This window comes from Heterocephalus glaber, unplaced genomic scaffold (assembly GCF_053883595.1).
Source record: "Heterocephalus glaber isolate CG9 unplaced genomic scaffold, H.glaber_assembly_v1.0 deba00000281, whole genome shotgun sequence".
NCBI lineage: Eukaryota > Metazoa > Chordata > Mammalia > Rodentia > Bathyergidae > Heterocephalus > Heterocephalus glaber.
In genome coordinates this window covers 30,155,333-30,283,709 of record NW_028258139.1, presented here as the reverse complement: position 1 = coordinate 30,283,709, position 128,377 = coordinate 30,155,333, and the positions used below count along the sequence as shown (strand labels likewise).

At 41.3% G+C, this 128,377-nt stretch overlaps 1 protein-coding gene, 1 long non-coding RNA gene and 1 pseudogene across 5 annotated transcripts; 2 read left to right on the top strand and 1 right to left on the bottom strand.

Moving 5' to 3' along the window:
* Window positions 1-52,415: 52,415 nt before the first annotated feature.
* On the bottom strand, window positions 52,416-117,897 carry Tmem65 (transmembrane protein 65). 4 transcript variants are annotated; one of them, XM_087188150.1, is made up of 9 exons: window positions 117,504-117,897; window positions 88,746-88,788; window positions 83,359-83,465; window positions 74,612-74,656; window positions 72,217-72,284; window positions 67,265-67,319; window positions 66,266-66,308; window positions 64,059-64,164; window positions 52,416-56,793 (listed from the first exon to the last, which is right to left on the bottom strand). In XM_087188150.1, exons 1-9 carry the CDS (start codon window positions 117,757-117,759, stop codon window positions 56,692-56,694), a joined length of 825 nt encoding a protein of 274 aa, XP_087044276.1. In that variant the 5' UTR covers window positions 117,760-117,897; the 3' UTR covers window positions 52,416-56,691. The 4 variants fall into 4 exon arrangements, with proteins under 4 accessions (XP_087044276.1, XP_087044277.1, XP_087044280.1 ...); XM_087188151.1 differs by lacking the exons at window positions 83,359-83,465; window positions 88,746-88,788 and adding an exon at window positions 97,911-97,988; XM_087188154.1 differs by lacking the exons at window positions 64,059-64,164; window positions 66,266-66,308.
* On the top strand, window positions 104,969-108,552 carry LOC110347490 (transcription initiation factor TFIID subunit 9-like; annotated as a pseudogene).
* A 327-nt stretch (window positions 117,898-118,224) lies between the features above and the next one.
* On the top strand, window positions 118,225-124,764 carry LOC110347494 (uncharacterized). The gene is made up of 2 exons (XR_002392170.2): window positions 118,225-118,830; window positions 121,498-124,764. It is a non-coding gene; the product is annotated as an uncharacterized LOC110347494 (long non-coding RNA).
* The last annotated feature ends 3,613 nt before the right edge of the window (window positions 124,765-128,377 follow it).

The following is a 128,377-nucleotide window of genomic DNA, read 5'->3' as shown; positions in this document are numbered from 1 at the left end:
ACAAACAGGCAAAAACTCCAAGCAAAATATGCAAACCATGCCTTATGATGTATAAAGATAATTACCACACAGTGCCAAGTTTATCTCAGTCAATGAAAACATGGTGAAACCTTAGAGGAATCTGCTAATGTAATTCACCATATCAACACATTAAGAATCAACAACAGAAATATCTTTTCTTCTTACTGAGAAACATTCAAAAAAATTCCACACTCATCCATAATTTTTAAAAAGATAAAAAAACCTTGGAAAACCTATAATTTAAGATTTCCTAAATCTAATAAAAGTTGTTTACAAATCCTTATGAAAAGGTGAAGTACTAGTGAAATATTACAAGTATCTCTTTTAATTTCAGACACAAGACAAATTTCTTCTCACCATTATTATTTATAAAATTGTTCCAGAAGGTTGACAAGCACAATACAATAAAGGGGAAAAGAATATGTAGGCTGCAAATGGGGAGAAAAATTCTCTGTGCACAGTTGATAAAATTATCAACAGAGAAAATCAAAGAAAATCCAAAGGTAAGTACTTGCAATAAACAAGAGTTCAGCAAAGTTTTAGGATACAAGAGTACCACACAATAACCAAATTCATGTCTATACCTCATCCAAGAAAAGTTAAAAATGCAGTTTTTAAAGAAACAAAACCATGTAATGGTTAAGAGCACAACCACAGTTGGATTCTTTAGTTAAAATCTATAGCCTGCCACCCACATGCTGTGTGATTCTGAATAAGTTACCCAACTTCTCTGTGTTTTCTTTTCTCATCTGTTAAAGGAACTTAGTAGCAATAATTAAACCCACTTCATAAGATTGTTGAAAATATATAAGTTAATTTAATAAAGCTCTTAGGATTGTACCCAGCACAATGTATTTGTTGTATATTTTATTTTGATTACAGTGCTTGCAATAGCAATACCAAAATTCCTTGCAAGAGATATATAAAAATTTTATGAAAAAAATTATAAAACTTTAATGAAAGATATTTAAAATTACTTAAATAATAGAGCAATACTGTGTTTGTGATTCAGACAACTTGATATTCTTCAGATGTCAAATGTTGCTCAATTGACCTAAAATTCAGTGTAATTCCTATCAAAATCCTGTCAGATGCTCAAGGGTCTAGACAAGGTCATTTTAACATTTACACAGAACAAGTATGGTCCAAGGAGAGCCACGTGCCACAGGGCACGGACGCTCTGCATAGGTGACCCAGGCACTGACACAGGATAGAGAAACAGGGCTGAGGACAGACCGGAGCATCCGGAGCTCCATCCACAATTTAAGGGAACAGGCACCAGGTGGGCAGCTTTGCAGAGAAATCTTCAAAGACGAGACAGGGCCGGGCCACATGTTTATTCACATAGGGATCTGGACCTCTGCAAACACAACATAGAAAGTGTGTGTTCCAGATATGATTAAGAGACAAATGAGTATGGTATAACTTTAACTCTTTCCCAAGGAAAAGTAGAGTACCTGTATGACCTCCAGGCAGGAAAGGACTGCTTAAATAAGGCACAAATCTGGGCCGGCCGGGGATTTAGCTCAGTGGTACCACCGCCTGCCTTGCAAGCTCAAGGTCCCGAGTTCGATCCCTGGTACCAAAAAAAAAAAAAAAGAGACACAAATCATAGACTAGAGTACAAAAATTTGACAGACGTTAAATAAAACCAGTTCTACTAAAAATAGAACAGACTATAGACTAAGAGAAGATACTTAGAGTTGGCATATTTTTCAATGAACTAAAATGTAGAATATATCAAATACTTTGACAGATTTTTAAAAAGTAAACTGAGCATGGTGGTGCACCACACCTGTAACCCACTACCTGGGAGGCTGAGGCAGGAGGACTACACATTCAAGGCCAGCCTTGGTAACTTAGTGAGACCAGGTCTCAGAATAAAATATAAAAGGCTGGGGATGTAGCTCAGTGGTACAGTGCTTGCCTAGCATGTGTGAGGTCTTGGGTTCAATCCCTAGTACCAAAAAAAAAAAGTAACCAATTGAAAATGGGGCAAACACATAAACATTCCTTTCACAGAAGAGAAAATATGAATAATAAATATGTGGAAAGATAATCTCATTGGTAATTAGGAATATAGTGAAACACTATTTCAAACAATGATTGCATGATGATGTTGGTGGACATGCAGCATTCTAAAGACTCAGATACCACAGCCAGGGGTGTGACTTGAAATAACCATCTCGAAGACAGATGACAAAAGTCCTTTGACCCTTTAACCCAACAATTCATTCCTAATGCTATACCTTAGAGAAATTCTGGCAAGCATGAACAAGGAAATAGGGGTAAGAACATTCATAATGGCATTGCTTTTTATTGCAAAAAGACAGTGAAGCAACCTAAAAGCCCATCAACCAGAAAAGAATAGATAAATTATGCTAAACCTATGGCACACATGCTCAGCTGGCTGGTTGTCATCATGGAGAGCTTTAAACGGTTCACCATCACTGATAGAGGTCCGCAGTGAGAGGCCAGGTCGCAGTCGGAAGGGGGGTACGAAAGCCGCTCATGCCAATGTGGGTGAGCTCACAAGCTTAATGTTGAGTGGAAGGAAATCTGCTGAGGAGGACATACATCCAGTGCAGTGTAATTTATGCATAGCTCAAAATATGCAAAGTGGCACTTTGTATCATTAAGGTTTGTGGGCATGTAGCTCACTCTAGATAAATAAAGGAAATTATGCAACACCAAACTCACTGTAAGGGTTACCTCTCAGAATGCCTGGAGACATAATGAGGCAACCGCAGACTGTGGTGCCGAAAGTTCTTGAGGTGGGTGGTGGGAATACGGTTGTTCATCATGCAGTTCTCTGTATGGTTTTTGTATGTTCTGCTGGTTTTGTAATTTTTTGAAAGGAGCCTAGAGTGAACAACAGACAGCAGACTGATCAGGGCTTTGCGCCCTGGTGAAGCCACCTCCCTCTCTGGGCTGCTGTGCCTGTCCAGTTTTGCTTGCCAGCAGCCTGCTGCAGGAATCAGAGACAGTGAGGGGGTCTTCAGAGAACCATGCCTGGTCGGAACTGGAAGACCACAGAGCAGGTGGCCAGGCTGTGGCTTCGGCACTGGGCAGGCCAGGAAGGGGCTGAGTACTTCTGGCCCCCCTGCCCAATGATTCAATGTGCACTGCCTCGCATAATCACAGGGCTCTTCCTATGTGGTGGCACTCCCTCCTGTTGGGGTTCAGAGAAACTAACACACACACATATGCACAAACGCACACACGCACACATGCATACACGCACCATGGTGAGGATACGCCAGGCAAAATAACTAAGACCACTTCACCAGCAGGATGACCAGTGATGCCAAAGGAGCTGACAAGTTAAATAAGGCAGGTACAATAAATTATCTTACCCAATCGCTAAATGAGCAAAAAAATAAAATAAAATATAAATAAATAAATAAATAAATTACCACTGATTAAGAATCTACTAAATGCCAGGTATTTTTAATGTTTTTTAGCATTCTTTATCTTCAACTCATTTAACAACTAAGTTAGGTATTTCTGGGCCATTGTGCAGATGGCAAAGTCCAGCCAAGGATCCAGCAGTATTTGTGACAGCTCCAGCCCCTCTGGACTCAGTTTTCCTGCTCTGATTCCCAACTTGCTGTCTTAGTCTTACTTGATCCGTGACCTTGGGCTCATCTTCTCTTCTCTAGGCTGGGTGCCCTGCAGGAAGTGGCTTACGGAGAGTCGGGGATGGGGGCAGTAAACAGAATTTACCAGAATTAGAAAAAGAAACAAGAATTTATTCAGATCAGAATACACTGCCAAGAGGGACAGCAGGCAAGTCTCCAAGACAGGAATGGTGCCTCAGAGTAAGAGGCCGGGTTTCTGGAAGGGTTTGAGGACACAGGAGAAGGGCCTACCTAGGCAGCACATCTACACCTCAGAAACGTTTTTGCCTGAGTCCCCTGGCCCTGCTGACCATTAGGAGCACATGTACCAGATCTAGAGTTGGACACTGACATGGCCATGACTCCGGTCTCACAGAAGCCCCTCAGATTCAGATAAGGGAATTTGTGCACATTAACTCTGAGAGAAGACAGGTTGGGGCTACTTGGGAGGAATGAACAGGTCTTATATTCATTCTTCCCTTGTGCTGTTTCTAGTCAGTGTTAGTGCCTGCCCAGTACATGCATGCAGGATTGTGTCAGCAGAGACATTTTGCTGCTAAGAGTTTTAACCCTCTTGTCACCACACAGGGACATAGCAGACCCTGCTACGTATAAAACACTGGATAGTGCGTGCCTGGAACACAGTAAGGTCTCAACCACAGTGAGCGCCATTATCAAGTTTCCATTCCAAGCCACACAGGAGGAGTCTGAGTCCAAAGTTGCCTTCTTTCCAAATATTGTTTGTGGTTGTGAAAATGGTTGTTCTGGCTTATCTGTGTTGCTCAGCTTTCTATCTCTGTAATAAATACCTGACATAAATCGACCAAAAACAAAAGGTTTGCTTTGGCTCCCAGTTTGGGGGTTTCAGCACCATCACTCTGGCCTGTGGCGAGGTGGTACATGGTGGCAGGGGTTCAGAAGCCCGAACACTTTTGGAAGAGACAACAGTGAAGAGCTGGAGTCCCACTGTCCCCACCATGGCAGGACCCCCGCACCCTGAAAATCTGCCAGGCCTGGCCTCAAGACTCTGCTTCCCCATGCTGCCATGCTGGGGACCAAGCTTTTAACCCTTGACCTTCAGGGGACGCTTGCAACTTTTAAAACCCTAACTTAAACAGAGTAGGCTGAACCTGGGAGACCTCCTCCATTGCCCCGATCTCAACATAGTCATGAGCGACTGAGCATTTGCAGGATGGCTTTCGCAGAACGGTTTTGCATTCTCTTTCTGTGGTGTGAGATCGAGGCGAGCACTGGGCACTCCCGGGAAATAAAATCAACACAGTGGAGGTCTGCACTGAAGGAACTACCGTCAAGCCAGGAGACATGATGATTTCATGTCACTGGACTCAACTTAGTGCTAAGGTATTTAAACTTCTTTTAAATTTCACAAGTAGTCCTCTTGCCCAGAAGGTCCGTGTCGACACCTGACACACCCTGGTGCGCTCATGCACGTTGCTGCTCAGCCTCTGCCTCGTGCTGCAGCAGGGGTTGCAGCCAGCCTGCAGCTCCCAGCTCCCCCAAGTCTCCTCCTTCAACGCCCCCGGTGGTCCTGGGACAGGTGCACATGCAGATCTGCGGCAAACAGCGTCAGATTTTCGTGGAGGTCAGCGACACCATCACAGTTGAAGGCGGTGAGAGAAAGATCCAAGCTCTGATTTGTTCCTGTGGGTTTCAATGTGCCCGTGTGGGCTCCAAATTCATCTTTGCGGGCTCCGAATGATCCCCGCCCCCCTCTAGTTTACATCCGTCTTATCTTCCCTACTTCTGGCCTTGCTGACCTAGGGTAACTTCAAGCCCAGCACCCAACCGAGCACTGGAACCCGAGCCTACGTAGAAGTAGCCCCTGCCTCCTCCACTGTGCAAAGCTGTGTTGCACCCGCACCTCTTGTCACTCAGGGGGACCAGCTTCTCTAATCCTGTGCTGCAGTCAGAGGAAAAGAAGGCTTCAGGTTCTTTTCAAAGCTTGGATTGTAAAAATCATCAACCTAGTAATGGCTTTTAATGGTGCTTTCCAAACATCACGGGTCCAGGCCCGGAGATGCCCTTGGTTTTCATGCCAGGCCATATCATTTCCATCGAGTGCACACCAACTCCCAGTGGGTGCTCCTAAACTGGGCCTGGGTGATCTTTTTTATTGTCTCCTGATGCCAGTGCCATTCTTATGATTGGCAATCCTAGCAAAGTCTATGAAACCCAGCAGAAAAGAAGGGAAAAGCCCAAAGCAATTATGTTAAGTAGTTTAATGCAATCATCTGAATGGAATTTGAGCTTTGGAGTTATAATTAGGAATGAATCCTGGCTCCACACTTTCTAACTTTAAATAACTTTAGACAAGTTATTTAATTTTTCTGACTCTCGGTTTCTTCATCTATAAAATGGAAGCATTGTCCTTCATTCTTAGGTTTCTATATGGCTAAATCAAGAAAATGTCTGTAAACTACTCACTATCGTGGTTTTTAAGTGCTCAGTAATATACCAAACATGTGTACGTGCATGTATACACACCAAACACACACATAAATACACACACACAGAAGAGCCTGTATCTCCCATTAGAATTACACTGAGGGACCATTATTTTTGGTTCCTGTAACTGGGAGACAATGGTATATGTTTAATATATGATAAGAAAGTAGAAGAAAAGAAGGAAGGGAGGGAGGGATGGATGAGGGGGATTTTTGCTTTGATAAGTGTCCCCAGAAGAGAAGGGCCGATGGGAAAGAGTGGACCTAAACCACACAGCTTTGAGGCAGAAGTCAAGTTGAGACCTGCAGAGAAATCACCGTTGCAGTGCTAGGCTCTGCCAGGTGTTTGTCCTCGGTTCCCAGGGTTTGATCTTCAAGTGCCACGCTGCTCTGTTTCCTTCACAGAAGTTTAGTCTTCAAATCCTTCCATGTACACAGTGCTGGATCTCTGATAGCCCAACAGGGCAGGAGTCGTGAATATTCATGTCCCCAGTTTCCAAACAAGAAGCATGAGTCCAAGGAGGCCGCACCGTCTCCTCCCCGGGCCTGTCCCACCAGGTTCCAGCATGTGGCCCAGCCTCACCCATGTCACCAAGCAGGGATGCAAAGCAGAATGTGTTGCCACGAGGAGAGCTGCTTTTCCATGGTGGGATGGCAACCTGGCTTCCTGTAACACCCATGATGCTGCTAGGAGGGCGCCAGCTTCTAACTTGGGGCTGCTTTTATCAGCTTCCTTTTGACAGAGAAGGGGAAATACACAGACTTCACAGCCAATCAGGTCTGAGTGTGAATCCTAGCTCCAAAACTGACTATCTGTGTAATCGAAAGCAATATACTTAATCTCTTTGAGTCACAATTTTGCAATCTACAAAATTAGGTTAATGTCCCATTTTGAATTGAGATGATCTAGTGAAGTTTTTGGAACCTAGTCGGGCTTCCATCAGTAGTAAACTTCTCTTGTCCCTCCCCATCCACTTCCTCCTCTGTGGAATGGAGAGGAGCCTGACAATTCAGAGCATGGGCTTTGGGGCTGCCCCGCCCGGGTTTACATTCTGATTCTGCCACTGATGGCCATGTGATCTGGAGCAGATGACTTAATCTCTCTGCCTTAGTTCGCTCTTCTGTACAACAGTGTCAGTAATGAATGGTGCCTACATCTAGCGTTGTTTTGAAGACTAAATGAGTAAATGTGTGTAAAGTACTTAGAACAACTACCTGTATGTAATTGCTATTATTTTTAATAAACTCACATTTAGGAGGATGTTACAATACTAGTCAGGACAATTGCTTCAACCAGGTGAGAAACTGAAGCATACCTTTAAACTCCGTCTCCCTCCCTGGTTCTGAGGACCATCCCCCAGTATTTGGTTGATGTTGGATGAAATATTGACTGATTGGGAAAAAACAAGAATAACAAAAACAAAAAGTAAAAAGTCCTTTGAATATAAGCTGCAGCCCCATTCCACCACTGAGTCCCGCCGGTGGCAGGCAGGGCAGGGTGTGTGCTTCTGACTGCGCCAAGCTTTTGCCCAAAACTGAGCAGCCATGCTGAGGGAGCACTGGGCACCAGGTCTCATCCCCTGGAGCTGAGAGCTGCAGAAGAGATGCCTGTGTCTCCAAGGTGAGAGCAGACATGTAGAGACTCTCACTTCCATTCTAGCACCATTATTTGAATAGTGCGGGGAATCAAAGCCTGGCCTCATGCAGGCTGGGCAAGTGCTCTATGACTGAGCTACAACCCCACTCCCTGTCACGAATTTTTAACACACCAAATAACCTCCAAAGTCCCATCCCTGTATGCCAGCTTCCTCCTCAGAAAGGCTCGTCTGGAATTCAGTTCAGAAGTCTGATAAAAAGAGACAAGAGCTCAGAGGGACAAAAAAGTGATGATTCATGGACCAGACCCAGCTTGTCAAAGTCAGTGTGTACCGGAATGCACAGGGTGAGTGATGGTGGGGAGAGAAATCCATTTACAGTAGACTGGACCAGCTCATTCTGCCCAAGCTCCACTACCCACTGCCCCAGATTCCACATGGTCATCAGAACAAAGTGCAGGCAGAGAGCAGAACAGCAGTCTTTGTAATCATTGCAAGTACCCTGCTGTGAGAGCTTATTCCACAGGGTTTTGCAGGAACTGCCCAAGTGAGGACCCGTAGGGCAGTGTAGAAAAGCATGGCTGCTTAGCTGCTTTCTGTCAGACCCCCGCCCAGGCCGAAAAGAAAAACTTCCCAGACAGCTACAGATCCTGCGAGGCTCAAAGGAAAACAGGAAGCCCAGGCCGGGTTCAGACACAGCAGCGTCTGCCGACCCAGACACCATGTTCAATAATATCTCCACGTTCATATAACCAATAAATAGCAGAACTAGAATTCAAGTGGCCAAGTTCAAGTTCAGAGTTTGGTTTATGCTTGAGGAACACTTTAAAAGAAATGAGTTTATTTCATATCCAAAGCCTTTTAAATGTATACACCTACCTCCTCTAACGTGGAGTCCAGTGTAACCTTTTTCACTCTGGAAAAGCTGGGGGCAGTGGAGAGAGCTTGGGCTGGGGGCCAGACAGGAGCTGTAGGAGCCTGCTAAGAAAGCTGGGTGAGTCTCGGCACTTGTCAGCGGGACCTCGTTTCCTCTTCTCTCAGGTGCACATCATAACACTGGACTTCTTTACCTCATGCCTGCAATGAAGCTCTAACTGTAAAAGGTGAGAAGGGCAGAGAAGCAAGTTTAACATCACAACAGGAAGCCTGGTGCTCGGCCCTGCTTGGAGATCTCATCATGAAGGCTCCTCCTTATTTCCACTTTATTCTGGTACTTTGCTGACTTCCATATCTGACCCAGACTTAGAACTGGATGGTGATGACCATGGCCTAAACTGGTGAATGCAGTACAAGCTACTGAATTACCATCTTTAAGTAGTTTGTAACTTGTATCTCAATTGTTCTTTAAAAGAGTCTATTGTTCCTCATAGAAAGAGGCGAAAAGACTTACAAAGAGAGCAGCTATAGGAATAGAAAGGAGAAAAATTCACAATAGAGGACTGGGGGGAGAGGAATAAACCAACCGAGATTGAGCCTAGCAATGAGCTGATAGTACCCTTAATGAAAGAAAGACAAGTCTGGGGAGAGATGGATGCCCTCGAGTGAGTACACTGAGTGTGAGACTTCAGGGTCCGCGTGGGTGCACATGTGCACCCGGAAGCTGGGAAATGGGGCCTGAGCGCCTGGGAATGGTAATGATCTAGGGTCTATTTACACAGAAGCTTGATTACCAATTAGGGATTGAACTGGGGGCAGGGGGAAGACAGCACCTTCAGTATTCCAAGTCTTCTCTAGGTTGGTGGATTCTAACCTCACTAACTTCTTAAGTCTTCATCAGCTTATGAATTTTTGTGCGTGGTTACATTGGGTTAGACTTGGAGTGTGCCCCATCCCATTTTTAAAAGAACTTCCTCTGTTCATAACTATATAGAGATCTAAGACTTTACATTCTATATAAAATGTGGGGAAGCTTACTTCTAAATAAATTGCAAGTATTGGTTTCTATGTCTAATATTGTATATGAGAATAAGATGTTGATACAGCTATTGGCTACACTTTTATTCTGTATATTCTTGGGGAAATATTTTGGTATGACTCAAAGCAGTCATAAAAATACAGGTAATTTGAAGCTCTGCCTGATTATTTCATTATCAGAATCTCCTATGTGTCTGTTTAAATGCTCTTGGGCTTTGGACATTCATCCTTATTTCTTAACATGTCTGGTAATTTCTGATTGGATACTTGACACTGTGGATCAAAACTTGCAGAGGCTTTGGATATTGCTGTCTAAAAATGGCCAAGGCTTTTTTCTTTTTGAGCAGACAAAGGATTAGCAGGTCACTTTCAGCCTGCCTGAGTATGGTTTTAGGCTGTGTGATTGCTAGTCTGTGTCAATTTTTACCTTACGCTGAGCACACAGGCATTATTCTGAAGGAATTACTCTGGGGAACAGCCCTAACTCCTGTGACTCAGGCCTCCTCCATCTTACCTGAAATCTCAGGCTGTTTACCAAGGCCCTTTTTACTTGACAGGACTTAAGCGCCATTCATTCTCTGTGTGTCTCTCTCTCTTCCTCTCCAACACTGTTCATTGCTGAAATTTTTGTTCGGGTTTGAACTCCCCTGCTGCTATATTCTTCCAGGATCTTGGAATCTCACTCTGTATGTGAAACTTGGGAACCATTCAGTGACTTCAGGCAATTTTTTTTTCATATTTGTTTTCTCTTTCCTAGCCGTCCTAAATGCTGAGAGGACCCCTATGTACTACTCAGCATGGTAAGGTAGTGCTTTCTGCTTGGGCTGTATTCCTCTTGTTGAGAGCAGAAAATATCATCAGGTAGTTCTCTCAGGTAAATGTGGAACTCACATAATTTGCTGCCTCTGTCACAAAAATCCTAACACTTCTTACTTGTTGGATGCTCCCCAACGCTGTCAAATATATTTGTTATTATTTGGTTTCACAATTATGCTTAGTGGGCAGGTTAGTGTAATACAAATTACTCTACTAAAGCTAGAAATCTGAATTAAGAAAATGAAAATATAGTCAAGGACTGGCCCTTGGGAACCTAATGGTGGGGGTGGTCAGAAGAAGCAGAATGCAGAAAGAGAAAGAAGAAAACCAGAATATGGCGGCAAACTTGTCCAGGCCCAAAAGAAAGATGCTTTTGGTGTCAGCATTATGAGAGTGAAAGATAGGATGAGGACATTGTCATCCTTCATGAGGTATAGAGGCGACGCGGGCAGCATTTACCAATCACCTTGTGTTTCTCTTCACCGAATGGCAAGTTCTGGGGCTGTGGGCGACAAGTCTTATAATTGTGTCTTCTTTCCCAGAATAGTTCTAACCATTCAGTATATAGTTGTTTCTAAGTTATTTGATCAGGAAAAGTTCTGAATATCTGACAAGTGTGTGTTTGAGAGAGGTCAGTGAAACTGTAGTGTCCTTAGCCAAAGGGTTGGGAGACACTAATTCAGCCCAATTGCCTATCCTTACCCTACCAGGCCACTTACATCCACCAGCAAATGTGCCAGGCGCATGGCATGCAGCTCATGGCATGGGAAGACAAATGGATTTAATTCCAAGGGCCCCAGCTCACACGCGGACATGAGAAGTTGGACTTGGGTTTCTTTTCTCCATCTCTTGGTACCCGTGCAAGTGACCCTGTAAAGTTAAGCAGAGGCCTGTGGGCTCAGAACCCAAGTGACCAGGCCTTGGGTCTGTGGGAAATCAGATTTCCCTTGCTTCATCTTTGGAACATTTCCTCGGGACTTTTTTTGACAGGTGAAAAGCTGTCAGTCTGTTTACTAACTGGAAATTCTGTCCCAGCCTCATAGTCTGTTGGTTTCTCCACCAGAGAGGGAAGAGCTTCCTCTTATCCCTGCTCCTCCTCATTCCACCCCCACAGCAGAGGGGAAAATCCCCATCTCACCACCCTCTCTCCCTTCCTGGAGATACTCAGTTTCCAGCTTGGACAGATATATTCAGGCCAAGGGGGATTTCACCAACCAACAAAGCCACAGGGCAGCAGAGCTGCAGGGATCCCCCTGACTCCACCTGACCCAATAAATGGGGTAGAAGGGTGTTGTTTGTGCTTAAGTGTGTCAGCCACTGAACCCAAATTGCCTGCATTCAAATCCTGGGTTTTTGGCTGGCATCAGTTCCTAGCTGCAAACGAGATGGAAATATATGCAGGCCAGTTTGAAAGCTAACGTAAGTTTATTACAGGAAAGAAACCCGGGTACAGACCACCGAGATGGCTACCCCGAAGACAGAGCAGCCCCTTGCAAAGGAGGTATTTTACTTTTTGGGTTTCCCCTCCCAGTTTCCAGTGCACCCTGCTTCCTTATCTCAGGGAGTACTTCTGTTCGCTCCTCTGATTAACATTTGCTTTCTTTTTTTTTTTTGGTACCGGGGATCGAACTCAGGACCTTGCGCTTTCGAGGCAGGCACCGGAACCACTGAGCTAAATCCCCGGCAACATTTGCTTTCTTGTCACTCAAAATTGCAGTTGCGTTCTCATGTGCTATCAGTAGCTGCTTCAAAGTCCTGGTAGCTGCCTGCCTCAGTTATACACACAGACTCCGATGTCAGACTCCATAGCTTTCTGCTGCTTGACCTCAAGCAGTGACTTAACCCACGTCCACACACTGCTAGCTCATTGGCTCGCGGGATTTCCTGCTTGTTATCTTTGCAGCCTTGTGCCTAAACCATGTAGCCTCTCTGTGTTTCATTCAATCTTCCATAAAATCAGAAAAAGAGCATTTACCTTGTAGAGCTGACCTGAGGACTGACACAGTACCTGGCTACCCTGATGAAGGTAGGAGAATGCTCATGATAAACTGTAAGCAAATCACGGTGTAAATGTGCAGTGTGATGTCTTTAATGTCCTTACCAGCACATCTGGCTTTTAGAGAATCATTTTTCACGGGGATCTAGAGAAGCAGAAGTGAAGAGACTCAGCATCGGTGCAGCACTGGATCAATCATCCTCCCAAGCAGCACAGAGGACGCAGCTCACGAAGGCAAGGAGCAGCTCTATGCGGGGCTGAAGCCTTGGAGACCTAGGGATTCGCAGAGGGGCAGCTAGAAAAGGGCCCTGGCTGGGGCCATCAATGACTCATCACGGCCATGCCTCCTTAACAGGGCATAAGCACCTGCATTGGGCTGATTACACATCATTCCCTGTCAGTGTAGCAGGAGTGTTTTCAGGGTCCAGAATGCAAAACCAGAAAGGGCTTTAGAGCCTGACATTCCTGCATCCCAGCCCTGTCTCTCCACTCCCTACGTCCGTAACCTTGCTCCACGTCTCTGGTTCTGTGACCTCGTCTGTAAATGAGAATAATGATTTTCACCCCACAGGTCACTGTTGAGTATCAAACGAGGTGGTGTGTATACAACGCTGCACACACTGTGCCAGGCTCAGGGGAAGAAAACAAGACAAAGACCAGATCTCTGTTCCTCCCCTTTCTTCTGAATCGTTATGTCTAAGTACACACAGGGTTTCAATTGTTTGTCAATCTGCCCACTACACAGAACCCCAAGGGTCTCCAGAATTCCTAGAACTGATGTACTATTGCTCAAAACATAACAGAACTCTGTGTTTTGCTCTATGAGGCTTACAGTTCTATTGCCATAATTCCATAGTTTTGGATTTATTAATTTAATGATAAAAAGATATTCACTACTTTAAAAATAGGACTCTAGGTATGCTGTCACCAGAGAACAATAGGTACTTTACCTGCTATATACTTAATTTCCTAAACTCAGAACGTTGTGTAAACTCCTTTTGCTGAATTCACTGTGTTGTGTGTTTATTTTCATATCAGTAGACCCTACGCAACTGAGACACTTGTACTGTACTACGTAGTCTAGTATTTGGCACATGGGCAGAGCTCAATAATTTTTTGGTGGTTCTGGGCACTGAACCTAAGGCCTTGTGCATGGTAGCAAGTGCTCCACCACTGAGTTACATCTCCAGCCCCAGTAAATCTCTATAGTGTAATTGGAACTGAGGTGTTCATCATACCTGCACTCTTCCAGTTTTTTAAATAAATCAAATGCAATACTATCCTACACACACATTGTTTACTGTGACTCTAGATAAATGATGTTATGCCCTGTAAGCACCAAAACTAAAGTATCTGTTCACATCAACAAATCACCATTAATAAAAGACACTTACAAGAAAACCCAAAAGATCCCAGATATTTCCATAGTAGATTTTTTCTGTCCATCTCCCTTTCCTACATGTTTCAAGATAAACTTTTAGGCATCTCACCGCCTACTAAGGACGAAGATAACAATGTAGTTACTAGCTTTATCAGTGTGCACCATGAGCCTGGGCAGGAGCCTTACATGGATTGTCTGAATTGCTGCTGCAGCCTCATGACAGCTTCAGACGGCAGAAGAGAGGCCCGAGAGGGCAGCTGCCCAAACTCACTCAGCCAGCAAGCCAAATTCCCAACCCAGAAGCTCAGATGCAAAGCCAGGACTCGGCCACTGCAATAAGCCCTTGGAAGCCCGGCCCGTGAGCTCCGTCGGTGGAGTCCACGGACTTCACCGCACCCCTCAGCTTTACTTTCCATACGCGGGCAGAGGGCTGCTTCAGCCAGGTGAAGCTGCCGGCCCTTTCACAGCCACGCTCCGTGCTTCCCGGACTCTGCCTAGGGAAATCCCCGCTGCCTGGAATCCTCTCCTGCCTTCTCTGCACAGCTGCCCCACTCACCTTCAAGGCCAGGCCGACTACGTCTCTTCCAAAAGGCCGCGCTGACCCCTGTGCACACCACGCATCCCGTCCCCTCTGCAGGTGCTCAGAGGTCTTCCAGGCCTCCCCCTCGGAGCCTCACACCTCATTCCTGGCATTTCAGCCCGGTTCGCACAGGACCCAACCTCCTGGATTCTGCTCACCTTGGAGCGGGTGGCCAGGCAGGACCCAGGCCGTGTTCCCTCAGCACTGGGAACAGGAAATCGTGGGCTGGACGTCGCCTCCCATGACCCACAAGGCTTGGTCTGACACAGACAGAACCCCCAGCCTCTCTCGCCCCAAACCTAGTACTTTAATGGCCCCGTGTGGGCTCCCTCAGAGCACGCAAACCCCACATGCACGCTGCCGGAGCTGCCCGATCAATTCAGAAAAACAAAAATGCCGCGCAAGACCAGAATAAATAATGGTCGAATCAGTCACCAAATCTGTGCCTCATCGTCAACAGGCGGAACCCACAGCAATCCCCACTCCACTCCTTGTCTGCCCAGGCTGCACAGCGAGGTCTCAAGCAAGAGGCATGAAAAGGGACGTGGGTGTCTCAGACGTAGGGTGTGCCCTGGATGTGCTCTGGGGAGTTTTTCTACGCATCTGCTGCACATCTGATGCTCTGCTGGGTGACAGAGACAATGGCGACAAAGGCTTCCATCTGAGAGACCGGGAAGAGACAAGGACGCAGTTTTGTCTCGGTTACGAGGAGGGAGGAGCCGCCTCAGCCTTCTCACTGGGAGACCGGGAGATGATGTTATCTAGGCCCGGCTCAGCAAGTACTGCCGCCTCCCTCTGTGGCTGGGCCCTGGTCAAAGTCCCTCCTGGGTCACAAACGATGACGTAAATGAAGGACTACGCAATCAGCTCATGGAAACAAGTCACAGCACTGCCTTCCATGAGCAAAACCAAGCTAAGGAAATGGTATTTTCCTCATACTTTCCTGGGGAGAGAATTCATTCTGGAAGGGCCTCTGATAGTAGCCCCATAATTAAAATATCTTCAAAAGTAGCTAAGATCTGAATCTTAGTTCCCCCATTTGTGAAGCTGGAAGGATGATATTAAACCTGTAGTGTCCTCATAAGAGATGTCAGTGATAACTCACAGTCATTCAGTCAGTACTGCCTGGGTGCTTAGGATGTGCTAGCACTGCTCTGGGAGCTGCGGTCACAGCAGTGAACTAAACAGACTTTTTTTAATCCCTGTCCTTCTGTGCTGTGAAGAAAGGTAACAAATATCCATGCAAAATATGGCAAAATACATGCAATAGCATTTAGTACAAGACACAGCCTGTGCGAAATGCTCAGTGGCTGCACTAATGGAAATAATCATCAGCACCAAGAGAACTGAGCTCTGTCGAGGTCGTATGCAAAAGCATATTGTGGATGCGGGGACGAGAGGGTCTGAGATCCCTCAATCACTGGACACCATGTCCTCACCATGTCAGAAGAAAGCTAGGAGAGCATCGCTGGGTACCAGCACTAAGTCCATAGTGCCTTTGAGAACAGCCATGGAGGCGCTTTTCCCACTCAGTCAACCCTGTCTCTAATTTCCTTTCTCATTTATTTCAGTGATGCAAACATCCCAATGACTTTCTTATACAGAAAATGAAATTATACTGGCGAAATATATATACTCTGTGGGCCTTTGCTTCCTGATATAGAAAGAAATGAGCCAGGTTAGGTGTTGGCCCTTGTAATTGGGACAGGGCTGGAAGTCATAAGACTCAGAGGTGGCTGACCAAAGCCAGAACATCTACCCCAGAGCAAGGTCATTGACTTTGAATCTGCATCTGAAAAAGCAAAGAGTTTCCCAGAGTTGTCACAAACATTTTCCAGTGATAAAGGCACCCTGGCCCCCACCCAGGAAATAAGGCTGCTTGACTATGAACCAGCAGTAAGAAGGGAGATATGGAAAGGTAGATATGCTTTTGTGAAGTCTCTCTGCTCCCATCCCAGCATCCTAGGTACACTGGGCTGTGGGAGGAGGGACACGAAGGGGATCTTTGCTGGGCAAGCACATGGCAGATCTCAGAGTTCCAAGGAGCTGAGACTGTTTCTTGACACTCTCCATGGCCCCACATCCAGCAGTGTTAGGGCCATTGCAGGTTGCTGGTGAAATTCACTTGCTCCTCCTGTTCATCCTATGTCTGGCTCTACCCTGCCCTGGACCCTGCCAGGGTGGCCTTTGGGTTCTGCATCAAAGTGCTCCCTTCCCTCCTGGCTTCTGGTTGGTTTGTTTGTCAACACTGAGGTCAGGGTGTTTATCCCCAGCTCTCTCCTTGTGGGGTTGCTGTGGGCTGGCAGCAGCCTCATGAAGGCCTTGTCTCCTGTCAGGGTCCCTTCTTGCTCACTGGGTTCCCAGAACTGCTCCTTCCCCTTGCACTTCAGGCCTGTCAGTTGTAACAGCTCCCTTCTGGCATTCTGGTCTGAGCCGCAGCACTATCCCTTGGTTGGTTTTCTCAAACCCTACCCTAAACTTCAAAAACAACTAATTTATTAAACATTCCTTAAAATATTCACTAGGAACTTATCGTTAGTTCTCTTCCTGGATCCCGGCTGATAAAGAGGGCAATTAATAATCTTTATAGAAAGAATTAACTGATTAGTGGACTTTAATAGCATTATCCTATTCACATTATACTATCATAATCCAGATCAGAGATCCAAAACCTGTCTAACAATTAAAATAATTTGAAAGAAATTAAACAAGTGTGCCATGACCCTTAATCATGATTGTTAGTTTGACTGGCTTAAGAGATGTGTAACAGATCACTAAAGCACACTTCTGAGTGTGTCTAGGTGGGTCATGGGGTGTGAACCTGGGGACTCTATCTGGTTCTTAGTCTTTTCCTCTTGGGCATTCTTTCCAACTCACTCTGCTTCCTGGCCACCATGAAGTGAGCAGCTTTGCTCCACCACACCTTTCCCCCATGATGTTTCTGCCTTGGCACCACTTACCACGGACTGAACCCTCTGAAACTATGAGCCAATAAACCATTTCCTCCTTTAAGTTGTGGGTGTCAGGTATTTTGTCCCAGCGATGGGAAAGTTGACGAATACACATGCATAGGAATGTCTCTAAGACATTTCAAAACTTAGCCTTAGAAATCTCAGGGTGTCACATGAATGTGATAATCAGGATGGCATAAGGACTTCTGGTCCAAATAGCTCCCTCAGAATCCTCTACCACCCTGGCTTAGAAGAGGAAACTGTTAATTAAGACTCTCACCACCCACACTGACTGACTCATGGTTGGTTCCCAGAATAACTAGGTCCAGAACAAAAGAGAATTTCTCATACTTTGTTATATTTCTTTCTTCAGTTAGCAGAGGAGTGGGAGGAAGAGACAAGGAAGAACTTTGTCCCATCATGAGCAGTCAATGGCTGGAGAATGATATTCTAGAAGAAAAGATCGCATTAGCCATCAGCTATACAGACTTCTACCAGAAGGACGCACATCACAAAGAAGAGTGTGGAATGATCACCAAGGGCTTTGTCTTGGGACTTAGCTCATTTGGGCCCAGCCCTTAGACACGGCAATGGTTTGACTGTGGGCCAGACCTACAGCCAGGCACGTGTTACCTGTGAAATAGGGGTGGAAATGGTATTCTCCTCAGAGAGTTGTTCTGAGAACTAAACCTGATCGTCCTGTTAAGCATTGAGCCTCACACGCAGTATATGTCTCAACTGAGTCACTATGATTATATCATAAATAATTCAAGATTTTCCTGTATTTCTAAAGCCAACCCACTGTCACTGGAACACACTGGAGAGGCCTGAAGCCTAGGAAGAACCACTTCAGGCTTCAGGCTTATTGCAGGCTGCATGTAGGTCCTGAGAAATGTTGGACAGTGGGCTCTGGCCAGACCTTGGGCCACTTGCTTGCTCCCCTCTCTCCACTGCAGACTCAGCTCTACAGCCCAGTCTACCACCCAGGATATGCTGAGATTTAATCAGCTCCAGAACTACCAGCTCCAGTCTTGAGGTTCTGTTTTCCTAACCCTGCCCTTCCCTTACCCTGCTCCCAGATCTGATTCCTCCCTTGAGCTATAGTTTAATAGCTGAGGTTCTGCCTTAATCTTGCCACCTGCAAGCTCAAGCTGTTGGCCACAGGACATAAATGACCCACTCATGATTGGGGTGCTTTTTGTTATTCTACTCTCTTGTTTAAGGACTGGAATCTTCTCTGAATACAGATCAATTCCAGAGACCTGGTACCAAATGACAGACATCCCTTTGGGTTCCAGCATATTCTGCTCATAATAATATTCATAACAAAACATTGAGTGCTTTACTTATATCAGCTCATTTGATCACCACAGTACTATAAGGCATATTCTCATTTGTACCCGAGGACACAGGATTTCTGAGAGTTAAGCAGAGTGCCCTCCGCTCAGGTACTCTACATTCCAGATTCCATCAGTCCATTCCCCTGCCCATCTGCCCCCTGTATATCCATCTTCCAACCACCACCCCCACGCATGTGCTCACTTGTTCGTTCACCCACTTACCCATCCATTCTTCTTCCAAAGCCCTGATCTATGCATCGGCCCATCCACTCACCACTCATCCACCCACCCTTTCACTCATCCTCCACTCCATCAGCCCACCCATCCACCAATCCATCCATCCACTTACCCTTCCATTTATAGACATACCTCTCCATCTTTCTATCCACTCACCTATCCATCATCAATCCAAATCATTCAGCCATGAGCTATGATGTCTTTTTTCTCTTTATTTCTGTACTGGAGATTGAATCCAGGGCCTGCACACTGAGCTAATGGCTCTTCTCCCCTTTTTTCATATAGTCTCCCTAAACTTCTCTGGCACAGGCAGGCCTCAGACTTTCGATCCTCCTGCCTCAGCCTCCCAAGTGCAAGGATTACAGGTGTGTGCTACCACATCCAACTTGCCATAGGCTATGATATCTAATGGCACCACTGAAATGGATTACCTTTATGGTCCTTTACAGTCTCAGTTCCTGTGATTCCATAAAAATCGATGGAGAAGGGCCATGACCATATATAAAATTAATTAAAATCTCAACAAGCCCTCAAACAGCCGCTATCCAGCAGAGAAGACCAAATGACAAACACACATGTAACTAGAGCAGAGAGAGAAAATGGAGCATGTAAGAACAGCATGAAAGGTGGGGCTTCTTGGTAAAATGGCCTGGTCCACAGGGAAAGGTAGCCTGTTCCTTAAACCATCTCAAGCACACTGTGGGTTAGAAGGGCACCGAAGTCTCTACCTGGCTGACAGCATGCACTGCACTGCACATTCCTGCCCTCTGACACAAGAGCATCTTTTCCAAGTGACCCTTATGCCTCGAGTTGTCTGGGGAGCTCTTCAGTCAGTTTCTATCTGTATAAGATTAGCAATCAGAGCCCCTGCGATTCCAGAATCTCATTTTCTGAACCCTGAATCCAGGTGTGTGATAAGTGCTCATGCAGATAAAAGGTCTATTTGAAATCTACACTGCCTTGGAAATTCTGCCTCATAGAGAGGCTTGGCTGCAGGATAACTGATCCTGAAACATCAAGAATTCTGTTGGGGGGTGGGAAATCTGGTTTTCACCCCCATTTTTATTATTTTAATAAATTTTCGTTGACACATTTTTACATATGTATGAGATGCATGTTGTTGCAATTCACGTAGGCATTGATTAGTGAGCAATTTAGCATATCCATCACCTTTAATTTTATGATTTCTTTACAGTGAGTACATTCAAATTCTTCTCTTCTAACCACTCTGAGATATACAGTGCATTGCTGTTAATTATATCACCCTGCTTGAGGCATGATGAGCAAGTCTAGCTAGCAAGAATAACCAGTAGAGGTCAAATGGCTCCCAGATGGTAATGAGAAGGCACCAAGATTCAGATAAGAAGAGGGAGAAAAAAACTTGGGGAATGGCAGGCTCCCCTAGAAGGCAGGTAGGAAATCCCCAGCCCCACCTCCAGCGAACTGGACTCCCCTCCTAATTATTTCCTGGGTTTTATTTACATGGAGGGAACCTATCGGACCAGCCTGCACAGGAGCCACATCTGGGGCCTTGAGAAAGGCCTGGGACCCACTGAGTTTCCCCTTTCTCCTCCACACTCTGTCCTCAAGGGGGCAGGTGCTCCACACATGCACACGGGAAGTAGGGGCTCCACCCTGCAGGGACCTGGGTTCCGTTGAGAGTTCAGGGCAGCAGGGAGCATTTCCTGAGAGCAGAAAGGCCTTACTTGGAGCAAAGGAGGAGCATGATCTGGGAGCCCCTCTGCCAGGTCAGAATTATCCCAGGTTGGCTCCAGTCACTTAAATTAGCAGAATGCTAAGTAACTGAAGAACGCAAGCTAAGGATTGGCAGACTCGGAGCTGGAGGCAGGCAATGTGCCTTGAAGGTCTGAGGTTTTACCACTTGGCTGTAAAGGAGCTATGTGGGAGCACTTGGCCTGCCCCTGTCCCCAGCGCTGTGCATCTGCTCATGCTCTGGGTCTCCTCGAGGTTTCAGGGTGCAGGACCCCCAGTTCTAAAACTGGGAAGTCTCAGGCAAACAGGGAGGCACTGGCCAGCCTAACCCCAGCCTCCAGCAAAACAGACCTTCCTCCCAGGGCCCCTTCAGCGGCAGGTCCTTCCAGCCTTGAAATTTGGCTCTTGTCTTTTCCCACGCTTTCCTCTCCCGTCCCCTCCTCTCTTGCCCCCTTCTTCTTTTCTTCCTGTTCCTTTTCTTTTCCCCTTCTCTCCCCACTTTATTTTTCTCCCCTCTCTAGTCCATAAGCTGGTTTCATATGGTGACCCAGCACCAAAAGTCAGTGGGGACCACGGTGGATAATAAAAGTGATGAAGTCTCCTCCCTTACTTGTTCATTTATCCAGTAATAGTACTGCCGACTCCATGCCTGTCACCATGCTAGGCACTGGAGGTTCACATTGGAGCTCAACATTCCCAGTGGAGAGAAGACTGTCATTAAGATGTGTGCGAGTATTACTGCCACACTCCAACCATGACAACTTCCGGGGAAAACAGAGACAGAGGCTACTGTGACGTCCTGGGAGGAGAATCTGCTGGCACTGGAGGGGCAGCCCAAGGCATCTCTGAGGAGCTGAGAGTTGGCCTTGGACCCGCAGCTGAGGAGGAGCCCTCAGGTCCAGGAGGAGGAAGCACTCTGGGCAGAGGCAGCACGCAGAGCCCTGCTGGAGGGAGGACAACTGACTGTAGGAAAGGGAGCAGAAGAGGGGTGAGGAGGCCAGGCATCGCCGTGCAGAGCCCTAAGGAAGAGCTAAGATGTCTGCCTTTGATCTAAGAGCAATGGCGCGCATCCGGTGGGTGTAGGCAAGAGGACAGTGGTTCCAATGAAGGCAGAAAACCTCGTCCCGGCTCACGTGTGAGGCTCTGGTGGGCAGCTGCCCAGTGGGGCCAAGTGGAGGCAGAAGACAGCAGAGGGCCCTCAGGTACAGAAGGCTGGGCAAGGCTGGGGAGGTGCAGGCATCCCACCCCACCTCCATCACTGGCTGGACCACACATTTGGCCAGAAGTCAGGCTCTCGGGTGACCTTGGATAGGTTACTGAGCTGCTTCAGGCACACTTTGCTCTGCCCAGCTTTCCTGCTGGGCTGGCTTGCTGCATCGGATGTAACAGGGACAGAGAGGTACAGAGGTGCTGGGAGGATCCCATGGCCCTGTGCACATGTGCACCTTGGTCTGACTGAATAGCTCTCCTGAACTAACTAGTCTCCCAAACTAGTCTCCTGAGCTAACTAGTCTCCCTCACTGGCTTACGAACCTCATCTCACCCAAATTAATTCCTTTTGATAACATTGCTTATTAATATTAGATACGGATCTAGTCATAGCTCCTGTCACATGAGTCTGTGTCCACTTGATGCTCAAGGCCTCCTTGGCCTGACTCAGCTCTACTTTCCTGCCACGCCCTGACCACCCTCGCCTCGGTTTGTGGCGCTCTGGAAACTGGCCGCTTCGCACAGCCATCTCCTCAGCACTGCCCCACTGCCTCTGCTGGCAGGGCCCGTCTGCCTGGAGTCACTTCCTGCATTCTCTCCTAAAACGAGAGAATACTTTTTGTTGTCCAAGGCCCATCTTCTGCATCAGCTTCCCCATTCTTGCAAGTCAAATCTTCCATTAAGGTCTTGTGACACTTGACCGTTACTTGGTAAGTGATAGATTTCCCAAGGGTTATTTTTCTATGTATATGAATTTCTTCCCCACCACAACTTTACTGCAAACAGGAAAAGGTCAAGATGCAGTCCACCTAGGGTCAGCTGCATCCCCTCTCAGTAAATGTTTATATAGTTATGGTTTGGGTTGTCAAAAATGGGACTGTATTACCAGTTCAAATTAATATAGAAAACTGATTTTTGAAATCATTCGAAGTTGATGTATTTATTTTATGGATATAAGACCAAGTGGGTCAGAAATACCTTGGTAAAATTTGAATTTCTTGGTCTCTTAAAGTCAAATAATTTAACTAAACTAAATGAAACTAAAAGTACCTCAGAAATCTCCAGATTAGTGCCACCCTTTTACAGACAGGACTGTTTAGTCTCTTTCCCTAGCCTCCAGTTAGGACCATGGCAAGCTACAGATGTAGTGACAGTGCTGAGCCCTCCTTGGTAAGTGTCACTGGGGTTTGGGGACACTCAAGCAGAGCAGGCTGCCCAGGACCCCATGGAACCTCAGCATGGCAGCTCTTCCTTTCCTCCCCTCCCTCCGGGGGAAGGCTTAGCAAATGCTCTTTCAACTCTTAGAGGCCTGGATTTTTTTTCTTCCTTATCTAGATGAGTCATTTTAAGAAAGGGAAAGGAAACTTCTTGTCACTTCTGGATTAGAAGCACATGAGTTGTGCATCAAATGGAATCACAACATCCAGCCTAAGACTTCCTCCCTTGCAAGAAGGAGGGAGAGGGAGACTAATCGAGCAGTGTCCGTCCTGGAAAAACCCAGCAGACAAGCCATCACCTGGAAGCACAGGGTGACTGATCCCAAGGGTTAGAGCCAATGACAAGCATGCTGGGTGAGGACAGGAAGGGTGGAGCTCGGGCTGCAACTGCAACAAATAGAGCTCCTGTCACACATGGAAGCCCTTCCAGCTTTGCACGCTCAGATGCACCAGTCTTAGCCCCTGTGCAAAGATTTCCAATTCTGTCAGTCACTGAGGGAGAGAAAACCAAGCTTCCAGTCTGTTCATTCGTCAAAGGAAGCCTAGGATGCTGGGGGAGAAAGCCTCTATTTGTAGCCTCTGTGGTGGTCTCCATTGCTTTCCTGGCATCTCACAATAGGGAGGTGGACAGAGTGACAGTGATGGCTTAAGGGTGTGGACTCTGCCGTGTGGAAGGCCACAGGGCTTTCCCAAGTTGGGGCAGACAGTGAGGGCAGCCCAGGGACTCAAACTCAGGCCTTCTAACCCTGGTTCAGGAATGTGCTGCACACTGAAAATGAGCATGGCAAAGCCAGTGGGTCCCTCAGAAGACCAGCTGACTTCTGCCTGCTTCCGTCAAGGAGAGCGCTGAGCAAGCCGCTTCACTTCCAGTTACCACCCTGGACCCAGACTCCAAAGAGCTCAGGGACTTGGAGCTTGTCCATGATGGACAGCAGCAGGAGCTCTGTATACACCACACACACACACACACACACACACACACACACACACATGCACGCGCGCGCTCGCTCCCAGTGAGAAGGCTGCAGAGGGGCCTCAGCTTTCTCCTGCTCAGCTTCTGTGCCCAGTGCTGTCAGAGCCACCCTCTCCCTTCAACGCCGCCAGCCTTCCCGGGCACTGGTCTGCAGTTGTCACCCACTTGAAGCTGCTCAGTTTCTGCACCTGTGCAATGAGGTCATAACTCTGCTCTCGGGGGAGCCCTGGGGGTGAAGAGAGAGGTGACCGGGGGACCCCAGTGAGACATCTTCCAGTCACATGAAATGTTAGCTGTTTCTTTCCTTCGCAGCTTTGCGTGTCTGTTTTTCTGCTAGACCCATCACTCTGGATGTGAGTCATCTCATGGACCAGGGGAGGCATCTGTTGGAGCCTCAGCCCAGAAGAGAGGCTTTGATAGTGATTGTATGGAGAGGCTGGCATAGAATCAGCCCCTGTCTCCTGAAAACCTTGTCCCAGCTGCAAAGTGGCCTTTGGAGACGACCCCTGAGGGCAAGGGCAGTGTCTGGGTGGGGGAGAAGGAGCTGCTGCCATGGGACGGACGCCTGGGGCCCCGGACATCTCAGGAGGCTGGTCAGTCTCTGTAGAGAGAGGGGCAGCTGACTCTGGATCGGGGTTTTGGCGACGAGGGGCTATGAGGAAGGGAGGGCCTTTCTGTTGTCCCAGCCTTATGTATCAGAGTCACCATGAACAGAATTCAGCAGGCATCTCGAGTAACAGAAAGGATGGGTGCCATGGCCTGAGCTTCCTTTCTTCTGAGAAGCAAGATTCTGAATCACCGTAAGAGCACCATGATTCAGATTCAATGCTGAAATAAGAAAGGTCACACAGTAATCTTAAGTTTTACCAGAAGCAACTTCTTTTTTGAGCACATATTTTAGCTCCAACTGTTTGCTGACAAATCGTAGGCCACAATAAGCTGGTTTTATGGGAAGAGGACCAGTTAAACATCCCTGTTTCATGCCAGGCTGTGGGTATAAGCCTGAGGCTCATGGGAGAGAAATAAACTGGAAGAAGCCACTCAGTTGACAAAACCTGGGTTCCAGATTCAGGTTTTCCTTGGGTTTCGAAGTTGAGTGCACCTCAACCTCCTGAGGGCTTGCCGAATGGACTGCTGAGCCCTTCACCCAGAGCTCTGATGGGGGTCTGGGCCCTGGCATCTTACCAAGCTCTCGGATGATGCACAGGCTGCGCTGACGGGCACAGTTTGAAAACACTTGCTTTACAGTGTCATAGAACTGAGCCACGAAGAGGAGAGGAAAGAGCCATAAGGATAAGACTTGGGTTAGATGCCGTTGGGTTTCCCACGTGTCCCTCTCAGGCCCCTGCACAAGCTTCTGACACCTGTGCCTTCAGAGGTGACACAGAGGCCTCTGCTCTGTTGGGATCAAATCATGGCCTCCAGGGTAGCTGAGACAGAGAACTAAGCCATCACTAGCATCCAGGATCAGCACACATGGTCAGCCCCAGAAAGCCTCTTCTTGGACCAGGTAAGGGATGCTCCAGGAAAAGAGAACAAACTGACCACGCACTGTGAACCTGAGCACTGCCGACCTCTTCACAAGCCCTTGGCAACCACTAAAGCATGAATGCAATTTGTGGCCTCTGGTGACCTCCAGAAGCCTTTTCTCTGTTTGTTTGGTTTCCTAGCAACCTAAACCTGAAGGAACAGAGATGAAAACAAAAGGTTCCAGGTCATCCCCAGCTGGCTTCCCCCATCAGGTGCTGAATTGGATTTCTGCAGTCTTAGGGGAATTTCTGCTGTTGCAAGAAGACAGTCTGTGACCCTTAATCTACCAGCTGAGCAGAAAACCACAGGCAAATTACCGTGGTGTGCTGCTCACAGTGAAAGCCACACAACGCAATGGCCATGAGGCGGTGTAACTGTGAGCTGCTGGCAGAAAAGACCGGCTCAGGGCACAATCATCTGTAATAGAACCAGTGTTACACAGTTTAAAGCTCTGAGAAATAAGTGCCGTTTTTAGGGCTCAGTATGATGAACTGCTGGCCCTCCATGTGCCCAGTGCCTTAAATGGATCCAAATGACCACAGATACTGTCCTGGTAAGATTTCCAGTCCACAAGAATGATGCTAGAAGCTGCGAGTGTTTGGAGAGGAAGTGAGAGTGTGAACTTTTGAGTCCGACATGAGTTCAAGTCTCAGTTCTGCCATTTATCGGCCCAGTGATCTTGGGTTTGTCCCCTGATTCCCACATTCAAACCGTCAGCTAGCCCTTCCGCTCTCTGCCAGCAGACACTGCCATCTGTCAGCTTTTCCCATCTCCTCGATCCCCACCACATCCAGGCCACCATCACCTCCAGTCTGGAAAGCTTCACCCACAGTCCACTCCACCAACAACCAGAGCGTTCATTTTTCTTTGTGATTAAATATACACAGCATAAAATTTATCATCTGCCTGTTTTCAAGTGCACAGATCAGTAGTGTTAAAAATATTCACACTGTTGTGCAACCAGTCTCCCAAACTGTTTCTTCGTGCAAAACTGAAACTCTGTACTCCTGAAACTCCCCACTTCCTCCCTCCTCCAGCCATGGCAGCCACCCTTCTATTGTCTGCTTCTCCTTAGCTGACTACTCTGCTACTGCACGTCTGTGAATCACACAGCATTTGCCATTTTGCTACTGGCTTATTTCATTCAACACAGTGTGTACAGGTTCATCCCTGCTGCAGTAGGTGTCAAAGTTCCTTCCTTTTACACACTGGCTCACACTCATGTGTGTGTACACTTGGGTTACTCATCTGTCTGTTGGTGAACCTTCCGGTTGCTTCCCCATCTTGGCTATTGTGAATAATGCTGCCATGAATCTGAGTGTGCAAATAACTGAGACCTTGTTTTCAATTATTTGGGTACATACCCCCAAATGGAATTGCTAGATCATATGGAAAATCTTTTTTTCACATTTTTGAGGAATTGCTATTCTGTTTTCTATAGCAGCTGCACCATTTTACATTCCCATCAACAGTGCAGAGTGATCTTTGAAATACAGTTTGGGCTGAATAGGTTGTTGTGAGAAGCTGCCCAGTGTGGGATGTTTGGCAGTATCCCTGGCCTCTACCCACTAGCTTCTAGCAGCACCTTCCCAATTGTGACAACTGTCTTCAGCCATTGCTAAACGGGGAGAGAAAGTGCCCTGCTGAACTCAGTCACTTCAGCCCTAGCTTAAACTCTTCTGAGGCTGCACCATTATGCTGAGGGTTCAATCTGGATGCTCCCGTGACTGACCAAGTCCAAGATCTTTCTGCCCGTTTCTTAGGCTTCAGCTCCTTCCCTCACCCAGGCACTCCCTGGTCTCTGGCCACAGCGACCACCTCTTCCCCTTCAGACACAGCAGGCTTCCCCACCTCGGGGCCTGGGAGCTGCTGTTTCCATTGCCTGGAACTCCACCCCCGGGGCTCTGCATGGCCAGCAGCTCCTTGCTATTCACCTCTCAACTCATATTCGCCTCCGTGGGGCACTCCTTCCCTCCCAGTCTAGGCAGCCACTCTCTCAAGCAGGTCAACCACAGAATGTCCATGCTTAAGACTTTGGGACATTTACATCTATGAGTCATGGCTTTTGGAAGAGTTGGAGGCTGCTTTATTACTTACCTTTTCACCATCTACATATTTTGTTCTTTTTTTTGTTTAATCTATGGGATAAAAATCCAAACCCGGAAAATACGAAAGCAAAGGGCATGTTAAAAATCATTAGAGGTGTTAATGACTAGGGCCTCATCATCCCTCTCCTGGATTTCTACATGTGCTCCATGAGAGCAGGGCCCCATCTGTTTTGTTCATTGTGTCCCCAGCTCCCAGGACAGTACCTGACACACAGGATGGGCTCAGTGCATATTGCTGAGAGAATGGTGAAAGTTTGTCGTCATAAGTACTTCAGCCATGAAAATGGGGTGGTCACTAGGACAACTTAGAGGCTGTTGAGAGAAGCGATTATCACAAATGTGCCCTTAGATCCTCAGGAAACTTTCCATAGGGATAATTTCCATGGAGAAGCAAAGGTTCAGAACTGAAGAGCCCCGGGCCCTAGCTGTGGTCTGGTTCAGTGTTTCTCCATCCCAGCTGACCCGGAGGAGCTCCTCGGAGCGGGGTGGGGTGACACACTAACTCCCAGGCCCGGTGCAAAGGGAGCAGATGCCCTCGAGGGAGGGAAGGGTCAGACAAGGGAAGGCTAAAAGGTTTAAGAGGGCCTCTGATGCCCTCAGACTGGGTTACGACTGCGAGTTTCCTGGGTGAAGACCCAGGCCCAGAAGGGGATCTGTGCACAGGAGTACACTGCACATGGCAGACACTGCCCTGGGCCCCACATTCCTGGCTGCTCAACCTCTCCACCCTCAGCCTCCCACCAGCCTTGAGAAGACACCAAGGGCATTCTGCAAGAGGTCCTAAGCTTCCAGGTCTTTACCTGCAAGCTCGAAGCCAGGTAAGTTCCTCATGAGCCTCGCCTCATCGTGCCCTCCAAGCCCAGCCCTGGCCCTGTGGACGTCTGCATCTGCCCCTCCAGACTCAGTCTCCAATTCACCTCCCTACCCTCACAAGGGCCTTTTAAGCATATGTCACGCACGCATGCTACGCTGTCGTCTAGGTCACTTCAACCAACAAGTGTCCCGGCCGGAGATCACAGGGCAGAGGAAAAGGAAAAGGACGCTGAACTCCCTGGATTCCGCCAGGTGACCTAAGCAGAGACTTTCCACAGTCAGTACACAGTACACTCCTTCCTTCCTGACACCCAGATACTGGTAAAGTTGGTTGGGTGCTGGGAGGAGGAAGTGGAGATGAACCTATACTTAGAGCAAGGCCCTGACACAAAAGAATCATTCAGCCAAACAGCAAAATCATAAAAATTAAAAATTGGCTTTGTTCCAGTCCCCTCTGTTTGTTGTTCCTCTTAATTACACCTTTCTCCTCACACAGCACCAGCAATACCTTCATTTTTCTCTTCCTGATCTGTTTACTTTGTAAACAACATTCAGAGCTTCTTATAGTCCCTCAGAGGAACCCAGCAGGGCTCCTGCATGGACAGCCATGCTTCCTTGTGTTCTGAAGGGGATTCCTGGGAGCAGAGGACGCAGCTGACTCCAAAGAGACCCCCGGCCTCCCCGCTTCCGAGCTTGACCAACAGCTGCGTCAGAATCCCCAGGACAACGGCCCTGCTAGAAGGGCTTGGCACTGTCTCAGAGGATCCGCTGGGGACCTGCTGACCCTCAGCGCATGGTAGACACTGGACACCCACCTGTACACCCCTACTTCGACCCAAGCAGGATTTCCGAAAGTCACAGCAGTTAGTGGCTTTGGAAGCAAACAGTCTGGGCAGCTCTGGGCACAGTTCCCCGCTCCTATGTGTTCTCAGACAAGTTACTGAATACCTCTGTGCCTCAGTTTAATCCTGTGCAAAGCTGGAACTGTGATCACATTACCAGCAGGCCGGGGTGAGCAGGAAACTGTCTTGGGTTTGGGGCCCTGAGGGGGCCTTGAAGAAAGGATTTGTGGACTGGCAATAATGAATGTTGAGTTCATGGTACATAGTAGATAATTCATAAATAGTAGCTATTATTACCTCATTCTTTTGTGCAAATGTTGAATGACATAATGTGTAAAAATAGTCAGTTAATGCTAGGGACATAGTATATGCTTAATAAATGGTACAATATACTTGAAAGCAGGTCTAACAATATCTGCAAAGAAGGCTCAAACCCACAGTTGGATTGTTCTGACAACTTTGTTGACCTTGGACAAGATCTTTGGGGTCACCTTCTCCTCACCAAGAACAACTGGGCTAATGACAGAAATATTTAAGAGGGATGACAATATGAACTGTCGAGAAAGTTAAATTTTTCATTAGCTATAGAAAATATGAAACTCCAGATACTTTTTAAATCTTACTTTGAATTCAAATTAGTTGGAAGTTGACGTGGAAATTTGGAAGCAAGGTTTGGTAGCCTTGACTTACGGGTGTTGTAGTCTTTTTTGTTTTTTCTTGCAGAAAATATTGTTTTCTACAGCACTGGGCCAAGAGGCAGGAGGCTGGGGGCTCTTATCAGCTGTTTGTGCAGCCTTGGGGCTCTGGTTTCTCGTCTCTCGGCTGTTAAACCAGGGGCACGAGTGGGCCATAAGTGTGCCCTGCCTGTGTTCATTACACACTGCCTTGTCAGGGCCAGAGGTGTGCCAATATTCACACCACAGCCCGCTGCACTGAGGTGGGGTGTGTGGTATGTGCCCCAGGCCCGGTGGGGAGGCGGTGGGGCTGGGTGGCAGCCCTTGCCTCTGAGGGGAGGTGAACTGCGGTGAGCACTGAGGACAGAGCCAGACAGGCGAGCACAGGAGGGGACAGATCCAGGTGGAGTCACTGGGGACCTGGACAAGAACCCTCTCGGTAAAGGATGGGAATAAAAGCCTGTGTGAAAGGGGCCCAAACAGGACCAGAAAGATAAGAATTAAAGACGCTGACACCCGTGGAGGAGCTTTGCTCTCGGGTCTAGAAAGTCACTATCTGAAGTAAAAGAGATGAGATACGTAAGTGCTCGGCACAGAGTCTGCACCTTACAAGTGCTGAAACATGTTACCTGACGAGAGGATGCTCTACTTTCCCGGCTGATCCTCGCCGCATTGCTGAGACCCAGAGGCCAAGCTGCACCGAACGTGGCTCTGGAAACTGCAGCAGATAAACTGTGACCTACCCAAGGTCTAAATCTAGCTCCTTGGTTTACCCATTCATGCTATCCAGCTGTCTGCCAAGTGCCTGCTGTGCCCATACACAGATCCCTAGAGGGGAGCTGGGAGCCAGCTCTCCCAGTTGACAGATCATATTCCTTCCAATATCCTAGAAAAGTTCTTAAAGTATGTAAACTATTTTTTGCCATTAAATGCATGATTTACAAATCATCAAGGCAACTCAACTCCCTCCCACGCCACGGAACTGTCAGCCTAGTTATTAAACACATTCGTGTGATCTTCTCCATTTCTTAAAATATATAAACAGCACCTCCTACTAGTGGCCAGACACCAGCCTCCTCCTGCATCTCTGAGCTTCTCCGAGTTGGAAATCGACAGACCAAAGGACAGAGTTCTCTCTCGTGGAAAACCACCATCAGACTTCTGGGCTCCAGAAACCCGTCCAAAGTTGGCCTCTTGGAAGAGACTCCAGAAAAAGAGTACAATTAGCAATCATTCTTGGGTTTATTCTGAAAGAAGTAAAGCATCTTTTGGGAATGGGGCTGAAATTCTCAGTTTCTCAGCTATTCATCACTGTCACACAGACAAAAGATAACCAGCTGCTCTGCACTGAACGAACTGAATATGCAAATGTAATCTACCTCCTTGAACTGTACTACCAATGTTCCCTTTCTCAACCTCTTGAGTAATCCAATTTCTCTGACCAAAGAATTGAATATAAACCAGAAAATAAGCACCAATTAAACCTCCTTCCCACCATTCTGACACCGTTTGCAGGCAGACTCGCTTAAACCACTTCAGATAAAAACCGGGCCCGGAGAGCCCGGGACGCTGTAAGCCTTCCTTAGGACTCAACGCCATCAGGGACTCTCCTCTGACAGCGGCCTGCATGGGAGCTCAGCCCCCAGTCTGATTCCCAGGCCTTTCTACACTTCTGGAGCTGATCCTACGTTCTCTCTGGGTGCAGATAGAAGAAGAAGGTGATACTGGTAATTCAAACCGTGGCGTAGTTTCTGTGCTCAGTAAGTCAATGCAATAATCGTTCATTGCTGTCCTTGCTTTTACACAGTTGAGGACCAAGCAGGAGAATAAAGGTGTACGCAGGAAGAGCTGCTGCTTCTTGCCTGCTGTGCCCCTCTGCCGTGCTGGCCTTGGAGCGGCTGATTGCGGAACAAAACCGCTATAAACCTCTCCTCCTTTAACTTGTGGGTGTCGGGTACTTTGTCCCAGCAACGAGAAAGGAGGCCGATTCTGTCCGGTGTGTGGCAGGCCTTCACCCTCTCGCGGCTCCGCGATCGTCCCTTCCCAGCGCTGGTGGTCTGCGCCACCGGCTGAACAGTCCAAACCACAGGAGGAAGTCCTGACCCCGCCTACTTCCGAGTGGGCTGGAGTTGCTGACCTGGTCGAATCTCGGGGCAGCTCTTACTCCGGGCTGCCTGGGTCCTGCTGAGAAGAGGCAGTTAGACAGAGACAGCAGGCGGCGCACGTGCAGAGGGAGGATGGTGTGAGGGTGCGGCCAGTCGGACTTCTGATCCCGAGCTGCGAGGTGGAGGTTCTGCCAGACAAGTCCCCAGGCCGTGGCAGCCCCAACTGACTGATGCCATCCTTGGTTTTCCCCAACACTCGACTCATCCATGACATCAGCTCGGGACTGAGATGAACCATGTGACTCACGCTATGGTGGCTTCAGGAAATTCTGCTTCCAGCCGACCACATTTATGGAGACACTAACAGCAGGGAGGGAAGAGACGCTGCGTGGGTCTTCTTCCGACCCATTACTCTGCCCAAGCGCCATGAGGCCCCCACAGGTGAGGAGGAGCAGCTGCTGCTCGATCATATTCCAGCTTCTTCCCACTCTGCGTGTTCATCTCCAGTTGCTCTCGGGAACATGCACTGAACACCCACAAAAGGAAATCAGTTTCCGGTCCAGCTTCTCCCCTTAGCAAGAGAGCTGCACCTCGAGCAGGTTCGCAGTGCAGCTGGCATCTTCATGTCCCCGCTCCGACGTCAGCTCCTGTTGAGCCGGGGTCCCCCGTATGCCACGTGCTGCACGGGACGTCAGGGGAGAGGACGACAGCCGCTCGGACCAGTGTGGAGAGCAGACTTGAGGGCTGCGCGGCACACAACTGGGCTCTGCCCCTGATTCAGCTCCTTCCCAGCCTCTCGCTGAGCACATAAACTGATTCACTGATATTTCCAAGTGAAGTGTTTTCCTCCAAAGAGAAAAGAGAGTCAGCAAGGCAAGAAAAGAGTGGGGTGAGTATTATGTAAGTGCCGCGGCTCCCTGGGTCTCACTGTGCCCTCTCTAAGGGCAAAGGAAAAGTGACCGGACTCACGCTTGTCTCTGGGAAAGGAAGAGATTGGGGCGACTTGAAATTCTGCCGTCCCTCCTTCAGGGCATGTGTTTGAGCATCACCCTGCAATAAACTGAACTCTTTCTTGTGTTAACACTTAGCCGTGACTTTGTTCTCCTAATTTCTGTTTTCATTAGGGGCCACTCAGCACACGTAGGTTCATTTACTGACCCGGCCTCCATGGCTGAGCCAGGGCAGGAAGCTTCGGCAGAGCTGAGTCAGGGGGCCTAGGAGGAAGGCAGGCCTTGGGGCTCACAGGGATGCCCCTTCTGGGGCCAGACCCAGAAGTCAGAGCCTGACTCGAGGATGCGTGCTAAGAAGCATAGCAGTCAGCCAGGCCAGCTCCCCATCCGAGAGCCCTGGACTTTCCCTAGGCACCGAATACCTGACATCAAAGTGATGGCCCAGCACTCACCTGATGAGCAGGGAGGCCAAGCCAGGGCGTTTGTAGGGAAGGGCTGTCCATGGGCAGCAGACACTGTGTGGAGGGGATGTGAGGGGCTCAGCCTGTTTCCTCTGGTTCCTCTTTGGAAGTCTTCTTTTTTCTATTCTCTAGCCTCTCCTTTACTTCACACACCCCTTCACTTCCTAGGTGACGGCCACGTGTGAGGGGATTCAGGGGCTGCGAGTGGCTGGCATGCCACAGACCTGGGTACTCAGAGGGTGGCGCTGGCACTGCTGGACTGGCCAGTGCCCCCTCCCTAGCATCAGTGATTTATTCTCCAGTTAACGCCAACGCTCTGGCCAGATTGCTCTCTAGAGATGGGGGAGGATCTGGCAGAAATTCACCACTGATATGAAGCATGTGCCACGATGTGAACACGGCTGGGTATCTTTGCCTCCTGACCTTGAGACTGGTGCAAAGACTTCATGTTCAGGACCTGTCGATGGCAGAGAGAATGTAACAGGGAAATAAAGAAGTTGGTGCTTATTTTCTGGGAGAAAGGAGAATGACGAGGCACTCTTCTCAGGACATTTCACCCATGCATGTCCAGCGCCCAATGGGGAGGGGCCAGCCGCTGTACCCTCCTCCTCAGAACTCAATCATTCACCGCGAAGGTGGGCAGCTGGAGAGACACTGGCTGAGGCCCACAGAGCTGCGTATTGCGTCTGCAGCCTCATGTGTGTGAGTGGTCGTCGTGGACAGGACACGACCCTCATCTCTAGGAGCAAGGACAGAGCTGGGGTACAAGGGCCTCTGCAACGCTGCCTCAGCACTGGAGCCCCTGTGACACCCGAGCACCGGTCAGCCGATGCGGCTGTGTGAACTCATCACATTTCTAGGACAACACGAGCAGTGACGATTATTTTCCCTATTTTCCAGAGGGAAGACCGAGGCTGGCAGGTTAAGGGTTTGCCTAGCATAAGGCCACCACGGGGCTAGCCAGTAGCCAAACAAGTTTGTGGACCCAGATGACAACACTTTCTCCACGGCGACACTGTCAGCACCTGCAGCTGTGAAGCAGATTGTGTAAGATTTCCTAAACATCACAGCCTCCTTGTGTGTGTTACTTTGGTCTCTGCTGTCTGTGTCCCACTGTAATTAATCGAGGATAAAAAACCTTCAAACAGAAAGAGTCCATCTGCTTGTCATTACAGGTGGCTGAAGAGGAAACTGATCCTTGAGGCTGAGTGGGGAAAGTTAACACTACAGGGCGGATGCAGAGCCATGCAAAGACAAGGATGGAGAACCCTGCGTCAGACCGGGGGTGGTGTGCACTCCATGCTCAGGTCTCCGGGTCCATGTCCTGAGACAGGAAGAGAGAACTCCATTCAGAGGACCAGGGTCAAAGGCAGACTGATAGCTGAGAAGCCCTAGCTGTTTCATGGAAATTAACATGACATATACAAAGAGCCACTCCCCCCAAAAAAGGGATATTGTTTAGAGTTTGACATCCTTTTCCCAAAGTCTCCTAGGGTTGCTTTTATCCTGATCACATCTATCTGAGGCTGGGCACGGGGAAGCCACCCCTGGGTGACCCAGGATCTTTGGGTGCTCATCTCTCCTCACTGGCTATGACACCAGAGGGCTCGGGAGGCAGTCTGACTCCTAGGAATGCATCTGTCCTGGGGGACATTGAGCTCCACCCCACCCAGTCCAGGTTAATCTTCGGTGCTCTTGGTATGCGGAGGACCCATGGTGCCAATGGGCCCGATAATCAATAATGTTTCAGTGGCCTCCTCCCTCAGCCCCCAACTGGCCGAGTAGGGACAGTCAGTGCTTACGAGGCAGGCAGGGTCCTCTGTCACGACACAGAGCGGGTAGTGTGGGATACACAAGGTTGGTAAAGGTAAAGTCTGGTTATCTCCCGCTCCGGCTGATTAAGGCATGTCCACTTCCACTCAGCACGTCGTGGCTGGCCTGGAATTTCAATCCTGGAAGCTGCCTTCTGAACAGCTCTCACTGCAGTGTGCCCTGATCATGACTGACTTCTCCCAGAGTGCACGGACTGAGACTCGAAGAGAGAAAAGAGCAAAGGCAAAAAAGCAGCAGCCCAGCAGGGGAAGGGATCCTGAGACCGGTGCTGGCCCCTGGGAACTGTCTTCTCCTCCACCCAGTAACTTCACCCTGATTCATGAACAGAGCCCGGCGAGGACAGGTAGTGCTTCAAAGCAAGAACGGGAGTCTGCAGAAAGGGATTTGGAGCAGCTGGTAAATTGCCAAACCTCTTTAAAGCTGATTCCAACTTTCCTTTCTGTCTGAGCCTGTGCCTTCTTCCAGCTCCCTCTGCTCTGAGCTGAGCCTGAGCTCCACAGGAAGAGGAAACTTGTAGGACGGAAGGAGAAGAGACTTTGCGTCTGAGAGGAATGGGTCTGAATCCCACTTACACGTCTAGGAGCTGACTTTCCTGGCAGGACTACTCTGTGATTAAAAACAACGATGAATGTGTAAGCGCTGTGTATGCAGGAGCTGCCCAATCCAGGAAGTGGCTTGTTGGCTTCATATAATTGTCTGAATGACCTGTGCTGTGCCTCACCATCACAGCTGACCTGCCCTGGAGGAACAGCCATCTCTGCTGGCGACACCACCTACCCTTACAGTCCCAGCTGGCTGGTGTGTTCTGCAGGAGGCAGCTCTTGATTTCCAAGTCAAACATGACATTGCACATGGAGATGTGTCCACACTGCCTCCCTGCTCAAAGCTGCTTGGCAATCCTCCACTGCCTAGAAAGGCTCTTCTTGACTCAACCGAGGCCTCCAACCCTTCCTCTAAAAGCACTTTCACTTGCATTCCAACCACATGCACCTATGGTGGCTTTTTGTCTGCAGGCAGCTCCCTTAGAATCCTCACCTACTTGGGGTGGGGGCACGTGAGCAATACTAAGCAGCTGAATCAACTTGCACCTGCATTCCTGGAACAGGTATGCAAAATGAGGGAAGCAGATGTACCTAGTCATCAACTGCTTATGTCCAAGGAAAAGGCATCCCTCTTGTGGGCAGAGCAGAAACCAAGGGCCCTGACATGGCTCTGTGCAGCTAAGAGTGTGGCCCTTGGAAAGAACTGGACCTCGCCCAACCTTGATCTGTTGCTTACCAGTGTGTGACATGGCCATGTCTCTGAGCCCCTATTTCTTTATCTGGAGAAGGGTAATGGTCATAATGCCCCACAGTGTTCCGGGGAGGGGTGTCTGGCATATAGCAAGTTCTCAATACTACTAGAATTTCTACTAGTAGCAGGCAGCAGTTCCTCGGAAATACCCCTGGGCTGCAAGTGTTTGGGCTGGTTTTACTCGGGGTCTGGAGATGGATCCAAGCATCTTACATGCATCTCTACTTCAACATTCAATGCTCAAGGCTACATCTCCCATTCTCATTCTTCCATTTCAAGCCCTCTCAGTGAAAATTAGTCTTAATTTCTTTGACGCTTTGGAGGGAAGCATTTCTGTAGGTGATGAGCTTGTTTGAGAATTCAGCTCTTGAGAGCTGCTCATTGCATCATGTGAGGATTATGGGATGGAAAGATGAAGAAACTAGAGACAGAGGACCTGAACTCTAATCTTGGCTGCAGGCTACCAGCTTTATGATGCTGGCTAAGCTGCTGAGCTCCCCTGACCCTCAGACTTCATCTGTGACGTGGGGGCACCTAACTCATGAATAAAATAGCCAAAGAGGAAATGTTTCATAAACTGGAGAGTATGACTCTGGTCTACATTTCTGGAATTTGCTTTTCTTTTTTTTTTTTCCTCTTGGCCTATTTTACTACAGGTTAAAAAGTCTTTTGTCTACACTTCCAAAATGCAAAAACATCTGAAAAACAATATTTTTTTGCAACTGATTTGGCTGCAAAACTTGACCTGAATTATTGTGAATCTATTTTCAGACTTTATCCCACTTGGCATGAATATTCATGTTTTACTGCAGAAATAATGGTGTGATCGATTTGAATGGCTGCCCCAGCCACCTCCTGGGGTCTTAAGGGGTACAGAGGATTTTCTGAATTCTGACCCAGACACCTGGTCCACAAGATTAGCTTCAAACATGGTGGGTTTCTATACTAGGATCTTGAGCTATGGACAATTGGAACCACTTGCATAATTTTCATCATATCCTTATATCTCTGATATTTGCTTTGTACATTTTTAAACTTTTTAAATGAAGTTTTCTTATAAATTCACAGTAAAGTAAATACCTAATTATACATAAGCATGTGCCTTTGCAACACCCCAAACTGTCCTACGTACTGCAGTGGATGACGCCCACACAGTGGTGCCTCCATTCACCAACTTCGACTTGTCTTATCATTTTGGGGACGATGCCCACATTCCTGTTTTGTGCAGAATATGGCTGCACAGTTCTGTTTGTCAGCCCATTGGAGTTTGTGAACAGAAGCAAAATTCTGTCAGATGCTTTTTTTTGAGAACCAAACTGTTCTCAACAGAAGCATCTGTGAACCGAGATGCTGCCATACTTTCAGCGGCAGTATTCTCAGGCTAGCACACAGGTCAGCTCCTAGGTCACGTGACTCAAGGACTCAGCGGGTGCCTGTGAGGTCTGGACTCAGCTTTGAAGCTCTCAGTGATCACAAATATTCAGCAGCACAATTCCACCAAGCGCTGAATGCAGTCCAGATGTGAACAGGACATGGAATTCTGGTGAAAACCCACAGATGGGCCCCCAACACGACAGGGCAACCCCAGCTGCAGAAAGCTAACCTACAGTGAGTTCCTTCACAACCATTCTTATTCAATTCCTAGCTCTACCAGTAGGTGAGTATTGCTAGTATGCAGTGGACCCTTGACTTACAAACTCAATTCGTTCCCGAGGGCTGGCTGTAACTCAGGGTGGTCAGTTGAAAGCTCAGGCTCCTCTACACAGCCTTCAAAGTTCTCTCCTGTGTACAGGCAGATCTCAGTGTCCTTAGAGAGACATTGGCCCAGAATTTCCCAACCCCACACAGGGAAGGGGGTTGTCATGCTCCTTCCAGAACTCTTTAAGAGTTAAATCTGTATCTGAGACCATCTGGAAGCACAAGTGGCCGGCGTTCGGGTTGTAACTCAAGACTTTGTTCATAAGTTAAAACTAAAATTCCTGTCATAAGCCAAGTTGCTTGTATGCCACGCCAGTTGTAACTCAAGGGTCTACTGTAACTTAAAATGAAAATCCAGGCCCACGTGGGTGAGTTTGTCCTATAATCTCAAAGTCTCAGGGAGAGCTGAGAGTAAATGCAGGTCCTTGCCACGACACAGGCTCCTCTACTACACCAAGCTGCGGTCTTGATTGCCTAGGGCACGACTTAAGCCTCTACCCACCTCTGGGTATAAACTGGGAACTGGATTTTCCACAAAATCAGCCTCCTCTCAGACTAAAATATGCCCCTGTGGCTCAATTATTATCCTTCGCCAATTCTCAATGCAATAAAAGGCTCTACATTGGTTCAATGGGTCTAAGACGGCATTTAGAAGTTTTGCAAATCTTCAAAATGAGAAGAATTCGCAACTATTTTAACATTTTCCCCAAAGTGCAGGGAATAGCAGTTGGGGGAAGTAAGGCAGGACCCAGATGATTGGCTCCACAGGTAACAGCATAACTTAGCCTTTTGGTGAGTGTTTTTCTAAAAACTACCATTGCTGGAGGAATGAAGAATTCCCAAATTATCTGAGTGCCCTCTCTCTCTCTGTCTCTCTCTCTCTCCCATCTGATTTAGTCATTTTTGTTCCTAGCATTTCTTCTTTCTCCCCATGTGTCATGGAAAGAAAATTATGCTGGGGTCAGAAGATGTGGGTCCTAAGTTCTGCTTCGGTACAGCTACAGTTTGGATCTTAAGTGGCTCCACGTGTTAAAGATGTAGCTGCCCAGCTCTGTATCTGAGAGTGGGGCCTCAGCCAGATTCCCTTAAAGGGGATGGTGGGCTTCGGCCTCTTCCTTTCTCCTTCAATTCCTGGCTGGCAGTAACACAGGTGCAGTTTGCTCTGCCTCATGCTCCCCAGCGCTGCCACCCAGATGCCATGCCAGAGGCCTAACAGCAGTGCACCTTTTCGGGCAGGGCTGAAACCTCTACAACTCTGAGTCAGAATGAACCTTTCATTTTATAAGTTGTCTCCCAATGTGTTCTAGTAACAGAAAGCTAACAGATCCTATCTAGTCATGTGTTCCAGCATCTGTTCCCTGTAAAACACCAGGGTGTGCTCTAAGGCAGTGGTCCCCACCCTTTTTGACACCAGGATCTGGTTTTCTGGAAGACAACAGTAAGGGCTGGGAGGCAGGGGATGGAATGGTTTAGGGAGAATTCAAAGGAGCCTGCAACCTAGATCCGGCACATGAGCAATTCACACCAGGTTCCCGTTCTTATGAGAATCTAAGGCCACTGCTGATCTGACACCAGACAGAGCTGACAGAGACGCCAGCAATGGGGAGCAGCTGTCAGAGATGAAACTTTCCAGCTCACTGCTTCTCTCCTCCTGCTGTGTGGCCTAGTTCCTGGCAGGCCACAAACCCATCCTGGTCCTTGGCCCAAGGGCAGCCCCCCGACACACACACAAGGAGCTGGCCTGCAGTGTGTTTCAGAAGGCACGGGGGTCAAACAGACCTGTTCTACTCCTCGCTGCCCCCTTTGGACAAATTATTTACATTTCTCTTAGCCCCACTGTCCCCATCCATAAAGCCTATCTCAGAGATGCTGATGGGGATTAAAGGATGAAACAATTGCAAAACTCTGGGCCCAGCCGCATAAAAAGTAAAAGGTGTCTGGGTTTCTGCCAGGTCAGGCTGACTGGGCTTTTAGACCAGGCTATGTGAACACATGCAATGAACAGCAGCGCTTGCCTTTGACAATTATGGATTTATCACCCAGAGCAGGATGACTGAGGAAACATCGCGCAGCCGACAGATAAGCTCATCACAATTCAATTTCCAACTGCATGGATTTTCCTAGCTTTGAAGAGCTATTCACAGACCGCCTTGAGAAAGAATCAATCAGCATAACTTTAAATACGGCCAGCACTTGACTACTGGGTGGAAAAACCTGAGAAAATGGGAATAAATAACATCAGTGAAGAATTATTATTTTACTTTGCATCTTCAACTTCCAGGATAGATCTTTTTTTACCCAAGTGTATTTTTACCCTCGTTTTTAGTTTCACCTGATGACCTCCCCTGGTCCCTCCTTTGGTAGAGAGAAACACTTAACATTAGGCAGCAAGGGGAGACACAGAAACCCAGGCCAGTGTCTGTAAAACAGTGCCGTGTGACCAACTGTATCACAGTGACCTGAGTGTTCGTTAAAATGCATATTCTCAGGGCCCAGAGAGAAGATCTAGGGCTGGGATTTGAAAATATGCATTTTTAACAAGCACCCTTGATGCAACCAAAACTGAGCTCCACACGTTAGACTACATTTTAATCATGCAATACATGCCACATTGTGACTGCTTATCATGATGTAGCAGCTGGAATGAACTGAGAAACTCCAAGCAGATTAGGAAAGCACAGTTCTGGGGCTGTCTGTGATGACTGACACAGAGGCCAGCAAGCTGTGGGGGAAGACCCACCTCTGCAGCCTGGGTGGGAGAAGGGGGAAGGGAAATGCGCCCATTGCAGAGTTCCACTCTGCCCGAGCAGGTCTGCCCTTTGCTGCCAGGTTCTGGTCTCTGGTTCCTTCGGCCTTCCAACAGGCTCACACCTGTGACTCTCCATGAACTTCTGGGACTTTGAGTTTGGGGTGGTGCTGCACCCCTGACCCCTGTTGTTCTGTGGCTTCCAACTTCTTGGGGTGAGCAGCTCCTGGATCCCCTGACTCTCCAGCACACAGAGGGCCACTGTGGATCCTCCTGCCTCTCATCCCATAAGGGCCCTGGAGACCCTCCCACCTCTGACCCTGATAAATGTCCTTGCATAATTACACATATATTTCCTATTGATTCCATTCCACTCCTCTAGATTCCATTCCTCTCAGTAGGGTTTCTCCTATCTCCAGTAGAAATTCAAGGTCCAACAGAAGCAAAAGGCAAGCAAATTACCATCCTAGTAACTGTACTGCCAACTGATAGGGGGCAAAAACAGAGTAGAGAGCTGGGGTGGGGGTTGCCAGGCATCTTTTCCCCCGTGAGCAGAGGCGATGGCAGTTAGAGGCTGATGGGTGGGTGGGGAACGGGAGCTCCAGCAGATAGGATAACGTGAACAGAACAGAGGAGGAGACACCGGTTCATCCGAGAAGTAGTGATGATTCCGTGACCGGAAGGCAAGGAGTGAGACTGAGAGAGGCAGTGAAAGCATTTCTTCTCAGCCGCACAGAATCACGAATTACACTTTCCTTCGTGAAAGGAAAGCAATCGCAAGTTTCTGACATTCAGATTCATAAACGAAGTTCTAAGCTCTACTATGACTTGGCTTTTCCTTTTCCTGATTTTAAAACTCACTCGCATGCCACAGCAAATCCCAAATAGATGCTAACTACAGCAGGCTCAGCCCTGGGTGCCTGCTCCTCTTCCCTACCCAGTCAGTCTTTGGATTGTGACTTATGCTCAGACTGAGTTATTTAGCCCGTAACCTTAGTCAAGGCGGGGCTTTATTTTCCATTCTTATTTTTATTATCATAACTATTTTTGTTGTTTGCTCATGGGTCAACTTTTTAGCTAGGTCTATTTTGCTATGCATTACTATGTAGCAAACACTCCAAACCCTGATGCCCTCTGGCTTGCTCCCTGCCTAGGACTCACACCAGGCATAACCCAACAAGGTCTGCGCTCACCACTCACTGCCGACCTCAGTGGTGGGTAAGGGGGCAGCCTCAGGTGACACACAGGGCGGGGGCTTTCTCAGCCTCTTCACATAGTCCCTCTAGTACGGCAGTTAACTTCATATACAGCAGCTCAAGGCACCCAAGAGAGTCAGAGCAGAAGCTGCCCGTGGCTTTTAGGGTCCAGATTGGCACAGTCCCTCCTCCTTTGTATTCTGCCAGTGAAGCAAGGCCCAAGCCAAGACCAGATTTATGGGAAGGAGATTACACAAAAATGTGAATGCCAAGAGGCCTTGTGTATGGCGGCCACCAATAAAAAAAACAACAGCAGTCTGCTCCCTGATCCCCAGTGACTCACCACCATTCACACCAGAATACTCTTGGCGCCTCTCCCAAGACCCTGAAAGTCTGATCCTATTAGAGCAGCAGTCTCAGGCTAAAGGTCCAAGGATGTGTCTAAATCAGGTATAGGTGTGGATGAGGCTACTGAGGTTTATTCCCTTTAGATTTGCCAGTGAGATAGGCACAGGCAACCACATCAGCCTCTCCACCAGAAGAGAATGGCAGGGAGGTAGCAGGTGCTGGTCTGCAGCTGAAATGCAGCCAGGAACACCTGTCCACCACCACGCCCACTGCTCCAGGGACCGACTGCCGAGGAGTGGTGCTCCAAGTTCTTGGTTCTTCCTTCTGAGTGTTCCTTCTTTTACAATAAGAAGTGGCCTATTTTGGTAGCTGAATAGCTTTCTCATCCAGTTTCTTGTCTTAACATCTAGGCAGTGATGGCAAACCTTTAAGAGCTTTCAGTGATAACAAATAGCTGGCTGCGGCATGCATGCTATGGCTGGTTTGCCACCCCTGGGTAGAGCCTTCTGTTCATTTTGCATAGTCTGTCTGTCTTAGTCCAGTTCTTTGGGTTTTTGCTGGTATAGTTCTCTTCCGAACTGTGTGAGATTCCTATAAATCTCATTAGACAGGAGCTTCACTCACAAATCTCTTCTCGAGAGGCCCCTGCACACCTTGGGCCCTTTTCGGTCTTGGAAGTACTTCTGCACAAGAGGTTCCACATTGAGTCTTTCTGGGGGTCCTAAGAAAAGGTCACACACCCACACCCTGGGCAATCTAGATGTCCCATTTTATTGGCAGCACTTAAGATTTGTTCTTTTCCCCAAGGCCATTTAGAAACCTTTTGCAGACTAGAAAGCTGGAGATGAAGTTTTATTTTCCAACTCAGTAAATCCTGTGTTAAAAAGTTTTCTGCACTGTTACTTGCGTTTTTGATCTTTCTCTATTTGTGTCTTATCATACACAGCTAAAAGAAGCCAGTTGGCACTTTCAACACTCTGTGTAGAAATAGTCGCTTAGTCAGATGTCCAAGTTCTTTAGATATATTTTCTGTCTTCCATAGTCATGGCGTTGCCAAAGTTTCAGCCACTACATACCACAGGCAGGCTGTCCTCCACAATCACACCAGTTCCTCACTGCCCTCAGCCTTCACTGACAGACTCCTTGAGCTGCTGCCAGCTTGCACCTACTGCCCAGTCTAAAGTCAGGCCATAGATTTCATGCTCTTGTTACAGCAGTAGCCCACATCCAAGTGCTAACTTCCATTTCTATTAGCGATTACTGCTTAACAGGCCGCCCCCAAATTTAGTGGCTTAAAATGGCAAGCGTTATAGTTGTCTCCGGAATTCTGAAATCTGTTCTGAGAGTGAACTGAGCAATTCTGCTGGACTGTACCAGTGGCTGGCCATTTACATGGCTGAGAAAGGAGAGGAGTCAGACTCAGATTGAAGGAAAGGCTAAAACTGTTACATGGATGACGTATGACGAAACAAGCTCTGGGAGATTAACTATTTTTCCCTTAGCCAATTTTGAGGAGCCCAGTGGTGAGAAAGGAGGTGTGCCTGAAGTTCTCCATAAAATGACAGCCTCTGTTTTCATCCCAATGAGTCACTGCAACTTAGGGTAAGAGCACTCACTCCAAACACACTTCCTCTGTGGCGTCTCCCTGACCTAAGTGAGGCCATCATGATGCTTCACGCTCCTTTGCAGATGAATGAAACAACCTGGCTAGGATCAAAAGGCGGGCAAACAGAAGACCTGGCTTAGATTTGAATATCTCAATGATACTACAGGATTCTCATAGAACTTTATCAAGGAAATACTGAGAGGATCTGTCCCATCACACCATCAGTTTAGTGTTTTTAAGGGCAGCAATGCCACAGATAACTTCTAAAACTCTGTTTGGCCTGGGTTATCATCTTTTCATTAAAGATGTGTTGCCTGGACTAAGAATTCAATACTTGAAAGAAAATAAGTCACACTATCAATACCCAAAGAAAGTGGCACGATTTCACTTTCCTTTGATTCCTCAGCTCAAAAAATTCAGTTTCATTCTTTTTTCCTATCATTTGCCACTGACATTAAAGCAAAGAGAAAGCCCTAAAAACTTATCTTCACTACACCATTTACAGAGCACCTTTCATGTGCCAGTTATTTCTCCAGACACCATACACATGACCTCCTCATTCTTACCTCCCTGTAAGAGGCAGTGCTGACTCCATTTTACAAACAGTAGCACTCAGGGAGCAAAGAGAGCTAAGTCTTGTGTGTAAGTTCACACTGCTATGGGTGCACTGGCCTAGAACTCTTTGATACCAAATGGTAAATGTTATTAACATGGCTTCATAAAAGCAGAAGACTTCGGCTGTGAAAGTACACCTTCCTGTACAACTGACTGCCAGGTTCGTACGCAGGAAGCTTCCTCAAAGAGGTGCAGAAGCAGAGACTTACAAAGATCATGGGACATGCATGAATAGTTTCCATCTACCCAATTATTTTAAGTAAGTTTAATTCTCTACCCAGCCTTTAGAAATTCAAAATTTCTAGTGATATCAATGTTGAAAGCCACAGTGTTTTGCTGGAGGGACAAATGTTTTCACCTAAAATTATCAAAGGACCAGTTTCTCTGTAAAGAAGCAGATTCTAAAGGGAATCTCTCGCTGAAAGAAGGACGACCTATAATAGGGCAGCGTGATAAAGACCAAGGACAGAACAAATGGACCAGGAATACTTCATGTTTTAGGAGCACAGTGTTTAGGCACAACACTACCAATTCAGACCATGTATTAATAGTATCCACAGAGAGCCACAGGGTCATAAAGAATTTAACCCTAATTTACACAGTGAGATCACCCTTTTTATTTTACTCTTACTTTTCCTGGATTGGCCTAATTCGATGTTTTTGTTTAAAAGGATACTTTTACATTGTCTTATTTAAAGTAAAGACTAATATAGTATTAAAATGACTTCATTGCCCAATATGTTAAATTACATAAAACAAAAACATTATACAAGTAATACATTATAAGAATTTGAAAGCAACATGCTGAACCATGCAGGCCACTCACTCAGAATTAGAGAATTCAGAAGTCGCAGAGGACTGAAAGACTGCAGTCTCTGAGAACAGGATCCTCATGGGAAGGGGCTGGATCTCAGGATTCTAGTTACTCACCTCCCTCATAATCTGGTTCATTGCTGGACACTAAACATACAGTGGTAGGAGTGGGTACAGAGGATATTTGGTTTCAATTGCACTTGTAATTCCTAAGTGTTGCAGAGACAGAGAGAAAGGCTAAATCTTAGTCAGTTAAACTATTTATTAGCTTCTGAGTGGGAAGAATATTGCAGGAAGATGTAATTATAAAACCTGAATTTAGCCAGCATCCAGCCTAGAGCTTTCAGCCTGTTTATAAAACATGCCAAATATCAGATGGCATGCAAAGGGTAATGTGTTAATAGCAGACAGGCAAAACACTGCCTCTCATTTCTAATAGGGAGATTAAGGGATTTGGAGCAGGCTTTCGGCAGAGCTGCTCTATAACATACTTTCTCTCAAGATCTAACTGCTCAGAAATAGCAAGGAACATTTATTTCAAGCACCTTCAGTATTGTTCTTCTAAAGTCTTTCTTTTTCTATACAGAGAAATATAAATACTAAAAGCACAGTACAATCACCAAAACTGTTTGCTCTGTAAACTAAAAATCCCTGTTACCCACCCCTCTCTTCAAATGCCTAACATAATACCACCCTAGAGTTCTAAAGGAAGAGGAAGAAGAGGAGGAAGAGAGGAAGGAGGAAGAGGAGAAAACAGAAAAGAAAAAGGAGGAGGAAAGGGAAGGAGGAAAAGAAAGTGCCTGTGTCGGGAGCAATGCTACATAATTTTAGGGAAAAATCATTTGGTTAGCCTAGTTCTCCTGCCTACAGCCCAGCTATGGCATTCCGAGACATAATTCCATTTTGGCCTCCGGTCACAACTGAGACCTCAATGATCCGGTGATGCTGTGATTCTCCAGGACCAGATTACACCAGCAGGAGACATCCTGGGAGGAACCAAATCTTCATCTACTTAGTTCCTCATTGTTCTTGGACTGTTACACTTTGTTTATGCGGATGTACTGAACGCTCTGCAAGTCATTTGTTACATTTGTTTCTCTCGATGTACTGAATAAAAGGTGCAGTAAACTGGGGGCTTTGGTCTTTGCTGCCCAGAGCAGCACTGATCAGACCCAAAGCTCAGCTTCTTCTCAGTCTCATTTTTCTACCTTTCCTTTATAATAAGTTAATTTGCCTTGTGCTGCCATGGCTCGCAGGAGACTAGGACTCACTGCAGAGGTTCTAGTAACGTCCCCTTTCCCTGTTCCCTACAGGCCTAGAAACTGCAATCAGAAGAGCTGCATGTAAATGAAGTCTAGCTACTTACACAGCAATTCCACTCCTCTAATGCATAAAACTGGGGTGCAGTGCCCTCACCTATGTGGCTCTAAAAATGCTATCATTAAGATATATGATGTCTCATCAGTAATTGCTATTCTTTTGCTTATTCTGGGATTAGGATTTTAAATGCTTTGAAAGGTATCTTTACTGTCCTATCACTATACTTTGGGCTGTTTCCCTTTACCTGCTACTTCTCTGCTATCATCCAAGAAAAGTTAATCACGTATTACCCAGTATGCAAAGGAAATATAAAAGTGAATAAAAGCTGTAATATAGACTTCTCAATCTGGGCACTACTGACTCTTTGGGGCCAGTTAATTCTGTTATGGGGAACTGCCCAGTTAAGATGATTAGAAGCATCCCTAGCCTCAACATACTAGTGCCAGTCAAAATCTTCTCCACATATTGTCAAATGTCTCCCAGGAAGAAACAAAATCATCACCAGGATGCAGTTACTGATGTACTAGTAGTTTTCTGCAGACCAGGGGTCCCACAAAGATCTACTAAATTTAAGAAATCTGTTTGAAGTCATTCTAAACTCTCAGATTTCTAGTGGGAACTTCAGAGATATGAAAAAATTTTTCACAGCCATTTTTCCTTGTGGCATTTGCTGATTCTGGGCATGGGATAAGGGGCTGAGGACCAAGCCAGAGTACTGCTAACAATGGATTTTTAAAAATCAGGAATACAAGGCCGGGGATTTAGCTCAGTGGTTCTGGCACCTGCCTTGCAAGTGCAAGGTCCCGAGTTCGATCCCTGGTACCAAAAAAAAAAAAAAAAATCAGGAATACTGGGGAAGTTTCAAGGAGCTAGAGAAAAATAACCAAGAAGCCTGAAACCTAGTAAGAAAGGAGAGCAGAAAACTGAGACAACACTCTTGGCAAGTGGAATTCATAAGGTCTATTGCTCCGTGCAAGTAGAACTGCTAAGCTAGAATCAGCTGTAACAGCCAGGTCACCTCCAGATGGTCACTCCTCTCTGGAGTCTTGGTTATACAGATTTCTGTTGCCTTTAACTAGGTGAATTCTATGTTTTGTGGGGGTTTTGTTTTTTTTTGGTACTGGGGATCGAACTCAAGAACTTGCACTTGCAAGGCAGGCGGCAGAACCACTGAGCTAAACCCCTGGCCCTGAATTCTGTTTTATCCAGCTTTTTGGTAGAAGATGATGGTGGTGGAGCTGGTAAATGTTAGGGAATCCTGATGAGACAGCTAAGATAATCCTCGATTTTATGGGATTAACAAACATATGAGAAAAACTGGAAGTTAAAAATGGTCCAGTCTTCAAGGCTCTGGCATTAAGATAGCACCAGGAGACAGGAAGATGGAAAGTCAGCTCAGCCTTCAGACTGTGTTGTCAGCAGATACCAAGAGGCCAGAGCCGAGAGAAACAAGATCATTAAAATCAAACCCACTGAGGCAGGGGAGTGATTTGCCCTGCTTCAAACTCCAGTTAGGAATTCCAGGTGGAAAGGGATAAGTATATGCATACAAGTCAATAAAGTAACCTGTAGTTACCTTTATTACCACAGAAAACAATCACACCCTGAGATGGAGACCAGCTGGTAGTAAGACCTACATCACAAGGAAAGGCAAGACCCAGCAAAGTGCAATGACACTAAGCTCTTCCTCTGCACGTGACGGCTGAGACCAGGCCCTGCCCAGCAGGTGGGTACCATAAAAGCTGGGCACCTCCGCGTGCCATCAGCCTGAGATTTCTGAAACCTGTGTGCTGTCCTATGCCAACGGTCTCTGAGTCTTCCGTCAGTGAGCACAAGAGCCCACACTGTGGCAGCACGACAGGCCTTGCACACCCCTCCATCTGATGGAGACGGTTACTGTGGGCCATGTGTAGGCTGACTCCGGGCAGCCCATTGAAGACCTCACGGACAGAATGGTGCACATGGAGGAAATGGTCACTGATGTAAATCTGAGCCTACTCCCTTGTGAATAGGTGTCTTTCATGCTGCAAGGGGAGGCACGAATACTTGGTGTGTAGCTGAAGTTGCTGATGTGACAGACACTATCCCCGAGATGTCCTTCTTTCCAATTTTTTGGCAATACACTTGGCCATTCGCAAGCACCTCTTTTAGCTCTGTGTGTTCATGTGATGGCAGTCTGTGACACACGTGTCATGTGACAATTTAAAACTTGCTTCATGCCCTTTATCTTCTGCTTCCTTACTCCAGTGCTGAATGTGGATGGGATGGCTGGGGCTGAAGCAGGCACTTTAGGTCAGGAAGTGATTTTGAAAATGAAAGCTGTACATGATGAACCAGGATAGTAATCTAGGTTTTTGGCCATATCCAGGGGTATCACGCTTACACCAGCTCCAGACAACGTACTACAATGATTTTACACGAGAAACACTTGTTTTGACTATTATTTGGGGGGTTGTTGCTTCTGCTAACTCTAATTAGGCAACTTCAGGACAGCAGTTTACCCAGCGCATAGGTATGGTTTACAGACCTCTGAGTTTTCAGTTTGTGAGGTCGAAATGTTTTCATAAGGCATCATTACCTTGTTCACTCATGAGAACTGATGGTTCATTCACTGATGGTGCAAAAGCAATGATGAAACTCTAGGCAGGGCTGCACATGCCAGCTCCTCAGGACACTCAGGTGGGACAAACAAATGAGCCCAAGAGTTGGGGGAGGGGGCAGGAGGCAGAGAGAGGAGACAGAGATGTGCACTAGCATCTTAGAATCATCCAAGACACGTGCAGTCACTGAACTCTTCACTGCCATATGCTTGCAGTTAGGAATGCTGGCTGGTTTCATTTAAGGTTTCCGTGAGGCAGTGAAGGATTGTTTATTGGTAATCTTGACTACTCTCCAGACGAAGAAATGGAAGTGTGCACCAAGTACTCCGGGGACAAAATATATGATGGTTGTCATGAGCAAAAGCTCTAGTGAGACTGTTTGAGTTGTGCAATAAACCCGGCAATTCAAATGGAGATATCTGACATACTCCAAAGAACAAAGTGAGCTGTCACTGCATAGAAAACTGGCAGAGTTGTTGCTTTCAGGGGAAAAGCAGAGCTTTGGAAACTATATCTGCCACCTCAATTTGACAATATCTCAATATCTAACGGGGTTTTCAGAGGAGATGGCTGATCATATTAAATGTGATTTTAAAAATCTATATGGTGAAGTATATTAACATTTGGAGGATCTGTATAACTTAGTGAATTGGTAGTTTCCAAATATTGAGGGCATGTGTTACAAAATTATGCAAGGGGAAAAGTATGAAACAATGGATGCTAATGTAATTCAGTGCAAGATTTCACTGATAGGGATTCATATTCTACACTGCAACTAACCTTTAAGAAACTGTTCCTTGTTCAGTTTGGGTGTAGAAAACCAGTCATAAAAAGGACCTTAAAATACTCCTCCCTTTTATAATTACATATATGTAAGAGGCTAAATTGTCTTCATTTACTCCAAATAAAACCATACATCAAACAGATATAATGCAGAAACAGGAGAATCCAACTGTCTTGTATAAAAGCCAGACATTAAAGACATCTGCAAAACAATGTTAAGATAATGCTTCTTTCTCATTATTCTGAGAAATAATTTTCATAAAATGTATTATGTTAACATGAAACTGGTTTATTTTTAAATAACTGAATTTTTGTAATTCATCAGTTTTCATTTCTAATATAGTAAACATTTATATAACCCTCAGATACTAAAGCTCTTTGGGGCCCTTAATATTTTTTTCAGAAATGTGGTTTTGGGGAAAGAAGTTTTAAAAATCTTTAGTGTATGATACTGAATGCAACAATCACAAAGCCCTTCGCCTGAGACAAGAAGAGAGTGGTAAAACCACCATTAAGTCCAGAGTCGGGTAAATAACACAATGGTAAGAAAAAGAGAGAGGAGAGACAGATTCCAAAAACTGCAGATCGGTATGTGATGTTGACCCTCAGGGGAAAAGTTAGAATAGATTAAACAGAAAGGTAAAGTGGTGGCCATTAGTTCCCAGCACAAGTTTACTAAGACTCAACCATGTAGAGCCAAGCAGTATGTTTCCTTTGTAGCCAGTTTTAAAGAAAAGGAATGTAGGTACATATTTTATTTCTCATTAAGCATTGATTATGTTATACAACAATGGTCTAGAGAACTGGCAGTAAATATAACGAATCTGCTTGAAGCAAAATGTGATAAGGTTCGGGCTAGGGATTTAGCTCAGCGGTTCCGCCACCTGCCTCACAAGCGCAAGGTCCCAAGTTTGATCCTTGGTACCCTCCCCCCAAAAATAAATAAAAATAAGTAAATAAAATTTAAAATATGATAAGGTTCAGAAGTGCTACAGGATGTGACAGAGGAAGTAATATTTTAGTGCCAATACAGAATGGGCTGAAAGTCAAGTCAGAATTCAAATCCTTGGCAAGAAAATCATAGTGATGTGGGTAGCAACTAACACTTGTTGAACCAATAATCACTGAACTTCTACTATGTGCCAGACACTGCAGGCACATTAAACACTCAAAAGTGAGAAACACAGATGAGGTCTCATTCTTTGTTGAGCTGAATTCTTTGCCTGGGTTAATGTGGATGAAAACAGTCAAAGCTGTTAACCATGAAAGAATAAACTGAATTAATTTAATTTTTCTTCTCCAAAGTAAGGGTGAGGAAGAGAAAATCATTGAATCATGTGCCTATAAAATAACAGTGCGGGACACAAAACGCATTCTAAAAGCTATTTCCATCCCTCTGGGGTTGAAGAAAGAAGACACGGAAAAGAGAAGAACTGACACATCACAGAGAATGCTGGTACTGCTGGGGTCAGCATGCCAGAAGGATAAAACCTCAATTCTAATTATCCATGAAAGTAAAAACTACCCCACTTATGTATAATGTCTACATATGTGCTTTAACAGCACTACACAAATAAGGCTTTCACACTGGCAGCAAACACAGGTCTTTACTGCATTCCACAATTCTCAGAGATGTTTGGTTTACCATTTTTGAGGGTTTCCCCTAGCTGGTCCCCGAAGTAGTCCCTGTAACACTTCAGTCATCACTCTCCCATTTCATTCACTTGAACAAAAAGTTTTATTTGTGGTTCTGGGGAAGTGATGTAATCTATAAGATTCCTAACCTAATTTTTAAATTTTCATATCAATAAAAAGTTTGCTCAAACTTCATAAATTTATGTAAACATGTCAAAGGCACTCACATATTGGATGTCATAAAATTTCCTTTGAACACCACACAAAACATCATGTATTTCATATAACTGTCAGTAAGACTGTTTTTAAGATCAGTGTATACCTGAAAAGTCCTGAACCTTCACAACTCAAATGTTACATGTCCCTGCTTTAACTAGTACTCCATTTCTAAATGTCAGAGAAGAAAAAACTATTTCAGTTACTTGTAATTCATATACCAATAGCATTTATTGTTTTGGTAAAAACAAGCAATGTTAGTAAGATTTCACTGTGAGCACACAACATACCCTACATTATTTTCTGATGAATCCACCAGATTCCAAGATCACCTTTCCAGGCTTCTGGACCACTTCCTTCTACTGCTATCAGTACAGAGCCACAGAGTGTTAATCTTGACATTGAAACAGTAGTTTTTAGGCTTCACCAGACAACATTAGCAACATAAAATAAGAAAACATACACAAGGCATCCCAAAGTGAGACAGTCCATGGGTCTAAGATTTTCTAAATATCAGTTCCTTAGAAGGCAGTGACGCTTCTCATCTTTGGTATCTGCACTGTTCATGCTCTTGCTTCTTCAGATCTACTGAACAGCCCCATCTATGACCACTCCTACTTCTTACCCACCTTACCTGTTTCATTTATCGTCTCTGAACTTACTATCCAACATTAAAACAGAAAAATTAAGTACAGACTTGCTTTTCTGTGTTTTCTTCCCCCGTGAAGATGGGATATTAGTGCCTAGCACATGATACACATTCCACATCACAGAATTTGCTAATGAACCTTGAGGCTATAAGCACAATTCCCCTGGCCCATAGATGAGAAAATAATTCATCTAAGGGAATCTGAAGGAATAAAGCAAACTAAAGAGAACGGACCTTACAAGGTCCTTGCAACTGATGTCCCTGCTGGATAGTAGTGACGAACACAGGCCGTACACATGGACAAAGCTGGATTCCAGATCACTTATTAGTGACAACATGGGCAAAATTGCCTCTTCACACCTCAGTTTACCACTATGAAACAGAGATGATAACAGCACCAACAGTGTTATTAAATGTGGCAATGCGTGTGAAATACTACAGTATATAGCAAAGTGTTTACACACCTGAACAAACACCATCACTACTGCTACACTCATCTCACTTAGGTTCCATAGCTTACTTCCTAGTATCTCCCAAATAATTCATGCTGAGACTGTTTATCTACTAAGTCCATACAACTGAGAAAGAAGCAGATGGAAGAAATAAAATGTTCCCATAAACAAGAACAGCAAAAAAGGAAGAAAATGAAAAATTGTAAAAACCAGATTTCCAAGGTTCTGCATCACAGCTTGCACCAGTCCGTGAAGACACCTGGCCTCAAGGAAAAGGCTCAGTCTCATCTAATATACTGTTTGAAGATGGCAAGAAAATATAATTGTAAAATTAGGTACGTTAACTTCAAAATTTATGCAATCTTTTGGATTAAAAAGAACCTTTCCTTTCCTTCAGAGTTTACCTTTTAGAGAAACAAGAAAAAGTAAATGAGACATATTATGTGAGTGGCCTGGACACCTCTGCTATAAATACCCAGTCTCCCTACAGCCATGTTTGCTGTTTTTGGTGAGATCATTCTTCCCTCAAGTCTCTACGCCAAGTGTGGATTTCAGGAAAGCAGCTAACAGTTCCATGCACTGTCTCAATGACACTGCTACCACCTGGTAACAAGTCTGTCTTTATTAAACCTAACTTCCTTTGGGAACAGAATAAGCAAGGCCCTCAGATTAGTTTAAAAATCGAATGTTAAAATCAAAACCACATTCCAAATTTCTTAAAAGATATTTTTTGTTCAATTCTTTTGTAAAAACATTGGTCACCATTTAACATACAGCAGCAACAAAATGCACCCAGTTTACATGCATCAAGTCAATAAACGGTAATACATTTAGGACAACACGAATTTCAAACAGTATTAAAGTGGTAGGAATTGCAAATATGAGAAACAAGGAGTTCCAGTTTCAGTCTGAAATAAGATTTTTTGTGTAAGTAACATGAAACAATGGCTACAGATCATTTGCTGAAAAAGAACCATTCTTCAGAAATCACTTGTGCAGAGCACCATATTAGAGCAGGACAAGATCCTGAAAAATGTCCACCTCCAAGTTAATGACAGAAGGGCTTCTTTTGAAAATTAATTCTCTATGATTCAAATTTTTTTATTGTGACTGTAAAATAAAGTATCTTTCAGTATGAAGGTTCTATAGTCCATATTTCGGCAACTTAAATAATTCTGCAGATTTTCAATTAAACTGACAGATTCTGATAACTATTCTGTAAATAATATAAATTCCATTAATAGTAGAACTGGATTATTTTTAAGAATAAAAATAAAAAACAAAAGTTCTTTCTAAACTTATAGGCCAAGTTTCTGGATATGGGACTTAAGCACCAAAATTAAAAAAAAATTTTTTTTAAACAGAAAGTTGAGAACAAAAGCATTTATACATTTACCAAAAAAATTAAGCACTCTAATCCTAATAGGATCAATAATTGATAATTTGATAGACTGATAATCTGAAGTATAAAATATATATTTTTGATGTTTGTATGTGATATAGGGAAGACATAAAACACAATTTTAAGACCTTCAGTTAGGTAATCTTAATCAAATGAGAATGTCACACTATTATAATATGTGTATAATAAGAATTTTATATTTTTATTTTATAGAGTATTTTCCTTTTCCCTCAAAAGTCATGACTAATGGATATCATTAAATCATTCTGAAATGCAGAGAATTTATGACATATGTTCTCATGAAAGAAAAATCTCCTCTGAAGAGCTCAAAGTAACTATGTGTAAATGAAACTTCAAAGTAATACTCCTGTAAAGATAGTAACCCTACAAGTTTGTCTTCTCATGCATCTACTTAGCAACACAATTTCAATAACCAAAATAGTAACTTTTAATTTCTCTTTTCCATGATATGTCTACTCTGTTAAAAACAGAAGTAATTTTTTAGCATGTGTATAGATAAAATGCTAAAAAACTTAAAAGATTTAAAATCTATGAGTCATATATGATTACATACACAGACTGGAAATGAGCAACTTTAACCAAGCATATGCCTTAAGCACTTGCACAAAAGAAAAAGGCCAAAAATGGGAGAAAATAGTTCTCAAGTAACTTTTGACTAAATTTTATAGCAGAAAAGCAAAATACAAGATATTTAATTTTCACTTCAAAAGAAATTATCCAGAAATGAAATTCATTAAACATTAGATAAGTGTGGAGTATTCAGATTCATTCTATTCAGATGGAAGATAATTTGTATCTCATTTACCTTCCAAACACCACTTCAACTTTACTACCTATACCATAAGCCTTCTTGACAGTTTCCAATTCTACCTCTCTAAAAAAAGTTTAAAAAAAAAGTTTAAAAAAAAATGGGCCGGGGATTTAGCTCAGTGGTTCTGGCACCTGCCTCGTGAGCGCAAGGTCCCAAGTTCGATCCCCGGTACCCAAAAAAAAGTTTAAAAAAAGTTTAGCCTCTTAGATTGCAAGTATTATGTCCAATTCCTTAGATCCCCCTAATTCTATAATCTTTATTTTAAAAGACTATTAAATAACCATTTTCTATCTTTCAGGAGTCAAAATCCACCATGTCATTATTCGTTTGGGGGAAATTAAAGATAAAAAATCAACTGGAAATAAGTACACTTGTTAGCATACATATGTGGTTGTATATAAGAAGGAGACTATGTAATTGGTCTTTCTGGTTAACCTCTGGCTCTTACAACAGTATGGTCAGAAAATCAAAATGAGTAATATATACTTAACATCTGAATTTGTTTTGAACAGATGAGAGATAAGAAAATTACTGAAATTACATGATTGTAAATGTTTACTGTGAAACAGTACAAAATTGATGCTGCCGAAAAGAGAGTAAAAAAATCTCTGATATTAACCTTAAGAAATTTGGGAAAGGGCCGGGGATTTAGCTCAGTGGTTTTGCCTCCTGCTGCACAAGCGCAAGGACCCAAGTTCAATCCCCGGTACCAAAAAAAAAAAAGAAATTTGGGAAAATCTTAAGTTTGAATTGTAGCTATCAGGGAATAACAACACAAATGGTTTCATGCATGTACACATGTTAAGTAACAACAAGCAAACCCCAAGTCAGTACAGTACATCAACGACCGAAATTTAAATAGTATTTTGCTGTATAAAGAAAGAGAAGGAAAAGATAAAATGTGGACTGCCATCGATGAAAAAGCATTTCAACAGTTTACACAAAACAATACTAAATAGTTTTTTTAAAAAAGATGTCCTAAGAAGACCAAGCCACAGTAAGTTAGTGTTTTCCATAATACATGCTGAATTATTTGATCCCATATCTATACAAGGTTTCTGTCTTAATTCTTAAATGTTGTGACAGCATGTTTAATAACGGAGGTACATTAGTTTACATCTTTTTATAGGTATTCTAAGAGGACTAATTTTTCTCTTCCAGTTTTTCATCTTCTTCACCTCCTCCAAAGAACATCAAAGGGAACATTCCTAGAATGCAACCAATAGTCACTCCAACAGCTTTGCCCTAAAGAAACAGAAAAGAACACATTGCTTAAGTATCTATGATAATAAACAATTGCATGTAGTATAAAATTAAACCATGGCTGAATTTGCTGATTAAAGTAACTAAATATAAAAAATAAAGTACAAAAATATTCTAGAACAAATCAACTTAAACTTCAAAGCAACAGGAAAAAAACTGTCATAAAAATAACATCAAAGAAAGTCAAAGAAAAAGCACTTTAAAAAAATTGTACATATATTTGAATGTCAGAAGAAAGGCAGGCAGGAAAAAACCCTCACCAACTACTCCAAATATATTTGGATTTGCTATGCCTTGTATGTATTCCTTTTCAATATTCATTCCCACATATACCTAATTATATATATATATAATCATTATGTCAACACAGCTTTGTTTTTGTTGCCTCACTCCACTCCCTACAGCGACATGTTATAATAAACTCCTTTCCATGCTGCTACATAAATTTAATAGAAAGTCTTAAAAACTCCTCTGAATGAATGGGCCTATAATTTACTTAAAGTTCTCTTTACCATGAAAATATACTCCTGCCTTTTCACCACTGTGATATAACAATGAAACTTCTGTGTATACTTATTCAATGATTTATTTTAAAAACAGATATTAATATTTGTGCATCGTTATAGACTAGTGTCATGCTGTCCTCTTGGCAAAACCGCATGTATACATGTGCCAATTTCAATATATGTATAAATACACATCAATTTTCCTGCAACCTCACCTACATCATGAAAAACCTTAAATTTCTACTTCTATAAATGATGTTTAAAACGTTTATCCTTATAATAATTACAAGTTTTTCCAGCTAAGTTTCATTTCTTCATACAAACACTGAGAATCTACTATGTGCCAAACTGTACTGGCTAAGTCAGGGAGACAGGGACTAATCAAAAGCAGTCTCTCTCTTCCAGGAGCTTCCATTTAGATACACAGAGGACAAAATGACTCCTTGTCAAGCATTACAGATGCTATGACACTTCCATAATCTATATTTTAAATAACGTGTATTCTGTACATTGCTATTTAGCTAGCAGATCCTATAGTCTTTCTAATACAATGCAATCAGTACATTAATGTTTTGATAACAGCTTCTACAATATTTTTTCAACTATATCATCTTGAAGTTTTTGTTGGTGGTGATGGTGGTAATGGTGGTAGCAGTAGCATGACTGTGCTTGATATAAATAGTCAAATCTGTCATTTTCGTAATGTCAAATGTTAAAAGGTATCACTTCTCCAGAGCTTTAAAAGGCAGACAATTTTTCATTCCAAAGGCTGACAAAGTTAATCCTAGATTCTTACTTTGACTTCAACATTTGCATTTATATATTCATAAGGACCATATTGTATTTGACTTCTGACTTCCTTGTATACGTGAAATAACCATTGCTAACAGACTCCGTTTCCACTTCCATCCATTCTGTTGGAAAACCTCTACTATCGTCCATACCAACCAAGGCTTTCCTCCCCCCTCACTTTAGGAATGCTAGTCAGTGAGTCCTAACCCAGCTATCTCATAGAGACATTAAGTCGCAAGGGCAGAAAAGGAAGAAAGAAGTAATTACCTTCTGATTCCCCAATCCAGGGCCTGAAACACTGTTTATCCATTGTAAAAATTGTTATTTTATTATTATTAGGTTTTATGAAACTCTAGACCCTACCCTGCAACTAACGTAACAACTTTAGTCTACCTGAAATATTGTTTTATCAGAAAATATTTCCCAAGTTCAAACAACCAAATTACAAATGAGGTTTTAAAATACAACCTATATTAACTAGAATCTGCATATGTATTTTTGTACTTTCTATTATGAGTAATTTCCAGAGATAGCTTATGTCATGAATAAATGGCTGATCACTAACCTCAAATATGTTAGACTGTGTGTAACCAAAATGCTGTTACAAAGCAGATTTAATCCTAACCTAAATAAGCAGAGTCAACAACCAGGAACAGAATTACTGCTTCAATATGTTGGTGGGAACTTTATCAAAGTACACAATAAATACAGACATACTAGTTTAGAAAACTGAGGTACTTTTGCCATAAAAATAAGTTAAACAAACCTACTTATAGAAAGAAAACAGAATCATCAATTATGTGAGAATAGGAGAGTTCCAGGAAAACAAATTTTTCCTGATCTCAACTATAACATGAAAACGGTAAGATAAACTGCTAGAATGTTAGAATATCTTTTTCCCCTAATAACTTTGGCTGACATCTGATACCTAGTATCACTTCCATTTATCTACACATTAGAGCACAGGGACAAATAGAACATAACAGCCTGAAATGAACATGGTATTTATTTAACATTCTACTTTCTTAAAAGACTTATTGTCTTTTATAAAGTAAAATTTATAACAAGCAATTAGGTTCTCGTTTGATTTCTACACACTCTACTTTTAGATGGAAGCTGCATACTTCCCAAGTTTAGTGGTGACCTTCATACTTCTATAATACAAAGTGTAAAAGTCCAAATTGTTCTGTTTAAAAATATTTGTCCTTACTTTAAATACTGCATTTAAAGTGACAAATGATAAATTTAATTCAATCTTAACCTACATATGTATTTCTATATACGGATATTTTTCATATACAAATTCTATTTATAGTACTTCCAACAAATTCATTTTAATACCTTCACTAAAATTCAGTTCAACTTAATTTAAATACATGAATCTTATATATTATCTTTTCCCTCATCTCCTATTAACATTCCAATCCACTCCCATTGCTTTTTCCTCTCCCATCAGTCCATGGAAATCACATGGAAATGATCCCCAATGAGAGGTCCCATGGTATCAATGAGTTCTAGGAACCCCTGAGGATGCAAAATCTACAGGTGCTCAAGCCTCGTAAGGAACATACGGTTCTCTGGACAGAACCTATATATCTCCTTCTGTATACTTTAAACCATCTCTCAATTACTTACAGTTCTTAATACAATGCAAGTCCTATTTAGTTGTTAAACTGCATTGTTTAGAGAATAATGACAAGGGAAAGTTCATACAGGTTCAATAATGACACAATATTTTCAAATATTTTCCATCTATAGTTGGCTGAATTCACATATGCAGAAAAAGCAGATACTGAGGACTGACCATATACAGCAAATCTCAGAAACCTTACTTGATGTCTTTATAGCAATAGAAACTGATTGCCCCTTATTGCTTCTTGAAACTTTTTCCCTGCAAACCTCCAAAGACCATGAGTTTACAGGTACTTTTATTCTGCACATTTTCTCAGTAGTAGGAAATTCTAGAGTACAGCAGAATTACCTTGAGGGCTTGTTAAACACAGATCCTACCTATAGATTTCTGATTCTGTAAAGCTATAGCAGACAGACTTTAAAGTGGCCACCAGGACCTGTTCCTTCTGCTATTCAGGCCTTTGCATAAACTCCTCCCATGGAACACAGGCAAGACACTCTAACATACTTCTAACCAAAAGGAAAGGTGACATGTTACTCCTGTGATTACATTACATTAGGTTGTAAGACTCCATCTTGCCAGTGACTCATTTCCTTTCCCTTACTGGCTCTGAAGAAGGAACCTTGTCCTGAAGGGCCTATGGAGAGGGCCACATGGAAAGAAACTGTAATAACTTCCAGATGGGGGTTGGGGGGGGTGGTCTCTAGGAGATGATGACATGTTCCAGTCAATGGATGGGGCAACATCTGGCCAGAATTTTGGACCTTAACAGCCATAAGAAAATTACAGGGCATTATAAAAAAAAAACACAATAAATGGAAATAAAAGTAAAATTTATTATTTTTTTTAAAAGAAAAATATGGTAAATGTTTAATTTTTAAATCTATTATAGTAAGACACACTGTCATTGATGTCACTGAAAATACTCCCTTCTCTTGGAACACACTTCTCTGATCACTGCCGCTACTTTCTGAAGCATTTCTGAAAGTCCTCTTTCTTGAGTGTCTTTAGTAGCACTGTTGTGACTCCTCAGTGTCCTGAATTGATTCAAAGCCTGCACCTTTCATGATCATTTTGACTTTGGGGAAGAGCCAGAACTTGCATACTGCCAGACCTGGGGCTAGACTGCTGAGGCACTGTGGAGCTTTAACATGCCTGTCTTTCTGCTGGATGGCACTCAGCAGCAGCAGCATTCCCCACATTTTTGATCATACGTGTAAAGACACTCATAGAAGAGGACTTCCAGAACTGCTCCAGAAAGTGGCAAAGACATTGGGATAAGTGTGCTGGAAACGAGGGGAGTTTTCTGAGGGGTTAATGGCAGTATGTCTTTTACTGTAGTAAATTTTTACTTAAATATTTGTGGTATATTTTGGTCACCTTGTAATTTTGTGAACAACCTGAGCTGGCTTGGAGGTGGATCGACCCCCAGTTCAAGCTCCAGACAAGAACCAAGTCCTGGCAACACGGTGACTGGCAGCACAATGCCTGGTCTCCTGACCCACAGAAAACTGTGCGACATGTGCTAGTACATGCTGTGCATTGTTCTACAGCAATAGCTGGGCCTAAGATGGAGACTGACAGTTTGCATTTCTTTCTTTTTTTTTTTTCTTTTGGTGTCGGGGATGGAACTCAGGTCCTTGTGCTTGTGAAGCAGGCGGTGGAACCACTGAGCTAAAACCCCAGCCCAACAGTTTGCGTTTCTAACAAGTTCCTACAGTCAGTCCTGCTGGTTCAGTACCATACTGAGAACCATTACCCTATAGTCTCACCATCTCCTATGGTTTTACTCTCCTCTATCTTATCAGTGAGGCTTACAGTGTCCCTTCTATTTAATACGGCAATTTGCCTCCTCTTAGCACTTCAATCTCTTTTATGCTGTTCAGCCATTTTCCCCTCATGATAATTATCAATTTCTAATATACTAAATATTTTATCACATCTTTTTATTGTCTTCTCTTCCCCTGCTTACTATAAGATTAACCTGGGGGAAAAAAGACCCTTTGGTAACATACATATTCAGAACTGTAAGAACTGTACCTTACACATAGTAGGTAAACAATAAATATTTGCTGAACGAATGATGAATGATACCCGTCATCTCTAATTCACACCCTGCTAACACTTGGCCATTAATCCAAGCCTACAGGGTGTCACCACTTGCAAGCCCTGCTAGGATCTCAAATTCAAAGTGACCACTATATCTTCCCTTACAAACTTAATTCTTCCTTTACTTCTTGACTTAATTGGGAGCATCATGATCCATCCAGTTTCCTTCCTATTTAAAACTCTTCCCTAGTTCACCATCATCAATGTATGAGGTCTGAGCTCCTTAGGAGAACACATAATGCCTTATCTACCTGATTCATGCTTACTTTTCCAATGCTGTTTTCTACTACTGTTTCTACTCACAACTCCTACATACTATATCCTTGAAATACGTAACTACTTGTACTTCTCTGAGTACACCCCCTTTTTTTTAGTCATTCCCTTTTCATGCAAGTCTGTATACTCAGAACTCTCCTGTTCATCTAGTAAATGCTTCATCAATAATTCAAAAATCAGCTTAGATCTAATAATTACCAAAATCTGCCCATCAAAAGAAATTTCTCCCCAAAGCATTCACTTACTAGTACTACTGCTCAATCTTGTGCAAAATTCTATTATTGCATATGTCATACTAAGTGATAATTTGTTTACATATCTGGTTAAGTTAACTTAAGTTCTCCAAGGACAATAGCTTATTATTTATGCTATGAGATACTCATTAATATTAACTGAACTGTATGAAGATTTTTTTAAAATTCAAGTGTACTTACAAAAATTAAGGAGCTCGTTTCTCACACAAGGGAAACGACGAAATATTTAAACTTGTGTGTCTATACAAACTTACATACTATATGGTATCTCTCATTTGAGTGAAGGAAAGTACACACTAACTAGGAGAAGGATCTCTTGCAATGGGCAAGTGGTCCAAGAGGAAAAGCGTGAGGGGTGAGGAGGCAGAAAAAGAGAACTAAGAATAAAGACGTGCCAAGTACAGGAACCTAATAACCTCAGTTAATGTAAACAGTATATGCCTTAACACAAGGTAAGATCAATTGTATCAACAACAATGAGAAATGGGATAGGGAAACTAGAGGCGGAGGGAGGGAGAGGGAGGGAAGGGGAAGAAGATTAAAAGAAAAAAGAAACGAGCTGTAGTTGTACATGTAATCACTCCCCAAGACAATTATAAACTGCATGAACTGCAAACATATACTAATAAAATAAAATTTAAAAATTTAAAAAGGTAAACTTGTGTGTCTTGATTATGGTCTCAAGATGTACTCATTTAACTAAAAATGTCTCAAGTTTATCCTTCATTATGGAAGAGTAGCATTCCACTGTGTATAAATATCACATTTTCTTTATTCATTCACCTGTTGATGGGCATAAGTGCTATTTCCAAGATTCAGCTATTGTAAATTATGCTGCTATAAACATGAGAATGCATGTATCACTGTGGCATGATGCTTTTAGCTCTTTCAGGAAAATACCTAGAAGAGGTATAGCTGGGTCAAATGGAATCTCTAGTTTTAGTTTTTTGAGGAATCTCTATACTGCTTTCCATAGTAGTTGTACCAATTTACATTCCCACCTTTTTAGGTAAATGTATATATCTTGAGACTGTAATTTTAAGTGAAATACATCAGACATACAAGTTTAAATATCACACTGTTTCTCTTGTGTTTAAACCGAAAGTATAAATAAGGGGCAAAATGGAAGATAGATATGGGAAAGCAGGAAGAACTTGTTCAAATACAAGGGAGGGAGGTAGAGGAAAGTGAAGGAAGGGAAAAGGGATTTTTTTAAAGAGAGAATGGGAGAAAAAAATAGAAACAGAGCTTCTATCAATGGGGAGGGGAAGAAGGGGTGAAGGGAGGGGAAGGGAATGGGAAACAAAGAATTAAGATGTATGTGCAGGTACAAATTCCCCATAATGAATGCGGTCATTATGTACGGCAAACGTACTAATAAAAAATAAAGATAAAAAAGTAGTCACCATAATAAATAAGGAGCTGGTAAACAAATTATTGTTTTACTGAAAATTGCAAAGACCTGGATAATTTTAACAACTTCACACATATCAACTTTAATCTCAAGGGCCTGAGGATGCAGCTCTCTAGAGGCAGAGTGCTTGCCTCGCGTGGCCCTAAGTTCAACCTCCCACACCTCCACCAGCACCAAAAAAAAAAAAAATTAGTCTCAAAGTTCTCACGGGCCACATACTCTGTTGACCAAATTCATTATCATTAACCATATAAATTACTTACCAAATGCGTACTAACACGTGTCTGCCACATGTCAACTTGCTTTGGTGTAAGATCAGGAATTGATAAGCCTAACCTGGAAGCCAAAGCTTCAACATAGCCTGCAAGTCTTAAAAAAAAACAAGAGGACAAACAATAGGTTTTTAAAGAAATGTAAAAATGTCCTCACGTAGTAAAAAAGTAATTCCTACACAAAGAAGCAAGATAATTTTACTTCTGCACCTGGCACTGCAGAAATGCCGTAAACATTTCTTACAACATTTATTTTTATTGTGTATAATTATAACAGTTTTAAAATATTTTCATATTAATGTATTTAATACAGGTCAACTGACTTACAGCAACTGCTATCATTATCTTTAAAAAACCAATTCAAGGTATACAAAAAAAATTTTACAAATAATTACAATTTCTGTACTTATTCCAAACTCAAACCAAAGTAGCATGATATAAATTAATAAATATTATCAGAAAGCAAAAGTTTTTAAAATGTATCAGACTGGTATACAAAGAACAGCAGCCTAGAATTTTTGGGCCAACCTCAAGTATTTTATCAATTCTAAGCTGCTATCACTTACTATATACAATCTTACTTTATGAACTTTAAGAAAGAAGTCTGCAAATTTAACTATATGTACCATTCAAGCATAAGATGGATCCTGGTATCAGTTAAGTTTTTAAAAACTGTGTATCTAGGGCTGGGACTTTAGCTCAGTGGTGCCACCACCTGCCTCGCAAGTACAAGGTCCTGAGTTCGATCCCTGGTACCAAAAAACCCCAAAAAACCCAAAAAACAAAACTGTGCATCTGAAAACCTAAGAATGTGATATTTATTACTCAGTGATAGCAAAAATAGGATAGAGGAGAAATTCTTAAGTATAAAGACTCCTAGTAAATTCTTCATCTTTAGTCAAAAATAATTGTTTTATGGTGCAATTTCAAACTAAATCACTTTAAAATCTATTAGATTTAGTTTTATTAAATATATCAGAAAGCTATATAGTCACTATATTATCATTAACTTTAAAGGTGGAAATTGGGAAATTGAATAATTAAGAGGGATATCATGAATTCCAGGAATATGAAATTCTAATCATGACCCTAAAACAAGCAAACTGCTTTTAACAGTAGCTTTGGCCCAAAGTTCTACTATTGTGATGGTGAACATTTTAGAGTTTTCAGGATACAAACAGCCCACTATGGCACATGTGCCATGGGTTTGCAACCTCTGCTACAGTGCATATGTCTAATATTAAGGGTTAAATCATTGATAAAGCTCTTTGCCTAGATAAGATGATGGTGCTAATTTGATTTCTATTGATACCAAATCCAAATCACACCACTAAAATTAGCCAAGGAAGGAAGACACTAAGTCAAAGCAGACCAAAAGAGATGTGTTTATCATAATTACTAATGCCAAGTCCTCAGCCTTCCTCAAACTCAGAAAGCAGCCCAGGCCATCTGCTACTTGGAAGAAAGAAAGCTGGCCTTTTATAACTAGCCATCCTCAGTTTGCTTCATCATTTCTAACACATGAAATAAAGAGAGAATATGACCAAACAAATCTGTGTGTCAGGTGCTGGAGCTATGGCTGAGTTGTTGAGCACATGTTTAGCATGCACAAGCCCTTGGGTTTAATCTCCAATAATATTATTATTATTACAATTATACATATACATATATATATATAAAACTACATATTTGTGTATGTGTGTGCACATCAGTGTGCTTTGGCCATCAATTCCTTTACAAGTCTCACTCTCTAATAAACATGTCCAATCAGTATTCTCAAATTTATTCTCAATTATCTCCTATCTTTGGGCTTTGTGGAAGAGAAAACAGTGGGAAAATGATGGAGATTCTTGCTTTTAATACTGATTTATCCATAGAAATGTATGTGAAATACATCTTCACTAAATATAATTCTATTTTGTTTATGTTACAGTAGTTTTAGAGTAAATTTCTATATATACCATAATGCGAAAATTCTATGCCCAGAAAGACTAATTCTGTACGACTGGGGTGTAACCAAAGCATCTACATTTGAGGCACATCAACCAAATATTTAGCACTATAGTCTCTGAATGTTAAATTTTAAAAGTTAGCACAAAATAAGTTGTCCCTTTTATGCTTCTCAATTAAAGGAAATCTGAGAAAACAAATGATAGGTAACTACCCAAATGTACAAATGAATAAATGAATAAACCTACCCAAGTCCAGCTAAATCTGACACAAGATTTCCCAAAGCAGCAGCTAAAAATTTAAAAATGGACAAGTGAATTGTTACAGAAAAGTCAGAAAAACCATAATGCATCACTATGTAATCCACTGGTCTGGAAGCATCCTTACATTTATCCGATTCCAACAAGTATACCTAAAACAACACACTGGATAGCTCTGAATCTCAAGAGTTCAAAACAGAGCACAAGTATTAAAAAAAAAAAAAAAACCAGAGCACAAGTCTGAAATCACAATATTCTACTTCCATTAAGTAACAGAGTTTTTTTCCCTGTACTATCAGCCACTTTCCATTTTGGTTTCAACACTAAAACATTTTTAAAATATTTTATAGTCATATATTTTATATAGATTTTAGTTCAGGGAATTTGGATTGTTGGACATTAAAGAAAATCATATATACAACTCTAAAGTCAAGAATCAAGGAAAAAAATGCTTCTTGCACTAACTTACTTTGTTCTCATAGTTTGTTATAATAAAACAACCATTTCAAAATCTCATCATCATGAAATGAAGACTAGAGACAGAATTTCAATCTTATATTTTAAAATGTTTCTATTTATAAAATAAATAATTTAATGAGACAAAGGGTAAAAGAGGTTGGAGGTAACAGTGAATTACTGCAAAAACTTGTCTTGGGCTGGGGATTTAGCTCAGTGGTTCCGCAGCCTGCTTTGTATGCGCAAGGTCCTGAGTTCAATCCCTGATACCAAAAAAACCAAACAAACCTGTCTTAACATAGACAACATAAGAGTGTTGTTACCTATTAGCTAACATGTACTACCTAAAATTTCTCAGAAAATAAAAAAGTGCTACATATACAAAACTAAGAATCAGAAGATTATGACTAAGGAGATAAATAGAAATCTCAATAAATAAAGCCACTCTAATAAATTATCCTCTTCTAAATCTAACCCACCAAAATGTTTTATAGAGACAATGGAATGATAACAATTGCTATAATTAAATACCTGCCATCGTTGAAATTCCCAAAATAATTCCAATAGACAACTCAATCTGGGTTCCCTGAAAAATGATTAGGAAAAAGAATTCTTAAAAAGTAAAGCCAAAGTGATTATAAAAATAACAGAGTTAACAAAAACATATAAAAAAGTTATAACAATACGTCAGTACAGCAAAATTACAGCCATAAAGTATGCAGACAAATGCACACATAGTGAGGTAATTCACTTAATCATTAAAACTATATACTCGTGCAGAAATAACATCAGTAACATTTTATTCATTGAAATTAAAGCTTTATAAAAATAGAAAATTGCAAAACACACAGAAATACAATTCATCACTAAAATCCCAGAATTTCTTTTTTTTTCTACCACAGAGAAAGATGTTTTAATGCTCTTTGAATAAAAGATTGACTCAGATAATCTTAAATTCTAGATGATACAGCTATCCTATTGTTATTTACCAAAGATTAAAACTCTAAGCTAGTTTCCAGAGAATCCAGGGTTTGTAAAATTATCCTCATGACATTTAGATCTTTAACCATTAAGTGATGAAACTATATAATTCATTCATAAGTAGTAACAGCATTTAGTGTAACAGGTCTACAGTAAAAATGAGGCCCCATTGTATTTCCACTGAATTTATTTACTGAAAAGTTTAAGACTCTAAATTTATATCATTGTTCCTCTGAAAAGAAGAGAAGGAAGAATTGAAGATTAAACAATCCTCACACCCTGTTACATCCAATGAGGAAGCAATCCCAGGAGCTGGGATTGTGCTAATTCAGTTCTAATCCTTTACCAGGGCTGCCACAGATGAATTTAATTTTCAGATCTCTTGGAAACTGATACTTGAAAATTTTCAAATTTTCATGATGTGGAGGGAGAAAAAAAGAATATTCCATTATGGTGGTATATTGCATTACTTATCCACTATTTGCCAACTGAAAAGAAGGTAAGTTTCCCTTAATTCTCTTGCTTGTAGGACTTTTGGTTCCACCCTTTAAGATATAGTTATTGTTGAATATGGATGAAATAACTTGATGCACAAGTTTCCCAGGCACGTAAAAGTTACAAGTTTTCTGAAGGCACCCAAAGAAAAACATTCTGGAAAAAACAGAGAAAAAGAGAAGGAAAAAACCAGCACAGTGAAAAAGAATGAAGATGTATATCTTTATACATGAATGAAAAAACAAACCTGGAGCACCATTAGGGAAGAAAGGTCCTGCCTAGCTACAATGCACAACAAAGACATATGCTGCCTCTGACTAAGTGAATCCCTGGCAATGACCAAGAAGAACCTCTTTGCAAAATGCGTATTTAAAAAGTGTGCTTAATCACCTGGCTACACTTAAGCGGGGCGAAGGTCCTCCTAAGAACCCGAAGAGCCTAACAAGGGCAAAAATGGTTTGAGGGCATGAGACTCCCTCTTCTTCATTCTGTCCCACTCACATAAAATTATATGCTAACAGGTAAAGTAGAAACTATCAATCTAATACCAGTTGCCTTAAGGGTATTCCTGGCTTATCACCTTAATACAATGAATCTCCTTAATCTGTAGCAGAATTCTTAAAAATCAAAAAAGTAACCCCAAAACCCAGTGTAAGTTACAGAAAGCAATCTAATAATATAAGAAGGTAATAAACTATGAAACCCAAGGCTCAGTATTAATAGCAGCCAACAACAAGGGTCTGATTCCTTATAAGCAGTTACACAGGACTTGGTTCTCACCACGACACCTAGGGCAGTGGTCAGGAAAGTACCTCTAACAGAGAGGAGGAGGGCAACAAACATCTATGGCAGAGGAGGACAGAAGAATCAAGTAGCTCACTACCTTAAAATAGTAGCTGTTCTACAAGGTGAGGAGGTAATCAGTTTTTTTAAAAATAAAGAGGTAAAAAAAATTCTTTGGATAACAATGATCACTTATTTCATTTTGTATAGACTCTACAATTATATTATTTATGTGTTAGTTTCTTCATTCTGTTACAACTTCTCACCAAAAAACGTCACTGTCTGCGACCTAGTCTGTAATTGTTACGGGACGACATTGCCACCATACCCTAGTCACTCCAATCAGGCACTGACATCAGGGTTGAAAATATTTATTTCAGTAAAGACCAGTGATAAATCCTTGAAACTGTATTTCAATGTAAACAGAATAACAAGTTACTATTATTGGGAGTCGACCACCTCAGGCTGGTGGACTAATAATAAAGCATAGGCCTGAGCAACAAGATAAATAATTTGACTCTCAATATGAGTGTTTAATTGGGTTTGGTTTAGTAGCTGTATTCAAAGACAATGATGACTTTAGATATTTATTTTAAATATGACTACACTGTGATGGTCTTTCAGAGTCTAAAAAACTACCAGTTTCCCTTTTCTAGTTAAAAGATAATGTTCCAGCACTTGGGAACCTAAAGTCTGCCATACTGAAGTGAAAAATGTAATGGCTATTAAGGTGGTAGTATGGGTCAGTAAAGAGAATCTAAGTGAAATCATGTGAAACTGAGTGAAATCATGTAAAAATGAAAGAAATGTCTGCCCTAAAGACATTTTAAATCAGAGAATCTATTCATGAACAGATGAGGTCCTACCTACAGCTTATAAATTCATCATAATGGAGTTTTCATTTCAATTAGATTGGATTACATTAACTAAATAATCGAGCTGACTCCAATTTAATAGCTCCAAGAAAGGCAGCATGGTTCTCAATACAGTGGTACCTCAGTTCATGAATGCTCTTGTTTGCAAACAATCTGGTTCACACATAGAAGCGTTTGGCAAAATTTTGTTTTTGTTTGCAAACTCTGCAATGGGTGACAAACAGGACTGGGGCCATCTTTCCCATACAAACACTAACATGGCCATCTATTCCAAAATTGTAAAACAAATTAAGTTCATGAACCTGATAGGTCTCCCACCACCTCAGCAGCTATTATGTATAGTAGCTGCCCTCTTCCTACGGTGCCTTGCCCCCTCCCCTGTGTGACATCATGCCAAGATGGTTGCTCCCACCAAAGAACAAACCCTTCTTCCCAGCATGCCCCTGTTCCCACCTAGAGAGTAACCTAATACTCGCTCACCTCCTACCACCCAGTGACATCACCGGCTCCTCCATTCCCCTAGTCACTACCTCACTCAACCCCGCCTCAGCCCCTACAAGCCCCACCCCAGTCTCTATAAAGGACTCTCCCTGCCCCAGCCATATTGCTTTTGTCTCTCCTTTGTTCAGAGACAGCCCGGAAGATCTATTCCCCTAATAAAGGCTTGTTGTGGCCTGGTCTGGTCTTGGTCTTCGGCCCTTTTACCTGACAGAACCGAGGCACCACTGTACTTGAGTAAGTTTCTACATTCACAGATGTACAAGTTGACCAATTTTACTTTTAATATGTACATTACAAAAACGTCATCATCAGCCAAAAAAACTACCACTCTGGAATTACATTTTTTGGGGGGCACTCATTTAACGCGCTTCAGCCTTTAAAAATCTGGTCTTCCCAGATCACTCAAGAATTCACCTCTCCTGTAACTGCAGCAGGTTCGGCCTGCTGTGTGAATCCCACAAGCTTCCTCTGCCAGGTGAATGGCACAGATGACTCGTCCATCTGCACATAAGGCTAGGCTACACAGCAGACACACACTTCTTGAGTGAATGGATTTTAGACATTCTTTTATCATCTACATAATATAATGTAAATTACTTTTTTTAAATCCCAATTTTGAAACCAAATCTTCTATTTATGTCCATTTGCAGTACAAAAACTCCAAAATACCAAAGAGAAATCCTATATTGCTTGAGTATTTTCCTCACATTCAATAACTGGTTTTGGGGATTTGTTGCGTTGTTGTTTTGTTGTGTTGGTTTTTCTGAGACACAGTCTCTCTAGTTCAAGCTCCAACTAGGAACAATCCTTCTGCCTCAGCCTCCCAAGTACTGTGACTACAGGCATGCCCCACCAGGCCCAGCTACTTTCTGAGCAAGCTCCTACAATACAGTCTACAGTATAAGTAACAGGTAATGGAATGCTTTTCAAAGTTAGAGTCAACGTCATGCTCTCAGTTGTAACTCAGAGAACTCTGATGTTTTCCAATGAGTTTAAATTGAGAACTCATAAAATGGATACTCCTTTGTCCTACCAGGACATAGGTAACGGAGTTTGGATGCATTTACTACTAGTATCTGAGAAGGATGACTTTGCATAAAGGACTCAAAAAATATACACTGAAAGCAGATAACTGCCTTCTTAACTGAACTACAATCAAGTGAAATTTTTTTTTAAAAAGAGGGTAAAGAACTAGGCAGTTTTAGAAGACTTGCATTTTAATCACAATTTACTTCTGTTAGGAATATAGACCATGCATTGGTATCGAATAGCAAAAGGCATAATTAATAGTAAGAAAGATAAATCAGTCATCCTTGTGATTATGGCACATTTTTAGGGAGTGCTTTTACATTAAAATGACCATAGCAAAGGGGGACTTTTCTTCGCAACACAACAAAATGCAGAATGGAAATATATTCAATGTTCTAAATTGAAATTTAAGACAGTTTTGGATTAAAGGGTTAGACTAAAGGCTAGGTTGTGTATGAGACACCTACTAAAACATTTTTAGATTGGAAAATCAATATAGAACTAATCAAACATGTACACGTAGGATAACCACTATAAACACAACATCAGAAAAATTTACATGCTTTTTTCTTTAACAAAATTGCCAACGTAGAACAGAATAATATAAGTCCTACATATTTTACCTAAATGCTCTGCCAAAGGTCTTAATGATAAATATATGATGCTTTTAAATTGAGCTAGCCTCATTAATATGAAACAGTAAAAATAGGTTTGTCCGTTATGTTAAAGTTTTATAACTATGATATGTAAATTAGAAAATGCAGACCACATTAATTTCTTTATTAATTCAAAACAGAAGTGGTGAGAAAAAGAACTTACTGCAACAATCATAATTGCATTATCCAAAAAGCCAAACCCTACGAAAGGTATTGCATTGTGGAAGAATACTGAAAAACATCAAGAAAAGAAAAACATATTTTAAAATTTTCATAACTTTAGAATGACAAAAACAGATCATAAGATTAAAGTCTCCTAAACTGACTGATAATCTTTAGAATTTCCTTTTCAATAGATCCTGATACTCCTATAAGTTTCATTATGTGATAAAAGTTGTATTGAGAAAACAAAGTATAACATGTAAAAATAATTGTGTTACACTTTTGTACAAATTGCCAAAGTACAGTCAGTATCAAATTAACTGAGGACTTTTATTAGATAAACATTAAAACTCTTGAGTTTTATACTATATCGAAAAAAATAGTCCCTTATGCCAGCTGGTTACATGCGTTAAGTGATTTTGGAGGTTTTTTTTTTTCTTTTCTTTTAATGGAGTTAAGTCCACAGAAAAGTATAATTAAGATATTACTTAAAAGTTATTAAAGTTTGACATCACTATAGTGACTTTGACAACCAATCAATGAAAGCTGATAAGTGGTAAAAAAAACCCACTTCTACCCCAACCACTATCAAAGACTAAGATCAATGACAAATAATAAATACAGTACTATTATACATAAAATTATCAGTTATACAATATTACATGAGATAGTACATAATAGGTATATAACAGGTCATTTTGGATTTCTTGTTATGAAGTAAAAATATCCAAAATCAAGAACAAAATATTTAATTATGAGGATTATTAAAACCTATTAATATGATAAAAATCAAATAGCACATTAATGAAATGGGATTTTTCAAAGACTATTTAGCCTTAAAATTCTTTTACTTTTTGCCCAAATCTAGATAATTACCTGATAAAAACATTCACAATTTTACAAGTAGCTTCTAAAACACAGACACAATCCCAATTTCCAAAAATATAGCATAAATAGGTCAAGAGTATAATAACCTTTTTTAAAATGCACTAAATGTGTGCACTGCAGAGAAAGCTACCTAAGTATACCCAGAAATCAGCTTCCCAGTGATCTTTGAAACATAAAAAGGCAAAATACTGATGAAACCAGCTGGGATTACTTAGCCTGTCAGAGTTAACTTGACAGCATCTCTAAAATTGGCCAGTTACAAATATCTTAAAATTTAGGTGGTAAGAACATTAAATTAAGATTATACTAATTGCTATTCTGGTAAAAAGCTGGTCAGTAAAACTGAGACACTTTGCTACAATAGTCACATTAAACTATAAATATATTTTTATGCTTACCTAAATAAATGAATATTATAAACAAAAATTTATTTTTAACCCAAAGGGAAAAAGCATGATTTTAAAAAAATATATGTATTGGATGTTCCACTGGGAACCTGAGATACAAAGATAAATAAGACTTGGTTCCCAGTCCTTAAAGGATTTTAGGTATGATAATATAGCCTCATAAATGGTGAATTTCATTATAACCTACATAAAATGGTAATAGCACTATACAGTACGATCAATACACATTTTATGTATCTAGGGAGAACGAGGAAAAATTACTTGGGAAGAGAAGTCTTAAAGAATTTTTAAATTATTTTGGTATTTGAGGAATGTTAGTAACTTCTAATATAAATTATATTCTACTGTGAGAGAAAAAAGAACCAGCTATTAGTTTTTCTAATTGTATAAATCTGTTATATAATGATCTTCTAATTTGTGATTTTTTTCAATTTCCCTTGGAAAACCCTATTATATAATTCAGCAGTTAACAGCAAATCATACTTAGTATCTAGCTTCAATTTACAACCTATTCAAACGCACTACATGATTCTCTTCTTCATTATCTTTATACTAAGACCCTAAACTGGTTTTACTAGTCAGTCTGGTAATATTTATTCCTATCAGAAAGAAAGAATGCCGGGGCCTTCCTTTCTGTGGCCTAGGTGCACTGTACTTCCCACTGTTAATGAATAGCTAGCAGGAAGCATCTCCACATGAGGACACAGCTCTGCCCTGCCGGGAGCCTGGAAACCCTAGTTCTGCACTTATCTGACTTAAATTCAAACACATCCTTTTTCCCGGGAAGTAAATACACAATGAAATTTTTTCTTGGAATTATGAACATTTCTATAATATGCTTAATTCTCTTTCTTTCTAGGTGGTAAAGATATTTAAACAATATTAGATATTTTTTAACTAGTAGATATCCCATAATATTGTGATATCTTAAACTAAGTTTATAAAGTGCTTCTGCATAATAAATAAAATAACTCATCTTAACTTCTACTCTTATCTGGAAAGACCTGATTTACTGATTTTTCTGTGCTATCAGTGAATGATACAGTTATTACAAATCTTAAATACAGATCCACAAATCTTTAACAATTATACAGCCATTACCATATCTCAGCTGTCCTGGGGTAGGTGGTTGAGCTTCCAATTTTTCTAAAGGGGAAAAAAGAGCGTGGGTTAAGAATTAGTTACAGTACCATCATCTTTTTATCACAATGAAGAAAGTACCAACAGACTTATAAAATGGGAAAATATGAGTTTATTCATAAATTATATTTAGGTTAATGGACCAAAGTTATCCATTTACAAGAATATTAATCAGTATGGATTAGATGACAAGATTAGCAAACAAAGTTGAGCTTTAGTTACAACTCTACCATGGACCCTATAGCCCTGGGTGAACCATGTGTCTTTTGTTTTTCTTTTAAGTTTTTCTGCTTATATGAGACTATTTACATTATAGTGACTATACTTCAGAAATACAGCAACTAAAAAAAAAAAAAAGAAAGACAGCTACTATTTTTTAAGTTGGTAACTCTAAAGGACGTCAAACTATATACAAATAATGATAGGAAAAAAGAATACTCAAAGACAACCAGATGTTATTTTAAAAGAGTAAAATAATATTTTTAAAGCAAGTTGCAATGATGAATTTACTGGGTTGTGCAATGTTGTTTAATTCCATTTGATAATATACTGAATGGGTTTTTTTGCTTGTTTGAAATTTTTTTATATGTACAACTTTTTAATTTTAATTTTATTTTTTTATTTTATCCCATTCCCCCAAGGCCCTTCCCCTCCCCTCCCCTCCCCATGTACAGAAGCTCTGTCTCCATCTTTTCCTTCTATTTTCACTTTTTTCTTGTCCCTTCCTTCCTTTCTCCTTCCCTCATTTCCCTTCCCATCTGAACACTTTCTTCCCGTTTCCCAACATCCATTATACATATCAGTCCTTATTTCTACATTCAGTTTCTCATACCAGAGAAACAATGCAGTTTTTGTGTGTCTGATTTATTTCACTTAAGAGTATGGTCTCAAGGTCCACCTATTTAGCTACAAGTGTCTGAAGCTCGTCCTTCTTTAAGGCAGAGTAGTATTCCACTATATAAAAAAACCACATCTTTATCCATTCATCAGTTGATGGGCATTTGGGCTGTTTCCAAGATTGAGCTATTACAAACTGTGCTGCTATAAACATTGGTGGGCATATATTGCTGTGGTATGATTCTTTTAATTCCTTTGAGAAGATAACAAGAAGGGGTATAGCTAGGTCAAATGGAGCCTCTAGTTTTAGTTTTTTGAGGAATCTGCATACTGATTTCCACAGTGGTTGCAGCAGTCAACACTACACCTGCAGTGGAGCAGGATTCCTTTCCCCTCACAGCCCCGCCAGCATTTGTTATTGGTTGATTTCTTCATAGCAGCCATTCTTTCTGGAGTGAGATGGAATCTCAGCGTTGTTTTAATTTGCATCTCTCGAATGACCTATAACTGAATATTTTTATTTTTGATACTTACACAACTGTATTAAGAGTATTCTATACAATACAACAACCAAAAGCAGTATGTGTTATTTAAAATCACTAGTAATATATTATTCATATGTCATAAATACAGTTTTCCCAAATGTTAAAGGATCTTTAAGTGGTATCATTATATGAAGAACTGAAACTTATACAAAGCAGCCTACCTAGTCTCATTACAAGAACCACTTCATCATTTTAAGTTTAAAAGGTAGAGAATTCTACCTTTTCTAGCCTCACTTGATCCAATATAACAAATTGATAACAAAGAGAGAAGAACCTATACAATGGATCACTCCTCTAATGATTTAGTACAACCAGATTATCTGAGGAAACACATTACAAACTGGACATACATCTTCTAAAATATTTTATTACTTAACAGCAATATAAAAATTGAAGAATTTGGTTGAAAAAACCAAATAAATCTCCACTGGAAATCCATATATTAAGGGAATTTGGTCTGTATTTGTGACTAGAATTTTACAGTAATAAGAAATATACTATAATCTGAAGTTTAATGAATTATACAATTCAGAAAGTTTTAAAAATAAAGTTTAAGTTTTGATTTTTCCTTTTTTAGAAGTTAAGAAATGAAGACATGCTAATCTTTCTAGAATTTCACATCAGGCTTTTATATATTCTACATTTTCATTAGCACTATTATCTCAAAATCTACTTTGAAAGCATGCAAAGGTTTTCCAAATTTTAAACTAAGAATATAGGATACTACTTCACTCTAGAGAATTTTCTGGTAAACTAAACATGCAAAAGTGGTTACACACCAGAACTACTTATTAACTGCGTTATAATCATCATCACTACACTTCTGTCACTGTGAGAAGTCCTTGTCAGTTGATGGAAACATCTTGAAAGACTGAGTCAACAAGCAGGATTTTCCCAACAGAATGAGAATATAGTACATAGAGTCCTTGCTTTTACTTCAAATTTCCTACACATTGAACAAAATACTTAAAATATTTCATAACTCCTAAGAAATAAAGATAAAAGCTAGGCAAATGGATAATGTTCAGCAGTAAAGAAGGAAAAATGATATAATCAATGCTTCTAATCTTTCCTATTACACATAGAGTTAAAAAGTAAAGATAATCCAAAATGTTAAGGAAAAAAGATATAAAGGAAAGGAGCAAAAGCCAGGAGAAAAACCACTGGCACAGACACAAAAGTAAAATCAAAACACTGCTTCACAAAGAAGATAAGGAGTTCAAGAGGAATAATCAAGGGCACATTTACCTAGAAAGTAGGAATTTTATTGGAAAGTACCCACAAAAAACTTTTAAATAATAAACTGATCATTTTAAGGCTTCTCACTAAAAACTATATACTTTTATCAATTAATTGAATCAAAAGAAAACACACATCAGAAATTTTTATTTAACTAGCAGTAGAATATATAGTCTAAGCAAACTTGAAAATAAGCCTAAGCAATCTATACAGGTTTTAAAATACAATTACTGCTAATATAACCTGCCTGAAAAGTCACCATAAACCAGAGAAGTTTTATTTCCCCACATTTATATCCTGATATACGAATTTTCTTATGCATTTGGTAAATTACCTAGTTACATTAAAAATGTATTCTACTGTAATATTTTATTAAGTAGAGAGTTAAATAAATCAATTTTAAATAAAGAGTTAAATAAATCTCTTTAAGTGTGTGGATATGTGTGTGTTTTATATCATTCTTTCTCTCCTGTATATTTTTTTAAATAATGAGATAACCATTAAGATTGTACTTCATCAACCTATATTTGCTAACATTTTTTACCTCAAAAAATTCTGGTTCTTCTTCAAAAATGGCTAAGTAAACCTCTTATCAATTCTCCTGTTCAGATAAAACACAATAAACTACTTTCTAAAAGTAATGGAAAATGACTAAAACAGGGTGATTCTGAAGGGAATCAATACTTAGAAGAAATGGCACCAAGTGAGCTGGTTATCTGTCTGTTCCTTACGGCAGACCCCAATCACAACACGTAGAGCAACTAAAACTAATAAAAATCCCTCAGTCTTTCCACATGAAGAACCAGAGAACAGGACATCAGGTAATCAAAACCACTAGATAGGGCCGGGGATTTAGCTCAGTGGTTTCGTTGGCTGCTGCGCAAGCGCCAAGGACCCAAGTTCAATCCCTGGTACCAAAAAAAAAAAAAAAAACCATTAGAAAGCAAAGTGAGAATCCCAGAAAAGAAAGATCTAAATTCTGCGTTTACACTTAGTTCAGATTCATGCCTGGCTTGTGAACCAGACAGGAGCCGCGAGAACTCTGAAGATGCTGGCTAAGTGTAAAAGTAAAGATTTGCCCTAAAGGATATTTTAGAAAGAGATAATCAAGACCATAACTCCAAGAAGACCAATAGAAAGAAGCCACCAGACAAGGCAAGTAATTAAACAGAGGAGAAAGACAGAGAACCAACAGCAGGAAAATAATATGACAAGGATAAGCCAATATATTTCAGTTATAACCATCAAGGTAAATGGGCTCAATTCATCAATCAAAAGAAACAGACTGGCAGAACAGATCAAGAAACAAGATCCAACAACATGCTGCATACAGGAAATGCATTTAACTCAAAAAGAAATTCATAGACTGAAAGTCAAAAGGATGGAAAACAATACTCCATGCAACAAGAAGCTGGAAAAAAGCAGGAGATGCTATACTATTTGCAGACAAAGTGGATTTCAAGCCAAGACTAATTAAGAGAGACAAAGAAAGTCACTACATCCTTATAAAAGGAACAATCCAAGAGGAAGATGTAACAATCATAAATATAAATGCACCAAATGCCAGTGCATCCAACTAGGTAAAACAAATATTAATGAACATGAAAAATCAAATAAGCACTAATACAATTGTAATGGGGGACCTCAATACCCTATTATCACAAATAGACAGATCACTACACAAAAAATCAACCAAAAAACATCAGAACTGAATCAAACTTGTGAACAAATGGACTTAGGGGATGTCTAGAGAGCGTTCCATCTCCCAACATCAGAATACAGTCTTCTCAGCTGCACATGGGATATTCTCCAAAAAGACCACATATAGCTCATAGAACAAGCCTAAGTAAATGCAAAGGAACTGAAATCATCCCATGCATATTATCTGACCATAGTGCAATGAAATTGCAAATCAACACCAAAAGAAACCACAAAAACTGAATAAACACATGGAAATTAAATAACACCCTCCTGAACAATCAACGGATCACAGATGAAATTAAACAGTATATACAATTAAATGATAGTGACAATACAACATACTGAAACCTATGGGATGCAATGAAAGCAGTCCAAAGAGGAAAATTTATACCAGTAAATTCTCACATCAGGAAAACAGAGCAAGATCAAATAAACAACCTAATGTTGAACCTCAAATGTCTAGAAAAAGAACAAGCCCAAACCTTGTACACAGGAGGAAATTATAAAGATCAAAGCAAAAATTAATGCAATTGAGACTAAGAAAATAATACAAAGAATGAATGAATCAGAGTTGGTTCTTTGAAGATTAAATAAAATTGGTAAAACCTTAGCCAACCTTACCCAAAAAAAGGAAAGAAAAGACTGAAGTTTATTCAGGAATGAAAAGGGTAAAATCACAACGGATCCTGTAGAAATCCAAAAGATCATCAATATCTACTTTGAGAACCTGAACTCAAATAAAATGGAAAACAGAAGAAATGGACAGATTGTTAGATACATATGAATTACCAAAGCTAAATCATGAAGACAAAAAAATTCTAAATGACCCTATAGCACTCAATGAAATTGAAAATGTAATTAAAAACCTACCAACAACAACAAAAAAAGCCCAAGACCTGGTGGCTTCACTGCTGAATTCTACAAGAAATTTAGACAAGATCTAATGCAGAATATTATCAGGAAAGCCATCTATGACAAACCAACACCCAACATCACACTAAAAGGTCAAAAACCGAAAGCTTTCACTCTAAAATCAAGAACAAGACAAGGATGTCCACTATCATCACTACTATTCAATACAGTTCTGGAAACATTAGCCAGAACAATCATAAGAGAAAAAAATAAAAGGAATAAAGATAAGAATGGAAGAAGTTTCATTATCATTATTTGCAGATGACATGATACTCCACATAGAAGACTCCAAAAATTCCACCAAGACTTCTAGATTTAATAACCAAATTAAGTAGCATATCTGGACACAAAGTCAACACTCAAAAATCAATAGCATTCCTGTACACAAATAACAAAGAGAAATAAATTAGTGAAAAATACCTTTCACAATAGCACTGAAAAAAATGAAATACTTAGGAATCAATCTCACTAAGGAAGTAAAAGGTCTTTATATTGAAAATTACAGTACTCTGAAAAAGGAGATCAAAGAGGATATCAGAAAATGGAAAGCTATCCCTTGATCGTGGATAGGAAGGGCAAACATAGTGAAGATGGCCATACTCCCAAAATTGTTATGCAGATTTAAGGCAATCCCAATCAAAATATCATTAGAATACCTCACAGAACTAGAGAAATCATTCCTAAAATTCATTTGGAATCAGAAGAGACCTAGGAGCAATAACAATTCTGGGCATCAAAGGTAAGGCAGGAGGTATCACAATCCCCGACTTGAAATTATACTACAGAACTTCTGTGATAAAAACAGCATGGTACTGGCAAAAAAAGACCTGAAGATCAATGGAACAGAGTAGAAGATGCAGAAAGAACCTCAAACATAGTTATCTTTGACAAAGGGGCCAAACATGTTCATTAGAAGAAAGACAGCCTCTTTAATACATGGTGCTGGAAAAATTGGCTTTCTAAATGCCAAAGACTAAAACTAGACCCATGTCTCTCATCATGGACTAAACTAAAATCAAAATAAATCAAACATCTAAATATTAAAACAGAAACACTAAATCTGCTGGAAGAGAGAGAATAGGTAGACGCCTGGGGAAAAGGAGTAGACAAAGACTTCAGGAACAAAACCCAGACTGCATGCAAAACACTACAGTGTCAAAAACTGAAACCTCATCTCATTAAAAAGCTTTTGCACAGCAAAAGAAATCACCAACAGAGTGAAAAGAGAACCCACAGAATGGGAAAAAATTTTAGCCAGCAGTTTCAGACAAAGGACTAATATCTAGAATATGTAAAGAATTGAAAAAAAATCAGCCCACCCAAATTTAAAGACCCAAATGGGCACCTGAGATAAATACACACTTCTCAGATGAAGAAGTAGAAACAGCAAATAAATACATGAAAAAATGTTCAACATCACTGGTCATTTGAGAGATGCAAATTAAAACAACACTGAGATTCCCTCTCACTCTAGAATGAACGGCTATTGTCAAGAAATCAACCAACAACTGCTGGTGGGCGTGTAGGGAAAAAGGAACCCTTCTCCACGTTGGTGGGAGTGTAGACTTGTGCAACTGCTGTGGAAATCAGTGTGGAGATTTCTCAAAAAACTAGGATTGGAGGTCCCATTTGACCCAGCTATTACCCTTCTGAGTATCTTCCCAAAATAATTAAAAGCATCATATACCACAGCAATAGATGTACACCCATGTGTATAGCAGCAGTTTGTAATAGCTAAATCTTGGAAACAACCCAAATGCCCATCAACTGATAAATGGATAAAAATGATGTGGGTTTTTTTTTTAATATAATGGAGTAGTAGCCATAAAAAAGGGTAAACGGGACATTTCTAGGTAAATGGATGCACCTTGAGAACATACTCAAGTGAAATAAATTGAACACACGGGTAAATAGCACATTGCCTCTCTCGTGTGAGAAACTGAAAGTGAAAGTAAGGACCAAAAAGAATAAATATTATGAAATAGGAAGAAACTGTTCAAAATTATACAGAATGTGAGATACTTTGTCAATACTATATGTTTTATGCAAAGAAAAGGTGTAGTATTTTTAGGAAATGAGCTGAGAGATAGGTAATAAATGAAAATAATATTCTTTTAAGATCATGATATACAGTGTATTTACCATAATTATTCTAATAATTTTGTTAGGAAAAATTACTTTTTCATAGAATGGCTTTTATATTTTCTTTATTAATATCTACTTGTAATACATTCAAATTTAAATTTTAAAAAATACTTTCTTGTAGAGGTATATAAAATTTTTTAAAATAATAAAAAAAGATTTGAGCTGCTTCCCAATAGTTTGCAATTTTAGCCCACTGTCTGATAAAACAAAAATCAGAAAAATAATTTTTAAAAAACAATACAGGCTCTCAACAACAAAATAATCACAGCAATGACTAGGAAAAGCACAATCCAAAATTCTTCGCAAAGAAAGAAAAATGTGATCCACTTTCAGGAGAAAAAACAATAGATGAAGACCAATTCTAAAGTGATCTAATCTGAGAATTAGCAGACAAAGGCCTTAAAAGGCAGCAATTAAAACTATACATAAATGTATAAATGAAAATATACTCAAAAAAATGACAGGAAATCTCAACAGAAAAAATATAAAAAAGAACCAATAAGAAGTTGTAAAACTAAAAAGAATATTATCTGATGTTATAAAATTTACCCAGATATGCTGGGGATTTAGCTCAGCGGTTCCAGCGCCTGCCTTACAAGCGCAAGGTCCCGAGTTTGATCCCTAGTACCAAAGAAAAAAAAAAAAGAAAATTTATCCAGATACACTTAAAAGCCAAAAAAAAATTTAATAAATGATAGCTAAAAGTTCCCAAATTTGGCCCAGGATCTAGCTCAGTGATTCCACTGCCTGCCTTGTAAGCACAAGGACGAGAGTTTGATCCCCGGTACCAAAAAAAAAACAAAAAAATTCCCAAATTTGGTGAAGAAAATTTTCAAAAGATTCAAAAAGTTTACTTAACTCTTAATAGGATAAATATGAAGAAAACTGATGATAAAGAAAAGATATTGGGCTTAATCAGAAGAAGAACAAATTGGGGCTGGAGATTTAGCTCAGTGGTTCTGCCACCTGCCTCGCAAGCATAAGGTCCCGAGTTCAATCCCTGGTACCAAAAAAAAAAAAAGGAATAAAACAGAAGAAGAGCAAATTAATTACAAGAAAACCATTATTGGAGTTTAAAAAACAGTAAATGCAAAATAAATTTTTTAGATTTAAGGAAAATACCAATTGGGAAGTTAGATCTAGAGAAAGAAATTAGGAACAATGGAAATGGTAAACATCTAGGTTAACACAAAAAGAACATTTTCCCCCCAGTAATTTAAATAGATATGACAGTCTAAAGCAAATTACAGTAATAATTTGTAAAGTCTGTAACATATGTAGATGTAATACATATAGAAATGAAAGCTAGCCAGGCATGGTGGCACACACCTGTAATCCCAGCACTCAGGAGGCTGAGGCAGAAGGACTGCCACAACTTCAAGGCCAGACCAGGATACATAGTGAGTTCAAGCCAGCCTAGAATACACAGTATGACCCTCAAAAAGAAAGAAAGCAGTAGAAAACAGACTAATTTAGTGACATGGTTATAATATTTCTATAATATATATGAAGTGCTATAACAATAGCTGTAAATAGTCTGCAAAAATTTAAGAATGCACATTATAATCCCTACAGTAACCACACATCCAGAGAAAATCCAATAACTAACTTGGAGTATTCTTTTATTAATTTCATTAATCTTTTCAAAGAATCAGCTTTGCCTGTTCATTTCTTGTTTGTTTTCTGTTTAATTGTAATTATTGATATGGTTGAATATAGGCTTACTGTATTACTCCTTGTTTTCTCCTTGTCCTTTTTTGCTCCTCTGTTCTCTTTTCTTACATTCTTTTAACTTAACAGTAATTTTTTAAATTCTTCAATAGACTGGCATGAAGTTTAGTTGGTGTAGTGCTTGTCTAGCACGTGCAAGGCCTAGGATTCAACCTCCAGCATTTAAAAAAAAAAAAAAAGAAAAAGAAAAGCTTTATCTAACAAAATTGAAATTTTTACTAAGAAAACAAGTATGTGTGTGCACACACGCACTCCAACCCCAGATGGTTTCAATGGTGAATTTATCAAGACACTGAAAGAAGAAAAAAAATACTAATCTTACACAAACCTAAGTTCTCCCAAAAATACAGAAGATGAAGAAATACTTCTCATACCACTTTTTAGGACAAAATAATACTAATGGTAAAGTCTAAGAAACTACAAAAGAAAATTGCAGAATAATATCCTTCATGAGCACAGTACAGAAATCCTTAACTGAAAAATAACTGTTCTGCTTTCCTAAAGTGTTTATTTATAACAGTGACAATAATAACATTCAAACTTCCTCACATTTTCCCCTTCCTTAGGCAGTTTTCACTGTTTGAAGAAGTTTCACTTGATAGGATTCTATGTTAAAAAAATATATATAGGATAGGAAAATTATAACAATCTATGAGATAATATTTATACATAAGATTCCTTTCCTTTAGGTTTCATGTTTTAAAATCTTTCTCAGCAGTTATTAAATGAAACAAATTTCTTAAAACATACAAAGAATGAAGTATTCTCTTTAGTTTTCTAATAGCTAAAGCAACCAGAAAGCTATCATAGCTTGCAAAATACTGTTACTTCCTATGTAAAACAATACTGAATTTCAAAAAAGAGTATTTCTTTGATGATTTGGGTATTACAGTATATTTAAATCATATTTTAAAGCTTTACAATCCAGCTTTGTTTCAAAATCAATTAGCAGAAGCCTTCCACTAGTATACTAATAGAGATCCATCTTCTAGGTATGGTGAGGCACCAATGGGACATTTCATCTGTTAGCCCCAGATACCTGATGTAAACTGCAAAAACTTCAAATGGGGCCTCAGACATCTATGGCCCAATTGCTGGACACAGCTTCTTCTATGTTCAAAAATCAGGACCCAGAGGAGAAACAAAAGAAAAATGCTAATATTATAGCTGCTGCAACTGGTAATGCTTTAAACACACCAGGGAACCTGCAATGCCCTTGTCCACAGACATTACCATATCCTCTGAGGAACCCTGGGGAATCTTGGATGTATGGATGAGCCAATTCAACTGCTTATAGATACAGGCGCAGATCATTCTGTTTTGATTTTCTTCTCCAGAAAACTGTCCTCTAAATGTATAGCCATAGTTAGGGTCAAAGAGATCCCTAGTAAGACATTCTTTACTCCTCTTCTGACATATGACTTCAAAGGTCAAATGTTTAACCATGAGTTTCTGTCTCATAGTACCCTATTCTCTTGCTAGGAAGAGGTTTGTTAACAAAATTGGGGGCAATTCTCTAATTCTAGCTGAGGTCAAAACGGATTTTATTTCCTGGGCCTACACCAGGTCTCCCTAACCAAATTTGCCAACAGATAAATCCTGCTGCATGGTATGGAGGAATCCTTAGTTGGACAAATTCTGCTATGCCAGTAATTACAAGACCAAAAGACCCCAGTTGATTTCCTGACCAAAAGCAGTATCCAATCAAGGGAGAGGGATGTAAAGGTCTCCAGCTTCTCACAGACAGATATCTCGAATACAACCTCTTGAAACCTTGTCAGTCCCCTCAAAACCTTTACGTGAGGCAGTAAAAGGCCCCAAGTCTGTGTCCCTAGATTGGACAAAAAAATCACTGACAATGCCTTTAGAAAAATAAAGCATGCCCTTACTCAGGCTCCAGCACTGGGAGGAATACCCTACTTTAAACACACGCGCACACACACACACACACACACACACACAAAACCTTCTTTCTCTATGTTACCAGAAAAGGGAGAAATTGCTTTGGGGTTCTTGACCAAAAGGCTAGGACAAGAACCCTACCCATGGCATACTTTTCAAAGAAATTAGATGGGCTGGCTGTTGGATGGCCACCTTGCCTGAGGGCAATAGCAACTACAGCTGTACTTACAGAAGAAGCTGCAAAGTTAACTCTGGGACAAAGACTAAAAGTCTTGACTCCCCACCAGGTAAGAGCTATTTTAGAGATAAAAGGTTACTTGTGGTTAACAGGGGAACAGTTACCAGGTATCAGGCTATTCTCTTAGACATCCCTAAAGTTATTATAAAAACTTGCACTACTATTAACCCTACTTCTTTGATGCCTACAGGCCCAAAGGTTAGCCACTCTTGTGAACAAGTAATCTCCCAGACCTACGCAAGCAAGCAGGCCATCAGCGACCCGCCCTTCCAAGATCCTCAGGCAGTTATGGTTCACTGATGGAAGTAGCTTTGTCCAAGAAGGACATCGAAAGGCAGGTTATGCAGTTGTCAGTTCACAACAGGTCACTGAAGCTAAACCTCTTCCCCAAGAACCTCTGCTCAAAAGGCAGAGCTGATAGCTTGTACTGGGGCATTGATATTAGGAAAGGTAGAAGGTTAAACATCCATACAAGACTCCAGATATGCCTTTCTGGTGCTACATGCTCATACAGCAATCTGAAAGGAAAGAGGCTTTCTAACAAATAAATAAACATCTATAAAATACAAACAGGAAATTCTACAACTCCTAGAGGCAGTCCATCTTCCCAGACAGGTTGCAGTCATGCAATGTAAAGGACACTGGAGAGACACGTCTGAAATCCACTTGGGAAATCAAAAGGCTGACAGGCAAAAAAGGGCAGCCCTACAACCCCTTAAGACTCTAGCCTAATTCTCAATTCCTGAGGAACCATTAAAACCAGTCTATACTCCCCAGGAGAATAAATGGGCCTCATAACAAGGGAGACTTAAAAAGGGACTCGGGTGGTATTTAGAAAACAAACTGGTCCTTCCCCAAGGGATACAGTGGAAGGCTATAAAAACACTTCATGGTTCTTTCCATATGGGAAGAGATGCTACATTGGAAAGGTCACTCAAGTTTTCACAGGATTAGAGCTAGCAACAATCACCAAACAGGTCTGCAAAGCTTGTCCACTTTGTGGGCAACCTGGGGAAGCCCAAATTGCCTCCTTTATTAGAACCTGTACAGAAGAGAGGGACATATGCTGGAGAGGACTAGCCACCATGTAGAGGATTTAAACAGATGTTGGTCTTAAATGACACCTTTACCGGCTGGATTGAAGCCTTTCCTACTTGTTCAGAAAAGGCTACAGAGGTAGTCTAGGTGCTTCTTAAAGAAATCATCCCTGGATTTGGACTACTCCAGTCCCTCTAGAGTGACAATGGACTTTCTTTTATCTCCCACATAACTAAGGGAGTGCCAAAGGCTTTACGAATAAAGTACCACCTCCAATCCTCCTGGTGGCCTCAGTATTCTGGAGAGATAGAGCCAACCAGACTCTAAAGCAAGCTCTGGCAAAACTTTGCCAAGAGATGTCTGAGTCCTGGCTCCAATTGGTACCAATAGCACTCATGAGAGTTTTTAACACACCCCAAACTGGGCTAAGTTTGAGCCCATTTGAGATGCTATACAGAAGGCCGTTTCTATCCTCTAATATGAGAGTAGACACAGTGAGCATATGACCTCTAACCACATAAGAGCAAATATTTCCATTTTAGCATTCACATATATTTTAATGCCAGGAAATTCCTACTGAGGTTTATCACAGTATGTTTCAGAAAACTCCATAATTGAAATATGACTTACATTAAAATATTTTTACCTGTGCTACTATATTTTAACATACTAAAATTTACTTTTATATCAAAATTCAGAATAAAGTAGAGGATTTTTAAAATTATATTTTTCACAAACATTACAAGCGTTGGAACTGAACCCCTGAGAACAGAATTGCCTGCAGTCTCATCATATGATGCCTATATTGTGGCCATTTTTAACTGCTCTCTCCTGGAATCCCACTTGGCCACTCACCATTTTATTGGAAAATACCATAACTGACATTCAGAGAAGGAGAATAAGAGAGTGTACATGGTTTAAGATGACAGAATCATACATTTCTGTTCTACTAGCATAGATATAATGATCTGGGATTACCATTTGTGGTGGGTATAATAAGGACAATCTGGTTAAACAATTAAAATCTTAACATCAATTATTACTATTTTGTGAAGAGAAAAAAGTAGTAACAGCTTCTTTGAGAATACCAAGCAAAAGAATTGAATGTTTAAAAAAATTGTCCAGATATTAACTGATTTGCCACTGTACAATTTGACTACAAGACACTGAACAACTGTGCCTGTAACAAAAATGTACCTGCCAGCACCAAACATCATGCTCATGTCCCTAGGCTTGAAGTTTACTTTCTGGCTCATGGAATGTCACAGAAAAACTTGCCAGATACTAAGATGCCTTGTGAAAGAAGAAACCAGGCCACACTCAAACTCAAATACCCTCAAAACTCCAAGCTGTTTTTTAAATTGCACAAATTACACACACACACACACACACACACACACAGAATCATACTGTCAAACATTAGGAGACACAGATGGTTCTGGTCTTGGTCATAACTTTGATCACTGGAACTTCTGTGGAATATTTTCTCTTAATTGTTAAGGCAACATTTATCTCAGTTTTCTATAATGCACAGCTGTACTGGGTTTGCAGAATTACAACATATACTGCATCTGACTTCTACTATTATTTATAACATCTGATGTATCACATTTCCAAATCTGACTTTTGCCCTTGAAATCGGTACTGCTTATTGAATCTATGATGTATAATGAGGGCAAGAAAAGGATAATAAGTACAATTGAGAGCAAAAACCAGATTTCTTGATTCGTAAGTCTATTTCTTTCATTAGATTAATTTTCCCTAGTGAAGAAAATTAATTTTATTTATAAAGATACCAAATCCTTACCTTACTTGAGTAAATGATTTTGTTAGCAGATTCCCCAAATAATCTATTGAAAAGGAAAAAGACCATGTGCCTTGCTGGTTTCAAAAACTAATAAAATTCATATAAGCAAGTACTCACAGCAAAGTTATCACCAAAATATACACAAAAATAAACATTGTAATACTAAAATATAACATATAACCAACTCTGGTAATGTTAACTAGAAAAGACGAAAAGCAGCATTTGTTTATCTCCTATTTTCTTTTGCCAAATTTATCTTTTATAACAAAATTCACTATTTTGGAATATGAGGTTTTCTATCAACTTGGGCTAATGAAACAAAAACCCTCAGGGGTTCACAAACTAGAGTAGCTGCCTGCTTGCTCAAACAGTCATGAATTTGCATAAAATACCTACTCTTGAGAAGTCAATAAAACCTGTGTGTCTTCTGACTCTGCTCTTCAGGTAAAACTGACTACTATAATTGGAACTTACTGTAAGTATCCTACATTAAGTAAGTCATATATATGCATATACATAATTTATATAAATATATTATTTATACATTCATGGATATAAATTTATGTCCTCACTTCAGTACCACATACACATTCATGGTTATAAATTTAAAAGATGAGGTTACTGAATTTTTTTTATTGTAAAAGGAATTTTGAAGTAAAAATTAAAAAACATTTAAAATACCAAATTCCTTTGGCTTATCTAAAGAACTGTTATACTTTTCCATTAGGAAGATTATATACTGTATATTTATTGTATAAAGTTAACAAGATTCAGAAAACAAGAAAAATTAAAATCACCCATTATCAGTACATTTCAGTATATTATCCTATGATACATCTTAGATTGAAAACCGAAAGACTTTGATTGAAGAAATGTAGGTTGGTTTCTCCAACTTTTTTAGTCTCCACAATAAAAATTACAAAATGTGTTTAAAACAATGGCAGTGTTGGAAAATAGAACTAGGCCCTGTGGCATACAGAGTAATTTAATTATAATAGAAACTATAATTTATCATTTTCAGTGCTGAGTATTTCATTAAATGTAACCATACATTACAAAATATAACTCCATGCTTGGAAAAAAATTTCTGGAAAAAAATCTCCTAGCCTATTTTCTGTCTTCTGTCATAAAAATGATAATTCTAAATATAACTTATTTTAGTCTATCACCAAGGATGTAAACATCAAGATAAGACCACAAATTAAGGCAAAATTTTTAATCACTTATAATAAACTTAAGAAAATAAAAACAACTCCACTCTGAGATGACATAAAGAAACAATTTAATGCCATTGGTCTTCCTTTCTTACAAATAAATCATTGCTCTTTGAAGAGACCAATTACCTAGCTTCTGATATTCTGACCATCTAATGTTTACTCCAGACACACCCCAGCATCCTCCTCAAAAAACACAGGAAGACTGCCCACACAAATTACAATCTGGCCTAATAAAAGATTTATAAAAAGAACAGAGCTGAAACTAGTGTATTTAAGCAATAATTTCAGGCCTAAGGGTTTGTTACTCTTATGAATTTCTGGACCTTATGAATAACTGTTCAGTCTTTTAACAGAAACAAAAGTTCACATGGCTATAGTGAAATTTACAATAAATACACAACACATTAAAAGAATACAGGGCCAGGGATTTAGCTCAGTGGTTCCACCACCTGCCTTGCCAGAAGCAAGGACTCAAGTTTGATTCCTGGTACAAAAAAAAAAAAAAAAGAATACAAACTTAACAGGTAGTCATGCTCAATGAAAAATAATTTAAGTAAATTAAATTAAATGCCAAAAAGCCATCCACCAAAAGGGGTCTACCAAGCTCAACAAATAAATATAAGTCAGTGAAATACTTGCAGAAATTGACATTCAAAAATTTTAAATGCACTTTGGAAACATCAAAAAACTTAAGTTAGTTGATTTTAATTAACAATTCTTTTTTAAAATTTTAATTAAATTAATTATAATTTAAAAGGGCTTTTAATTTTTTTTAATACACCACTTTAGATAAAACCCATAAAAGTATGAGTATGTTCTCATTTTATTTAGAATTTAAAACTGATTATTTTAACATATGCATTATGTAGAAAAGAAATTTCTACCTAGATCTTTTAAGAACACTGTCATGTCACTGACCTTCTGGGGACCTTCCTTACTGCGAGACCTGGGCTTTGACTGTAACTTGCCCTAGAGGCAGCTAACAGATTTCTAGGCAAGTGCAAGCCAGTGGCACAGCAGCTGAACACAGGAGTTGGCCAGTGGTAATGACAGGAAAGCTATACACTCAATGAACCATCCTTATTAATGTACTAACCCATTAACTGTTTAACTCTAGCTGAAGTAATACTAAGTACTAGAGGTATGATAATTTAAATTTTCTTATATCTTTCATTTCATGGTTTCTTTTTTAGGATAATCAAACATACTATTGGTTTGTGGCTGTTTCTATACATCTAACTTCTGTTAGAACAATTACGCACTGGAACAATTATAACACTGCTTCACCAAACTTCCTTCATGCTAATGAAAGAGCAAAAAGTTACATAAAATGATACTCCTTTTAAAAAGCTAAGATATTAAAACAATGTAATTTTTTAAAACACATCTTGTTACATTTACTTAAGTATAGAGATGCTAACATTTAGTTTAAAAATATCAAATAACTATGTATATTATAGATGGAAACTTAAAGCTAGAAAAACACTAACCCATACTAGAACATCACAAATGGCAACTCTGTCTGGGAGTATAGCTACACTGATCCCCAAAAGACATGCATTTTGACAAGGGAGGTGAGCCGCTCCCAGCGCACAACAGGAGGAGGCTTCCAGGCCACCTTACCACCCCACCAGCACAGAAAGGTGAGCAGCGTGGGTGCCAGGAGCAATTCCCCCACCCCCAGTGAAATGAGAAGACAGGTAAACAGGTTTCAAAACCAGACTTCCAGATCACCAAAACAACCCCAAAGGGAAACAAGATGGAACACTCTGATACTCAACCACCTGGATTCCATGAACTGGCAACAAAAGAGGATGTGGAAAAAATGAAATCAGAAATAATTTCTCAGATAACAGCAGAGATTGTGCCCACAGTGCAAGACATGATTAATAAATCTAGAGAGGACACAGATAAAAAAGAGAGGAGCTGAGGAACATGATGGAATCCCAGCATAGGAAACAAATGGAATCCATAAAACAGATACAAACAGATTTCCAGGAGATTTAAAACTCCATTGAAAGTCTATGCAGCAGAATGAGCCAATGTGAGGACAGAATTTCAGATACAGAAGATAAGATTGCTACTAGTGACCAGGAAAATTAAAATTTCTTTAAAATTGTAGGGGACCATGTGAAATCAATCCAGCAGCTGCTTGATGATGCAATGAAGAATAACATAAGACTGATGAGACTCAATGAAGAAACAGGAGAGAGTGCAGATGACATAAAAAAGCTGTTCACAGAAGTGATGGCAGAAAACTTCCCAAGGAGGGGGAAAGAACCTGACATACAGACAAGTGAGGCATATAGGACTCCAACTAGCCGTGATCAGAAGAAAAAAAAAAATCTACACATAGGCATATAATAGTTAAGATTCCAGAAACCCAACAGAAGAACAAAATTCTACAAGCAGTTAGAGAAAAGAAACAAATCACATACAAAGGAAAGCCCATCAGAATCACAGCAAACTTCTCGATGCAAATCCTCAAAGCAAGAAGTGATGGAGTGATGTATTTCAAGCCCTAAAGGAAAACAGTCTCCAACCCAGATTAATGTACCCTGCAAAATTACCTTTCAAAAGTGATGGACAAATAAGACACTTTCATGACAAAGAGCACCTTAGGAACTTCATGAATACCAAACCAGCACTCCAAAAAATTTTAAACAATATCCTAGGAAAAGACAACAAGGATCACAACCCCAGGAAGCACAGCAGAATGAATCCATCGGGCGTGACAAGAAATTAAATGCAAAGGGGGAGAATCAAACAAAAAGAAAAAGTCTTGACAATGATAAGTCAATATGTATCAGTTATAACCATCAATGTTAATGGTCTCAATTCATCAATTAAAGGAAGTAAGACTGGCAGAATGGGTCAAGAAGATCCAACAATATGCTGCATATAAGAAACACACTTAATTCAAAAAGAAACTCATAGACTGAAAGTTAAAGGGTGGAAAAAAATACTCCATGGGACAAGAACCTGAAAAAAAGCAGGAGTAGCTATCCTCTTTGCAGATCAAGTGGATTTCAAATGAAAATCTGAAACACTCTGGTCTCAAGAATTTCAGATAAGGGATAGTCAACTTGTATGTACAAATCTATTGTGAACATGTGTTTTCATTTCTCCTAAGAAAAAACTTAACAACAAAATTGTTGATTCTTAACAGTAATACAAGAAATTTCTATACTGTTTTCCAAAATGGTTTTATCATTTTACATTCACATTAGCAGTATTAGAAAGTTCTAATGGGTTCACACATAAGCTGATATTTGTTCTTTCAAAACTTTCAACTTCATCTCCCTAATGAGTGTATAATACAATCTTGTTATTGCATTGATTAGTATTTTTCTGATTCTAGTGTTGCACACCTTTCCTTGTGCTGTACTGGCTATTTATCATCTTCTTGTGCCTACTTTTTAATTGGGTTGTCTATTAATGAGCTGTAAGAGTTCTTTGTATATTCAGATCATAGGTTATATGCATTATAAATATGGTCTGTTTAAGGACTACTTTTCATTTTCTTAACAATGTCTCTTAAAGTTCTAAATTTTGATGGAAATCTCATTCATCATTTTTGTTTCCATTTGCTGAAAACACTATCTTTTCCTCTGCTCTTCAATTGAGTTTATGTTCTATAAAATGTTAATGTTAATCTTTCAAAACTCAGTGGACCATACATGTGTGGTTCTATTTCTAGATTCTGTTTCATTCCAATGATCTGTATGTCTTTCCTTACACCAACACTGCCTTGATTACTGTAGCTTTACAGGAAGTATTAAAATTAGGTACTAAATGTCTTCCAACACTCTTTTTTTTCTTTTTTGTCTTTTTCTTTTTACTTTTCTAGGTCTTTTGTACTCCTACGTAACTTTTAAATTTCAGTATCCAATTCTTCATTTATAGCAAGTATACAGAGACCTGAATTTTTACATATACCTTGTGTTTTCTAATCTTGCTAAATTCAGATACAAATTCTAGGAGCTCCTAGAGATTTCTTAGTATTTTCTCTGTAGATGATCATTTCATCTACATAAAAAGATTTTACTTCTACCTTGCCAATCCTATCCTAATTGTGTCATTTTATTGACAGACTATTCTGGTTTGGGCCTATGTTTCAAAGTTTAATGGACAGATGAAGAATAGGCATATCTGCCCTTGTTCCCCACCTTAGGGAGAAGGCATTGTATCATCTCCATTCATATAAGGCGTTCTCACTGGAAGTATGGAGTACATGTCTTTGATCTGTTGAGAAGGTTATGTACTACTTCTAGTGTCCTGATAGCTTTTACCATGAACAGCTGTAGAATTTAGTCCAATACTTTTTCTACAACTACTGACAGGATCATATGGCTTTTCCCTTTCCTTTGTTAAAATGATGACTTATGGAGGTGGATCTTCCAATGCTGAACCAACACTGCCATCCCTATAATAAAACCACTTTCTACATACTGCCAGATCTGACTTCTAATAGTTTGTTTTGTTTAGCAAATTTCTCTCTATGTTCATACTTTTTCTTCTATTATCTTTATCCACTTTTAGTATTAGCACAATGTTGATTTCCTAAAATGAGGGGAGAAGTGTTCCTTCTTTTTTCTGTTTTAAATGTTGGATATAATTCATCAGTTAAAATGTATATGAGCCTGTTGTTGTCATATAGGTTTTCAAGCTAGGAATATACGTTCTTTAATAGGTGCTATTCAAATTTTACATTTCCTTCAGAGTCAGTTTCATTAATTTGTCTTCCAAGGTACTTCTTAGAAGTTGTCAAATTTATTTCAAAAAAGATTTTTGTAATATGCTCTCTATATCCTTTTAAATTCTGTAAAATTTGTGGTAATGTCTTCTAGATCTTGATATTATAATTTTTAAAACATATAATTGATATTGTATAATAGGAAGAAAAGGTCTAAAGGAGTAGGGAAGTGGGAGGGGTAGGGGAAAGGAAAGGGAAAAGAAAAAATATGAGAAAAGGAAAAAAATGGGAACAAAGTCTTTGCAAATAGGGAAGGGTGGAGGGGGTGAAGGGAGGGCAGGGGAAGGGGAAAAAATAAGAACCAAGAGAGATCATGTAATGGTACAAGATCCCAGCGATGAATGTAACTGTATTTTATACCTAAAATGTACCAGTAAACTTAATGGAAAAAGATATGCATTTTAAAATAAATATCTAGTAAGCAGCAGAGATTCTTAATGCTTTATCTTTTTTCCCTTTCAAACATTCCCCCAATTTAGAAGTTTTTCATAGCACTAAATGAAAGAAGTCAATATGAAAAGGCTGCATACTGTATAATGTCAACTTTACAACACTCCTCAACAGGCAAAATAATGAGAACAATAAAAGATCTCCTGGAGATCTTTTCCTGGATATTTTTCCTGGAGTTCCAGGTGAGGGGAGGATGAATTGCCAGAGCACAGAGCACTTTTAGGGCAGTGGAAATACTCTGAGACTCTAATGGACACATGCCATCACACATTTTCTCCACTAATCCAAAAGCCAGTCCTAAGGTAAACTAAGGATCTGGGGTGATGACGATGTGCCAGCACAGGTTCATCAGCTGTAGCACATGACCCACCCTGACAGGAGATGTTGGTGTGGGAAGGGATGGGGTGTGTCTACCTGCCTTTCAATAGTCTGTGAACCTAAAACCACTCTATAAAATAAAGTATTTGAAAAAGTAAACAAATTCAAAGAGAAAAGAGAATTTTTTTATAGAATGTTAGAGCGGAAAGGATACTTGGAAACCATCTGCCAGTGGCTCTCAACATGGGATGATATCTCCCTAGAAGAAGCTCGGAAATACATGGCTGTTCTGTATGTGATAATAACTGGGAAATGCTACTAGCACTAGAGATCCTAAGCATTCTGCAGTGTAACAGAGAGTTCTTCACAGCAAAGAATCATGCACCCTAAAAGCTAAAAGCCTGCCCACTGACATAAAGAGACTTAATTGTCCACATGGAAGATTTAGCAGAGATGTTAAGTAACTGAATCAATGATCCACAGCTAGATCTAGAACCCAAGTTCTAGCTTCTAATTCTGTCGTTTAATAATTTCAAGAAAAAAACCCTAAAATAACCAAAAGCCAATCATATGTGAATATAAAGCACTAGTCATGCATTAATATTTGTAATTGAAGTAAAACTGCAATTAACTTAAATACTAATATTCTCTTCAAAATGCTTTCTTTTTTCCCCTCTCCTAAGAATTAAGTCTCTTCAGACACAACATTTTTCAAATGACTCATAATGGTCACCAGTTCTGCATGACTTCTGTTGGTTTCAGAGCAATTAGATACTCTATAGTTTAGGGCTAATCTCCACTGCTAACTCTGAAGAAATATTTCCATCCAAAATCCAAAGGATGCAACACAAATCCTTACTCTGATACATGACTAACTATTCCCCTTCAGGCTCTGAGATTGATTCTGTATTTCGGTTTTATCGTGCACCAGGAGATTTTTAAAAATAGAAGGGTACCACCTAAACATTTACAAAGAAGCATTACATATACAAATTAGCACACACAGTAGGGATATAACTAAAGACTAAGTCTCAAAAGGTGAACACTGACAGGTAAACCCTACTATTAGTTTAGTTATCACTCAGCAGCACTGGATCTGCTGGTGATACTGTTTGTCACAATCTGCACAGTAAGTACAATTTCTTTTTCCATACATCATCCCAAAAGTGAGGGTTAAGTAAACAATATTCAGAATAATTCAAATTAAAACTACTCTTCAAAAGATATCAACATTAAATGTTTATCCCTATAGGCTTTAAAATTTTTAATTTTAGAAATACATTAGAACTGGTAGAGTAGATTATACAGGAGGATTTTTACAATGTGCTAATATATACATGTGTTTTACATGTATGTGTACACACACTGTGCCTCTGTATTTCTCTAAAGTTCTACAACTTGGATTTTGCCCTTGATACCATATATACAATGAGAGTAGTATTATCCATTTATGCAAAGATTGAAATTTTTTTAATTTCTGCATGAAATTAATATATACCTAGAAAAATTCAAGAAAAAAGCATTTGAAGAGAATGCATTTCATTCTGTTCTGTCCTTATCAGTGTTCCAAAAATGAATCACTGTGCACTGGATGTTTAAACCTTATCCATACAAAATTTCCATTGGCCTATAAAACCCTAAAATATTTTGGATTTTCATGTACTATATTACACTTCTTAAGCAAAGTGTATAAAGAGTAATAAAAATAATAAAAGGACAGAGCACTAATCTCACTCACTCTCTATCTCACAGTGTGTGAATCTTTTATGCACACACAAACGCTACCACCACCACAGCACGCAACTTAAATTATGTATCAAACTGTATGTTGGCCGAATCTAAAAAAACTTTCATTAATGGCCTTGAACTTACAAAAGCTTTCAAACTATTCAAGAATATATTTTTTTAAATACTGAAAGTGGGCTAGGGACATAACTCAGAGGCAGCACACTCGCCTATCTCACATAAGGCCCTAGGTTCGATTCCCTAAAGAAACAAAAACCTGAATGTTCCCTGAAGTTCCATAGGTTAAATAAGTTATCTTTACAATATTCTGAGGTTTCTGTACATAGCTTTTTTCTAACTCCTTCACCCTAAAGAAATTCACAGCCTTTGTTCCTTATGTTTAATTTTTATGCTTATTTCAACAACTTTTAAAATACTAAATATAACTAAGTGAAAATGATTTCATCTTTTCAGCTCAATAATTTAACCCTTCAGTTAGTTAAGCATGCAATTATTACTCAATCATATCCACAAAGGTCAAGGTTAGATAACAGAAATATTCTGTTGTCAGTCTAAAATAGTATTGCAAAAAAAACTTTTAAAGCATTCTATTTCAAACAAGCAAGACATTCTGTCAAACAGACATTTTGCTACTTGCAATAAACATCTGACAAGCAATGACATAAGATTGTACTATACCAAAACTATCAGAGGTCTCTGCTGATATCTCCTCTGCACGCTTCACAAGGACAATCTCAGGTTTGGGATATCTGCATGCTAAAAGCATTTTAAATTCAAAATATATTCAAACAATGAAGTAATTACAATGTATATAAACAAAGATATATCCATGAACTTCCGAAATGGGACATGCTAGTGTAGAGGCAGCCATTGCCTCGCACAGTTACCTACAGGTCTGTAAAGCTGACCATGTAAGCGTAAACTGTACAAAATGCCCTTATGACTGATGGGGAATGGGGTGCAACTCAGAGACAAAACACTTGGCCAGCACATGTGAGGCCCCAGGTTTGATTCCTAGCACGGCAAATAAACAACCAACCAACCAATAGGAAAATTTTAAATTGTTCTATAACCTTTAAGAATTTCTTTGCCAAAACACTAAAGTCTCTTACTGACAGGTATAAATGTAAAGAGAAATTTTAAAACAGTAAGACTAATATTAACTTAGTACACTACTTTGAAACAGAAACACTGACAACTAAAATGTTTTATTTCTTTGTACTTAGCAAAAGTAGCTTGGCAGTGCTAGTCCCCTTCATATGATGTCTCATCGTGTAACTTCTAACAACATGGAGCAAGCATACTTCCTGTAGCTCAGTGAATTGTCACAGTCTTTTCCAAGTCTAGATTAGCACAGAATATTTTATCCTTTGCATTGTCAATGCCATAAAATGTTTCTGGGACTTCGTTTAATAAAGTAAACTTTTCACTAGGATCACTTCCTCCAGAGTATCATCTTTCCATCACAACCTCCTCACTTTGCTCGTTTGTGTCAGAAGTTTGCCTTCCCTGAGCTCCTCCAGCATCTCACATGGCAGCAGCTCAATGCCAGTTGTTGACATCTCCAAAGCCAGCCACTGCTTCAGTGCTTCACTGGAACGGAAGGGAATTTCACTACAGCACCAACAGTGCTATGTTTTAGACAAGGTTTACACATGGCCCCAACAGTTCATGCATTGAAAATTAATCCTTACTGTGAAGTATTAAGAGAGTGAAAACTTGATTAACTATGCAGTTTACAAGGGCGGCCTTTGGGAAGTGATTAGAATTAGACAGGGTCATCAGAGTGAAGCTGCCATAATTGAACACCAGCAGCTTTCTATGAAGAGAGATCCAATGATAAGAGATACACATACCTACGCCCTATCTCTTGCCATGTGATGCCCTGCACCACATCAGGACTCTGCCAGTAAGAGGGCCCACACTACCTGCAGGCCTTTCAGCCTCAGAACTGTAAGCTAAACAAATCTTTTTTTATAGTTATTGGCCTCACATATTGCTATAATAAGCCAAAACCAACTAATACAATCACTTCTCATTTACTGCTGCTTTTTTACTCAGTTTCCTTTTCAGTGTTTTCCTTTTTTTAAGACTATGCTGCCCAGGCTGGCCTGGAATTCCTGGGGTCAAGAAATCCTCCTGCCTCAGGGTCCTGAGCAGCTGGGACTACAGGCACAATGCCACTGTGCCTGGCCTTTAATTCTCTTTGAAGTACACATTTTTTGTAAAATGTTGTGTAGCTTTCTCACCAAGAGACAAGGAGAAAACACAAATACATGCTTTTCTGTCTGTAAGTATAATGAAAAATAATCTCATGATCATGTTTTATACAGTGATTTATGAACTGAGGAGGCAGCAGCAAAGTTTACAATAAACTTTATACTTCATCCAAGTTTTTAAAGTTAATAAACAGGTAAATAAAATTTGAATTGTATTGTTGGAGACTGATGTTATTTAAAAGTTACTGAAATTCTTGCACACGATTCCCTCCAATAACAAAAAATGGAATTATTATTTAACGAAATGTGCATAAATCCAGAAAAATAGGCCATTAGAATTTAATATGCATTATTTCTCTACATACACAAATTTAAATTACTTGGCAGGGCATCAGTGCTCAAGTCAAAGTGAGAAGAGCATCTGTATGGAAAAGCTCACCAGTGGGGATGCTGGACACTGATGACATACTGAAGCAGTGCTCAAAATAGCAAACACACCAAGAACAGAAGGAGCCAGGTGTTTCCATGCCAGAGAACAGTTAGAAATATAGAAAGTGAGAAAACTAGAATGTACCTTGTGGTACTGGGTTAGTTAGTATCAAAGAACTTGTTACAAACTCTTGTTTTATAATACACAGACAGAGAAATAGAAACAACACATATTATGTATAAATACATACATTCTTTTGTTCACTAGCTCTATCTACTTGTGAGGTCTGGAAATAGCCACACTAACAGCAAAGAACACATCTGCTACCCAGATCTTGATTTCCAAACACCACTCCACACTGCAGAAACCAGGGACCCTTAGAAGAATGGGTGATTCCAGGGCTCGGTGGGAAATGTTCAAGACAAGCCTGGCACATTGTGACTGCAGTGGCTTCCAAGGAGATGTTCCAGATGGAAGGAAATTAAAGATGTGTAACAACTAAATGCATTGTGTGATTCTGATCTGCATCTTTCTGCTCTTAAGGAGTATTCTGGACAAGTGGTGAAACTTGGTCCTAATGTATCCATCTAGATGGTGGCTCCCCAGGACGCTGTTCTCTTAGCAGGAAACACATGCCACAGCACTCCAGTTGCAGTGAACACTGTGATGCACATCTAATCCTCAGCTGTCAGAAGTCCAGCTAACAGACAGGACAGACAGAAGATGACTGCTCTTTGCAGTCATCTTCAGGAACTGCCCTGGCTGAAGAATGCTGCTTCACCAAGGCCCTGCATCCTGCCAGGGCCATCCATATTCAATAGCTTGTTTTCACAGAGGAGGTCCAGCACTTACAACCAACTCAGAACAATGTGAAAGGGGTATCCCAACTCCAGAACTCCTCACAGGGTCAGTTGCCATTTGTTGAAGCTGTACCACAACCTTACGTCCACCTCTGCCCAAACCTGTTCCTCTCCTTCACCTTTCTAAGGTGAGGATTCCAATAGCACACCCAATAAAATGCCTGCGTGCGAATCTCTAAGAAACTGCTACCCAAGGAACTGAACCTGTGACAAGGATGGCGGGGCATCTTACCAGAAACTTGTTTTCTAATGATTTAAGAAACAACAACAACAAAAAAGGTTTTTGGACTATATATGTTTTTTGTAAAAACTATATATGTTTTTTGTAAACCTGAGATTGTTACAAAATTTTAAAAGTAATTTTAAAGGTCAGGAAGGCACAAGAGGAGAACAGGATGAAAAGAAGCAAAAGAGAAAAAATATGACTGACTGGGGACATAGCTTACTGAAGAAATAAGACTTCATCTGCCAGTATATCCTAAATAATAATGGGAAGTAAAGGAAGATGAACAAAAACAAGTCCAGTCATGCATCACTTAACAATAGGGATGTATCTGAGAAAAGCACTGTTAGGTGATTCTATTGTGCAAACCTCATAGAATATACTTAAAGAGTTCTGATGTCACCAGGTAATATGTAATGTGAGGTCTGTTTGTATCTGTGAAAGTTCGAAACTCAAGTGTTCGTTAAGTCAGGGACCACTTATAGGACCACAATGGTATATGCAGCCTGTCATTTCTATGGTTTGGGTGTGGTATGAATGACTCAAAAGGTCCTCGGTGAGTAAAGGCTATGATTAAAGCTCACAGTTATAGATCATTGGTTGTTGTATCACTTCTGATGGTCCCTCTTAAGTGTTATAATTATAAATCTCAATCTCTCTCTCTCTCTCTCTCTCTCTCTCTCTCTCTCTCAGCTGTCCTCAGAAGGATAAAGTAAAAGTCTGATCAGGCTAGGTGCCCTGGGCTTGTATACTTTTATTCTCTTCTTCCTGGTTAATCCCTCCTGGTTATTTGATGAGATATGGGAATACAGTCTCTCCTCTGCTTGAGTAGGGGATAGGGGAACATGACAAGGTTAAAAGGACTCTGAGGCAGCTTCTAAGGCATCTCAGCATATGAAAACACCAGTGAGGAGAATAACATTTTCTAAGACCATCAATACCAATGCTCAAACAATGGCCGCTGAATTATCTTGGGCATGCCACAAAATCTGACTGCTCTATAAAATTGAATAAAGTTAAATTTCCTGATTCAAAGGTTTCAACCGAAATGTCAAGTGAATAAACAAAAGAATTCCTCATAAGAAGTACATTGCTTACTTATAGCGCAGAAATGATTGTCAGATCTTATCAATGATCAGGTGTTATGGCTTGTATCTAGATGTCCACTCTGTGGTCATAGGTGGGACTTCTCAGAGGTGGCTGGATCTAGAGTGTGTGCTGCTGGGATCAAGGGTGCAATGCTGGGATTGACTCATGATGCTAGAATTAAAGCTGCCCCACCCTGGTTATGAGTGCTACCCACCCTAAGGGTGGGTACCCCGATAAGATATAAGGAACAGAAAGAGAGTCACTGTTGTCACTTGTTGCTTGCTGCCTGGCATCTGCAATGCCCCTCTGCCATGCCACCCTCTGCCTTGGAGCCAGCAAACTATGGACTGACAGGTCTATGAACTGTGAGCTAAATAAACTTTTCTTGCTCTAACTTTGGGTGTCAAGTATTTTGTCTCAGCAATGAGAAAAGTAACTAAGATATCATACTTCTTATAGTCGATAAAGTGATGGTGAATCTCAGCAGCAACAGCAAAAAGTTCCTCTAGCTCTTAGGTACTTTAATTAGAAAAATGAAGTTTCAAACCATATGCTTGATCTCTGAAAATTTTGATGATTATAAAAATAATAAAACTCAACATGGCTGTGTGAAAAGAAAATTACAAGGAAAGCAACACTGAAAGAGCTTTTCAAAGTCAGGAGGCCATTATAGATGTAGGACTTATGTACAATTTCAGCTGCTGCCTGGAATGTAAACTTTGGGCACCTCTGCCCTTTCACCACAGGCATCTGGAATACCTAAGCAACAGTACACTTACTCTGTGCCCTAAAGTACATATCAAGAGGTTATTACCTCAAATTTAACGAATACTTCCATTCTGTGTGTGCATTCTTTATTTTCCATCAGTCACTCGCCCCGTTCCTTCTCCACATGTAAGTTACCACTTTCCCTGTGCTGCTGAGAACACTAATTCAGAGCTATCTGAACCCCCTTCTCTGGACTGTGATTCCTAAGACACCATTAAAACTCCTTTTACTCCAGTTTCTGAATTTAAATTGATCAACAGCTGATAACTTATAGAAATACACACCAGACTTTGCTCACTTATCTGCATATTTGACAAACAGGGCATCTTTTGTCCCCAAAATAAAACACAATAAACGCGTGCCATAGGTTTGCCACACTGTTGTAAGAGCCGAAGATCAGTAACAATGTGAGAACTGCCACTGGTTACCTGGAAAGATAAAAGAGTAGCAATCCTTGAAGTTTCTGTCAAGATTAAGCCCTCCTGAGAAGTGAAGAGTGAGGGGATGAGTTTTTTAAAAAGGGAGCGGTAAAAGCAAATAAAAAGAAAAACATTTTAAAACACTATGAATAAATGAGAAGAGTGACCAAGAGCAGAAGAGCATGCATCAGAAATAACAAAAGGCCAAGAAGCAAACTTCCTTGCTCAACAGAAAAGAGTTAGCACAGCTACAGGCATGCATGGGGACAGCGCAGAACAGTCTGAGAGCACTGGAGGGAGGGTAGCAGACTAGGCCCGGCCAATTCACTGTTGACATAAACATCTACAAAGCACGCCAGCTGAAGCAGCATGTTCCGCAAGTATCTGGGAATGACCAGAATGTCCACGAACAGAAGTAGGCCTCCCAAATTATTGTTTTAAAATACAACATATAAGGAATCTCAACAGCTAAAAGAAGCTAAATTGTGCTCGTTATACTTTTACTAAGGTAGAGAAAAAGTGCAAGATCTTCAAAGATGGTACCACCAAAAGCCATCAAAACAAACAAACAAGCCATCAAAACAGATGGTTCAAAGTTTTCCTGCAAAATTTTTTTTTTTAGGGGGAGGAGATTAACTGGGAATTGAACCTAGGGCCTTTGCCCTGAGCTACGTTCCCAGTCATTTTTTTTTTTAATTTTAAGTCAAAGTCTCTCAAAGTCACTAACTTGCCCAAGCTGAGCTAAAACTTGTGATCCACCTCCCTCGGCCTGAATGCTGAATTACTGAAGCATGAAGACACCCAGCTGCCCTGGAAAATTTTGTCTATAAAAACCTGTTAGTCAGATCATTTGAGGCAATTTTTAACATGTAAATACTTGTTTTTATGTGATTTTTCTCATTAACTTAAAACAGAGAGAAGCCAGTGAGTCAAGACAACGCTAGAGTACTAAAAGCCACAAGCTAATTAATTCAGCTGACTTGAGCAAAATGCTAACAAAATCTGAATTTGGGGATTCCGTCCCTGTATTCCAGTTACTCTATACTGAGATATGCCAAAGGAAACCAAGACAAGAGTATAGCTATGCAAACTTATCACTGTTCTTTAAAAACTAACACAATCTCCCCTAACATTCAAGATCATCCATCATCATTTGCGATAAGATTTCCCTCCAATTTAGGGTGGCTCCCCAACGTGCCTCTATTCCCCCCAAAAGAGTAACCTAATACTTGCTCTCCGCCTAGCAACTAGTGACGTCACAGGCTCCTCCAGTCCCTAGCCACTACCTCTCTTAACCCCACCCCAGCTCCTATAAGAAGCGCTCTCTGCCTCGGCCATATTGCTTTTGTCTCTCCTTGTCTCTCCAGAGACAGCTCGGCAGATCATCCCTGCAATAAAGGCTTGTTGCAGCCTGGTCTGGTCTTGATTTTTGGTTTTCTTTTTTTTCGGTACCGGGGATCAAATTTGGGACCTTGTGCTTGCAAGGCAGGCGCAGGAACCACTGAGCTAAATCCCCAGCCCTGATTTTTGGGATTTTTTTACCTGACATATCTGGTGCCGAAACCCGGGAGGTAGGCAGTCGATTAATGGACAATCCCCCATGGGTCGGGGTCAATTGGCCTTCCGGCTGCCTCCTCCGGACCACATCTGCTGAGCCAGGACCCTCTCGGGGCTCGCTGCCTTTGCCATTGGTGACGCTACACATCTACACAGGTCACCAGTCTCTGGGTGAGTAGGCAGTTCAGCCTTCCTCTCTTTGGGTCCTCTGTCTCATTCTCTCCCTCAGTATAAATTGGATAATGGGTCTCAATGGCCCGAAAATGGCACTTTCGATTTTAACATACTGTGTGATTTACACAATTTCTGTCAACACAATGGCAAATGGTCAGAAGTCCCCTACCTACAACCCTTTTTCTACCTACGCTCTCGACCCTCCCTCTGTCAAACCTGCTCACCTTCTCAGGTACTTCTAGCCCAGATTCCGTTGCCCACCCCTCTCTATTCCACCCTTCCTGACTCTGATGCGTTCAATCCAGCCAATCACTCACCGCCCACACCTCCCATTTCCCCTCCTCACACTGGCACCCAATATCCCACCCTTCAGGCCTCCCTGGAGCTACCATCATGCCCCTCCAGGAGGTAGCAGGAATGGAAGGTATTATCAGAGTCCAACTCCCTTTCTCCCTCAGATCTTTCTCAAATTAAAAAGCGTCTTGGCTCATTTTCCTCTGATCCTGACTCCTACATCAAAAAATTTCGGACCTTCCTGGATCTGCATACCCTCATGGGCAGAGCAGAGCGGAGGAGCCCAGGCTCTGCTCCCAGCAGATGGGCAGGCACCCAGACCTTTCCCGGTCAGCGCAGAAGCGCAGAGGGTCTGACTTTTGAGGGCCTTCAACATTGGCTGGCACTTCCGCGATACAGCCCAAAGGGAGGGGCCCATGAGGAGTGACTGCTTTAGGTGCCCAGCGCACTGCCTGATCATAGCGTGTCCCAGAGTTGAGCTTCTGGGTCTGAGTACACCTTAGTAGCGCGTTATAAAAGGCCAGGTAACCAAAGGCAGGTGGCTGGACCGCAGAGGTGGTCAGGAGTGCCAGGCAGCCCGTGGTCTTCCGGGCTGCGAGCTGTTGCAGCCGCCCATCCCTTCCGGCTCCACCCCGCAGTGTGCTAGGAGAGCGAGCTGACGCACCCGAGCAGCGGCGTGGGGAACTATGGTGCTTCCGAACATCCTGATCACCAGTACACCAGGAGTTGGAAAAACCACACTAGGCAAAGAACTTGCAGCCAGATCAGGACTAAAGTACATTAATATGGGTGATGTAGCTCGAGAAGTCTGATCGGCGGATATCATGCAGTCTGGCAAGATGGCTTCTCCCAAGCGGATATCATGGAGTCTGGCAAGATGGCTTCTCCCAAGAGCATGCCGAAAGATGCACAGATGATGGCACAAATCCTGAAGGATATGGGGATTACAGAATACGAGCCAAGAGTTATAAATCAGATGCTGGAGTTTGCCTTCCAATATGTAACCACAATTCTAGATGATGCTAAGATTTATTCAAGCCATGCCAAGAAAGCCATTGTCAATGCAGATGACTGGCAACTAGCAATCCAGTGTCGAGCTGACCAGTCTTTTACCTCTCCTCACCCAAGAGATTTTTTATTAGATATTGCAAGACAAAGGAACCAAACCCCTTTGCCACTGATCAAGCCATATTCAGGTCCTAGATTGCCACCTGGTCGATACTGCTTAACAGCTCCAAACTACAGGCTCAAGTCTTTACAAAAAAAGACATCTACTTCTGCGGGAAGAATACAGTTCCGCGGTTGAGTGTTGGTTCAGTTACTAGCAGACCAGGTACCCCGACACTAGGCACCCCAACCCCACAGGCCATGTCTGTTTCAGCCAAAGTAGGGGCTCCAGTGTCCCTCAAGGGGCAGAGGTTTACGGTGCAGATGCCTGCCTCCCAGGCCCCTGCTGTAAAAGCCTCCATTCCTGCAACTTCAGTAGTTCAGAATGTTCTGATTAATCCATCATTAATTAGGTCCCAAAACACTCTTATTACCACTAATATGGTATCATCACAAAATACTGCCAGTGAGTCGTCAAATGCATTAAAAATAAAGTGTGAAGATGGTGATGATGATGACAACTATGATAATCTGTAATCTGCCTCTATGCATTTAACATGTATACTTGCTCTTGAGTCCTTTGTTGAGATTAAGCATGCTGGATGTTTTCAAGTTCTGTTTTAGAAAACGTAAATAGTATTTAATGAGTAAATTTAGACACTCTTTAATTGAAATGTTGGGTTTTCTTTAATAGGAAACTAATGATTTTTTTTATCAACCTTTATGTGTAAAAGCTAAAGTTCTCGTTCACTAAAAAAAAAAAAAAATTTCGTTACTTGACTCTGTCCTATGAGCTGACTTGACACAGTATCTATATGATACTGACTTCTACCCTCCCCCCAGGGCAAGAATAGAGTTTGGATGGCGGCCCAGACCACAGCAGACACATTTTATGCTGCTGATAACACCAAGCCAGTGGGAACACAGGCCGTCCCCCAAGAAGACCCACAATGGGCCTCTCAGCTAGGTCATGCAGATAGAGGCCACAGAGACCATATGACTCTCTGCCTCATAAAGGGTTTTAAAAAGACAGCTCACAAGTCTATTAACTTTGATAAGACTAAAAAATAACTCAGATCCATGAAAAAATCTGACACAGTTTCTGTCGCGGCTCACTGAAGTCCTTCAAAAATATACCGAAGTTAATCCTACCTCCCAGGCTGACACTCACTTTATCTCTCAGTCAGCTAAAAAAGGTTAAAGAGGGTTCAGCAGGGCTAACACTCACATTTTAAAAACTGAAAAAAAAAAAAAAAATGGGCCGGGGGTTTAGCTCAGTGGTTTTGCCACCTGCTGCGCAAGCGCAAGGACCCGAGTTCAATCCCCAGTACCAAAAACAAACAAACAAACAAAAAAAACCTGAAGTGATGGATTAAAAACAGCTAGAAAAAGCTCTGAAGAGCATAAAACAAAGCAGTGAGAAAAACACTCCTGATTTTAAAAGCCAGGGTGAGCGCTGTTATCCTAAAACAAAGCTAGAGAAACTACAACTGTGCTCTACCAGACATCAAGAGATTTTATACGAAAATCAAGTTACAAATTTTAGCTAATTGATAAATGCATTTGTTTCAATTTGAGTTGATGTTTAATTGGTGTGCTTAAAACACTTCTTGTACATTGTGAATTCTTGAATTGTAATTACAGGGTTAACTTGCTCTTTTCTGTACTTTGTGGATAAAAAACTCAAGGTTACTACTGTTGACAACCAGTCAAATTTTAACATGTAACAATCTGAGAACAGAAAAAAAAAAAAAGGGACACTTTAAAATTGTAACAGCTAAAGACAAGTTTGTTATAGATGGTTTATAGTAAGTCGGAGGAAAAATATTTAAAAAGCTGTAGTAAAAGAGATATATTTTTATATGAAAGGATTTTATATGTTTGTCTTGTTAGAAGGACAAGACCAAAAGGCCTAGGTGCATCGAGGTGTGTGGAAGTGATTTATGAAGGAAATATGTATGTTTGCTTGTTGATTTCAAGTTTGTTATAAAAGATTTACAGGAATAGAGTTTTCCTCCCTTCTGATTCTAATTCTACAAGAGATCTGTTAATTGACTTACAAAAAGTTTTAAATAATCTTATTTATAATTATAAATGTAAAAATTATAAAGAGATTGTAATTCCATTGGGCTAAATATATTTTAGTCCACTCTAGTTTTATAAATTGTCTTATATCTTTGTTTTTGTCCAATTGTACAGCTGTTTTGTTTATAGATAAAGGTTATTAAGTTCAAGGCATGCTCCCCTTGGTGAACAAAGGAGCAGCCGCATGGAAATATTTTCCAGTCTTTGTTCACTATGGGGACCTCAACAGTTTTCGTCTTACAACAGACTGACCTGATAGTTTCCATAGCCTTATAAAAGACTTATATCAATAAATATTACTTAAATATATTATTGTACTATATTTATATCGGTTGTCATCAAAGGGATAAATTCTAAATATGTTATTATGGTACGTTTACACTGGTCATTTTCAAAGGACTAAATTTCCTGTAAAAAAACCAATAACAAAGTTTTATTTTTTCTGGTATACTAAATATATTTATACTTCTTGACTGTACAGGTTTTCTAATATGTTGTTTATGATATTAACCTCTTATTCATTCAGGTATTTGCCTTTTTCATACACTCCAGCTATTTATGATAACAGGTACATTTATGGGCTGAAATATTTTTAGATGATATCCTATCAAAAGATAATAATTTAGATGAAATTTTTGGTGTTTTTAAAAAATGAGTATGTTTAACAATGGCTATTTTATATCAAGATGGACATTTAAATATGTTACAAAGGTAAGGTCATCATGATTGTCATGTTAAAATATTATTTGTGACTCTTTTTCTGTTAATATTTTGCAGGAATTCTACTACTAGAATAACCATGACTGATAACAGTAACAGTTCTCTATATTTTAAATTCCAAAATGCTTGCTATTCAGGTAAAATTGTAATAGTTAAGTTCATTACTCTTGTTACAATGCTAATGCTATTGACATTCTCTTCTGGGTGTTCAACAACTAAAGTTTGGAGACCAAAACTAGAAAGGTAACAGGGCTATGAGGACAGCCAATATTTTGGCCCCAGCCCCTCAAGGTCAACAAAGATCCAGGACATGAGGCAACCTTCTCTACAGGATCCTGCGTCTTTGGTAAGTCACTCAACCTCCTGAACAGGGAGATTGCTGGACCCCAGAGGACAATGTACCATGTGCCAAAGGAGGGTCACCAAAAAAAAAAAAATCTCCCACACTTTCACTAAAAACTTGGTCAAGTAAGGCCATGACCCATCCTGACAGCTGACACTGACAGAGGAGCTGAGAGGCTCTATGCATGGTTCCAAAGTAATGGCCCAGTGGACTTAACTGACCTTGATAGATAGCAAGAGGTTCATATTGATTGACACAGGTCTCACTTTAGCTTGGTCTTGAACACCCCACAGAAAAAAATAACCAAAAGAGGTATAAAATAATGACATAATAATAAAACTAGACTTCAGAAAAATTAAGACATAGCCCATCCATAAAAATCTTTTGGTTCACTCATGACACAGCCATTTAAAAAAAAAAAAAAAACAACTTTGGAGACTAAATAGAAGGGGAAATCATTAATTAGCTACAAGTGTGTATAGATTCTTTTCAGACAAATTAAAATAAATTCTTTACAGGTGTCCAGTCCTAGAAACCACTGGTCTCCAGATCTCTCCTTTTAGATAAGTGTTTTTCTGATTCTGTGATAACTAATTAACTATCATGCAGTGATCAAAAAAAACGTAAAGTAAGAGTATTAGGGAGAAGATTACCTGCTTGTCAGCTACAGTAAGGATAAATTCTGCACAGAGCAGCTGCAAGATTTATTCCTTTTAAAATAATGTACATCCTTGTTCTCTGTTTATGATGCCTCTTCTCTCACTGTGCTCATATTTCCTGGATACCTACCCGTGTCTGAAAAGATCGAGCCTTTTATGTTACATTTGATCTCCTTAAGTTGGCCAGTGTCCTTTTTTAGGTTATCAGTTCTCTTTATTTTTAAATATATCTAGGAGGCCTCCAAAAACTAAGAGATACTGTCCTTTACACAACTATTCCATGGCTTTGCTGGAACTATCAACCTAAAATGTGTGTTTTCATGGCCCTGAATTTAAAGGACAAGTCAGGTTCATAGTAACACTGCACTCATTGGTATGTTGGCCTCCAAAAGACATTTGCTCAGTTACATACACCTTTTATATTCCAAAGAAAGATTATAGAGATTATAAAGATTATATAAATTGTGTTTATCACTTTTCCACTCACTCTCTCAGAGCAAGGACATGACACATGGGCCCTTAGATCAGGAGCTATGATCTCTTACTTCCATAACAGTCTCTTACTTCTATAACATATGAGCCCCTAAACATCCAGCTGTCTCTGTAAGACCTATGTAAATAATGAGAGAAATTATATGTCAAATGAGGGAAAGACTTAGGACTCATTGAGCCAGATAGATATGCTCCCTAAGGTGCTAATAAACGGTGGGATACGTTTGGTTTCTGGAGCTCATGGATCCCCTGGCCATTACCGCTCTTGAGACCCCCTCAGTATTATCTGTCTGATCCTCCGCTTTGGACTGGGCTTGTTTCACTGTTTTCAAAATTTCTTGCAGGAACACATGAGGGCATTTACCAACCAGACAGTCACGGAGCTCATCATGGCGGGGTACCAGCCACTGCGGTAGAGGAAAAAAGACCCCACCTACCGCTGCCCCCATCAGATCCAGGTTTAGTCTTAACCTTCGCCCCTTTGTCAGCTGCAGCAGAAGAGACCTTCGCCCAACAACCATAAAACAAGAGCCTGGAACGATAGATTTCCCTCCGATTTAGGGTGGCTGATGTATATAATAGCTACCTTCTTCCCAACATGCCCCTATCCCCCCGAAATGGGTAACCTAATACTTGTTCTCCTCCTAGCAACTGGTGACATCATAGGCTCCTCTTTCCTAGCCAGTACCTCACTTAACCCCACCCCAGCTCCTATAAGAAGCACTCCCTGCCCCTGCTATATTGCTTTTGTCTCTCCTTGTTCAGAGACAGCCTGGCAGATTGTCCTTCCAATAAAGGCTTGTTGTGGCCTGGTCTGGTCTTGGTTTTCCGTTTTTACCTGACAATTTGGTTCCAAGTAACCTTTTGGATGACCCCGTAAATTACTGACTTTATATTATTTCAACTTTCCTACCCATAAATTTGTTTATAAAAACTTGCTTGTTACAGAGCCATAAAAAGAATCAGTAAGTGATTACGATAGAAAACATCAAATTAATTATATTGGTGGATTAAACTAAAGCAGTGTTTGACTTATTTGGAAGCCATATTTTCTAAGTTTCTATCTAGTATTTAGAATTTAGTTGAGAAGTAAAGAGAACACAATTAAGGAAAAAGTTATCAAAATGTTCACTTAATAGATAAAGAAGCGAGAAGTCTAATAAGTAAGGAATTATCCTTCTGTCTTATCCAGAAACAAATATACATAAAATAAAGCAACAAGCTAGAAGCAAAGACAATGCACTGGTAATAAGTATCAGCGGGCAAGAGAAGAAGAGAGACCAGGCAGGGGAACTGAAGAAAGCTTAGAGCACTTCAGATAGGGAGTGGCTCTCACATGGGGTGTCTCTGCTACCCCTCCACAAAGCTCTGCATTCCCATCTCCTCCAGAGAACATCTGAGTGTGTCTGGAGACATCTCTGGGTAGCACAACTAGGGTAGAGAGGGTAGAATGGCTACTGGCATTTAGTGGGAAAGGGGTGTGTCTAAATATCTTGTATGGGGGCAGTCCCACAACAAAGAATTACCAAGCCCACGATGAACACACTGCTAATAGTAAGAAACCCTCATATGGAGGAAAGAACACTATACATTCCAGTATCTTTTAAAAGGAATCATTGCACTAGAACCCGGTACCAGAATAAGTGTTCAAAACAAAGGTCCTATGCCAAAACAAAAAAACAAAAGCAAAATGTATTAATCACCTGCATTTGTAAGGCTACAATACAAAATTTCCAACAGAAATGGTTTTTGATGTATTCACATAAGGAACAAATTCCAATGATTAGGTATGACCATGTACATGAAATGCCACCTCCTAATTTTCCTCCCCTTGGATTTAGACTGGACTTGGTGACTTACCTGATCAATAGCATGGAACAAAACATATTCTGAGACTCCAAGACAAGACCCTAACACTAAGCTGGGCAATGGATCCCAACAATGTCCACATCAAAATTCCCCAACCTGTGAATACATGACTTTACTGAGCAAGGGACTTTACAGGTGTGATTACAGATTCTGAGTGAGATTACCGTGAAGTATCTCGGTGGGCCCTAATGTAATCACAAAAGTCTTTCTAAGAGAGAGGCAAAAAGGTCAGTGATAAAGGAGATAATGCAACACCTGAAGCAGAGTCCAGGCTGTGGCCAAGAACCAAGAATACCAAAGGGTGGAAAGAATCAAGTAATAGGTTCTCCCGGGAGCCTCAGAAGGTCAGAGTCTTGCTGACGCTGTGATTTTAGCCCCTTATGACTCATCTTGGACTCTGGGCCACTAGAACTTTAAGAGAATAAGTCTGCATTGTGTTAAGCCTTAAATGTGTGGTAATTTGTTACAGCAGCAAAAGGAAACTGATACGAAGTCTTGCAGCTTCTACCTATCCTTCCTGACCATCTTCCCTGGGAGCCCAGGCTATCACCTCAGAGTCAGAGCCATTCTGAGATTGTCCCACGAGCGAGCCCACAGACCTCTGCTGGGGTCAACGGTTCCAGCTGGGCCGGGCCACGTGTGAATAAACCCACTTTGGAGCCTTTGTTCTTCCCCTCTTCCTGGGCCTAGCTGGGGCTGTATTTCCCTCATCCCTACTTTATTATGTCAACCAAGGCACTGAAATACATCTATCTGTGCATCTGAGTTGGGGATATGAAACATTATTCTCTTTGAGTAAAAGCTGAGATCATCCCCAATCTATTCCAGAGGTAACAGAATTGCTTCTTTCTCATATAATCCTGAACAACAGGCTAAGAAAAATAAGTCAACTGTTGTTAAAGGCCCAAGATTCCTAGTGGCTAAGGACTCCATGACAAATCTTACTTTTAAGTATTCTAGATATTCAACTTAATATCAGCTTTTTATCCTTCTGCTTTTCGTTTTGTCAAAAGCCATTTAAGCTATATGGCAAGCTCTCAAAACAAAGCTTCTCATTCTACCTTAAATGAACAATCACAAAAAGTAGGAAGGTACAAGATCAAAGTTTAAAATTATAGGATTAGCCAGGCACAGCAGTGCATGAATACAATCCGAACTACTCAGGAGGCGGAGGCAAGAGGATCCCAAGCTCAATGCTAGCCTGGGCAACTATCAAGGCTGCCTCAAAAAATAGATAAATAAATAAACAGATCGATAGATACAGAGATACAGGATTGGAGTGTTAGCTCTGTGGTAGAGGAGCCTGGTTCAATCCCCAGTACCAGAAAAAAACAAAAAAGTACATGGTCAACAGATATGGACGTAGAAAAATACTAAAAACAAATTTAAAAGCACATAATTGCTACTTACATAGAGGGGGAAAATGCAAGCTAATAAAGATCTATTACCAGGGGAAGGGGAAAGGAAAGAAGGGAAAAGAAAAATTATAAGAAAAGGAAAAAATGGAAACAAAGTCTATGTAAATAGGGAAGGGTGGAGGGGTGAAGGGCGCACAGGTAATGGGGAAAAAAATAAGAACCAAGATACATCATGTTCAGGTACAAGCACCCAATGATAAATGTAAATGTACTGTATACCTAAAATGTACCAATAAAAGAATTTTTTTAAAAAAGAACTATTATCAATGGAAAAAATGCTATATTCATCTTGCTGTATCTCTTATTTGCTACTCATAAAAATAATCTTTTGGCTGGGGATTTAGCTCAGTGATTACACCACCTCCCCCGCAAGCACAAGGACCCAAGTTCAATCCCCAGTACCATAATAATAATAATAATAATAATAATAATAATAATAATCTTTTAGAAACTATCTTAAGTCACATTTAACAAAAACATTTGCCAAGAAGCTTCCTTCTGAATCATTTTTCTCATTGTGTACCTCTCCCGAGAGCCAGTTCTTATGTCTCCGAGTAACTGCAATAACCTAAATATGAAGACGGTCTGCATGACAGCCTCCAGTGACTTCCAACCTTTCACTACACTCTGTATAGTGCCCTCCCACAGCAAGAGACACAAGCTTACTTCTAGGGAGTTATAACAGACTATAGCTCCCAGCTCAGTCTGCCTCTGCCTGCCTCTCTCTCTCTCTCTCACACTTATCCTAGAGGAAACCAGCAGCCATGACTTGAAAACACTCAGGCAGCCCTGCACAGACCCACATGGCAAAGAACTGACATTTCCAGCCAAAAACCACGTGAGTCTTTTTGCAAATGGATCCTCCAGGCCATCAAGAATTCAACTTCACAAGAGACTGTAAACCAGAAATACCCAAGCTGCTCCAGGATTCCTGAGCATCAGAAATTGTGAAATAAGACATGCTTGTTTTAAGCCACTATGTCTTGGGGAAATTTGTTATACCACAATGGTTAACTTCTAACACAATGAGCACTGCCATCTTTCAAAACCAAAATGTTACATTATAAAAGTTTATACAATATAATTATAAATAGAAACATTAATTACAAAAATTAAGAAGAAAATCTGCTTTCAAAATCTTGGCTAATACTGAACTTCAATAAAGTCAGCTTGCCAGTCCTACTTATAAAACAAGCCAAGACGTACTATCAGCAGAACATGGCTGCTCCTGTTAGAGACGCTGAGATAGAGCATAAACTTCTCTAAAACTGGAAAAGAAACAATTTGAAACTTAAGAAAAAAATCATGATCTGTTATTCAACTATAACAACACCCCACAGTCTGCCTTATCTATTACAGATTTATTCTCAAACTTTATCTTGTCACCAATGAAGCCACATACCTACTGATAAACAAGTAAGAAAGATAAGGGCAAATACACCAAGTTTCAGCAGATTCACTAACCATGTCAAAGCAAAAATGATTTTTGTCTATAATATTTCCATACCAAAACCAAAACATTTCATCAGTTCATACGAGTACCCTTTTTCCAAGGACACACAGACTTCTACAGTAAGAAACAGCCCTCTGAACAGTAAGTTTGTTTCATTAGAAAGTGCACTTGGTACACACATACATTCGATGCATTAGTTATGTATTTAAAAACATTATTCAAAAAGCAACAACAAAAGAAAACCATGCATGTTTTTCATTTATCTGGTGGGAAAATGTTGATGTCGACAATGCATTCTCAACACAGTAAAATCCTTTTTACAGTCTGATTAATGAACAGGATAATATGCTAAGTGTTGATTCTATTATCTTCAAACTATGTGTATTGATATGCAAGTGAGCACCAAGACTGTGCTCAAAATTAAGACAGCAGCACCTGAGTGGCAGCTAAAACTCACAAAGCAGTAATAAGTCAGTCACTAATAGTTCCTTACCTTATAAATAGGAAATGAACACTGGAGTACAGTTTCCTATATACCTGTGTTTCTTCTGAACAATTTAAGTTACCAACTTCTCTCTCATGTAACTTACATAATTAAGTTTAACTGATGCTAATGACCTCTGTAGCCTTACGTTTTTTAGTCTTTTCCAGAACATTTAAAACCATGTAAATTTTAAAAATATTATCCGCATTGGAAAATAGAGCATTCCTACTGTGATATTGTGGGCATGTACAAAAATAACAATGTATGAGATAAAATGCATGCAATCATATTGCAGGACAGGCTTTTCAAGACAACGATGAAATTAGATTCAAAGGGCCCTGCGATCTTGCAACATGTTGACAATGCAGAATTTCCAATAAATTACTTGTGTTCAAACAGTCTTGTCTATAGAGAGAGCCAAAAAATAAACATTCTAATATGACTGTTTATATCATTTGACAAGGAGCATATTTTCAGAATTTAATATTTTAAAACTACCTACCAAGTGCACACATAGATTACAAATGTGCTAGTACTGTATTCAATTATGATTTCTTGTAATATCAGGACTTAACTATTTAATAACTGAGTTGATTGGAATGATACATTTTCCCATAAAAGCACTGTGGGGAAACTATGGTACCATTCAATACACTCCCTGAACTGATCAAAACACAAACAAAAAGGTACAACTAATACTTTTCTGAAGTAATAAAGATAACTCATGCCTATACGAGGTAGGTAACTCTTCCACTCCACTCGTGCACAAAGGCCGAAGATAAATTCCAAGAGGCTCGGGCAAATCAAATGCCATGCTCCAAATCAATGTGCTCTAACAATTTATGGGATGTTTACATATACCAACTTCAAGAAGGAAAAAGTGAACCTTTTCAAAACCTTCAGACACATCAGAATGTAATATTCAGTCTTTAAATGGCAAAAAATATTTTAAGACTGCATCCATCTTGGTCCTTTGCTCCTTTCAGTCTTTCGATTTTCTGAACTTTTAGCCTTTTCACCTAGAGTCAAATTCTGACCTATTACATTTTGCACTTGTTTTAAAAATATCCTATTTTAACATGTTAGCTTAAAAACAGCTTTGCTACCATCCTTCCAAGTTAATCCTCACCAGAACTCTTTATTATAGAGCCACAGATTTCTCCTCCCGCTCTCAAACTTTGGGGAAACAAAAACTGGAGTTCAACGTGAACCTCCTCGGGTTTACGACTCTGCATCTGCCTTTGCTGGCTTGCTCCATTCTCTCTATTTCCCAGGAGCAAGTCTCCTCGGACAGCTCACATTAGAACCACCAGCTGTGTGCACAAACAGGCAGCTGACAGCTCCCGGCCCCCGCAGGCTACACCCATTTGGGGGAGCACTCGGACACCTCGCCCGCGCGTTCAGGAAAGTTTCTGCCCGCCTGTCGAGTTTGCGGCACTTTCGGGTCTCGCCAACTGCGGGATGCACGCGCCCCGGAGGGCAGCCGGGACTTGGGGCGGGGGCGGGGAGGTGCGCGGCTCAGGATCCGAACTCCCAGCCGCGTGCAGGGCCGCGGCGCGGGCGAGGCCGCAAGTTCCCGGGGCCGGCGGGGAGGCCCCGGCGCCTCACCTTGGGCGATGGCGATGGACTCGAAGCGATGCAGCTCCCTGAGCAGGCAGCTGCGCTCGGTGGAGTGCAGGCTGTAGATGAAGTCGCGCGCGCCCTGCGCCGTGTTCAGCGCCTCCACCGGCTCCTTCTTGGGGTGCGTGCCCAGCCGCCGGGCAGCGCCGCAGGGCGGAGGGCGGGGCGCGAGGGCGCCGGCGGCCGGGCCGGGCCTCAGGCTGCGCGCGGGCCGGCGCCTCAGCAGCGGCAGCAGCCGGGACATGGCGCGCGGGCGGGCGGCGGCTCAGCCCGAGCGCCCAGAGTCCTCCGCACGGGCAGCCGCGGCGCCGGGCACCATGCACGCCGCGGCGCCCGCTCTGCGCGAAGGGCCGAGGCCCCGGCCGCCGCCGGACAAACTTTCCCGGGGAGGCCGGGCGCCGAGCTCGCAGGGGCGGCGGCGGCAGGCGGCTCCGGGAAGAGCAGCAACCGGGCGGGCTTGGGCTCGGCGAGGGTCTGCGTCCGTCACTCCGTTCCGCCGAGGGATGAGTCACCGCGCGCCGCCTCCCGTGGCGCCGCCCTCGCCGCCCGCCGCCTCGCCCACCCTCTCGGCTCCAGGTCCCCACAACAGGGCTCCGCGCCTCGCAACAGCCGCGCTCCGGCCGAGGCTGCCGGCACCTCCCCTAGTGGCCGTCTGGGGAGCGGCAGGGCGGGGCGGCGCAGGTGGGCGGAGCGGCGCAGGCGCAGAGCTCGGGGGCCCAGGGCCGCTCCCAGCCGGCGGGAGCGCGCGCCTCGACCCCAGTGCGCGAAGGCGGAGGCCGAGGGCCGCCGGGCGCACTTGGCCAGGGCGAAGGAAGAGCCCTCCGGACCCCTCGCCCGCCGGGCCAGACGCTGCCTCCCCACCCAGCCCCCTCCTAATCTGGGTCTCCCCTGAGCAGTGCCCACGCGGCAGCCCCTTCGCCCGGGCGGCAGCCCCTTCGCCCGGGCCGCAGCGCCCGCGCCGTCCTTGGGGAGCCCGGCGCCGGAGACTCAATCGGCCTGATGGCTGCAACCCGCGCAGATCGCCGACGCGGGAGCCCACAGCAGCTTCGTCACCGCCTTCGCGGCTCGCTGCGCCGTGTCCGGCCTGCTTTGCCCTCCTGAGGCAGACAGAACTCTGCGTGTCCACCTGTGGCCTGTGCCCAAGGGTCTGCTCCGTGAGGCTTTGCCTCACCGCTTCACTACCTTATCCGAGCCTGAAGACACCTAGGCACCCCGTTTTAGGGAATAAATCCACTTAGTAAGCCTGCTCACAAGTAATGGAGATTAAGTCTTAGCCAATGGGGCACGGAGCCCAGAACATTGTGCTACTGAATAGGTAAGTACAGTGCAATCAGCCCTCGCCGTCTGAGGGTTCTGGGTCTGCAGAATCATTGTACCTGCGCTGAACATGTACAGGTTTTCCTCATTATTCCCTTAGTAATACAATGTAAGAGCTGTTTCTGTAGCATTTACACTGTATTAGGTATACGTAATCTAGAGATGATGTACATTAGGCAGAAGGGCCCAGCCAACTGTTTTAACAAACCCTCCAACTAAAACCTGTGCACTTGGTTTGGGAACCACTGCTCGAACTTCAAGAAGCATGGGGAGCAATTTTGTAAAATTTCATCTCTGGCATCTGACAATCAAGGATACTCTCTGTGGCTGGGTGTGGTGGTGCTGCAGCTTTGTAATCTCAGCACTTCCGAGGTTGAGGAATGAGGATTCCAAGTTCAAGTTCCACCTGGGCAGTTTATCGAGGTACTGTCCCAAAATAAAATACTTTTTTTTTGGTACTGGGGATCAAACTCGGGACCTTGCGCTTGTGAGGCAGGCAGCGGAACCACTGAGCTAAATCCCCAGCTCTAATAAAATAATTTTTTAAAGGGCTGGAAGTGTTGCTCAATGACAAGGCCCTGGATTCAGTCCCTAGTACAAAAGCAAAAAGCGAGAAACAAAACAAGCCCAATGGAAAATGAAAGCTTCTTGAGTGCCGGAAGTGTGTCTTTCTTGTCATTGAGGCCCACACCCTGTATCCTGGAATCCTCCGAAGTTATTTCAGGCTCAGTTACCTGAGATTATTGCCTTTCCACCCCACAGAACCACTCGTACCTGAAAGATTCTGATTCACAGGACTTGGGGTGAGACTGGGAAGTTTTGAAAAACTTCTCTGTAAGAACTCATTCAAAACAGTCTGTAGGACAAAGTGTGATCTCCGGATTTATTATTGTCTACCTGTCAGTGATGGATTGCTAACAATAGTGATCCTCAGTCCACCTTTTGTTTTCCACTCCCTTGTGTAGTCTACTTTCACATTAACTGTGGATTTGGCCATGTGACTTCCTTTGGCCAATAAATGAGACATAACAAGCCTCATGCAGCTTACTGTAATGCCTTCCTGTATTTAAAATATTCAATCCTGTTACATATAAAGTAGTAGCAAAAGCTAAAATGTAGAAGCAAGTCACTTACAAGATGTATTATACCTAAAATAAATGGATATATGTTGAACATAGATAAAAAAGGATGTAGCAAGTGAGTGCTGCTTTATATAGAAAGGGGTGGAAAGACAAATGAACTTTAACATTAAGGAGGCACAGCTCATACTGCCTCTAGGTTGCCAGCTATGCCATCCCTAAATTGAAAACTTACTGGTGATACTCATTGTAGCTCTATTATGGCCTCATAGTTTCTCTGCCCAGGAAAAGCAGATAATCCCAATAGACCCAGACTGCTAATAGCCAGCTACATTTTTGACAACATACAGTTGCTCCTCACCTCTCCAACAAAACAGATGTATGGTGGGTGTTATAGTTCAGATCTAAAATGTCCCCTAAAGTTCTCATATGTTCATGGGTGGGGTTTTATTAGGTGATCGGATCATGGAGGCATATACTCATCAGTGGATTCATCCATTGATGAGTTCACAGCTGCATATGCTGTTAGGAAGTGGGGCCTTGTTGGAGGCATGTCACTGGAGGCGTGACCTGGAAGGTTGTATTCCTGTCCCCAGCTCTTCCCTTCTTCCTGGCTGCCATGGAGTAAGCAGCTTTCCTCCACCATGCCCTTTCTGCCTTGGTGCCAGCCAGCCATGGACTGAACCCTCTGAAACTGAGCCAAAGAAAGAAACCTCTTCTTTAAGTTGTAGGTGTTGAGTATTACGTCTCAGTGACAGGAAAGATGACTAATACAGTGGGATCAGGCTTCTTTGATGTGCTGAAGCCTTGGTTACTCTCTGTTTTGGTCCTTATAATTATACTCTGCAGAGAAGACTAGCATAGCAAAGAAGGACAAAACATATGAACTTTGTATGAAACAGAATTTAGGTAGTGGTCCTTCCAGCCTGAACTAAGCTTTTTAACCTACCCTATCTCTTCCCCTTGCTTTTCACTCTGTTTTATATTTGTTGGTAAACCATTCTGGTTAATATTGCTGCTCTTTGAGTGAACACATCACACCAAAGCCTTCGTGACTTAAATAGTTTTTATGCTCATAATTTTATGACCCAGAAATCTGTAGAGTTTGCTTGGGTAGTTCTTTTTGAAGTCTCTTATGCTCTGGCAATCAGATTTCAACAGAACCTGCAGTCATTTGAAGTTCATCTGGGCTGGACAGCCTAGGTGGCTCACTCATGTGGCAGTTAATGCTAGCTGTTGGCTGGCTGGCCTCACAGCCCCTCTGGCATGGTGAACTTATCACCTGGCAGCTGGATTCCCCAGAGTGAAAGGCTGAAAAGAATCAGGCTCAGAGCCTTTACTGACTTATACTTAGAAGTCATGCAACATTGATTCCATTATATTCTACTAGTTAAAATGCAAGCTAGTCCAGATTCAAGGGCAGGATACAACTCTCAATGGGAACAATGCCAAAGAATTTGCATGGTTTTGAATTGCCATATAGACAAGGTGATTTAAGCATCTTAATTTGGTCTGTATGCCTATCTGCTCCATGACCTATGGGAAAACCAGTCTGGTAATATACTTAAAGGTTTCTGTGCTTGCAGGTAATTTCCACATGACATTTGCCCTTTTGGAATACAGCTGCCATATAAAGAAGTCTGAGGTATCCTACTGGAAAGACCACGTGGAGAAGGGGGCCCCAGATAACTGCTAGACATGTGCATGAGATCATCTTAGTTCCAACTGAACCCGAGCTGTTCCAATGGAAATGACATCATTGCAAAGTTGTTAAAAGCATTAGCTCTGGGCCAAGGATTTAGCTCAGTGGTTCTGCCGCCTGCCTCGCAAGCGCAAGGGCCCGAGTTTGATCCCTGGTACCAAAAAAAAAAAAGCATTAGCTCTGGACCCAGACCGACTGGATTCGAGTCCTTACATTACTGTTTATTAGCTATATCACTGTGAGTTTATAAATCAACCTTTCCATAGTTACTTATGGTTTGATGGGGATAAAATCATGGAATTCAGTTTGCTAACCTATTAAAGGAAATATAGGCCTCTGCTTTATAGGTTTACAATGAAACCAAACACTTAAACAAGTAAAGACAGCATCTGAAACATAGTAAGTGTTCAATAAATATTAGCTATAATTATCTAATTCCCATAGACTCTCAGATCTCTAGGATTATGTGCTTGGACCCTAATTTGAGAAATCCTTACCTACCCACTGGATGTAGTTTAACTGGATCCTCTATTTTCTTTCTCTGAACAACTGAATACCCTAAATACGAGTAAACAGGAGACAAGGAAGGGAGGGTTTGGGGTTCTTTTCTGGAGCTGTGGGAAAGTGTAGGGTAAGGCAGGTCTTGATGTATGAAGCAAAAAGGAGGCTCTGAGGAAATATGAAGGTGCAGAAGAGGTAACACTAACAGGCTGGAGGAGTTTACAGAAATGGAAGAGGGAGGAGGCCTAGAAGGCAAGCTTGGCCTGCATTCAGCCCAGCCCGCGCTTCACTTTTAAAGATGACAGGCATCATGCCTGAATTAATAATACAGCCTCCTCCTCATGAAAACTTGCTGTTGAATCATCATTCCACGGTAGGCTACAACATATAAATACCCTCTGGAGTTCCTGGCATTGCTGTCACTGGCTGGGAACAAGGCTGCTTCCTAGCTTACCACTTACAATGTTGTGAAACAAGTGGTTGCTGTCCACTGTAAGATTCTTGAAATTGTTAGTTTATTTAGTGAAAACTTCAGTAATTTCTTCTGTTCACATTTTGCGGTTTCCCTGTTGCACCTCTCATTCACCAAGTTCTTGCTTTAGTATATCCAACCCAGAAGGCCTGGCCCAATTCAAGTTGTAGCAAGTAAATTGCTGCTTCAAAATAAAAGTGACAAAATTTATTAGAGAAATTAAAGAAGGTTTAAATAAAAGGAAGGAAATAGTTTGAAAAACTCAATAGTATAAGATGTCAGCTGTCATCAAATGTCAGGATCTTTCTGAGAAAAAGAACCAAGAGGATATACAGAGACATAGAAAGAGATTTATTATGAGGGATGGCCTCACGAAGTTATGGAGGCTGAGAAGTTTCAGGATGTGCTATTAGTGGGCTGGAAGCCCCCAGTACCTGATAGCATAGTTCTGGCCCCAAGCTTAAAGTTCTTGAAAAACAGGGATCCCAGTGATGTAAGTCCCAGTTGAGGTCCAAAGGCCCAAGAACCAGAAGTGCCAATATCCAAGAGCAAGGGAAGGTAGATGGCTGGTGACTTGGATGGTGCCCACTCACGTTAGTCTACTGATCCAAATGGCAGTCTCCTTATGGAACACACACACACACACAGTATTTTACCAGTTGTCTGAGGGTCCCTTAGCCCAGTGGAGTTGACACACGAAACTTAACTGCCATACCAAAACAATCCATAAAGTCTTGGTGATCCCAATAAAAATCCCAGCTGTATTATGTGTGTATGGAAATTGTCAAACAGATACCAAAATTCATATGGAAATGCTGGTAGATAAACCATGAGAAAGAGCATAGTCCCTTGAGTTTAAATTCTTACTCTAACACTACTGTATCAAATTAGCAAGCTACTTAATAGTCCAAGCCCTGTGTGTGTCGGGGGGATGTTTCTCTTAAAATCTATCTGGCACGAGAATAAAATGAGACAATGTATGTAAAAGACATACATACTACCTAACATGCAATAGATGCTCACTGATAGGTAGTATTAGAAGTATTATGACTAAGAAATTAGTGTTAGCACAGTAAACAGTATACCTAGATGTGTCTGAGACCCATAGCCTTAAAGCTAAAAGAAAGAGAACCCACCTGGGTGTGGTGGCGCAGGCCTGTGATCCTGGAACTCAGGGGGCTGAGGCAGGAGGATCACCATGAGTTTGATGGCAGCCTTGGCTGCATAGTGAGTTCAAGAGCAGCCTGAACTACATAGCAAGACCCAAGACTATTTTGAAACAATGAGAGAGAGAGAATATGACTATGAATCCAACTAGGATCCAACTCCCTGCAATCTAGCTGACCAGTTTATCCAGGAACAATACTGGATATATAAATTTTGGAGCCATCAGCATTTGATTATTATTTAAAACTACAGAACTGGTCAAGTATCTAGTCAAGTATGGGTGTGTCTAGATGTCCCCCAAAGACTCATGTATTCATAGGTGGGGCTTTTTGGAGGTGGCTGGATCTATGCTGTGTGAATATGGATTAAGGATGTGATAACTAAATTGGTTTAGTATAGCTCTGGGTATAGATATTGGAAGCCCCACCGTGGGCATGTCGGGCACCAATCAATAGGCTTGTTGCCTGGATGGAATATAAAGGAACAGAAAGAAGTCAGGCTCACTGCTTGCTGACTCCTGCCTGCCTTGTCAAGGACTGTTTCTCCTCTCTGCAATGCTACCCTGCTTTGGAGCCAGTGAACTATGGACTGAAGCCTCTACAGTGAACAAGAATAAACCTTTCCTCCTTTAACTTGTGTCTTAGTTAAGACATTCCTAGCAATGTATAAAGGGAGAGATGGGAGGCCCTGAGTCAGACTCTAGGATTCTTCATGGCTAAGAGGTCTCAAGAGGCAGAGGAGGTACTGGGGTGGGGGGAACCAAAGAACAGTGATGTTTACCCTCCTCTTTGTACTCACCATTAGAAATACCTGGAATGACATCAACCTGGTGTCATACTGCTCATTTGTTGCTATATTAGATGATTTTTACAACTTTTTCCTTTGCACTTGTCTCTCTTGCTTGAATTATTCATCATAAGTATATGTGATTTAAGAAGAACAAACCCTTTACCCTAAAGAACTAAGGAATGCCTTTGGTATGGAAGCACCTGAATAAATATTGAACACTCAGTCTCTTCTCCTGGATCCTTTGCATTCCTCGACATCAGGTGCTTAACACTGCCTCTCATTCTCACCTTGTAGCACTTTGTTTTTAAAGACCTCAGCTGCATGTTGGAAAATGCCAATCAGGGCAAGAAATGGTATCTCATGAAAGCAGGATGAAAAGGAAGGAAGGAGCCATCAGTCGGAGCTCAGGCTGATGTGCTCAATTTCAGATGCCATAAGCAATGCGTGTCTATCTGCCTGTAAATGTACCTGTACTCAAAGCTGTGACTGTCTCATTGCCTAACATAAAAGGCACACACACACATCCACCTTCCTAACCCTTTGAGGGCCATATTTGTTCATTTCCCCCTTCCAGTCTGCCCTGGGGAGGGATTTTGATCAAGGTAATAATACTAAAGAAAGCTATGAAGTGCCTTCTCTTCAAACTTTAAACTCAAAGTCTTAGTGAGACTTCCAAGTGTTTAGAGGCAAAAAGTACTGTTTTTGAATAATGACTCCAACTTTAAGCCCAGAAGAAAGGTCAGTGGAAGGATTTGAATGTTCTTGTTTGTTTTGTAAGGAAAATGAGATAGCAGTGCCGACTTTTCTGAACACTTTCTCAAAGGGACTTAACACATCATCTCCTAACACATATTTGAATTCCACATTCAAACACTGTGCACCAGTCATCAAGCTAGACACTAGGAGTATAAAAATGAGAAGACACTGTGTAGCCAGATTCTCTAGTTAGGGCCTAATATTGTTAATGCCACAAATTACTGCTGTCCAAAACTATTCATTTCTCAGAACACAAGAGGATTCTTCTTACCTGCCCCCTTGAAGTTAGAGCTGACCATGCAACTTCCTTTGGGCAATGAATAGAGACCTGACACGTCTCCCCTCTGGAAGCCTGTGTTCATCTCTGCAGCTCCTCTTCTGTCAGAGTGAGGTTCAAAAACGTGTTCTCTGTGAGACTGAAAAGACCTTGAAAAGTGATCTGATATAGAATCGCTGTCTGGCAAGCTGGCCCACTCACAGCAGACTGTTTCATGACAAATAATGTTTTGTCTTGACAGTGTAATTTTAGGATTGCTTATTACTACAGCTAAACCTCACCCATCATGACTGACACAGTTCCTGCTGGGCTCCAGTTGTGACTTTTATTAAATTCACTTCTTCTGTTTCCTTTATCTAAAAGGAGGACCTGTTTTGGTTGCAGGATGTTTGTGTTACTTGATTAAGGAATAGGTAGACATGGTCTTCTTGTCCTCCATCTAGTTTCTGTGTTTTATGTGAATGTGGAGACACATGTAGATGTGGGAATCTATATTACTAAAGAATGGTTTAAATCCATGAAAGGAGGTAGTGTTATCTATAGAAAATGTATAGATGAAAATATAAGAAGACTTAGGACAAAGGCCTGGGCAACAACATTTAAGGGACAAGCAATAGGAACAGAAAGAACCAAGGAAAAAAGTTAGATGATCTAGCAAGAGGGGAAAAAAGTCTTATAGCCATGGAAGCCAAAGGATGATTGTCTTAGTTACTTTGCTCGTTGTTGAGACAAAATACCCAACATTCACAAGTTAAGAAAGGAAAGGTTTATTTAGCTCGGTTTGTAGAGGTTTCAGTCCATAATCAGGTGGCTCCAAGGCAGGGTGGATGGCAGACAGGAGAATCACAGAGGAGAAACAGTTCATGATGGGCAGAAGGTAGCAAAGCAAGCAAGGGACAAGATAAGCCTCTTTCTGCCCCTTATATTGTATCCAGGCTACCAGGATTAGGGCACTGCTAAACCAATCAGTGGACTCACTTAGTAATCACATACACTTAATCCCAGCATCACACTCTAGATTCAGCCACCTCTGAAAAAGCCCCACTATGACAACGTGAGGCATTGAGGGAACATCTAGACACAGACCATAACAATGATAAAGTTTCTAGAATGAGTGCTTTGGAGTTTCAAACACAGCAGCAAAATTAGTAAATTAAGGACAAGAAATTGTTAATTATGTAATAGATTGAACATATAATTATGGCCACTTTGTAACAAAATCACTGAAATAAATGTAAAAGGGTTTTTAAAAAAGGCATAGCCTCACAAGCACAAAGTTAATTGGAGAAGAAATGACAGCAATACAGTAATATAAGACAGAAGATAGAGTCATAATAACTTACCAAGTGGACTAGAGAACACTGAAAACTAATCTGGAATGGAACAACTTAGAAGAAGTACTCAAAAAAAGACCTCCTCTAAACTTGATTATCTCCCCAAACACCCATCCCCCAAATGCTATCACAATGAAGATTGGGATTTCAACATATGAATTTTGGGCATACGAAAGCATTCAATTCATAATAGGAGCTGCATGTGGGTTTATGTGTGTTATGGGGCAAGGAAGTTGGAGTAAGAAAACTAAATCCTTATTTTCCATAGTAAGCTTGCCAGTCAGGGTCACAACAGGACACAGATGGTAGTGCACAGTAAATGGGAAACTTGAGGACAGCATATTTCCAAAGGGACTGTTTGCAAAGATGTGGGTACGAGTGAGCTAGGGCTTAGTAGCAATTGTACTGCTACTAAGCCTAAGGTCAAAGGGATACATGGAGTGCATGGTGACCATGATCTACAATGAGAGTCAAGCAGAATAGACAGGCAGTGGCTTCCACTAGAGGATACGGCCAGCTAGGGTCTAGGAGGGAGAATAAATCCCTCCCCTTGCCATCTCCCATTTTCCATCTCCCAACTACAGAACAATAAGCAAAACTGGAAGACAAAGGGCCCATTCATAAACCCACAGACACCAATATTGTTCATAAGAGTGAGTGTCTCCCAGCAGAGAGCAGGGAGAAAGAAGGGAGTGGACCCAGGGACAAGTGGAAGATATCCAGCAAAATAACAAAACAAACAAATCAATACTAAAAAAAATAATAGGCACAATCCTATTATTTACCCAGGAAGAACTTGTACAAGAGTTGAAAATCATTGCCCTTGTGAGATGAAAATTGGAATGGAGAGACATGGAGTTGGGAACTGAATTCTTTAATACTATAAACCCTGTAGCACTACTTGACTTTTATAATTAAATACTATTTTGATTTTAAAAATTTCAAGTGCTCTTTGAATTTGCAATGAGAAAATCATTGCTGTCCTTTGCCTTGCAATTTCAGTTAAGTGATGAGACCCAAGGTCAGATTAGAACGGGCTGGAAGAGCAGCTGAGCTGAGCAGCAGGTGAATTCTAAAAGACAGCCAAATGTTGTTAATCAAACATTTAATGAATGTGTTTAACCACTAATGTCTTTAACCACTGGTCTGTTAGCTCAGATAGGTCAAAGTATGCTGCATGTGGCTTGGGTTTTAATGAGCTCTGAATGTGTAATGTTACTTTAGGCTCACATGCTTAATCTGTATACAAGCACAGTTTTATGATTCAGAACCTCTTTTTTGCTTTTAATCATTAAAATGGTTTCTGGCTATTATTTCTCAGCCTGTCCCCAAAGTATCATCTTGCCTCTGACACCTATTCCCCTGCTATATTTCCTTTATGTAACTTCTAAACTCACATTCAATGTGTGGACCCTCTTGGGCCTCCTCTTTCAACTCAAACACATCCTTAACAAATGCTATAAATTCT

Excerpts from the sequence above, each read along its gene's own strand:
- Tmem65 (XM_087188150.1), bottom strand. The coding sequence starts at position 117,759 with ATGTCCCGGCTGCTGCCGCTGCTGAGGCGCCGGCCCGCGCGCAGCCTG. Across the intron at positions 88,789-117,503 it reads GTCCATCGCCATCGCCCAAG|ATTATTTGGGGAATCTGCTA; the intron begins GTGAGGCGCCGG and ends CCTTTTCAATAG. Across the intron at positions 72,285-74,611 it reads CCCAGGACAGCTGAGATATG|TATTCTTCCACAATGCAATA; the intron begins GTAATGGCTGTA and ends GATGTTTTTCAG.